The 126,489-nt window shown below is 43.0% G+C and overlaps 1 protein-coding gene across 1 annotated transcript; it reads left to right on the top strand.

Annotated features, from left to right (window-relative positions):
- Positions 1–26,761: 26,761 nt before the first annotated feature.
- Positions 26,762–111,953, top strand: GPAT3 (glycerol-3-phosphate acyltransferase 3; the record flags this gene model as incomplete). The annotated part of the gene is made up of 12 exons (XM_080697744.1): positions 26,762–26,902; positions 41,884–41,950; positions 89,566–89,836; positions 94,211–94,285; positions 94,842–94,931; positions 97,977–98,070; positions 102,248–102,363; positions 104,579–104,634; positions 105,853–105,938; positions 106,971–107,099; positions 108,409–108,488; positions 111,842–111,953. The coding sequence occupies 12 exons, from the start codon at positions 26,762–26,764 to the stop codon at positions 111,951–111,953; spliced, it is 1,317 nt and encodes a 438-aa protein (XP_080553870.1).
- Between the last annotated feature and the right edge of the window lie 14,536 nt (positions 111,954–126,489).

Raw genomic sequence — 126,489 nt, 5'->3', positions numbered from 1 at the left:
ATGGTTACAAGGATAAAAGAATAGATTAGCAATTTTTTGTTGTGGTACCGGAGAGTGAACCCAGGAGTTTTCTACCTCCGATCCACACCCCCAGCCCTATTTTTAACTCCTTATTTTGAAACAGAGTCTCACTAAGTTGCAGAGGACCTAAACAGTCGAGGCTGACCACGAACCCGCGATCCTCCTGTCTCAGCATCCCAAGTACTGGGATCACCAGCTTGCGCTACCATGCCCTGCTACTCAGCAACATTTTATCACAGTGGATATGATAGCTTTTATGATTTTCAAACTGGATTATGCTGCACTTTTTCTATCGAACTTTCTGGAATACTAATAATCATTTATAGCATTATATTTTCTAGAATATTCCAATGATTTCATATGCCTGTGGGGACAGGGGTTATAGTTTGGGTTATTTTGTTTGTTTGTTTGTTTGCTTGCTTGCTTGCTTGCTGGCTTGCTTTTAGAAAATTAAGGACTCATGCCAGGCGTGGTGGTGCACGCTTGTAATCCCAGCATTCGGGAGGCTGAGATGGAAGGATCGGGGTTCGCAGACAGCCTCACCTACTTAGTAAGGCCCTATGCAACTCAGTGAGAACTTTAGGGCAGGGGGTGTAGCTCAGAGGTCGAATGCCCCTGGGTTTCATCCCCAGACCCGGAAAGAAAGAAAGAAAGAAAGAAAGAAAGAAAGAAAGAAAGAAAGAAAGAAAGAAAGAAAGAAAGAAAGAAAGAGAGAGAGAAAGAAAGAAAGAAAGAAAGAAAGAAAGAAAAGAAAAGAAAATTAAGGACTCAGTCTAAGGAATACACCGCTTTTTAACGTTCTGACAGTTTAATGATAGGCATAATCATACTATGTTGGATCATTTGACATAAATAGTAAAGTGTGTGGGAAGACTATAGCTCAGAAATATATTTTGCACATGCAAATGTGAAAAGCTATGGTTGTGTGTGTGTAAGTGTGTATGTGAGGACATGTATGCCTTTGTATGGTACGGGGGCTCTACCAGGGACCCAGAAGCACTCTACTTCTGAGATACACTTCCAACTCCTTTTATTTTTTATTTGGAAATAGGATATAGCTGTTGTTGAGTCCTGAGTCCTCCAACCTGCTATCTTCCGGTCTCAGTCTCCCAAATGCTGGGGTTACAAACCATTCGCCATCCCCTGATAAAAGCTTCTTTTTTTTTTTTTCAGTACTGGGGATGGAACCCAGGGGCATTCTACCTCCGAGCTACACCCCCCGCCTTATTTTTATTCTTTCGTTTGAAACAGGGTCTCACTGAGTTGCAAAGGGCCTCACTAAGTAGCTGAGGCTGTCAGCAAACTACCACCCTCATGTCTCAGCCTCCCAAATGTTGGGATTGCAAGTGTGCTCCACCACACCCAGCTCAAAGCTAATTTTTAAATAACTGAAAATTGAGAAAGTATCAGAATACTGGGTGGAGTTAGTATTGCATATATAGACATTTTTTGGTATTATTGTGCTGCAGCCCTGTCTGGCTAAATAACATTGAATGATTATCAGTTTCATAAAGTTAAGTTTATTGCTTCCATTTCAGCAAAATCACCTCTGATATAAAAGACATTTTCAAGCCGGGCATGGTGGTGCACTCCTGTAATCCCTGTAATGTAGTGAGACTTTCATCAGCCTAGTGAAACCCTGTTTCAAAATAAAAATAAAAAAGGGATGGAGGTGCAGCTCGGGGGTAGAATGCCTCTGAGTTCAATCTCTGGTAACACACACACACACACACACACACACACACACACACACACACACACACATAGCCTAGATGGCAAAAAAAAAAAAGATCAGCTGTACTTCATCAAAATTTAAAACATCTGGCTGGGTGTGGTGGCCCATGCTTGTAATCCCAGTAATTGGGAGGCTGAAACAGGAGGATCACAGGTTCTAGGATAGCCTTAGGAAGTAGTACAACTCTCATCAACCTAGTGAGACCCTGTTTCAAGATAAAAATAAAATAGGGCTAGGGGTCATAGCTCAGAAGTAGAATGCTCCTGGACTCAATCCACAGTACTACACACACACACACACACACACACACACACACACCAAAGCATAAGATTAAAATGAAACTCTGCTAAATCCATTTCTAAGGTTGTAGACACACAGATGACTTTACTGAAGTTCCAGGAAAATCTTAATACGCATCTTTGTGATTACATTCCAATATGTCATCGTTCCATTCTGTTAAATAGGTATAAGGAAAGTTGCACAGCTCTTCGAGGATCCGCTCTACATGATGACCACCAGGGGGCGCTGTGATAGTAGCTGTGAAAGCCTTAGGATGAGGACTGCAGAGGTATTATGTAAAAATAGCTAATAGAATCTAATCTATCATAGGGCATAAAAAAATAGAATGCTTAGAAAAATTCATTGTGATTGAGTAAAAATGTCTTACCAATGATATAGCTTTACTTGAATAAGTATCTTTTTTTTTTTTTAAATAGCCTTGTACACCGGGCGTGGTGGCGCACACTTGTAATCCCCGCGCTTGGGAGGCTGAGACAGGAGGATCGCGCAGGTTTGAAGCCAGCCTCGCTGGTTTAAGAGACCCTGTTTCCAAATAAAAATATAAAATAGGTCTGGGAGTGTAGCCCGGAGGTAAAAGGGCTTCCAGGAACCCCAGTACCACTAAATAAATAAATAGCCTTGTACATCTACAAATATAAAAAGGATAGAACTCTGGACCAGGTGTGGTGGTGCACACCTGTAATCCCAGTACATTGCAGGGACAAGGGGGATCGAAGGTTAGAGGCCAACCTCAGCAATTTAGTGAGGCCCTCAGAAACTTAGCAAGATTCTGGGTCAAAATAAAAAATAAAAAGGGCTGGGGATGTAGCCTGGAGGTAGAATTCCGCTGGGTTCAGCCCTTACTACTTAAAAACAAAAACAAGGAAAGAAAAAGAAAAACCTTACTTCATACTTTTTATGGACAATACAAGACTATTAACAATGACAATACAGTCCATTGTCTTCTGAGCTATAATAAGATTTTTTTCTTTTGGAACTCAAAGCTACTTAATTAAGCAGAGAGCCCAGAGAGAACATGAAGGTTCACATGGCTAAATTAAATGCCTTTCCCGTTTAGTGGCAGTGCCAGACCCGGAGCCTTGGTTTCTTCTCAGTTCAGCTGCTCTTCCCATAGTATTACAACTAAATAATGGTTACTTATATGTTGTGATTTATATATAACAACGCTCCCAAAGGCTTAAGATAAATGGGGATTTGGCATATTTCTAGATCCCTTGGTTAAGTACACAACAGAGAAAGCAGAACCAAAGATTGATTAATGAGTCCACAAATAACTTACGACGGTGGTTGAAAATACACATACCGCACCTGCTGTCTTAGTCCACAGGACCGCCATGACATTCTATGCCATAGGGCCTTACAAGGAGAAGAGGTGGAGCGTGGCCAATGGCCTGGCAGTTGACGCAGCTTTGCTAAAGGTTTACAGATAGAGGAAGCAAAGACTAAAGTACAGCTGCAGGAGCCTTTATGGAACTTTCTGTGGCCCCAGACCAACAGTTCTTATTACAGCCCAAGTGTCAGGCCTTCCACTGTGACACGGACTCCAAGACTCTCCACCGGCAAAGTCTAAGCCTAATGACGGAAGACAAGACGGGGAAGATTTTCTTCCTCCTTGTAAGGAAAGGCGCACTGCCCCTTCCTTTGTCCCGTCCTAGCCTCAGTCTCCTCTCAGGATGGGTAGGATATGCACACTCCCAAGGGAAAGTCTGCACAGGGTGCGGTTTGCTTCTGCAACTCCTTTAAACCCATGGTGTCCTTAGGTAGATAGCAGTTAGAAATGAGCACGAGAGAACCTGAAGCACCTGGGGGGGGGGGGAGTTTAGCAGGCCCTCACTTGGAACTAATGTGCCCCTCCCCTCCCAGCTGCTGTTAGAGAACCCTCTCAGAAAACCGCAGAGATGGTAGAGGTTAAAGCCCTGCCGGGTTACACTGAGCCCCCCATGGGAAAGTTTCCAACATGTCCAAAACAGCACATATGCACTGAAGTGTGGCATGAAAAGACATAGCACTCTCCCAAAAAAGCATATGTGTGAGGGCAAAAGGTTTTCAGAATGATTAAAGATCACACGTGGAACAAGCCATTTTCCATTCCTCCAAACACAGACCTTCTATCCCATGCATAACACTCTGTTCAAAGCTATTTTCTCAGAAAGCAGCCCATGCCAGACGCTTTTCTTTCTGGAACATAATCTCATAGCCTTCTTCTACACCAGCCCCCACTTCCCTAAATAAGCCTCTTGTTTTCCCCAATTCATGCTTCCCTTTTGAATTCTTTGTCTCCAAAGAAGCAAGATGACTGCCTGGCTGCAACATCAAAACCCAATGAACATTTTTAAAAAATCATTGGTACCCTTGGATAGGGTTTTAAAATCATTGACACACCAGGTGTGGTAGTGCACGCTTGTAATCCCAGCACTTGGGAGGCTGAGACAGGAGGATTGCATAGGTTTGAAGCCAGCCTCAGGTACTGAGTGAGGCTCTCAGCAGCTTAGTGAGACCCTGTTTCCAAATAAAGTATAAAATAGGTCTGGGTGTATAGCCCAGAGGTAGAAAAGCCCCTGGGTTCCACCCCCAGTACCACCAAAAAAAAAAAAAAAAAAAAAAAAAAAAAAAAAAAAATATATATATATATATATATATATATATATATATATATATATATTGACACCCTTGGCTAAGGCATTTGAAACCCATTTTAAATTAATTAATTACTAATAAGTTTATACCCTGACTAAAAATAATATACTAGGACACATGCATGATGATTCGGTGTAAGTAGCCAAGGAAGAAGAGTGAGATTAAGAAGTATCATAAACCCACCACAACGATGCTTGCATGTAATCTCAGGAGGCTGAGACAAGAGGTTCACAGATTTGAGACTAACTTCATAAAAAGACCATATTTCAAATTAAAAATATAAAAAGGGTTGGGGGTGTAACTCAGAAGTAAAGTGCTCCTGTGCCCAATTCCCCAGTACCACTAAGAAAAGGTACCAAGCATGGTGGTGTGTGCTTATAATCCCAGTACTTAGGAGACTGAAACAAAAGGATCACAGGTTTTTGGCCAGCCTCAGCAACTTGGTGAGGCCTTTCCCAATTTAGTGAGACCCTGTTTCCAAATAAAATAATAAAAGTCGGGCTGGGGGTGTAGCTCAAAGGTAGAATGCCCTGAGTTTCTGCCCCAGAACCACCACACACGCACAAAAGTAGGAAAATTAGGTTTAGTAGACCAGCAATCCGCCTGCTCCTACTATAAGGCTGTGCTAAACCTTTTACAGTTGCTATAGCCTGCTTGGGTGGGGTAACATGCCTAAAGACAGAGCCCGAGGCTGTGATTTTAAAAAAGATTTTGGGTAGAAGATAAATCAGAATTTCTTAAGAAGAATGGACTATGGTGCAAGTGACTCAATGGCTTAAGAGTCTGGCTGTTTTCCAACATTTATCTTCTTGATCCATTAAGAAAGAAATATATCCACTGACATATTCCTGGATGTGTATTGAAGGTTGTGTAAGTGCTGCAATATTAGATTACCTCAATTGGACTTTTCAAGCTTTTTTTTCTCCATAATGTATTTATTTTCACCCCAATCTATCTGTGTTTTAAATTTGTGTGTGTGTTTTAATTTTACATCATTATTAATATTTAGTTTGTATTTTCACAGTGCTAGGGATCTAACCTCCCACATTCTAGGAAAGTGCTCTGCCACTGAGCTACAGTCCCTGCTTTGTTTATTGTTTTTATGGTGGTGAGTTACTCTTCACAGAAACTTGTCAAGGAGGCCGGGCGTGGTGGCACACGCTTGTAATCCCCAAGTTTGGGAGGCAGAGACAGGAGGACCGCACAGGTTCAAAGCCAGCCGCGCTGGCTTAAGAGACCCTGTTTCCAAATAAAAATATAAAATAGGTCTGGTAGTGTAGCCCAGAGGTAGAAGGGTTTCCAGAAACCCCAGTACCACCAAAAAGAAAGAGAGAAAGAAAGAGAGAGAGAGAGAGAGAGAGAGAGAGAGAGAGAGAGAGAGAGAGAGAAAGAAACTTGTCAGGGAATCGAAATTGGGTTTTATTGTTGCTGGTGGTAGTATTTGTTTTTTACTTTTTTTTTTTTTGTACTGGGGACTGAACCAGCAGCCAGGGGCATTCTACCTCTGAGCTACTTTTTATTTACTCTCAGCCCTTTTTATTTTCTATTTTGATACAGGGTCAGCTGATGCCTGGTGGCGCACGCTTGTAATCCCAGCACTTGGGAGGCTAAGACAGGAGGATGGCACAGGTTTGAAGCCAGTCTCAGCCACTTAGGGAGGCTCTCAGCAACTTAGTGAGACCCTGTTTCCAAATAAAATATAAAATAGGTCTGGGAGGATAGCTCAGAGGTAGAAAGCCCCTGCGTTCCACCCCTAGTACCACCAAGAAGAAGAAGAAGAAGAAGAAGAAGAAGAAGAAGAAGAAGAAGAAGAAGAAGAAGAAGAAGAAGAAGAAGAGGAGGAGGAGGAAGAGGAGGAGGAGGAGGAGGAGGAGGAGGAGGAGGAGGAGGAGGAGGAGGAGGAGGGGGAGGAGGAGACAGGGTCTTGCTAAGTTGCTAAGTCTGGCCTTGAACCTGTGATCCTCCTGTCTCTGTCTCTCAAGTACTAGGATTACAGGCATCTGCCAACACATCTGAATTTTTTTTTAATGTGAAAGTTGTGATTGGCTGACCAGTGAGTAAGGAGGGGAGTCGGGAAATACTGAGTACTGGGTGTCTGTTGTGTTGATACACACTTTGTGTGTGTGTGTGTGTGTGGTACTGGGGGTGGAACCCAGAGGCTTTCTACCTCCAGGCTATACTCCCAGACCTATTTTTGGAAACAGGGTCTCACTAAGTTACTAAGAGTCTCACTAAGTAGCTGAGGCTGGCTTTGAACCTGTGTGATCCTCTTGTCTCAGCCTCCCAAGTGCGGGAATTACAAGTATGCGCCACCACGCCTGGCTGATACACACTTTCATTTTTTTTTTCTTTTTCTTTTTTTTTTTTTTTTTTTTTTGGTGGTACTGGGATTCCTGGAAACCCTTCTACCTCTGGGCTACACTCCAGACCTATTTTTTTACATTTTTATTTGGAAACAGGGTCTCCTAAGGCAGCGAGCCTGGCTACGAACCTACACGATCCTCCTGTCTCCGCCTCCCAAGCGTGGGGATTACAAGCGTGCACCACCATGCCTGGCTACTTTCATCTTATAACAAATCACTAGGTAGATTCCCATTACCTTAATGTCATTGAGGAAAAAGTCGAGGTTATGGATGGTAATTTGCCAAATGCCATGCTTACTTTGGACTAGGTACTTTTATTACATAATTTAGTCTTACTAATCCTCTGAGGTATTGTGTACGCTTTCTATTCAGAAAGCATTTGAGGCTCAGTGCTTTCCTGTGACTCAAACTCATGGCTACTTGATTCCAAGGTCCAGGCCTTCGCCGGCACTGTGGAGGAGCCTGTGGCCCTGGAATGGAGCTCTTGAGCAAGCTAGGGCCAACACACTGCCTCCAACTAAGGGGACTGGAGCACTCCACGGTATCACCTCCACAATGGTTCATTTTAGGTGTCCATTTGACTGGCTTAGGGGATACCTAGAAACCTGGTAAAGCATTCTCTTGGGGTAGGTCTGTGAGGGGTGTTGTAGAGAAGATTAGCATGTGAGTCTCAGTGGACCAGGTGGGGAAAATCCGCCCTCAATATGATCAGGCACCGTCCAATTGGCCAACGAGTCTGAGAAAATAAAACAGGAAAGAGTGACTGTGTCTGTCTACCTGTCTTTCTAAGGGGGGTGCATTCTTCCCATCCTATCCTTGAACCATAACTAAGGAACCTACAGTTGGGCCTCTGAAGTTTAGGACTTCTATAGAGTCTCAGGCTGCTGACCTCAGACTGAGAACCGTACCATCAGTTTCCTTTGCTCTGAAGTCTTTAGACTTGGACTAAACAATGCTTTGGACTGAACATAATTGTTATAGTGAGATATAAAGCATCCCCTAAAGAGCTCATTTATTAATATTCAGGGTTGATATAACTGAGTCATGAAGATTGGAATTCCAGCAGTGGATAAATCCATTGTAATAAACGGACATGGTTGGTACCTGGTAGGCCAGTAGGGTGTAGCTCGAGAAGGAGGTCCCTGCAGGTGCAGCCTTGGAAATTATATATATGGTTCCTCCTCCCCCTGATCTCTCTTTTGCTTCTGGCCTCCATGATGTGAGCACAGCCCACATGTTTTTTCTCTCTCTCTTCTCCACTGCCTGCCATCATGCCCTGAGATCTGTGGTCTCTGGGCTCACATGGACTGAACCCAAAGCATAAGAAAATAAATAAACCCGAAGAAAAGAAATAAACCGTAAGAAAATAAATCTTTCCTCTAAGTTATATGGTCAGTCTTTTAGACTATAGCTGCAAAAATGTTGACAGATACAATAATCATGTGAGCCAGTTCCCCATAATAAATCCCCTCCCAAGATAAGCCCTGTTCCATTTCTTTGGAGAACTCGGTCTAACCTCTACTACAAATACGACTTCTGCAGTTGTAGCTTTGATGGTGCATTCATATCATCTCACTTACTTGGGAGGTTAAGACAGGAGGATTGTGAATTCGAGGCCAGCCTGGGCAACTTAGAGAGCCCCTGTATGGGATATTCTACCTCTGAGCTACATCCTTTTTTATTTTTTGTTTTGAAACAGGGTCTTGCTAGGTTGCTGAAAGTCTCGCTAAGCTGTTGAGGTTAGTCTTGAACCTGTGATCCTACTGTCTCAGTCGCTCAAGTACTGGGATTATAGATGTATGCCATCAGGCCTGGATAGAACATCATTTGAATATGAAAACAGTATTTTCTTGCTCATCATTTTTTTACCCTTAGTTACTTATTCTGATTTAAGAGGATGAATGAAATGATGCATAATGAGTCATTTGTAGCAGTGAAATCTGTCAGAAAAGAGGGGCCGCATGTATTGTGGAGCAGATGTGAGGGACACCCACGAAGGCGGCTCCCGTACACTTCCCAGAGGGACGACTGATATGTCATAACTGGAACCTGTGATCTTGCTGACTGTCATCACCTGCCTGAAGAAGGAAAGCAGGAAGTCCAGGTGGAATCAGGAAAAAGATCAGAGCCAGGAATGGCGGTGCATAGGAGGACTGCAGGTTCAAAGCCAGCTTTGGCAATTTAGTGAGGCTCTTGACAACCTAGTGAGACCCTGTTTCCAAATAAGAAATAAAATCAGGCTGGGGGTATAGCTTGGAGGAAGAATGCCTCTGGGTTCCATAGTGCGAGAGAGAGGGGGGGGAGATGGGAGGAGGGAGGAGAGAGGAGAAAGGAGAGAGGAGGGAAGAGAGAGACCCCAGAGATGCCAACCTGAGTGGCGTCCACGTGGCTTGGGCAGGGGAGGCGCTGCACAGTGGTGTTATCCTTCAGCCATGCAGCAGGCTCTGTCTCAGGCTTCTTGGGGCTGATGGGAGAGCCCTGGACACCACACACATCTCTTGTTCTCATTTCTTCAGTGTGTGAGTTTGGCCTTCCGCCTTTTTGACACAGTGAAGGAGGAGGTACTATATTTTGAGAGTGTTTTGGTTACTAGAAAACTACAAACAGCACTGTACATGGCTCTAGGCATTCTGATTCATTTGATTTATAACTCAGTCTCCTATGAATTTGATTAATATGGAATTAAAATCATTATGTAGTTACAAAGCTTGACCAAATCAAGGTTTTGTTTTGTTTTGTTTGTATTGAGAATTGAACCCGGGGGCAGTCTACTTCTAAATTACACTCCCAGCTTTTAATTTTTCTCACTAAATTGCTGAGGCCAGCATCGAACCTAGAATCCTCCTGTCTCAGCCTCCCAAGTACCGGGATTACCGGTGTTCGACACTATATATGGCAATTTTTTATCTAAGGGCAAATGCAGCCAGAGGAGATGGAGGTGATCACACGGAAGTGGTTCAGGGCTCCCACAGAATCTCACAGAGACCTATACATTAGCATGGCTTTGGCTTTAGCAATGCTGAAAAGACTGGCTCACAGTACTTTCCAGGTAGGAAAGGAATCATAAAGACCCCTATCCCAAGCACTTTTGGGAGGCTGAGACAGGAGGATCACATGTTTGTGGTCAGCCTCAGCTACTTAATGAGGCCCTCTGAAACTTAGTGAGAGCCAGTTTCAAAATTAAGAATAAAAAAATAGGGCTGAGGGTGTAGCTTGGAGGTAGAATGCCCCCAGGTTCCATCCCCAGTACTGCCAAAAAAAAAAAAAAAAAAAAAAAAAAGGCAGGTCAACAGAAAAATCTAAAAGACTAAAAGACTGAAACTTCTGTCAAAAGTAAGCAAACTTAACGTTCTTTATCAATTCAACATTTATGTGTAAGTGAATCACATTTTTTAGGTCTTTAATGATAGTCTCTTTTATTTATTTTATTTTATTTTTGGTATTGGGAATAGAACCCAGGGGCATTCTACCTCTGAGCTACACACCTAGCCTATTTTAATTTTTTTTTTGTATGAAACAGTGTCTTATTAGGTTGCTGAGGTTGGCCTATAACCTGCAATCCTTCTGTGTCAGCCTCAGAAGTACTGGGATTACAAGCGTGTGCCATCCTGCCCAGTTTAATGATAGTCTCATAGATTTTTCTGTTTCCAAGAACTCTTCCAATATCTTTAGTTATTCAATTTGAGAATCCTATCACCATCCTCCCAGGATGCCAAACCAGAGAACTCTTGGATCTCACAGAAGATATTTATATACTTATTTAAGAAATATTAAATGTAAAGAATAGATGACCATAACTTTCTGTCACCCAACTTGCAAGTGCAAATGGGGCAATGCATAGTTCTCTAAGTGTTTATCCCAGAAGCTGTGCTAAATGTAGGTCACCCTACTAATGAAAACCAAAGCAGAGGGTTCTCCTGAGGACTCGTGGATCACAGAGTGCGTCACACCCATGGCGCTGTGGGTTCCAGAGACTCCAGTCAAGAAGCACAGGGGAGATGATTATCTTCACCTCTTTATTTACTCATGGCCAAGTGATCAGTTACCAGGACTTTTTGTTTTTCATTTATGTGATCTTCCTGTCTCAGCCTCCCAAGTAGTAGGATTATCAGTGTATGCCACCACACCCAGCTCTCTGATGGGTTTTAATGTAAGTAAAACAAAAATAGTTAAGTTAAAATAGCAATATGGCTGGGCGTGGTGGCTCACGCTTGTAATCCCCGCGCTTGGGAGGCTGAGACAGGAGGATCACACGGGTTCAAAGCCAGCCTCAGCTACTTAGTGAGGCTCTCAGCAACTTAGTGAGACCCTGTTTCCAAACTAAAAATATTAAAAAAGGGTCTGGGTGTATAGCCCGGAGGTAGAAAGCCTCTGGGTTCCACCCCTAGTACCACACACACACACAAAAAAGCAATATGAAGCAGGGCATGGTGGTGCACGCTTGTAATCCTAGTACTTGGGAGATTGAGACAGGAGGATCTGAGTTCACTGCTAGCCTTAGCTATTTAGTGAAGTCCTCTTCAACTTAGTAAGACCCTGTTTCAAAATAAAGAATAAAAAATCAGGCTGGGGGTGTTGCTCAGAGGTAGAATACTCCTGGGTTCAATCCCAAGCAAAACACACACACACACACACACACACACACACACACACACACCCCAATATGAATACTGGAAATAAACTTTCATGGTAGCACAAACCTGTAATCCCAGTGATTTGGGAGGCTTGGAACAGGAGGAACACAAGTTCAAGACCAACCTCGACAATTTAGCAAGAAACTCTATATCAAAGAATTAAAAAAAAAAAAAAAACTGGGGCTGTAGATCAGTGGTAGAGTGCTTGACTAGCATGCACAGGGTCCTGTGTTCAATCCCCAATAACAAAAAATTAAAATAAGCCGGGCGTGGTGGCGCACACTTGTAATCCCCGTGCTTGAGTTTGAAGCCAGCCGTGCGCGCTGGCTTAGGAGACCCTGTTTCCAAATAAAAATGTAAAAATAGGTCTTGGAGTGTAGCCCGGAAGTAGAAGGGCTTCCAGGAACCCCAGTACCACACACAAAAAAAATTAAAATAAATAAAAATGAGTGAAATGTGGCGATGTATGCTTATAATCCTAGTACTTGAGAGGCTGAGACAGGAGGATCGCAGGTTTGTGACCAGCCTCGGCTACTTAGTGAGAACCTCCAAAACTTAGTGAGACCCTATTTCAAAATAAGGAATAAAAAATAGGGCTGGAGGTATAGCTTGGAGGTAGAATGCCCCTGGGTTAAATTCCCACTACCACACACACAAGAAAAAGAATAGTGGAAGTAATTGAACCATAGGAATCCTGCTGAGAAATTGGAGTCCTTGACACCACTACCTGGCTCAAGCTTCCTTCAGCTCAACTGTGGTGTGTTAAGAAGGATCGCTTTCCTTCAGGACTCCAGGTGGTACCAGGAGGGGACATATAAAGAGCAATGGTTGACCAAGCATAAATAATAGGAGTGCAATAGTCACTGTGATAGTTGAAGAGACTTTATATTTTGACAGAGGCCAGAGTGCATTGAAGCTACTAATTAGTCAGCAAATCGCCTTCCTTTTAATTGTGGCTGCCAGCTAGGTTGATCTCTGCTCAAAGTGAAGAAGTGAACTTCAGCACAATATATTATAGGGTGGTGACAGCCATCCATTTATTAGAGGCAACTGTCCTGAGGATGAGGATAATTTGGTGCTTTGGATGGGACCCAGGGGCATTCTACCTCTGAGCTTCACCCCTAGCCGGATTTTATTTTATTTTATTTATTTTGGAACTAGGAATTGAACTCAGAGGCATTCTACCTTTGAGCTATACCCCCAGCCTGATTTTCTTATTTAGAAACAGGGTCTCGCTAGGTCAATGAGAGTCTGACTATTTGCTGAGGCTGGCTGCAAACCTGCTATCTTCCTGTCTCAGCCTCCCAAGTACTGGGATTACAAACATGTGCCGCCATACTCAGCATATTTTATTTTATGAAACAGAGTCTTAATAAGTTGCAGATGGCCTCATTTAGTTGCTGAGGCTGGCCACAAACCTGCGATCCTCCTGTCTTAAGTATTGGGATTACAAACCTGGGCTACTGTGCCTGGCTCTTGAACAGGTGTTTAACCCATGAACATACAGAATGAAGAAGGACTCCCCAAAACTATGGGATAAATTTGGCTGGTCTCGCTGGGCGTGGTGGCGCATGCTTGTAATCCCCGCACTTGGGAGGCTGAGACAGGAGGATCGCACGGGTTCGAAGCCAGCCTCAGCTACTTAGTGAGACCCTGTTTCCAAATAAAATATTTTTAAAAAGGTCTGGGAGTATAGCCTGGAGGCAGAAAGCCTCTGGGTTCCACCTCCAGTACCACCAAAAAAAAAAAATTTTTTTTTGGGCTGGTCTCTTTACCTATCAACCAACTTATTTTTATTTTTCTTTATTAAAGGAAAAGGATCCTCTAAACATTAAAATGCCAGTTTTCAGTTATTACCACCTTTATAAATATATAATTCAGAGCTGCATTTGGTCTTTAAAGTTTTTTTTTGTTTGTTTGTTTTGGTAGGGCTGGGTGTGTAGGTCAGAGGAAGAAATACTTGTTTCCCGTGTGAGAGACCCTGGGCTCCATCTCCAGCACTGCAAAATAAAAGTAAATACATAGTAAAATTAAATAAAATTTTTATTCTAAAAATTTTTCAATGAACTGCAAATTCTTTAAGGACAGAAAAATCAATCTCTATGACAACTTCTATATCATGAATGTATCTTGGTGTTTGATTATACTCTCAGAGATTTATTTATTTATTTATTTATTCATTTATTCAGTTTCTGGGGCCTGAACCTGGGATATTCTATACCCCAGTCATATTTTACTCTTTTATTTTGAAACAGGGTCTCATTAAACTAGGAGGGCCTCACTAAGTTGCTGAGGCTGCCGAGAACCTGCAATCCTCCTGTCTCAACCTCTCAAGTACTGGGATTACGGGCATGCATCACCACACCTGGCTTCAGAAATTTGTAAATCATGCTTGAAGTCAAATGATCAAGACATTATGAAGGCCAGGCGTGGTGGCACATGCCTCTAATCCCAGTAGTTTGGAGACTGAAACAGGAGGATCGCAGATTCGAGGGTAGCCTCAGCATGTAGTGAGACTTTTATCAACCTAGGAGACTGTTTCAAAATAAAACTAAGAAATAGGTCTGGAGATGTATCTTGAAGATAGAATGCCACTGGGTTCAATCTCCAACACTAAAAAAAAAAAAAAAAAAAAAAAAAAAAAGATAAAAAATATGTTCAAGGAAAAGGGTTACTAGAGATTGAGTCCGGAGGCATTCTACCTCCAAACTACACCCCTAGTCCAATTTTTTTTTTTTTTTTTTTTTTTTTTTGCGGGTCTGGAGATGGAACCCAGGGGCATTTGACCTCCGAGCTACACCCCCTGCCCTATTTTTTATTCTTTATTTTTGAAACTGGGTCTCACTGAGTTGCAGAGGGCCTCACTAAGTAGCAGAGGCTGTCCACAAACTGCGATCCTCTGGTCTCAGCCTCCCAAATGCTGGGATTACAAGCGTGCGCCACCACACCCGGCCTTAGCCCAAGTTTTTAAAATTTTAATTCTTATTTGAAAATAGGATCCCGTTAAGTTGCTGAGTCTTGCTAAATTGCAGAGGCTGGCTTTGAACCTGCAATACTCATGTATTAGCCTCCTAAGTACTGAGATTACAGGTGTGCTCCATCGTGCCCAGCTCAAGGTTTTAATAGTTATAATGTAATGATTTTTCCAAAATTGGAGAAATGTTTTAAAAGGTTGGAAGTGTCAAAGAGAACTAATTTCTCCTCAACTCTCATAAATTCATAGTTGGGACAGACCCACCTGAGTCCATTTTATGTTGTTATAATAGAATACTACAAATTAATTTATTGTATTTTTTGTGGTACTGGGAATTAACCCAGGGCTTCAAACATGCTTGGCCAGTGCTCTACCTCTGACCTACATTCCCAGCCCTTTTTTAAATTTTATTTTGTGACAGGGTCTTGCTAAATTTCCAGGTTGGTCTGGAACTTTCAGATCCTCCTGTCAGAGTAGCTGGGATCACAGGTGTGATCCACCAGGACCTGCTGAGAAAAATTCTGAAAAGTACTTATTTACAAAGCACAGGTCCTTTTCCTGCTAAGTCTTTTCAACCATAATAAATTTACCAAGCCAAGGTTATAACAGGAGCTGGAGAGAGAGAGAGAAAGAGATAGAGATAGAGATAGAGATAGAGAGAGAGAGAGAGAGAGAGAGAGAGAGAGAGAGAGAGAACACTCTTAGAGGTCATGTCCTGTAGGAATGGGAGCTCAGGGCTGCTGTGCAGGGGTTCAGGACACAGCACGCCAAAATATAACTATAGGAGATCAGAATAAATACCCCAAATCTATCTCTTTGACATACTTAGAGCTTTTTTTGTGTATATGGTACTAGAGATGGATTCTGCCCCATGGCTTCTACCTCTGGGCCACACCCCCAGACCTATTTTATTTTTATTTGGAAACAGGTCTTACTAAATGACAGGACTTAGGAGGCTGAGACGGGAGGATCTCAGGTTCAAAGACAGCCTCAGCTACTTACTGAGACCCTGTTTGAAAATAAAGAATAAAAAATAGGGCTAGAGGTATAGTCAGAGGTAGAATGTCCCTGGGTTCAATCCACAGTACTGCCAAAAAAAAAAAAAAAAAAATCTGCATTAGGAAGAGGATTCTCCAAGACAACTTTGATTACTGAGAGACTATCTGTATTGTACCAGTATTGGGAATGGCCTAGGAAGATTTGAGAAAGCTGATTATTACTAGATATATTTCAGAAATAATTGTGTCAAAATGGCAGACCTGGAGAGAGAAAGACTTGGCTTAGGTCAGGAAGCAAACAGCTATTGAAACTTAGATTGACTTAGCTAAAAGTAATTAGCAAGTCGATAGGAGAGGGGAGCTAGGACTTTCTCTGTCTAAAGACCGATCTACATGATTAGATAAGCTAGCTAGGATGGGAGGAGGGGTCGACCTTCGTGAAAGGAGACACCTTGCCACACCTTGCTGGGGGAGGAACCTTACAGGGATGTTTACTACCTCGGAATTACATAAACAAGATGGAGGTCATGGGTATAAAAAGTCCGGTCCACGTGCTGTATCTTGGCGTGGTGAACTGGCTCAGACCATCCTAATTATCTTCTGTATTTCTATCTTTTTAATAAACTTCTTTAAATCTTCAGCAAGAGTCCAGGCTAATGTGTATTTATCAGGACAAGAACCCGCGCTTTTTCTGTTTTTGGTTGTTTTGGGTTTTGTTGTGGTTTGAGGGAAATTGTGTCCGGGACTCTAACAGGGGTCCCCGGGAACAGTCCCCACAACCATAACATTCCCCCACTGCAACATCTCCCACCGTAATATGTATAACGAGACAAACTATAATCATCTCACATTTTCTTCTCATCTGCTCTCTCGCTCTTTCATTGTGCTAGACGTTGAACCCAGAGACATTCTACCTCCAAGCTACACCTCCACCCCTGTTTTTTATTCTTTATTTTGGAACAGGGTCTAAGTTGCAAAAGACCTCACTAAATAACTGAGGCTGTCCTCGAACTGTAATCTTTCTGTCTCAGCCTCCCAAATGCTGGGATTACAAGCATGTGCCACAATGCCCAGTGGGCTTCCCTTTCAAGAGATGTCTGTCCTTTGAGTTCAATCAAATTCCAAAGGGAACCTTTTGGGAACCATAATTTCTCCTTTTCCCCTTCCATACAAAAAAGTGGTATATGAGCTTCTGAAGGAGTTGAATGAGTGGATATTCACACTTAGATTTTTCTCCCTTTTGCATATTAATAAACACACACGATTTTTCTCTTTAATCTTAGTCCATTTATTCCAGTGAAACTTCAGAGGGTGAAGAAGAAATTTGCCTTTGTCCTTACAGTACTTTTCAGATCTATTTGTCTCCCCTAAAAAACATTTCTTCTACAAATGCCTACAGCCTCCATTCCCTCTCTACAATGAAGAAAGATCAGTAATGTTACGGATCGAGGGAGAATATGATTTGGGGAAGCCGTTCCCCCGGGAACCCCTGCTAGGGCCCCGGACATACTTACCCCCAACCCATAAAAAACCCCAAACGACCCCAAACAGAAGAAAAACCGTGGATTCTTGTCCTAAGCTAAGAATAAATATGCATAGCTTGGCCAGTTGCTGAAGATTTAAAGAAGTTTATTAAAGATGGAAATACAGAGAACAGGAACAGCTCCATACCAGACTAGCATGGAGGGGTGACTCGAAATGAGTACACCAAAGGGCTTACACGTGGACTTGGCCTTTTATACCCATGACCTCCATCTTGTTTATGTAGTTCTGACGTAGTGAATGTCCCTGTAAGGTACCTCCCCTAGCAAGGTGTGGTGAGGTGTCTCCTTTCCATGAAGGTCGAAGCCTCCTACCATCTTAGCTGGCTTATCCAATCATGTAGATCTGTCTTTAGAGAAAGGCCTAGTTCTCCTCTCTTAAGTCTTTAGATAGAGACAGGCCTAGTTCTTCTCTCCTATTGACTGGTTAATTACTTTGAGCTAGGTTAATTTACATTGGAATAGCTGCCTGTTTTAGGCAGAAATCAAGTCTTTTCTTTACCCATGTCTGCCGCCATTTTGACACAACTATTTTGAAATATATCAATTATTTTCTTTTGAAATATATTAATAATCAGAGCTTTCCCAAATCTTCCTAGACCATTCCAATACTGGTACAAGTAAGTTTTTTGAAATTTTTTTTTTTTTTTTTTTTTGCGGGTCTGGGGATGAAACCCAGGGGCATTTGAATTCCAAGCTATACCCCACAGGCTATTTTTTTATTCTTAATTTGAAACAGGGTCTCACTAAATTGCAGAGGGCCTCACTAAGTAGCTGAGGCTGTCCGCGAACCGCGATCCTCCTGTCTCAGCCTCCCAAATGCTGGGATTACAAGTGTGCACCACCACACCCGGCTATTTAATTTGTGACTATTTGGTAGTTACTGCTGACTTTAAACAAGAGTTTGTCATCATGTGAAATTCTGTGTAGGCAGAGATCAGGTGGAATAATGGGTGGGGGGTACAGATAATAATGCAGGGTTTTATTCTTTCTTTCTGGGAATTGAACCCAGAGACATTTTACCTTGAACTATATGTCCAACCCTTTTTACTTTCAAACAGAGTCTCACTAAGTTGCTGGAGCTGGCCTCAAACCTGCAATTGTCCTGTTTCAGCCTCCCAAGTACTAGGATCCCAAGTATTAGGGCACAGTGGGCTCTACCACACCTGGCTTGATGCAATTCTTGATATTAGCAGTTCATGGTGGGGAGTGTAAGCAAATAAACAAATCAAGGCAGGCTAGGATGATGGCCCAAGCAAGTGTGAAATGCAAAGAAAAGACAAGTCTTATTAAGAGACTAGAAACAAGCTATGTAGCTGGGCGTGGTGGTGCATGCTTGTAATCCTCACACTTGGGAGGCTGAGACAGGAGGATCGCACAGGTTCGAAGCCAGCCCCAGCTACTTAGTGAGGCTCTCAGCAACTTAGTGAGACCCTGTTTCCAAATAAAGTATAAAATAGGTCTGGTCTGGAAGTATAGCTCGGAGGTAGAAAGCCTCTGGGTTCCACCTCCAGTACTACCAAAAACAACAACAACAAAAAAAAGAAACAAGCTATGTAAACTCCTCTGTTGAGTAAAGTGCTTCAACAATCTGTTCACCTCCGGGTTTTTCAGTTCTAACCTGTTGCTACAGTTTAGATCTTAAATGTCCTCCAAATGACCATCTCTCGAAGACCTGGTCTCCAGCCCGTGGCACTATTGGACGGTGGTGAACCTTCCAGAAGTGGGGCCTAGTAGAAAGAAGTTAGGAAGTTAGCTCTTTGGGGACGTGCCCTTGAGGGAGACCTTGAAGGGACTGCGCTTCCCTTTCTCTGCTTTGCTTCCAGGTCACAACGCTATGAGCAGCCTACTCTGCCAAGTGCTTCTGCCATACTGTTCTGTCTTACCACTGGCCTGAAAGAAAAGCCACAAGATAAAATAAACCTTTCCTCATTATAAGGTGACTATCTCAGGTATTTTGTCATTGTGATGGAAAACTAACTAACATAAACATACCTATCTCTTTTTTGTGTGTGGTACTGGGGATCGAACCCAAAGGCATTCTACCTCTAAGCTAAACCCCCAGCCCTATTTTTTACTTTTATTTTGAAACAAGGTCTCACTAAATTGCAGCGGGTCTCACTGAGTAGCTGAGGCTGTCCTCAAACCTGTGATCCTTCTGTCTCAGACTCCCAAGTACTGGGATTATAAGCATGTGCCACCATGCGTGGCTTTTTTTCTTTTGAAAGAGGTTCTTTCTAGGTTAATGAGAGTCTCACTACTTGCTGAGGCTGTCTTTGAACCTGTGATCCTCCTGTCTCAGCCTCTCAGGTACTGGGATTATAAGCATGTGCCACCATACCCAGCACACAGGTACCTGTTCATATTTCTCACTTGGCTCCAGTGGGCTGTCACTGGGACATCTAATTTGCCATAGGCATCTATACCTGACAGTATTGATAATTGCTAAAAGCTTTTTAGTTTGAACTCTGTTATCTTGGCCATGGCTATTGTCAAAGCAGGGTTTGCTACTCAGAGTGTTATTACAGATTAGCAACATCGGTATTACCTGGGAGCTGGTTAGCCCTTCAGAATCTCGAGTCCCATCTTTGCTTTCTGGTTCAGAATCTGCATTTTAACAAGAGTCCAGGGATTCTTCCATTATTTTTATTTTTATTTTTTTTATTTTTTGTTTTTTTTCCATATTTATTTTTAATTGGTGCACTGTATTCATACATCATAGTGGGATACATACTTTTGTAGACATACATGCACACATTGCCCAGTCAGCCCCCACCCGATCCCCACCCCGTTCTCTCCCTATCCCCCCCTCCTATGCTTGGCTTAGTAGTTGACATCTAGTATTATAGCAATTTATCCAAAATTAAAAATGATAATCTCACATAACAGTTTCATTTGTCTGATACCAAGCTTTTGATGACTTAAAGATAACATTTCAATATTTCTTTTTACTTTCTTTCTTACCAGAGAATCTATTTTTTTCTATTTTTTAGGTGAAACTATCATATATTTATATATTTATTTTTCAGAAAAAAATCTATCCTAATATGGAATATGGACTCTAGGTACCCACATCGATCTTGAAAAAGAACAAAGTTAGAAGATATATATTTTCTGATTTCAAACCATATAAAGCTACAATAATTGAAACAGTGTAGTACTATTCTAAAGGCAGATATATAAACCATTGGAGTTAAATAAAAGCCTAGAGCTAAATTCTTCCCTATATTGTCGTTATTTTTGACAAGGTTTCCACGAACATTTGGTGGTAGAAATAATAATCTTTTAACTAAATATTGTTGAAACATAATAATTACATGGAAAAGAATAAAATTGGACCCTTACCTAATCCCATATACAAATATTAACTCAAAATAGATAAAAGACCTAAATATAAATCTTAAGACTAAACTTTTAGGAGAAAATCTGGGTCATAAAACCTCACAACATTGAAATTGGCAGTGAGTTCTTGGTTATGATTTCAATGGCACAGGCAACAGAAGAGTATACAAACTCCCTAAAAAATAAAAAACATATTGTATATCCAAAGACAATGCAAACAGAGTTAAAAGTTACTAATAGAATGGGATAAAATATTTCCAAATGCTATATCTGAAGGTATATTAATATTCCAACTAGAAATCCTAAAAATTAACAACAATAAAGGCAGACAATACCCTTTAGAGATAGGTAATCTCCACAGATAACCAATCTTAGTTGTCTGTTGGATGGAAAATCTTGTTTCTCTAGTTCTGATGTGTGTTACCTATTTCTTCTTTGTAGTTAATCTCTTTGAGTATTTTCTCTAGTGCTGGTTTTGAAGACATAAATTCCTTCAGTTTCTGTTTGTCATGGAAGCTTCTTATTTCTCCATCTAATTTGATAGAAAGTTTTGCTGGGTAGGAAATTTTTGGCTGGAAGTTGTTTTCTTTCAAAATTGGGAATATGTTACTCCAAGCCCTTCTGGCTCTCATAACTTGGTTTGGGAAGTCTGGAGTGATTCTAATTGGTTTGCCTCTGAATGTCACTTGGCCCTTTGCTTTTGTTGCCTTTAAGATTCTCTGCTTGGCTTCCACATTGGTCATTTTGACAATTATGTGGCGTGGGGATCCTCTTCTCCGATCCTGTCTAAAGGGAGTTCTATACGTTTCCTGGACCTGCGTATCGACCTCTTGCTCTATGTCTGGAAAATTTTCTGCTATTACTTCCTTGAAGAGATTGTTGATCCCTTTGGTTTCACTTTCTTTTCCCTCCTCTATTCCAATTATTCTTAGGTTAGCTCTCTTAAAATGGGCCCATATTTCTTCAATATCAGATTCCTGCTGTCGGATATTTTTTCCTAGATTAGAAACTATGCGTTCATTTTTGGAATGATCATCTTCTAAGAGCAAGATTCTGTTCTCCATGTGGTCTAATCGGTTGTTTGTGCTTTGAATTGAGGCCTTTACTTCATTAATTGCATCCTTTATCTCTTTTTGGCTCTCTCTGAGTTCTTTTCGAAGCACCTCTATTATTTCTACAGTTATTTTCCTGATTTGATCTTCTAGAAATCTCTGATTTTCTGTTTTATCGGGTTCTGATGTTGTGGGGTTGTGAGCATTCATTGCTCCAGTATTATTCCTCTTTCCCATGATTTCGGATGTTTGTGCCTTCTCTGGGTTCTTCCCTTGGGTCACTATGACTTCACTTAAGGTGCTCTAGATCTCGAGTCAGTAGTATCTCAGACCCCACTACTCCTTTACTGGGTTGTATCACAGAGTCTCCGACCCAGAGAGTCAATAGAGGCTGCTTTAGACCATGGGGGGTGCCAGGTTGCACGTTCTCCTCTGGTATGATATCTCTGCCACCGCCCCTCTCCCACTGGGTCAAGTCCCAGTGAGTACAGTACTGGGATTTCTCCGCTGTGGCCCGCAATTTGACTCACTGTTCTTGAGTACGCAGATGTAGCTGTAGTGAATTCGGTGCTGCTGCCGCCGGTGGCAATATGGCGCCGCTGCTACGCCCTCAGCTGTTGGGCTGGCGTTTTTTTTTTTTTTTTTGGTTTTGATTTCCACTCTAAATCCCTGCAGCGTGTGCTGAGCTCAGACACTGGGAGCTTTAGATGTCCTCTGCGCCGAGAAATCCCGCCTGGCTGTTCCGCAGCGGCTCCCCTCGGCTTGCTGTGGCCGTCCCGTGAATTCGCCGGCAGTATGGTGCTGCTGCCGCGTCTGCCGCGTCCTCGGGCGTGAGGATCTCCTCTGTGGCTCTGTTCTCAGTCTGCTTTCTCTCTGGAGCCTGGTGATTTTTTTGTTTCTCTGGTGATGTTGTTTTCTGGCTTTGGAAGGCGCTGATTTTGTGGTAATGGATATTTGTTGTTAGCGGGGCTCTTAAGCCCCGCTTTTCTCGGTCGCCATCTTCCCGGAAGTTATTTTTATTTTTTATTTTTTTGCCGGTCTGGGGATAGAACCCAGATGCATTTGACCCCCGAGCTACAACCCCTGCCCTATTTTTTATTCTTTATTTTGAAACAGGGTCTCACTGAGTTGCGAAGGGCCTCACTAAGTAGCTGAGGCTGTCCATGAACCGCGATCCTCTGTCATTGTTTTTATTTTTACATTTTTTATGATGATGATGATGGTAATGATGATGATTGGCACTACTGATTGAACCTAGGAGTGTTTTATCTCCAAGCTACATCCCCAGCCCTATATTATTTTTATTTTGAAACAGAATCTGTCTAGGTTGATGAAAAGTTTGCTATTTGCTAAGGCTGTTCTCAAACCTGCGATCCTCCTATTTTAGCTTCCCAAGTACTATAATTACAAGCATGTGCCACCACGTATTTGTGTGTGTGTGTGTGTGTGTGTGTGTGTGTGTGTGTGTGTGTGTGTTACTGGGGATTGAGCCCAGGGGCATTCTACATCTGAGGTATACCTCCAGGCTTATTTTATTTTTATTTTGAAACTGGGTATTTCTAGGTTGATGAGAGTGTTACTATTTGCTGAGGTTGTCCTTGAACCTGCAGTCCTCCTGTCTCAGCCTCCTAAGTACTGGGATTATAGGCATACACCCCCATGCCTGGTTCACATTAAAATTTGTGAAGTTCTAGTCTAGGCTCTATTCCCTTTTCTTCATTTTCCTATACTACATTTGGCTTCAAGAATCTCCAGATCCATATCCAGTTGTTAAAGGCAGACCAGTAAAGTACTGGAGCTCACAGTGAATTTTGTCAAAGAATCTAATATTTTAGGACTGAAAAGAATATTAAGAAATATGTAAGAGCTGGGTATGATGGCGCATGCTTGTAATCCCAGCATTTGGGAGGCCGAGACAGGAGGATTGTGGTTCACGGCCAGCGTGAGCATGTTGGTGGGACTCAAAATAAAAAAACTAATAATAAAAAATAGGGCTGGAGGTGTAGCTTGGAGGTAGAATGCCCCTGGACTCAATCCCCAGTACTGCAAAAATAAATAAATAAATAAATATATATATATATTAAAGAGGTTGGGGGTGTAGCTTGGAGGGTAAAACCCCTGGGTCCAATCTCCCGGACCAAAAATAAAAAAATACATAAACACCAATTCCAATAACAACTTCAGAAAGGTGTTATCACCCCCATTTTTTACAGAGATGGGAAGTACACTGGGTTGAACTGTAGACCTCCAAAAAAATGTTCAAACTCTAATTCCTGTAGTTTGTGAATGTGACCTTGTTTGGAAAAAAAAAAAAGTCTTTACAGATTAAGTGCAATTAAAGATTGTTTGTATGTGTGATACTGGAGATTGAACCCAGGGGCTTCGACCTCCAGGTTATACTGCCAGACCTTTTTATTTAGTTAGTTAGTTATTTTTGTTTTGTTTTTACCAAGAGGCTAACTAAATTAAGGCAGGGCCCTGAACCAGTGATCCTCCTATTTTTGCCTCCCTAAACACTAGGATGATAGGCTTGTGCCACCATGCCTCCTGCTAAGTGAAGGAGCTTTAGATAGCATTATTCTGGATTAAGAGATCCTAAATCCAGGATGAAAAGTCTTTATAAAAGAAGACAGAAGGAGTGTAGCTGGGTGGTAGAGTCCATGCAATGTGAAGACTGAGGCAGAGAGGAGTCTTTCTAACCAAGGAACCTTCAGAGCCACCTGTGAGAGGCAGGGGGAGATAATGCTCCTCTAGACCCTTCGGAGGGAACCTGGCTCTGTAGACAGATACCCTGACACGTACCCAGACTTTTGGCACTGGGCTCATTACTACATTTGTGGTGATTTATTAAGGCAGTTCCAAGAAGCAAAATACAGGTAATGGAGGGAATGCTGTCTGCAGGAAGGACAGGAGGTTTCTGCAAGTGAAAAGATATTAAGGAAGGGACAAGTGGGGACCTCTCCCTACTTCTGTTTGGCTCTCCTGTATTTTAGGAGGGGAGAACTTTTGCACTTACATAGGTTGCCTCCAGATCTCTGCTTACAGCTTTCTTGTTTACAGATCCGTTTCAAAACAAAACCCCAAACCAAAACCCGTTCACGGAGCTGGTTATGAGCAATACAAATTGCTGGGGAGCCTGTGTGCTCAGCATGGGCACGGCTAAGCAAAACACAAGCCATTTGTACCGTCTCCTGCCTTTGTTAGGTGAACTTTGGTACAATTATTCAGCGTCGCTTAGTCATTTGGGTTCGAGGACATGGAGGAAGGTAAAAGCGTTTTACCTGCACATACAGTGTTAAATGAGCCAATGTAATTATTGAGGTTTTTTTAAAAAAGTATGTATGTAATATAAAAATTACTTTCAATATATGTAACATTTAACAAGCACACTCGAAACCAACCATTTTTCAGCAGGACCTTGGCCAGCTTCCGGCAGTTGTTTTCCTTGTTTGTGTAAGTTGGCAGACCGGATGGACGTTTAGTTTTGAGAAACCAAGCTCCTGACGCAGGTTCATTCATAACTCGATTTCCCCCCTTCTAAGTAGGAGAGGTTTGTGACACCTACCTGGCCCCAGGCCGGTGACAAACATTGCGTTCTTACTCTTTCCTGGGCTCCCACTTCCTCCACGCCCATGGCCGAGACCGTTGTCTGCACTATTAGCTATTAATAGTTTCACTTCAGTGTTTTAATTCAGTTTTCTGGCCCTTCTTTTTTTTTTTTTTTTTAGCTTGGAACAGCACCCAAATGGAAAAGATTAAGAATTTCAATCAGATTCAATGGTAATCTAGACCCTGGGCTGCTTGATTTTCTTGTGCACTAGGAGTTTCACACATCTCTTTATATGCTAATTTTATTTTACTGGGACTTAAACCACCCCCCAGCACTATCCTCCCCCCCCCCTTTTAAACAGAGTCTAAGTTTCTGCGAGTCTCCTTAAATTGCTAAGGCTGGCTTCGAAGCTTTGATCCTCCTTTCTCAGCCTCCCAAGTACTGGGATTACAGGCGTGCACCACCGCACCCTGACTTTAGCTCATTCTTAACCAGTTAACTGCAGCGGAGTGAGCACTGGTAGGTTTTGCCCTTCTTTGGTCCATAAGGGCGAGCACCCTAAGAGCGTAAAAACTGAACCCCTTGGAAACTGGATTCGCTCGGTAAAGGCTGCCTCCTTCCTGACATTTTTTGCCTAGTCTGTGCGCTGTGTCGGAGGATAGATAGAAGGGGAAGCTGAGGTTGGCTTCTTCCCCCAGGGAGGGGCGCCAGGTTCTCCGCGGCCGGGGGAGGGCGCCTGGGTGGACGGGGCGACTCCGGGGCAGAGCGCCCCCTCCGGGCTCGGCAGGGCGGGGAGGGAGCTGGGGGCGGCGGCGCCGTCTCCTTGAGAGCCCTTCGCGGGCGCCGTCTCACTCGCGCGCCGGCTCCAACGCGCGTCCGGGGGTGAAGGAGCGCGGACACTTTGCAGACCCGCCCCGGGGCGGCGGGGACTGGGCGGGGGAGGGGCCAGCGCGGGCAGAAATAGGGCGGCGGAGCGCGGCGGGGCTGCGGCGGGCGTGGGGCCGGCCGGCGCTCGGGAGGCTCGGCGGGCTGGGGAGTCCGGGGCCTTGGGGGGCTCGGGGGGCTCTGCAGCCTCGGCAGGCTCTGGGGACTCGGGGGGCTCGGCGGTCTCGGGGGACTCGGGGGGGGGAGGCTCGGGGGGGTCGGCAGCCTCGGGGGGCTCTGCAGGCTCGGGGTCTCGGGGATCTCGGCAGCCTTGGGGGTCTCGGCGGCCTCGGGGGGCTCTGCAGGTTCGGGATCTCGGGGATCTCGGCAGCCTTGGGGGTCTCGGCGGCCTCGGGGGGCTCTGAAGGCTCGGCAGCCTCGGGGGTCTCGGCGGCCTCGGGGGCTCTGCAGGCTCGGGGGTCTCGGCAGCCTCGGGGGGGGGTCTCGAAAGTCTCGGGGGACTCTGCAGGCTCGGGGGGGGGGTCCGGGAGTCACGGCCGAGCTGTCGCAACCGCCACCCGGAGGCCCCGTCCGCGGCTCGAGCCCCACCGCCCACGCCGCCCGGCCCCGCCTGGCCCGGCCTCCAGCCCGGCGACCCGCCCGCGGGGGAGGCGATCGGGTTCGGCCCCCGCCCAGCGCTCCCCGCCGCGCTCAGGACCGCGCTCCGCCCGGCGAGGGGGCGCCCGCGCCATGGAGGGCGCCGAGCTGGCCGCGAAGATGCTGTACACCTGGCTGACGCTGGTGCTCGGCTTCATCCTGCTGCCTTCGGCCTTCGGAGTGTCCCTGGGCATCTCCGAGGTCTACATGAAGATCCTGGTGAAAACTTTAGAGGTGAGTGCAGGAGGGATGCGGCGCTTGGGGAGGAGCCGGGCTTGGAGCTGGGGCCAGGTGGACCCCGAGCGGACCCCGGGGTCGGGGCCGGGGCCGGGACGTGGCTATTGCGGTCTCTTAGGGAAGAAAGGCACGCTGCTTTTCCCAAGGCCACCGGCCACTTTGTTGTGCATCTGGTGGAAGGTAGAACCCAGGTTCTAGCCTCACTGTTATTTTACTGATTAGAATAACCACCATGCGACCTCCTTTTTGTTTTGGCGGATTTGTTTATATCCGTTCTGCCAAGGGGCGGTCACTTCACTCTCAGTTTTTACAGTCCCCGGTTTCAGGGTCCTTTCTGTGCACTTAAGGTGTCCTGCCCACATAAGCTTCAGGTTCTACTTTATGGTCGAGATAAGAAACCAATTGCCGGATGCCTAAAGGAAATCTGATTTTGTTTCAGTGGAGTCATGGAAATTTTATCTAACCAATAGCACGTGGAATGGCCATTGCAAAGGTCTGTTCTTTGACCTCAGCTCTGCCTATGTTTTTGTTTCCAAATTCTGCAGAGAAAGGTGTTAGATGTCAGCCTCAGAGTGCGAGTGCAGCTTACCCTTGTACAGGGGTCTATTGATTTTCCTAAGGACTTGTCAGGTGGGGAGGGCCCCTTTACAGGTAAGGGAACTGAGACTCTGAGCCCAGTGATTTGTTTGAATTAAGTATGGGAAACGGGAGTTGTATCCGAGGAGAGGCTCCGCGGGCTGTACTGGTTTGTTTGGATTTGGTACCAAAATCCCAGTGCTGTTTTTCAACATATGACCTTAGGGAGATCACTTACTTCTAGGGCCGCCTTTTACTCATCTATAAAATAGGAGTAACAAGAGCACCTATTTCTATACCATTGTTTTGATAAGTTAAAATATGCCAAGTCCATAGAAAAGTTCCTGCATGTGTTAGGTGCTCTCTGTGCACTTAGATTCTAATATCTTTGTCTTTTTAAAAATTTTTTTGCGGGTCTGGGGATGGAACCCAGGGGCATTCAACTTCCGAGCTACACCTCCTGCCCTACTTTTTATTCTTTATTTTGAAACCAGGTCTCACTGAGTTGCGGAGGCCTCACTAAGTAGCGGAGGCCTCACTAAGTAGCGGAGGCTGTCCCTGAAACGCGATCCTCCCGTCTCAGCCTCCCGAATACTGGGATTACAAGGTGTGCCACCACGCCCAGCTTAACATCTTTGTTTTAATATGGATTTCCATTTTCCTGCCCTACTTTGTGTCTCCTTTAGAATTTGACCGTCTGCTCTTCCTGAGTAGAGAAGTGACCCCCAGATAGACACCTCTAAACTGAGGGGCTCCTACCTGCTTTATTCTAGGTCCTCCTTGAGTCCCATTGTGGCTATTTCTTGGCTGAGTCCTTGAAGTTATATTTGATTCTCCATCCTCAGTCCTCGAGTTTTTAAAGTTCTGCTGTTCCTACTTGGGAGTTCTTTCTCAGTGTTGGACTTACTGCAGGTGCAGTCTGACCATAGGCACACTATATTGTGCTGCTTAGCTGCTGCCTTTGCTTACTTTTTCTTTCTTCATTTTTCTAGGAAATTGAGCCCAAGGGCATTCTACCACTAATCTCTATCCCAGCCTTAAAAAAAAATTCTTTTTCTCTAAAAGCTCTCACTAAGTTGTGTGTGGGCTGGTTTGCAACTTGCACTCCTCCTGTCTCAGCCTCTTGAGTAGCTGGGATTACAGGCAAGTACCACCAAGTCCTGTACTTAGTTACTTTCTATCATAGATTTTCTTTGGAATACCATCCTCTTCAGCTGTTCCCTCATCTTTAGACCCCTGAAATGATTGAACTGGCATCCCATACAGCAATATCTTTTGGGATTTATATCCCAAGTGAGAATTTAGTGAAGGCAATCTGTTCCCCTGGCTTCCCCTGTTCCCTCCTGTTTATCTTGTCATAGATACTGCTAAAGAGATGTCAAAGGGGAGTGACCAGCTATTTGTTCCTAGCCTGGCAAATGGCTACATTGGATGGATGGAATTACTGCCAATCTAGGACTGTTGATGGAATCATTAATATGATGGGATTATTTACAATCTAGGATTTGACCTCTAGCTGGACAATGCCTTAATTTCTTATTTATTTTTATTTATTTATTTGGTAGTAATGCTGAGGATTGGACCGAGGAGTATTCTATTGCTGAGCTATACTGCCAGCCCTATTTTATTTTTTATTTTAAATTAGTGCCTTGCTAAGTTGCTGGCTGTCTTTGAAACTGTGATCCTCCTGTCTCAGTTTCCCAAACACTGGGATTACAGGTATGGGCCACCATACCTGGCATGCCCTAAATTTTAATATTTGTTCAACTAAAGTTGAAGACTTTGGGAGATGAGCTCCTTGTCAATCAAGGAGTTTAGTTTGCTCAGTATTGCCAGTTTTCTAGTTCTAGACACACCATTTAGCTAAGAAACCAGGTAGATGGCAGCCTAAGGAACACCCTTCATTGCTATGACTAAGTTATTAGGTCACAGGGATGCCTGGGATATATAGAAATTGAATAAGGATTCATTAGCTGGGTGTGGTGGCACATGCCTATAATCCCAGTACTTGGGAGCCTAAGATAGGAGGATCACAAGTTTGAAGTTGGTAACTTAACAAGACCTGTCTCAAAACAAACAACAACAAAAAAACTTTAAAAAAGGGCCCAGAGGTAGAGTGTCCATGGGTTTAATCCCAAGTAAATGAACACACACACACACACACACACACACACACACACACACACACACACAGAATAGAGATTCATTCATTTTGTAGGCCAACTGATTTATTAGACTTGGCTGCTTATGTTTTGGGAGCAGCTGGGCTCATTAGGGAAGGGAGGTGTGATACCACAGTGATTTCTGCCTAGGCGCAACAGAGGAAAGTGGAAACCCAGATTTTCCGTCCTTCGCCTAAGAACAGTGTTAGATGTTTCAAAACGTTTCTTTTAAGCTGGGGTTAGAATACTGTATTGCTTTTTCCCAGTTACAGGGACAATTTCCTTTGCCTGGTATGGTGGCACAGGCCTATAATCCCAGCTAATCTGGAGGCTGAGCCAAGAGGATGACAAACTAGTCTCAAATTCTTCTGTAGCCTGGGCAATTTGTGAAAACTTTTCTCAAAATAAGCAATAAGAAAGGCTGGGGATGTTGCTCAGTGGTAGAGCACCCTTGGGTTCAATGCCTAAAAGTGCCAATTGTTTAGTTTTAGAGAACATTTTTAGTTCTGGATAATTCTCTATCTATTTGCAGACTTCATTCACGATCTAGGCATTCTGGTTTCCATTATTCCATGGTAAATTCTAAGTTGATTTGGTTCTTTTTTTATTTTAGTCTTTTTATTTTAATTTTTTTAATTTTTTTATTGTGGGTCTGGGGATGGAACCCAGGAGCATTCGACCTCCGAGCTACACCCCCAGCCCTATTTTTTATTCTTTATTTTGAAACTGGGTCTCACTGAGTCGCAGAGGGCCTCACTAAGCAGAAGGCCTCACTAAGTAGCTGAGGCTGTCCGCGAACCTTGATCCTCCTGTCTCAGACTCCCGAATGCTGTGATTACAAGTGTGCGCCACCACGCCCGGCTTTTAGTCTTTTTATTTTTTGAACCGGTCTCAGTTGTGAAGGACCTCGCTAGGTAGCTGAGGCTGTCTGTGAACTGTGCTCCTATGGTCTCTGCCTCCCAAATGCTGGGATTACAAGCCTGTGACACCACACCCGGCCTTGGTTCTTTCTTTATATTCTAGACCAAAGATTATTTGGACTTTGTTCAGAATTGGATAATTCTCAACTTTTTTTTTTTTTTGCAGGGAAAGTTCTGGGGATTGAACCTAGGGGCTTTCTACCTCCTATATACACCCCTAGTCCTATTTTACTTTTATTTTTTATTTATTTATTTTTTTTGGTGGTACTGGGAGTGGAACCCATAGGCTTTCTACCTCCAGGCTATACTCCCAGACCTTTTTTTAAAAATATTTTATTTGGAAACAGGGTCTCACTACGTTGCTGAAAGCCTCACTAAGTAGCTGAGGCTGGCTTCGAACCCATGTAATCCTCCTGTCTCAACCTCCCAAGCGCCGGAATTACAAGCGTGCGCCACCAAGCCCGGCTTTACTTTTATTTTGAAACAAGAGTCTCACTATGTTGATCAGAGTCTTATTACTTGCTGAGGCTGCCTTTGAGCTTGTGATCTTCTGCCTCAGCCTCCCAAGTACTGGGAATACAAAGAGTGCCACCATAACTGGTTTAATTTTTTAAATTTTAAAACAGGCTCTCACTAAGAGAGTCTCACTAATTATATAACATTGTGTGTGTGTGTGTGTGTGTGTGTGTGTGTGTGTGTGTGCGCGCGCGCGCTACTGTGGTTGGAACCCAGGAGCATTCTACCTCCTAGTACAACCCCAGCCTTATTTTTTTTTCTTTATTTTGAAATAGGGTTTCACTAAGTTGCAGATGGCCTCATTAGGTAGCTGAGGCTGACAGTGAACCTGGGACCTTCATATCTCAGCCTTCCAAGGACTGGGATTACAAGCATGTTACCATGCCCGGCTGTTAACATGCCATTTTAAAGGGTCATTTAGTTTTTTTGTTTTTTTTTAGTCCTGGGGATTAAACTCCAGTCTGATTTATATTTTATTTGGAATAAGGGTTTCACTAGGTTGCTGAGAGCCTTGCTAAGTTGCCCAGCCTGGTTTTATTTATTTTTTATTTGTTATTTGATTTTGCGGGTCTGGGGATGGAACCCAGAGGCATTTGACCTCCAAGCTACATTCCCTGACCTATTTTTTATTCTTTATTTTGAAACAGGGTCTCATTAAGTTCCAGAGAGCCTCGCTAAGTAGCTGAGGGTGTCCTCGAATTGTGATCCTCTAGTCTTAGCCTCCCAAATGCTGGGATTACAAGAGTGCGCCACCACGCCCGGCTCTGAGCCTGGCTTCAAATCTCCCATCCTCCTGTCTCAGTCTCTCATGTACTGGGATTACAAGTATGCACCACCATACCCAGATTGCATTGTGTTTTTACTTTTACAAATTTTGTTGTCAATAAGTGGCTTTTTTATGACCACAACTCAAATTCTGGGGGTTGAAGTATGTAAGGTACCTTTACAATAGCTGACTATGACACCTATTACTTGTCAACTCACTGAGTTCTGTGCTTTTCTCTGATCCCTTCTTAGCGTACCAGTTCGTGTAATAATCATTTACTGAGTACCTACTGCATGCCTTCTGCATGGCTAGGTGTCTCTAGATGTGTGTGTATGTCTCTGATATGGCAAACCTTGAAAATTTGACTTAGGTTTAGTGAGCCAGGCATGGTGGCTCACGCTTGTAATCCCAGTATTTGGGAGGCTAAGACAGGAGGATCACAGGTTTGTGGCCAGCCTCAGCTACTTTTAGTGAGACCTCATTTCAAAATAAGGAATAAAAAATAAAGCTGGGGGTGTAGCTCTGAGGTAGAATGGCCCTGGGTTCAATCCTCAATACACACACACACACACACACACACACACACACACACACACAGTTTATTGCATCTCTAAACCAGTGATTTCTGAGGGCAGTGTGAACATGTTAGTCAATATATCTGTGAATATGATAAATTTTTTTTATTAATATGAGCTTTGGGAATATGGGAATTTTTAAGTAATATGAGTTTTGAAAAGTAAAACTTAAAACTTGTGGTTAAGGGAATGTGTAGAGAGCAGTATATCTGGACAGCAGGGTGTATGTGTCCAGCAGGGTTGTGTGTAGAGATTTTATGTTTCTTTAACAACAACTTAAAATAACAGTATGGATTAAACATTGAAAGGTGCTGCTTTTAGCCATGAAAGTTAGTTGTAAAGTTAATCATTGGGATAAGAGTCGGGAGGTATTGTTATTCATTGGCCTAAGATTCATGACTGGAGTGATAAAGAATGGGAAAAGCTGGGAGGGGTGGTGCCCACTTGTATTTGGGAGGCTGAGACAGGAGGATCTCAGGTTCGAGAACAGCCCTGACAACACAGTGAGACTTTCAGAAATCTAGTGAGACCCTGTTTAAGGTAAAACAAAATAGGGCTGGGGGTGTGGCTCAGAGGTAGAACTCCCTCAGTTCAATCTCCAATACCATGCGTGTGCCCATGTGTGCGTGTGCCCGCGCGCATGCGCGCGCAGACACACACACACACACACACACACACACACACACACAGACACACACACACAGGAATGGGAGAATATAGGATTGATGGAGAAGAAGAAAGTAAGGAAATGATCTGTAAGATTTGATGTAGTCTAACCAGATGTGCAGGCAGTGGACATATAATAAGGACTAATTTTCCTTTCACTCGTTTTTTCTTTTTTATGGTGGACACGCGGAATGAACCTGTGGCCTCCTAAAAGCTGAGGGTGTAGCAATGTACCATTGGACTACATTCCCCGGCCCCCTCCCATGTTTTAAAATTTTATTTTGAGGCTGGGCGTGGTGGCGCACGCTTGTCATCCCTGCGCTTAGGAGGCGGGGACAGGAGGATTGTACAGGTTCAAAGCCAGCCTCAGCTGCTGAGTGAGGCTCTCAGCAACTTAGTGAGACCCTCTTTCCTCTTTCCAAATAAAGTATAAAATAGTTCTGGGAGTATAGCCCGGAGGTAGAAAGACCCTGGGTTCTACCCCCAGGACCACACAAAAAAATAAATAAATAAATTTTTTTTTGGTGGTACTAGGGGTGGAACCTAGAGGCTTTCTACCTCCAGGCTATACTCCCAGACCTTTTTTAAAAAATATTTTATTTGGAAACAGGGTCTCGCTAAGTTGCCGAAAGCCTCACTGGCTTCGAACCTATGCGATCCTCCTGTCTCAGCCTCCCAAGCGCGGGGATTACAAGCGTGCGCCACCATGCCCGGCAATAAATAAATTTCACGCCTTGTGGCCTTAGGCAGGTCCCTTAACATCTCAAGCCTAGTTTGTACGTGTGTATATAGGAATATGATTCACTGAGCCATTCTGTAGGTTAAATGAGAGGAAACGGAAACACTTGATGCATAGTAGGTACTGCAATGTCCACATTTTTATGACGTTTGAATTGGGACATTCTTGTTATTGTTTTATTTATTATTATTTTTTGTGGGTCTGGAGATGGAACCCAGAGGCATTTGACCTCTGAGCTACACCCCTGCCCAATTTTTTATTCTTTATTTTGAAACAGGGTCTCACTGAGTTGCAAAGGGCCTCACTAAGTAGCTGAGGCTGTCTGCGAACCTTGATCCTTCTGTCTCAGCCTCCTATATGCTGGGATTACAAGCGTATGCCACTACGCCTGGCTCTTGTTATTGTTTTAATTAATGATTTGTTTGTTTGCACATGTGAAGCTAAGAGTTAACTTCAGATTCTTTGGACACACACATTCAGAGCAAATTCTTTCTGCTTTTTTTTTTTTTTGTACTGGGGACGGAACCCAGGGCATTGTACCTCCGAGCTACACCCCCAGCCCTATTTTTTAGTCTTTTTAATTTTTGAAACAGGGTCTCACTGAGTTGCAAAGATCATCACTAAGTAGCTGAGGCTGTTCAAACTGAACCAGGATCCTTAGGTCTCCGCTTCCTGAATGGTAGAATTACAAGTGTGCCCCACCACTTCCAGCACTTCTTCCTGCATTTTATTTATTATTTTTTCTTATTTTTGATACTGGGGATTGAACTAAAGGCATTCTATTTCCGAGGTACAACCTTAGCCCTATTTTTCTTTTCTCTTTTTCGTGTGTGTGTGTGTGTGTGTGTGTGTGTGTGTGTGTGTATGTGTATGTGTTACTGGGGATTGAACTCAGAGGCATTCTACCTCTGAGCTACACCCCCAGCCGAATTTTTAAAAATTATTTCTTATTTTGAAACAGGATCTCATTAGGTCAATGAGAGTCTTGCTAGTTGCTGAGGCTGTCTGTCTATCCTCAAGCCTTGCGATCCTCCTGTCTCATCCTCACAAATACTGAGATTACAAGCCTGCACCACCATACCCGGCCCTAGCCCTATTTTATTTTTGTTTTGAAACAAGACCTGTTAGATTGATGAGAGTTTCACTACTTGCTGAGGCTGTCCTTGAACCTGTGATCCTCCTTTTTCAGCCTCCCAAATCCTGGGATTATAGGACCGCCACCACACCCAGCCCTTCTTGCTCTTTTTTTTCAGTCCTGGGGATAGAACCCAGGGGCATTTTACTTCTGAGTGACACCCCCAGCCCTCTGTCTTATTCTTTATTTTGAAACAAGGTCTCACTGAGTTGCAAAGGGCCTCACTAAGTAGCTGAGGCTGGCTGTGAGCCGTGATCCTCCTGTCTCAGCCTCCCAAATGCTGGGAGTGCACCGCCATGCCCGGATGTTCTTGCTTTTTGAAGATTACTTTTTCCCTTTATTCTCTCCTCCATTCAGCAATTAGTTTTACTTGTTTTAAAAATGTTGCCCCAGCCCTGCGTGGTGGCACATGCTTGTAATCCCTGCGCTTTGGAGACAGAGACAAGAGGATCACTGAAAAAAAAAAAAATGTTGCCCCAGCCAGGCGTGGTGGCTCACGCCTTGTAATCCCAGTACTTGGGAGGCTGAGGCAGGAGGATCCCACAGGTTCAAAGCCAGCCTCAGCTACTTAATGAGGCTCTCAGCAACTTAGTGAGACCCTGTTTCCAAATAAAATATAAAATAGGTCTGGGAGTGTAGCCCAGACCTATTTTTCTCACACACACACACACACACACACACACACACACACACACACACACACAAAATGTTGCCCCAATAATTCTCAGATGATTATTAACACCTTTGCATGAGAAGTTCTCTTTGATGCTGGAAATAAATGTGCTAGAAGCCTACAGATATTTATGATAGAAATTAATAGTGAAGAAAAGCTGTCAAAGCCTTGTGCTTTTCATTTATTCTACTCCCACTGATCGATCTGGGGATGGGCATTCAGAAGAAATTTATCTGGGCAGCACCATACAGCTGTCAGGGGTGGAATTGGATTTAGATTGAATCTGGAGCCTGAGTTCTTAGATTGTCAAGTTGATAGCCTCTCCAAGAAACTGTTTAATTTGGCTACAGATGGCAGCCAGCTGCTGTTATTTGAATGAGTCTAATAATGAGTTTTTATACGTTTTCCTTCTCTTCTTCCTTGTCCTTAATCTATCTTTAAATGTCTCTGGGGAGTGGGTACTGGGGATTGAACCCAGGGATATTCTACCTCTGAGCACCCTCAGCCCTGTATTACTTTTTTTGTTTTGAGACAGGGTCTCCCTAAGTTGCTGAGGGCCTGGCAAAACTGTTGAGGCTGCCCTTGAACCTGTGACCCTCTGTCTCAGCCTCTCAGGTACTGGGGTCACAGGTGTGCGCCACCGTGCCTGGCTTGGTTTTACTCTTAGAGCAGTGTCGCTGTACGGTCTGAGTACTATAGACTGGACAGCTTAACAGCGGAAATTAATTCCTTCATGGTTCTGGAGACCAGAAGTCCAAGCTCAAGGTGCAGGCGAGGTTGGTTTCATTCTGAGGCCTGTCTTCCGGGCTGGCAGGTTCTCACTACATCTCCCCGTGGTCAGCCTCCTGTGTGCCTCCCTGGTATTTCTTTGGGTGTTCAAACTTCCTCTTATAAGGACAGTAGTCAGATGGGATTCAGAACTGCTCTAATGGCTTAATTTTAACCGAACTGCCTCTTTTTTATTATTGTTGTTATTATTATTATACTTTTATTGGTGCATTGTAGGCTCACATTATAATGTAGTTCAGAGTGACAGGGACATACATGCATACAGACTTCGTGAGCTTTCTCCACATTCCCTCCCTTTCCCCATACATGATACTGAGATTGAATCACCTCTGTAAAGACTCAATCCAGCTGTACCACTCCTGGATATCTTTCCAAAGGGACTGGAATCCTTGAATTACATTAATATGCATATCATGTTTATAGCAGCACAATTTTTCACAATAGCCAAATTATGGAACCAACCTGGGTGTCCATCAACAGATGAATGGATTACCAGGGAGGCACACAGGAGGCAGACCAGGCGGAGATGTAGTGAGAACCTGCCAGCCCGGAAGACAGGCCTCAGAATGAAACCAGCCTCGCCTGCACCTTGAGCTTGGACTTCTAGTCTCCAGAACCATGAGGGAATTAATTTCCGCTGTTTAAGCTGCCCAGTCTCTAGTACTCGGTTATGTCAGCCCTAGCAGACCGTACAGCGACACTGCTCTAAGAGTAAAATGCAAGGCAGGCACGGTGGCACACACCTGGGACCCCAGTACCTGAGAGGCGGAGACAGAGGATCACAGGTTCAAGGGGTCTCCACATAATGGAATTCTACCCAGCAATAAAGAACAAAATAATGTCACTTGTAGGAAAACGGATGGACCTGGAGAACATTAAGCTAAATGAGAGTAGCTGGTCACAGAAAGTGAAGGGTCGTATGTTTTCTCTCTTACGCAGAAGATAGGGAGTAATTGAGATATAAGAGGGACTCCAGATAACGCAGGAGAAACTCCAGTGGAGCCAGGGTGGTGGTCTAGGGGAAGACATGGAGGATCAAAGAAAGAGCACTTCCACTGACGTTAGGCACATATGAGAGAAGACCAAGTCAGTCTCAATACCCAGTATGGGGAGCGGGGAGGGAGCTGGGGGAGGAAAGCCCACCAAGTGCTGTGTGCATGTGCGCCACCATTACTATTGTAGGGGTGCTGGAAAGCGGGCTGGAAGAAGCGCTTTCCCCCCAGTATGAGAAGTTAACTAGAGAAGTCTTCTTCCATATTAGGATTAGAAATAAGGTATTAAAATATAGAGTTAAGATATAGAAGTAAGGTAGGATTGGAAATAGAATGGAGATCCATAAGCCCAGCTGCCCAGGTTGCAGGATTCAAGGACCAGGGTAGGGGACCCACAAGGTCAAAGCCTCTAATCTCCAGCTTGCCGGCCAAGGTCTTTGTAAATGGGACCCCATCCCCATATCTCTGAGCTAGATCAGCAAACAAAGCCAGGCTAATCTGCTCTCCAGGCAGATTATTCAGTGCAAAGATAAGCCTGGCCCAGCCAAGGTGGGTGGGAAAGTTAGAGCAGGCTCTGACGTGTGTGGATGCATGTTTTAAAATTATTGGTTGTACTTGTTTGTCCGTGTATCTGATTGGTTGTATTCTAAGGTTGGCGGGCTCTGACGTGTGTAACCACTCCCTCGTGTGTAACCACTCCCTCCTAGGGTTATAAAATTCAGAGCATGGAGTGGGGAGGGGTCAAACCTCGGCCATAGTGTCTTGGTCTTGACCCCTGGCTAGCCGGGACAGCTGCAGCACAATAAACCTCGCGTGCGTTTTACATCTCTTGTGAGTCCTTCAATATTTGGGTTGGTGGGCGATTATCGGACCCTTCACTATGATTTACATTAAGACGTGAGGCTATAATACACCAATAAAAGTGTGTGAAAAATGCAGACTGTCTTCAGATATAATAACATTCTGAAGTATTATGGGTTAGAACTTCAACAAGTGAATTTTGGAGAGAGGGGGTATAACAGCATTTAATCGCTACAAAAGCACCAATATCTTTCATCATTTAAGTATGGGATAATTGTTCCAATGAAAGGCAATTACATTTATATACAATATAAAATCACATGTCCACAATTAAAAGTAAATGTGAGTTCTGAGAATAATTAATTTTTTGTGTGTGGTACTGAGAATGGAACCTAGGGGTAGTCTACCTCGAGTTATATTCCTGCCCTATTTTATTCATTTTATTTTGAAACAGGGTCTCACTAAGTTGCAGAGGACCTCACTAAGTAGCTGACACTGGCCTTGAACCTCTGATCCTCCTGGCCCAGCCTCCCAAGTACTGGGATTATTAGTATGCACTACTATGCTTGACAAGTCCTGAGATTAATGATTGGTTGCTTACAATAATTTATTTTATCAAGCCAGGTGCATGCTTATAATCCCAGCATTTGGGAGTCTGATACCAGAGGATTGTGGTTCATGGACAGCCTCAGTTACTTAGTGAGACCCTTCGCAATTCAGTGAGACCCTGTTTGAAAAATAAAAAAGAGCCGGGTGTGGTGGCACACGCTTGTAATCCCTGCGCTTGGGAGGCTGAGACAGGAGGATCGCACGGGTTCGAAGCCAGCCTCAGCTACTTAGTGAGGCTCTCAGCAACCTAGGGAGACCCTGTTTCCAAATAAAAAAATAAAATAAAAAAGGTCTGGGAGTATAGCCCGGAGGTAGAAAGCCTCTGGGTAAATATTAAAAAAAAAAAAAAAAAAAAAAGGACTGGGGGGGTTTTTATTTTTATTTTTTAAAAATAGGGCTGGGGGTGTAGCTCGGAGGTATAGTGCCCCTGGGTTCCATCCCCACTACTGAAAAAAAAAATATGTATATATATATTTATCATATCTTTGGTTTACTTATACATGATAATGGGTGCTAGAGCTTAAATGAGAAATTATGGAAATTAACCTTGACCTCAGATAAGAAAAGTTAGAAGTCCAGAGTTTGGAGGCTCCTGCACAGAGTCAGCAAAGAAGAAAGGAAGCAGCCAGATCAAGACTGAGTTTTACTGTCATTAGCAACCACTCTAGATTGGCTTTGTGATTTGATGCTGAGGGTCCTGGCGGGTTCCTGGGGCCCATCAAGCCACTCTCCTTGACCTCCATGCTTATGTCTTAGGTTACTTAGTCTGTCAATTACTTTTTTTATTTATTTGAGTTTCTTTTTTTTGCAGTACTAGGATTAAACCCAGGGTCATTCTACCTTTGAGCTATACCCCCAGCCCCATTTTTTATTTTGAAACAGGGTCTCACTAAGTTGCAGAGGGCCTCAGTAAGTAGCTGAGGCTGTCCACAATTCCATGATCCTCCTGTCTCAGCATCCCAAGTACTGGGGTTACAAGCAGGAACCACCGAACCTGCCAGACTGTAAAAACTTTTTTAATCTCTCTGGTTAACACACCTGTGTGAGCCTAGTAATAACTGAGGTTTTTGCTTTGACATATTAATGAATCTGTCTTTTGGTCTTTTCACAGGTGCTTATGTTCAGTTATAATAATTACAATGCGTTTTCCTTTTTCCTTTGTTCTTCTCAAATCAATCAGTTTAGACAGTGTGACCTTCAGTCCTGTAAATATTTCTCTTCCCCTCCCCTCCCCTCCCCTCCCCTCTCCTTCCTTCCTCCTCCCTCCCTTCCTTCTGTCCCTCCATCCATCCATCCGTGGAATGAACTCAGGGCCTTGTACTTGCTAGCCATGTGCTGTCAAACTGAACTAAATTACCAGCCCCTAATTGCTTATTTTTAAACTAAAAAATGGCATTTGGGTATTTTCTAGAATGCTGAGTTGAAACATTTTCTTGTGATTTTTAAACTATGATGTTAGAATGGTAAATGACCTTTGAAATGCTTGAGACATGTGTAAACTGAAAAACTTTTAAATCACATCTCAGTATATTTCTTTATATTCCTATGTACATTCAAAGCAAAGTTGGGAATTGTTTTCCCAGTTCTTAAATTCTCTCAAGCCTACAGATCCTCTCAGTTCTAACATTTCCCCTCTGCAGCTTAATTAAGGTTACTAACCAGGTGACCAGATGGTTTTCTTAGTGATTTCACTGATTCTTTCTGGCTTTTCCAGTCTGCACCGCTTCTTTTTGATGCCTTTTTGAATGTGTCCTACCTATACCTAAATGCCTAGTTTGTTATGAAAATAATCATTATACTTTGTGTCTAGTGTTTATTTATTTATTTATTTTGGTGGTACTGGGGGTGGAACCTTCTACCTCTGGGCTATACTCTCAGACCTTTTTTTTAAAATATATTTTATTTGGAAACAGGGTCTCACTAAGTTGCTGAGAGCCTCACTAAGTAGCTGAGGCTGGCTTTGAACCCGTGTGATCCTTCTGTCTTAGCCTCCCAAGCACGGGGATTACAAGCATGCGCCACCACCCCCGGCTCTCGTCCAAGGTTTACATTTTTGCATGTGTTATGCCATTCGATCCTGACAGCAACCTTGTGGGATGGGACCCTTTATCCTCATTTTATAATAAGAAAACTGAGGCCTAGAAGGAGTGTGCCGTTTCAAACCCAGACTCATTTGTGTGTGTGTGGTACTGGGGATGGAACCCAGGGAGCATTCTACCTCCAAGCTACACCCACAGTCTTATTTTTTATTCTTTATTTTGAAATAGGGTCTTAATGAGTTACAGAGGGCCTCATTTAGTAGTTGAGGCTGTCTGTGAACCACGATCCTCTGGTCTCAGCATCCCAAATGCTGGGATTACAAGCGTGTGCCACCACGCCCTGCTCCCAGACTCATTTTTTTTGGTTGGTGCTAGGGATGGGACCCAGTGTCTCTAACATGCTAGACAAGCACAATCTTATTAAGTTGCTGAGGGTCCGGCTAAGTTGCTGAAGCTGGCTATGAACCTGCACACCTCCTCTCTTAACCTCCCAAGTACTGGGCTTACAGGCCTGTGCCACCACATCTGGCTTCCAGGCCTCCATATTTTAAAAAATTTTTTATTGGTACATTGTAGTCAGATCTCTTAATAGGATGCGACATGGTGGAGACAGGACCTTCATGTTCTTGATGCTTTAACCCGTTCTCTGCCTGTCATACTTCCCAGCCTTTTCAAGGAGTTTTTTATTAGGCAGCGGTGTGTGCGAGAGGATTTAGGTTGGGTGAATATTGTCCTTTCCACATGTATGAGGGCACTGTCAGGGACTAGTATGAGCGCATTCTCAGGGCTTGTCATACCGCGTCATCAGAGATTCATTCCAAAAGCCCTACATGCTCGGGATGTGGCTCAGAGCCAGAGTGCATGCCTAGCATGTGTGAGGCCCTGGGCTCCATCCCCAACACTGAAGAAAACAAAAACGTCAAGACCGAATGTCTAATTTCACTTCGGTATAAGCATGATTTAAGTATTTACAGTGCATCTGAGGAAGAGTTTAAGTGAATACTTCTTGTTTCCCAACAGTGGGCCACGCTTAGAATTGAAAAAGGAGCCCCAAAGGAGTCGGTGCTTAAAAATTCAGCTTCTGTTGGTAAGTCTTTCCTTTCATTATAATTGTTAAAATATTCTGATAAGCTTAACCCAATTTGATCTTGAAATGCACAGAGAACAGTGCCTTTGATAGGCCTTGGGTCACTCATAATTCTGCCCTTAATGTGAAATAGCATCTGCTTTCGGTTTGATTATTTCATGAAGGTGGCAATATGTGTTAGTTCATCTATGTGATCTTACAAATAATTGTTTTACTTCACATTTGACAATGGCTACTGAGAGTTTTAAAGATGTAGCCAGTGATTAAAGGGAGGGGTCTGTATGAGTCCGCTGTTCCTCATTGTAATCAAATACCTGAGACAGACTACATAGGAAGAAAAGCTTATTTAGCCCACGGCTCTAGAGATCCAGGGGCGTGGCACTGGCGGGTCATCTCGACTCTAGGAAGAGCTCCTGGTGGATGGTAGAGCATGTGGGTGGACAGATCACATGGTGGGACAGGAGGCAGACAGTGACTCAGGGATCAGTCAGCCTTAAGCCTTTATAACAACTAAACCTTAATCCCTTCTGAGGCCGCACCCTCGGTTGACCGAGGACCATCCTGTAGACTCTGCCTCAAAAGGTCCACACCACTTCAGACTGCCTCACGGAGGACCAAGCCTTCCACACATGGAGCTTTGGGGAGACGCAGTTAAACCATATCCAAACCACAGCAGGGGCTAATTGGAGTACATAGGAGTTAAAAATTTATAACTGAGATTTGATTAGCACCTAATTCTAACCTCTAATTTGAGGTTCTCAAAATATGTTCTTCAAAATATGCTTTATTGAAGAAGGCTAACTGGTAATACTATATATGAAATAAATAACTCTTGCCTGGTGTGGTGACACACACCCCTGTAATCCCAGTACTTAGGAGGCTGAGACAGGAGGATTGCAAGTTTGAGGCCAGCCTCAGCAATTTAGTGAGACTCTCAACAACTTAGTAAGACAGTGTTTTAAAATAAAAAAAGGGCTGGGGTGTAGTTCGGAAGTAGAATACCCCTGGGTTCAATCCCCAGTGTATACAAACAAACAAACAACCCCCACAAAAAAAACAAACTTGTGGTTGGAGTTATAGCTTTGGGGTAGAGCATGTGCTTAGCATACGTAAAGCCTTAGGTTCAATCCCAGCCCAACAACAGCGAACTCTAGTGATATAAGTTTGGGAATCATGGCATATTATCCTTTTCTTTTGAGAACACTATTGCAACGTGATAATGTTTAAGAAAAAAGTCCTGTGATAAAAAGCATATTGAATTTTATTTAATGTAATGTCCTAAACTTGTTTGACCATGATACCTTTTTCTGTTACGATACCTATTAGTTTCTGGTAGAAGTAAACTAATGTATTAGCTGGGCCAACCAGTCTCTGTCTTTTTCTTTGCCCAAAGAAACAAATTTTTAGCCGGGCGTGTTGGCGCACGCTTGTAATCCCCGCGCTTGGGAGGCAGAGACAGGAGGATCGCGCTGGTTCCAAGCCAGCCGCGCTGGCTTAAGAGACCCTGTTTCCAAAGAAAAAAAAAAAGAAAAAAAATTTTTCACTTGGGTAAAAACTTTCGGAGGATTGCAGGTTCAAGGCTAGCCTCAGCACCTTAGTGAGACCCTGTTCCAGAATTTAAAAGGGCTGGGGGTTGGAGTTTGGAAGTAGAATGCCCCTGGGTTCAACTTCCAGCACCAACTAATCAACAAAAGAATTGTTGAAGACACTGGGCTTATAAAAGGGAAATGGAATTCTTTATCAGTGATGGCAAAGTGAGAAGGAAGAAATACATCTAGACTTAATTATGAGGCTAAGCTTGTATGTGTTTCAGAATTAACAGACTATTTTGTACCTAGTTGATTTAGGATTACGATTGATCAAACTTGCAGGCACTTCACTGGAAGTCATTTATCTTCTGGAGGCTTATCTAAAAGAAGTTATAAACTATTGTGAGTTTATTTTATTTTATTTATTTATTTTTTGGTAGTACTGGGAGCAGAATCCAGGGGCTTTTCTACCTCCGGGCTATACTCCCAGACCTTTTTTTATATTTTGTTTGGAAACAGGGTCTCACTAAGTTGCTGAGAGCCTCACTAAGTAGCTGAGGCTGGCTTCGAACCTGTACAATCCTCCTGTCTCAGCCTCCCAAGCGCGGGGATTACAAGCATGTGCCACCACGCCCGGCTCTATTGTGAGTTTAATAACAGTATTTGACGGATAAAATTTGAGTCTTTTTGTGTAATATTATATTCGAATGACAGAAGCAACTATTAGAGGTTCACAGCATGTACCTAATACTAAAGTATTATTGCCAGTAACCTTTTTTTTTTTTTAATGGGTCTGGGGATGGACTCCAGGGGCATTTGACCTCCGAGCTACACCCCCTGCCCTACTTTTTCTAATTCTTTTTTATTTTCAAACAGGGTCTCGCTAAGTTGTGGAAGGCCTCAACTAAGTAGCTGAGGCTGTCCACGAACCGCGATCCTCTGGTCTCAGCTTTCCCCGGAATGCTAGGATTACAAGCGTGCACCACCATGCCTCGCATTTTTATTCTTTATTTTGAAACTGGATCTCATTGAGTTGCAAAGGGTCTCACCAAGTAGCTGAGGCTGTCCTCGAACCGTGATCCTCCTGATTCTAGCTTTCTAAATGCTAGTATTACCTGCGTGCGCCACCATGCCCAGCTGTGGTCTTCTTTTTATTGCTAGAGGCCTTCTTTCAGATATAGCAGATCTACTAATTTCTTATTATTCTGGGATTATTTTAAAACGTGTCCTTATGATTTAAGGAAGGAACAAGCTTTCTTGCTGGTTTTCTTTTGTACTTGGTGAGACTGTGTTTTTACTGATCTTTAGTAAAATTTTGTGGCCCCTACGGATTGGAGTGATTGTGATACATGTCTTAGGCTATGATTTACAAGGGTCCAGGGGATCCAGGTGTGTTGGTACATATTTGTAATTCCAGTACCTGGGAGGCTGAGACAGGAGGATTCCAGGTTTGCTGCCAGCATCAATAACTTAGTGAGACCCTGTTTCCAAATAATAAAATAGGGCTTGGGTGTAGTTCAGAAGTAGAATGGCCCTGGGGTTTAATCCCCAGTACCACCAAGAAAAGAAAAAAAGATAGGGGAGGCAGATTTAGTGGCACCCTCCCAGGGATGTAATCCCAGGGAAGCTGAAACAGGAGGATAACAGGTCCAAGGCCAGCCTTAGCAATTTAGTGAGATCCTATTCCAAAATAAATAAAAAGGCCTGGAGGTAGAATGCCCCTGGGTGCAATCTCAGCCTTCCAAGTACTGGGATTACAGGCGTGTGCCACCACGCCTGGCTCATTTTTTTTTTTTTAACTCTACATGAAAGCAAAGACTTTATGGATACTTGTACCTGCTGGGTTTTTGTTACAATTGTCATACATCTGCCTTTCCTGTTTTTCTTTTTTCCATGGTACGTCCAGAAAGGAGTAAAAGTGAACAGGAGGAAAGAAACACAAATCAGGATTTATAGTAAGGCGGATACTTGTAAAATTTGCTTTCAGCTTGTAAAATTGGGGATTGACTCAGAGTTGCCGAGCACCCGTGGTATCTCATGTAGACAATGGGCGCCAAAGACGATGGTCTCTTGAGTAGACAGAATGTGACAGGCCCCTGTGATAAATACTAAAATAGTTGCATGAGCGGTGGACAGCGTGAGGGCTAATTTAAGCTCTGCTCTGTGCCGTGTTCATCTCTGTTAATCCCACAACTGTGCCTGCCGTGCACTCTGCTCCCATTCTGACTTGGCTAGCCAGGACTTACAGGGTGTGTGCCAAGTCCACAGCCTGGTGTTTGGAGTCATCGGAGAAGTAGTGTCACAATGTGAGACAGACTGACAGAGGGTGATGAAACACCACGCACTGGTGTGCTTGCCTGGTGCAATCTTCGGTCTTTGGGACATCATGCCACTGTACTCCAGCCAGGGATAGCACAAGTGAGTGTTGGACCAGTCGGTGTAGACCAGGGTCACGGGGCAGGCCCGGGAACCCAGGACTACGGCTGTGATTTCTGAGTGTCTCTGAATGATATAGTCCCCAAAGTAGATTTGGGGAAGCTGGGAGGCAGCGATTAGCTAGGCAGGGAAAATAGTTTTATTTTCTGCACGCACACACAAAATTCCACTTGCTGCTGTTTTACTTCACAAGCACCTATTTTGAAACACGTTTCTGGCCTTCCCCCCAAGTTAAGTGCCCCTTGAATTCCATTTCTTCTGTACTTATATTAAATAAGCCACCTGAAAGTTGGACCTAGGAAAGAAAATATTATCTTTGTGGTTAAATAGTCTTTTTTTTGTCGTTTCCTAGTAGATATTTGTTGAAAACTGTGATTTATTGAGCTTCAGGTACGATTATGAGTAAGATCTCTTTAAGAAGCTTTAGTATCGCATCTTCCTCCCCGATGGAAATAGATGTGTGCCACCGTGCCCAGCTCGTTTTGACATCTCAGAGCCACCAGCCTCACTTTTTGAGTACCTTGACTGATTTCCAGGATACTGTTCCAACATTACTGTCTGCGGTGGTGATTATAATCATAATTAACGTAATTATGTGATTTCAGTGACTCAGGAGGAATTTCATCATCACTGCATTAGAATAGTAAGCTACTTGAATGATGACCAACCCGAAGTCAACCTGCATGAATAAAGGCCTGCATTTGACCCGAGTGTGAGTCATAAACAGCACAAATACCGTGCATAGACCCACGCGCAGTCATTTTGGCCTTGCTCCCTGGAGTGTGTTGGTGGCCTGACTCAGCAGTGCTGGTGGTGGGAACTGCGTGCAGCCTCTGCACGTCCTCCTCCAGCAGGCACTACACGTGGAGATTTGGGGTCACATGGCCTGCTGTTAATTTAGCCCCCTTCTAATTTCTCCTCCACCTTGTACCCCCTGGCCCCTGGCCCCTGCCCCTTTGCCCAGCAGACACTCAGAATGGATGGAATGCTAAGGCAACACTTCGGTTGTTAAACCCGTTTGGAGAGAATCCAGGTTGTCTAGTAGTTCATTCTAATTATACTTTTGGAATTCTTTCCCTGGGGTATTTGTTCTAACCATTCTGATAACCTGAAATGCATGGGTTATAGCAGCATTAATCAAATCTTTATCTCACAGAAAGTGTGGGATAATATTTTAACAGAAATTCGAGGGTTGTTATTTTTCTGTACCTATTTTGGGAAAGCTGGTATTTATTTATTTATTTATTTATTTATTTATTTATTTATTTACTCTCTTATGTATTTATTTATTTTTGGTACTAGGGATTGAACCCAGGGACAGTCTACCTCTGAGCTATACCCCTGGCCCTTTTTATTTTGAAACAGAGTCTCACTAAGTTGCTGAGGCTGGGCTCAAACCTGGGATCCTCCTGTCTCAGCCTCCCAGGTGCTGGAATTGTAGGTATCCACCACTGCACCTGACATGAGAAAATGTTGTTTCTTTCTTTTTTTTTTTTTTTTTTTTTGGTAGTACTAGGGGTGGAACCTAGGGGCTTTCTACCTCTGGGCTATACTCCCAGACCTATTTTCTATTTTATTTGGAAAGGGGTCTCACCAAGTTGCTGAGAGCCTCACTAAGTACCTGAGGCTGGCTTTGAACCTGTGTGATCCTCCTGTCTCAGCCTACCAAGCGTGGGAATTACAAGCATGTGCCACTATGCCTGGCTGAAAGCGGTTTTTGATAGTCTGATTTTTGTTTGTTTTGTTTTTGAGTTGCTGGGGATTGAACCAAAGGCATTATGTATGGTAGGCAAGTGTTGTTTCACACAGCCGCACCCCTGCCCAGTAGTCTTTGTGTGTGTGTGTGTGTGTGGAACTGGGGATCTAATCCAGGGGTATTCTTCCTTTGAACTACACCCTCAGCCCTATTTTTTTATACTTTATCTTGAAATGGAGTCTCACTAAGTTGCAGAAGGCCTCACTAAGTAGTTGAGGCTGGCCATGAACCTGCGATCCTCCCAAGTACTGGGATTACAAGCATGTGCCACCATGCCTGGCCTCAGTAGTCTGGATTCTCTGAATATAAACCAATGCCTACTGGGCTCAGAGATATGAAGTACAGTGCCTTTAATGGGGTTATCTTATTGATAAGACTAGAACTTGTCTAATTAGAAAAATAATCTAGTTCTTAATTTTGGAAAGTGTGTCAGTCAGCTTTTTGTCACTATAACAAAACGCCTGAGGTATTCACCTTAATAAAGGGAGTGGGTTTAGAGGTTTCAGTCCACAGTTGTTTGGCCCTGTTGCTTTGGGCCATTGGTGGCATAACACAACTTAGTGTGAGAGTGTTATATGGCCAGGAAACAGAAAGACACACACACACACACACACACACACACACACACACACACACACACGAATCTCAGAATCCCCTTCAAGCGCAAGCATGCATTGACCTGACTTCCTTCTACTAGGTCTCACCTCCTAAAGGTCCCACTACCTCCTGTGCTGTGTGCTGGCGACCAAGCCCTTAGCACAGGAGCCTTTGGACGCATTCCAGGTCGAGTTCTTCACTTTCAAGGCCAAATGTCTACATTCTTGTACTAGTCTGTCTTTCTTGGTGAATATTGTGCCTGCTGCTTCTGCTGCTGATACCTATTTCCAGATATACATGAAAGTAGATAGTCTAATTCAGACACAAAATACATGTGGTTATTAGACTTTTCCCAATAACTACAATCCTATTGTCCCTTTAAGAAACTTAAAATCTTTAACAAGATTAAAATCAAGCTTAATATAATCTAATGTACAGTCCATGTTTAGATTCCCTTAATAATCTCAAAATGTTTTTACATTTGATTTGTTTGAATTGGCACAAAATGTTGACTTTTTAAACATTGCTTTAACTGGAAATATGGAAGTCTGTATGGATCCAGTGATACAGTTTTGTTCTTAGAACAAAAAATTACTTAATATCAAATGATTCTGAAAAAATTTACTAGTCACCGTACATTTCTATGCATACTTTTTTTTGGTACTGTGGATTGAACCCACGGATATTCTACGCACAGCCCTTTTTAATTTTTATTAAAATGTTTAATTTTAATTTTTTATTAAAAATTTTTATTTTAATAAATAAACTAGATCTTGCTGAATTGCAGAGGGTCTTACTAAGTTGCTCAGGCTGGCCTTGAGCCTGAGATCCTCCTGTCTCAGCCTCCTGAGTACTAGGATTATACATGTGTGCCACTGCACCCAAACATGTTAATATAGCTTTGTAGAAGGCAAAGGTTTGATTCTCTTGCTTACCTGGTTGTTTGAAAACCATCATTAGCCGGGCGTGGTGGCGCACGCTTGTAATCCCCGCGCTCAGGAGGCGGAGACAGGAGGATCGCACAGGCTGGTTTAAGAGACCCTGTTTCCCCCCCAAAATAAAAAAGTATAAAATAGGTCTGGGTGGGAGTACAATAAATAAATAAATAAATAAATAAATAAATAAATAAATAAAATATACTACCTCAGGGGCTGGAGGTGGGGTTCGTGGTAGAGTACTTGCCTAGAATGTGTGAGGCTTGAGTTCCATAATAAGCATCACAAAAAAAGAAAGGAAAAAGTTAAAAGTTACTTCCAAAAATGGATGCTATTTTTATGTAAATATGTGTAGATTAGTATAAAATCTGTGTGGAAATGACCTAAGGCAGAAGAGTGGTTATTTTCTAAGAGGAAGAGGTGACAAGATGAGCTTTAACTATCTGTATTTTTTTTTTTCTCTAAAAACTCCTGTGGGGCATGGTGGTGCTCACTTGTAATCCTAGCACTCAGAGGCTGAGACCAGAGGGTCGCGGTTCAAGGCCAGCCTCAGCTACTCAGTAAGGTCCTTTGCAACTCAATGAGACCCTTTTTCAGAATTAAGAATAAAATAGGGCTAGAGGTGTAACTCAGAGGTAGAATGCCTCTGGGTTCCATCCCCAGTACCACAAAAAAAATAAATAAAATAAATAAAATAAAAATAAATAAATAAAATACTCCTATAATCCTAGTACATGGGAAGCTAAGACATGAGTGGATTGCAGGTTCAAGGCCAGCCTTAGCAATTTAGACCCCCAGCAACTTAGCAAGACCTTGTTTCAAAATTAAGAAAATTAAGAAAGGACCCGAGGGGGGGGTAGTTTGGAGCTTGAATATTCCTGGGTTCAATTCCTAGTACCAGTAAGTAAGTAAAAGTAATAAGTAGCCGGGCGTGGTGGTGCACGCTTGTAATCCCAGCTCTTGGGAGGCTGAGACAGGTGGATCGCACAGGTTCGAATACAGCCTCAGCAATTTAGTGAGACCCTGTTTCCAAATAAAGTATAAAATAGGTCTGGGAATTAGCCCAGAGGTAGAAAAGCCCCTGGGTTCTACCCCCAGTACCACCAAAATAAATAAATAAATAAAAATAATAAATAAATGTCTAAAGCAAATATGACAATGGATTGGATATCTTTTAAAACTCATATATTTTGGTTAAACATATTTAACCATAAACAATTTAAAACTTAACCAAAGCCGGGCGTGGTGGCGCACACTTGTAATCCCAGCATTTGGGAGGCTGAGACTGGAGGATCGCGGTTCGCGGACAGCCTCAGCTACTTAGTGAGGCCCTCTGCAACTCAGTGAGACCCGGTTTCAAAATAAAGAATAAAAAATGGGCAGGGGGTGTGGCTCAGAGGTCAAATGCCTCTGGGTTCCATTCTCAGACCCGCAATAAAATAAATAAAGAAAGAAATAAAACTTAACCAAATAAAATGCAGCTAGAAATTTTAATATGACAAATAGAGCTAGTTTTCTTTTTATTTATTTATTTATTTTTATGGTACTGGGGATTTAACCCAGGGGCATTCTACCTTTGAGTAACACCCCTAGCCCTATTTTTTATTCTTTATATTGAAACAAGGTGTCACTGTTGCAAAGGCTCTCACTAAGTAGCTGAGGCTGTCCTCCAACTGTGATTCTCCTGTTTCAGCCTCCCAAATGCTGGGATTATAAGCATTACCACCACGCCCGGCTTATTTATTTCTTTATATATTTATATATATATATATTTTTTTCTGGTACTTGGCATAGACTCTAGGAGCATTCTGCTTCTGAGCTACACCCTCAGCCTATTTTATTTTTATAATGTGTGTGTGTGTGTGTGTGTGTGTGTGTGTGTGTGTGTGTGTGTGGTGATGGAAACCAGGGGCCTTCTACCTCCAGGCTACATCCCCAAACCTATTTTATTTTTTAACTTGGAAACAGAGTCTCTGAGAGCCTCACTAAGTAGCTGAGGCTGGCTTCGAACCTGCAATCCTCCTGACTCAGCCTCCTGAGTACTGACTGGGATTACAAGTGTGCACCACCACACCTGGCTGGAGCTAGTTTTATGTGAATGAAAGATTGGTGCCTCTCTCCAGTGTGATTTGATGCCTGTCCTCTCTAAAACACACCTTTATTCTGCCTGAGCGGTGCTTGGAATCTAAAGCTAAGGAACAAAGGAGTTGTTAATAGAAACGTTACCTCTTAGAACTGGGCTCTCCCGCCTCAGCACTGCAGACATTTTGGACTAGATAATTCTTGGTCTTGGGAAGCAGCATTCCTGACCTCTCCCACTACTAGACAGTTGTAGCACACTCCCATTGTGACAACCAACAGCGTGTGCAGGCATTGCCAAATGTTCCCTGGGGGAAAATCCTCTTTTTCTAACCCACCTTTCACCCAGTTGAAAACTATGGCTCTTTTTTTCTTTTGGTACTGAGGATTGAATCCAGGGGTATTCTACCTCTAGGTTATACCTCCACTCCTTATTTTTAATTTTGAAGCCAGATCTCACTAAGTTGCTGAGGTTACTTCCCCGAGTTGCTGAGGCTGGCCTTGAACCTGTGATCCTCCTGTCACAGTCTCCTAAGTACTGGGATTACTGAGATTATAAACGTGCACCACCATGCCCGGTTTAGCTGCCACTCTCAGAACAATGCATTCATCCATTGATACCCACTATGATCAGCATGATTGATTCTTGTTTTGAAGCAGGACTTGATTTCTAGCTTTTGGTGGCTGGTTTGGGCATGGATGGAATGACAGGTAAGGTGTGGGTGGAGGAGTGGCAGGTAATGCTTGATAGTACCCACAAGGCATGTTCCTTAAGGAAAGGTAAAGGCAGGTGAAAGAATCTTTCAAACTTCACCTCATGATCCTACGAGAATGGACTGTCTGTGTCTAGGTCACATGCTTTTCTCTAAAGGGCTCACTTTGCTGGGCGTGGTGGAGAACGTTTGTAATCCCAGCGCTTGGGAGGCTGAGATAGGAGGATTGCACAGGTTCAAAGCCAGCCTCAGCTACTAAGTGAGGCTTTCAGCAACTTAGTGAGACCCTGTTTCCAAATAAAGTATAAAAATAGGCCTGCGAATATAGTCCCGAGGTAGAAAAGCCCCTGGGTTCCACTCCCAGTAAGTACCACAAAAATAAATAAATAAATAAATAAATAAATAAATAAACAAATGGCTTATTTTTTTAAGTGCATTACATCCAGGCGTGGTGGTGCATGTTTATAATCTCAGTACTTGAGAGGCTGAGAAAGGAGGATTGCAGGTTCACAGCTACCTGCAGGTTCTTAGTGAGGCTAACAGCAACTAAGTGAGACCCTGTTTCAATAGAAAAATAAAAAAATCGGAGCTGGGAATGGTGGTTCATGCTTATATTACCAGCATTTGGAAGGCTGAAACAGGAGGATCGCGGTTCACAGACAGCCTCAGCTACTTAGGCCGTTTGCAACTCAGTGAGACCCTGTTTCAAAATGAAGAATAAAAATTAGGGTGGGGGGTTATAGCTCGGAGGCAGAATGAATCTGGATTCCAACCCTAGCACCATTAAAAAAGAAAATGGGCCTGGAGTATAGCTCGGAGGCAGAATGCCCCTGGGTTCAATCCCTAGTACCACATAAACACAAAAAATAAAAATTGAAAAAATAAAGTGGATTACAGACTTATGTGACTCTGCTTGTTATGGGCTAAATGTCTGTGCCCTCCTCCCCCTCAATTGGTGTTTGAAATCCCACCTGGGCATAGTGGTGCACAACTATAACCATAGTATGTGGGAGGCTAAGACAGGAAGATCTCAGGTTTGAAGTCAGCCTCTCTCTCTCTCTCTCTCTCTCTCTCTCTCTCTCTCTATATATATATATATATATATATATATATATATATAATTTTTTTTTAGTACTGGGTATTGAACCCACGGGCATTCTATTTCTAAGCTATACCCCAGCTCGATTTTTTAATTCTTTATTTTGAAACAAGGTCTCATTAAGTAGATGAGGCTGGCTGGGAACCTTCAACCCTCCTGTCTCAGCCTCCCAAGTACTGGGGTTACAAGTGTGTGCCACTACGCCCGGCTTCAGCCTCAACATCTTAGTGAGACCTTCAGCAACTTAGTGAGATCCCATTTCACAATTTCTACTCCCAACATGATGGTATTAATTAAGTGGTGGGTCTTTGGAGGGGGAAATAAGGCATGTAAGTAGAACCCTAAAGAAGAATAAATAGAGACTCCAGTTTTCTAGCCCCAAGACAAGGACATCATGAATCCTTGGAACTGTGACAGAGAAGTGTCTAGTATTTATAAGCTTCCCAGTCTATGATTTAAGAGCCTGCGCTAAAGCTCTGAGGGTAGTGAGGCCTGACCAATGATAAGTAAACAGGTAGAGTAGTGTGGCTCAGTTGGAAAGAAGAGGTGAAAGGTCAGATCGGATTAATGGCGGCGTGACAGCTGGATTTGGATGGGAAGAAAGTAAAGTAAGCCCTAAGCTTAGAAAGATAGACTCTGGTGCTAAAAGCCCGTTGAGGAAGGCCATGAAATGTACTCTGTGTTGTTTAGCTTAACCTTTCATTAGCAGTGACAAAGTCGACGGCATGCCCTCTGCCCTGCTCTTATTTTCAGTGAAATTAGTTTTTTTTTTTTTCCCTAAAAAAATGTGATTACTGCAAGCGGGTTTTAAACCTTTTGTCCATAATGGAGAGCATTTAAAATTAGAAGCCCCAAACTGGTGTTTCTTCTCTGTGTCCTGCTAAGTTGTTGGGTAAATGGATTTTTTCCACCCAGCTTGCTATGAGTCAGGGAGTAACGGTGAGAACGGAATCTGAAGCTGCCTCCTGGGCCTGGCAGCAGCACAACTCGGAGAACTGGCTTAGTCTTCAGATGCGTATTTCCTGGCTTTTGGTAGCTATAAACGGTCATGCTTGGCTGTCTTTCCAGTGTGGGTCAAACTGTGATTAAATTCATGCATCCTTTTTCCCCCTGTCACTTCTTTTATTTCTGATGCAGAATCTAGGTAGTTGGGTAATGCGTCCCTTGATCTAGGTAGTTGGGTAATGCGTCCCTCGCAGGGATGGCTGGAGATGTGGGGGTTGTAATAGGGCCGTGAATTTCCCTCTGTTCTTGTCTCTCCAAAAGAAAGATTTCATCTGGAGGACAGAGATGGGGTAGGCATTAAAAAGATTCCACAGGAGGGCCACAGAGCTGGTTAGTCCAAAGTGGAGGAAGGGAGAGAAAGCGGGCCAAAAAAGGTATTCACCTGCCACATGGTGGGCTTTTTGTGACACCTAGAAATTCCACCCCTTTTTATGTATAGCAATTTGGGTTTTTCACCGTGCCTTAGTGCTACTGTGCAGGATTGTATCATGTGGGAAATCTAAAGCTGCAGTGTAAAAGACTGGATGGAAGTCTCTGGCCACAGCTGGGTGAGGCAATTCCTGTGCTTCCTTTGGGGAAGGCTTCTCTCTGTCCTCTTTTCCTGCCCTGTTTATTTCCTGTGTAGCTATCAAACAGGGGGTGACTTAGCGCCCTCAGTTTTGGTTCTGTAACATGGCTCGAAAGCAGGCCTGGTCACTTGATTATTATGCAGGATGTGTTCCCAGTTCCCAGGAGAGGCTTGCTCCTCCTGTTCCTGGAAAGTGTAGGACAACCACACAAGACCCCACTCCAAGCATCAGAAACAGGAAGCTGCAAAACTTGCCTCGGTCTCAAAGGGGGCGGCAAAGGTTAAGAACATTTAAGGCTAATAAACAGTGCCTTACCAGTTTTTAGATGAACACTCCTTAAGTGATTAGCTTGCCTGTGTGCTGAGCCAAGCAGGGACCTGGAGACAGATGCAGAAGGCAGGCAGACACGCTGAGCTTTATCCTGTTTTCAGTGACCTGTTGGTTATCTGCATGACTAGGTCAAGAGTCAGTGCTTTTAGCAAAAGCACTTCTCTAAGTCCCTGTTATAAACCCACTATTGTTACTACGACTGCTTCTACCACTACTACTGATCACCATTTGCTGGACAGTGACCCCGCTGGGCAGCATTATTTACAGGAAAGCAGCCTTTTTAGTTCTCATTTTTCGGATGCAGAAACTGGGTAAGGAAGTTTAAGTAACCTGACCCAGATCACGATCCTAGTGAAGTGCAGATTAAAAGAAGTACAAGTTTGACGTCTGCAACACACCCTTTTCCTGGCACTTTGATCCTAAAACCCACAGGATCTCCCCGAAGTATCAAGGGTCTTTTTGCATGCTCATGAGATGACAGGTGGCTGGGGGCTCCAGGATAGCTGCAGGTGGGGCTAATTACCGGGTGGGGGGAGGGGGGGACCAACTAGGTGACTAGGAAGTTGGATTTTTTTAGCCCCCACCCCCAAAGAGAGGGACTAAAGGTTGAGCTGATCCCTAGCGCCTAATGATTTAATCAGTCTTGTAATGAAACCCCAGAGGCCAGGGTTCAGCGGGAGCTTTCAGGTTGCCAAACATCCAGGTGCTGGAGGGAGGCTTACCCTACTGCATGGGGACAGAGGTGCCTGAGCCCGGGACCTTTCTGAACCTTGCCCTGTGTGCGTCTTCATCTGCTGTTTACATGTACTCAGCAGTAGTAAGTAGAGTATTTTCCCCGATACTCTGTGATTCATTCTAGCAAATTATTGAATGTGAGGAAGGGATTGTGGGACTCCTCAACTTCTAAGTGTTGGGTCAAAACTACCAGAGGCCCTAATTTGAGATTAGCACCGAAGAGGGGGCAGATTTATGGGATTTAGCTCTTAATTTTTGGATCTGATCCTGGTAGAGAGTGTTAGAATTGAATTATAGGACACCTAGCTGGAGAGGGAGCAAGTGGTTTGCATGGAGAAGCCCCACACATCTGGGGGTCACAGAAGTGTTCTGTGTTGTATAGAAGATATAGTAGAAAATGATTTCCCCTCCATTATAAGATCTCTTATCAGGAAAACTCATAACAGCACAAGCTCAAATCACCAAGAATTTTGAAGAAAGGAATCTAATAAAAATATTTAGCATTGCAATTGAAGACACCACACATAGCTGCCAAACCACGAGGGTCAGCATTTTAATTAAATTGGTGGCTCATTTGACAGTGGGGTTATATGAATATTTCTGTGTTGTATAATTTCTTATTTAATGAAATTAGTTATGTTTAAATTAACAGAGTTAATGTGGACTATCATACAAATATGAGTCAACACTCTACTGAGTGGGCCGTATGAGGTGGTACACACCTGTAATTTTAACTACTCTGGAGGTTGAGACCAGAGGACCCAAGTTGGAAGCCAGTTTGAGCAAATTATCAAGATCCTATTTTATTTTATTTTTTATTTTTTTTGGTGGTACTGGAGTTCCTGGAAGCCCTTCTACCTCCGGGCTACACTCCCAGACCTATTTTATATTTTTGAAACAGGGTCTCTTACGCCAGCGCTGCTGGCTTCGAACCTGCGAGATCCTCCTGTCTCCGCCTCCCAAGCGCGGGGATTACAAGCGTGCGCCACCACGCCCGGCTTCAAGATCCTATTTTTAAAAAAATACGGTAGCCAGGCATGCTGGCACATCCTGTAATCCTAGTACTTGAGAAGCTGAGACAGTGAGATCACAGGCTCGAGGCTAATCTCAGTAATTTAGCAAGACTCTCAACAACCTAGTGAGACCCTGTTTTATAACTAACTAACTAAATAAATAGGGCTGGAGGTATAGTCTAGAGGTAGAATGCCCCTGGGCCCAAGTCTCAGTACCAAAATAATAATAATAATAATAATATAAAAATAAAAAGGGCTGGGGATGAAACTCAGTGATGGAGTACAGGAAAACAACAACAAAAGCCCACGGTTATTTAAGTGGAGCTCTGCCTGCTATATTCTCAATGCTTGCTGGTTTCCTTGGTGTTGTGTGACAATAGCGTCCACAACCCATTCTCCCACCCTCCATGAATACCCCTCAGAATACGCAGTTCCATAATTAATGTTTATATTTGAAGTTAAAATCTTCCCATTTTATTTTATTTTATTTTATTTTATTTTATTGTGATACTGGGGATGGAACCCAGGAACATTCTACCTCCAAGCTACACTCCAGCCCTATATTTAATTTTAATTAATTAATTTACGCTGTTGGGGATTGAACCCGGGGGTCTTCTACCTTCGAGCTATACCTCCAGCTCTATTTTTTATTCCTTATTTTGGAACAGGGTCTCACTGAGTTGCAAAGGGCCTCACAAAGCAGCTGAGGAACTACGATCTTCCTGTCTCAGCCTCCCTAATGCTGGGATTACAAGCATGCTTCATCACACCTAGCTTTATTCTTTATTTTGAAACGAGGTCTCACTAAGATGCAGAGGGTCTCACTATGTAACTGAGGCTGACAACGAACCTCAGTCCTCCTGTTTCAGCCTCCCAAATACTGGGATTATAAGCATGTGCCACCACGCCCAACAAAATCTTCCCATTTTATAATCAGCACTGATTATTTTAAAAGTTTTAGGAAATCTATATATAATGACCCAAAGGAGAGTAGGTTTACTCATCTGCCTTTTTCTCTCTTTTGGTACTGGAGTTGAACCCAGAGACATTCTACCTCTGAGCTATACCCAGCCCATTATATTTTGGAACAGATTTTTGCTAGGTTGGTGAGAGTCTCACTACATTACTGAGGCTGGCCTCAAATCTGTGATCCTCCCGTTTCACTCTTCCAAACATTGAGATTATAGGTGTGTGCCTTGGTCCCCAGCTTCATCTGTCTTTTCTGAGAGAAAGTACAAAAGGACATTAATCCCATTCATGAGGGCTCCACCTTGGTGACTAATCACCCCGAAAAACCCTATCTTCAAATACCATCAGATTAGGGATTGGGTTTCAATTTGTGAATTTTGGAGGAATTTCAAACATTCAGTCTATCAGTACTTATAACTCAGTCTTGGTAACCCAGGGACATGAGCAGAAATTAGAATAAGTGGGGCACATTAGTGTACCCCTGTTACCCCAGTAGTTGATTGTAGGTTCGAGGTCAGTCTCAGCAATTTAGTGCTACTCTGTCTCAAAATAGAAACTAAAAAAGGGTTGGGGGTATAGTTCAGAGGTAGAATGCTCCTGGGTTCATTCTCTAGCACCAAAACAAAAGCCTGGCGTGGTGGCACACACTTGTAATCCCAGCATTTGGGAGGCTGAGACAGGAGGATGGCTGTTTGCAGACAGCCTCAGCTACTTTGCAGCTCAGTGAGACTCTGTTTCAAAATAAAGAATAAAAAATAGGGCTGGGGGTGTAGCTCGGAGGTAGAATGGTAGAATACCCCCGGGTTCCATCCTCAATACTGATAATAATAATAATAATAATAATAATAATAATAATAATAAAGAAATTACTCAGAATAAAAGGGAGGCAAATTATTCAATTATAGTTATGTAAACTATGAAGAATGAGTATAGAAGATACCTTTATTTCAGTAAAACTTTAGATTCTATCCTAATCCCAAATAACAGGGTCAACCAGTCCATTCACCATCACCCTGGCAGATATGGCCAATGGATGAAGTCTTTGTCACTGACCAGGATGTGGCCTCAGACACCTCCTAACACAGCTAGCAGACAGCTGCTCAGCACCAGGATTTGGAGCTGACCTTCCTGGTGAAGCCCCACACCAGCATGCTCTGAAGAGTAGGTGGTGGTTCTCGCACTGCAAATCCACAGCATAAACTGAATAGGGTTTGGCATGGATTTAGTTTTATTGTATGAGGTTATATTTCGAGCTTGATATAATAGAAAGGATAATGTAGTTGACTGAATGCTGTGTGTGTGTGGAGTACTAGGGATTGAACCCAGGGACATTCTACCTCTGAGCTACAGACCCATCCTTTTTTATTTATTTTTTGTTTTAGAAACAGGATCTCCCTAGATTGCTGAGAGTCTCACTACATTGTTAAAGTTGTCTTTGAACCTGTGATCCTCCTGTCTTAGCCTCCCAAGTACTGGGATTATAGGCATGCACCACCACACCTGGCTTGATTGAATGCTTTTAAATTACTCAGGGTTATTTATTTTTTCATTGTGGTGTTGGGGATGGAACCCAGGGGCATTCTACCTCTGAGCTATACTCCCCAACCCTGTTGTTTTTTATTCTTTTTTTGTGTGTGTTTGTGTGGTATTGGGGGTGGAACCCAGAGGCTTTCTACCTTCGGGCTGTACTCCTAGACCTATTTTATTTTATTTTTTTGTTTGTTTGTTTGGAAACAGGGTCTCACTAAGTAGCTGAGGCTGGCTTCGAATCTGTGCTATCCTTCTGTCTCAGCCTCCCACATGCGGGGATTACAAGTGTGCACCACCACGCCCATCTATTCTTTATTTTGAAACAGGGTCTCACTAAGTTGAAGAGAGTCTCACTAAGTAGCTGAGGCTGGCCACGAACCTGTGATCCTCCTGTCTCAGCCTCCCAAATACTGGGATTACAAGTGTGCACCACAATGCTTGACAAATTACTTAGGGCTTAAAACAACATAGGAAACAGGAACTGAATTTAAAGTAATCTTAGAGCCAGGTGGAATGGTAAAGGACAGTTTCAGAAATTAATGAGACTCTCTTTAACCTAGAGAGATCCAATTTCAAAAATAAATAGGGCTGGGGCTGTAGTTCCGAGGTAGAATGCCCCTGAGTTCACCTAGTAACACACACACAAATAAAAAATAGGGCTGGGGCGGGGGTGGCTTAGAGGTAGAATACCCCTGGATTCATTCCTTAGTACCACAAAAAATAATCTTGGGGATTAAGGGTGTAACTCAGTGGTAGAGTGTGTGCTTAGCATGGTCAAGAACCTGGGTTCCATCCCCAGCATCACAAATAAATAAATAAATAAATAAATAAAAATTAAAAGTTATCTTGATGAATGAGCCATCAGAAAGGGATTACATTCAGGATTGATTGCCCAAAGATGATATTCTAAGATGAGACAGAAAACCTTTTTCTCTACATTATAGAAAAGACTTGCCACAAATAGAATGATAGACAACCAGCAGGGAAAAACAATGCAAAACTAGAACCTGAAGATGCTGCCACGGCCAACACAGCCATGATGTTCAAACCCCAGGGCGAGCTGGTTGAATGATCAGTGTTTCCCCGTGTCTTCTGTGTTTCTAGATGAAGTGTTGTACTGTGGGAGGTGGGCATGTCCTCATGGAACTCCTAGCCTGTTGAGTTATCATCAGCATCTATGTGACAGTGAGAACCAACCAACGTGAATGCTATTGAATTTCACAGACATATAAATAACGATTAGTTTGGGGAAGAAAATTCTTCCTTTTTTTGGTACTGGGGATTGAACCTAGGAACATTCTATTTCTCAGCTATGCCCCAGCCCTTTTTATTTATTATTTTGAAGTGGTGTCTTGCTGTCCTGGAACCTGCAGTCCTTCTGCCTTAGCCTCCCAAGTACTAGGAATACAAGTGTGTACCACCATTTTTGACAGAGGAAGAAAATTCTTTTTTATTAAATATTTATTTATTTATTTATATATTTATTTATTGTGGTACTGGGGATTAAACCCAGGGGCATTCTACCTCTGAACTACATCCCCAGCCCTATTTTTTATTTTGAAACAGGGTCTCACTAAGTTGCAAAGGGCCTAAGTAGTAGCTGAGGCTGTCGGCGAACATCAATCCTCCTGTCTTAGCCTCCCAAATGCTGGGATTACAAGTATGTGCCACCACACCCAGCTAAGAAAATTCTTAAATGTAGCATGAGAGGAATCATTTTGGATGAGGAACCATAGAGAATGCTTCTTTTTTTATTTATTTATTTATTTGGTGGCACCAGGGATTGAACCCAGGGCATTATACCTACAAGCTAAACCCTGAGCTCTATTTTTTTTTTTTATTATTATTATTCTTTAGTTTGAAACAAGGTCTCACTAATCCTCAATAAGTAGCTGAGGCAGTCTGCAAACCCAGATCGTCCTGTTTCAGCCTCCCAAGTACTGGGATTACAATTGTGTGCAACCATGGCCGGCTGAGGATGTATCTTGTGGATAGACTGGTATTGAACTTATGGTGTGGAGATAGATTGAATTAAATAAAGTGAGAAGATTTTCTGAAGGAATAGCTTAATTGGCAGTGGGAGTGTGCTAGTCTATAGAGGAGGGACAAAGTAAGTAAGGTTGTCCAAGACGATTAGCTCAGGGAGGCCTTCAAAACAAAGTGGCTTGGATTTGATGGAAGGCACAGACAATTCAGGTTCATGGTTTATATTAAGGGTGGTAAAGAGGAAATCCTGAATCCTGTAAAATGACTTAATAGGGTCACAAAGTCTGTGAAGGCTGCTTATCAAATTTAGAAAAGAAAAAAGAAGGATGACTCATATTAAAGTCAGTTATAGTTGGGGGTGGTGACTACGGCCTCAGCTACTATGCGGGAGGTTGGGCCAGGAGGAGCCCTTGAGTTCATGAGTTCAAGATCAGTCTGGGCAACAGTGACATCCCATCTCAAAGGAAAATCAAATTGTTAATTATTAGAAGGAGGAAGTCAACCCACTTTCCTTCATATCTGTAAAAGAGGTCACAAAAGGATAGGTGTAAATTGAAATAAAATAATTCAGTTGTATGTAAGAAAAAATTTCTCATCACTCAAAAATGATCAGAAAACTGGACCAGGCTAGTAGATGGAGTGCTTAGAGAGGAGTTTTACAAATAGGATAGACAGTGGAGGGCTGTGTGTGTGTGTGTGTGTGTGTGTGTGTGGTAACTGGGGATTGAACCAAGAAACATTCTACCTCTGAGCTACCTCCAGCCGCCATCATTATTATTATTATTATTATTATTATTATTATTATTATTTGCGGGTCTGGGGATGGGACCCAGGGGCATTTGACCTCTGAGTTACACTCTCTGCCCTATTTTTTATTCTTTATTTTTGCAACAGGGTCTCACTAAGTTGTGGAGGGCCTCACTAAGTAGCCGAGTCTGTCTGCAAACCACGATCCTCTGGTCTCAGCCTCCAGAACGCTGGGATTACAAGCATGTGCCACCGTGCCCAGATGATGATGATGATGATGATGATGATGATGATGATGATGATGATGATTAGCAGCAGTAGTAGTATTGTTATTGTTTAAGCCAGGCTTGGTGGCCATGCTTGTAATCCCAGCATTTGGGAGGCTGAGACAGGAGGATTGAGGTTCAAGGACAGTTTCAGCTACTAGTGAGGCCCTTGGCAACTCACTGAAACCCTGTTTCAAAATAAAGAATAAAGCTGGGTGTGGTGGCGCACACTTGTAATCCCCACGCTTGGGAGGCTGAGACAGGAGGATCACACAGGTTCGAAGCCAGCCTCAGCTATTTAGTGAGGCTCTCAGCAACTTAGTGAGACCCTGTTTCCAAATAAAGTATAAAATAGGTCTGGGAGTGTAGCCTGGAGGTAGAAAGCCTCTGGGTTCCACCCCTAGTACCACCAAAAAAAAAAAAAGAAGAATAAAAAAAAATAGGGCTAGGGGTATAGCTCGGAGGCACCCAGTAGGCAAAAAAAGAAAGAAAGAAAGAAAGAAAGAAAGAAAGAAAGAAAGAAAGAAAGAGGGTCTTGCTAGGTTGCTGAGTGTCTTGCTGAATTGCTGAGGGTATTGAACCTGCAATTCCTGCCTCAGACTCCCAAATACTAGGATTTTAGGCATGGTGAGAATTGCTGGGAACTTGGTTTTCCAGCTTTTTCTCCATGAAGCCCTGTTTTCTCCAGAGCTTGGGCTGTCTGAAAACCACTTTGATCACCTAGAATATTCAGTTTCCAAAGGTTCCCTTCAGGAGAAAACCAGTAGAGCCTTGCTCCTCCTGTGATTTTTGGGGACAGCTGATGAGCAAGATTGGGATGTGATGTTTGGCGCTGGGATGGACTGGTTGCCTTCTAGCTTCCCTGGCGTTGAGTGCTGGGCAGCCTGTTCCTGCCTACTTGACTAGGAAAATAGGAATGGACCTCCTTGCAGCATGAGGATGCAGAGACAAAAACATTTTGGGGTGGGATACTTCCTCCCTTCCTCCCTTTCTTTCTCCCTTCCTCCCCACCCTCTTTCTTTCTTTCTTCTTTCTTTCTTTCTTTCTTTCTTTCTTTCTTTCTTTCTTTCTTTCTTTCTTTCTTTCTTGGGGATGGATCCCATGGGCATTCTACCTCTGAGCTACACCCCCAGCCCTAGGGTTTTTTTAGTCTTTTAAATTTTTTTTAAACTTTTTTTTTTTGTGTGTGTGTGTGGTACTGGGGTTCCTGGAAGCCTTTCTACCTTCTGGCTACACTCCCAGACCTATTTTTACATTTTTATTTGGAAACAGGGTCTCCTAAGCCAGCGCATGCGGCTGGCTTCGAACCTGCGTGATCCTCCTGTCTCTGCCTCCCAAGCGCGGGATTACAAGCCTGTGCCACCATGCCCGGCCGTCTTTTAATTTTTTAATTAAAAAAATTTTTTTGTGGTACTGGGATGGAACCCAGGGGCTTTCTACCCCCGGGCTATACTTCCAGACCTATTTTATATTTTATTTGGAAACAGGGTCTCACTGAGTTGCTGAGAGCCTAAGTAGTTGAGGTTGGCTTCGAACCTGGGCAATCCTCCTGTCTCAGCCTCCCAAGCTCTGGGATTATAAGCATACGCCACCACGCCCGGCTTAGTTTTTTTTAATTTTTGAAACAGGATCTCACTGAGTTGTGAAGGGCCTCACTAAGTAGCTGAGGCTGTCCACTAACTACTATCCTCAGATCTTCACCTCCCAAAGGCTGGGATTACAAGTATGTATCAACACACCAGGCCAGACCTTTCATATTTAAATATGCGGGACAACTGCATTATATGCGGAGAACAGCAAGTTGGAGGAATATTGGCTGCAGGCCTATATGAAAAGTTAGCATATTTCGGAGCTGCTGCGTCTATGTAGAAAATGATATAACAAGCATTTGGACTCTTTACTTTTGCCTGCAAATGTCTGATGGGTGGCTCAAAGCAGGATCAAACACTTGGCATCTCTGTCCTCATTCTGCTTCTGTCTCCTGTGCTCCGAGGTATCCCGGAACAACAGGTCTGATAGATAAATGCTTTGTGAAGAGTCAAAACTGCCCCCCAGGCTACAGCAACTTTCTTAATCATGACAAGTCCCTGCCAACCAATCCTGAGGTAACGATACATCAGGTCACGCCTGGCAAGATCACCTGTTCTGGCAGCTGTATGAAGCCTCCAGCCATGAAAACCAAAAGCCCCTCCGAGACGGGGCTGAGGACGTGGGCGAAGACTTGCTCTGCTTATCTTCCCAGCATCGCTACACTGATTTTTATGGTTTTCATCATTACTGTTTCTATTTGGTTTTTGGAGCGAATGGTCAGGCCTGATATGTTGGATTCCCGGAGTCAGGCCTCTGGCCTAGGGCTCCAGTAACAGTGACTTTCTTTAAGTTATTAGAAAAAGCAGGATCATGGGTAGTAACGGTATCCCTTTATGACTAGTGTTCTAGGCTGTGTGTGTGTGTGTGTGTGTGTGTGTGTGTGTTTTGCTGGGGGTTGAAGCCAGGCCCTTGAGCATGCTTCTGTACCACTGAGCTACATCCCCAGCCCTCTATTGGTTAGAGTGAAAGGAAGAAATTGATAATGAATTTCAGAGATCCATCCCTGTTTAAAACAGAAGAGATTAAGACTGAACAAAGAGTGCAGGTTTTTTTTTTTGTTGTTTGTTTGTTTGTTTGTTTGTGTGTGTGTGTGGTACTGGGGGTGAAACCCAGGGGCTTTTCTAACTTGGGACTATACTCCCAGACCTATTTTATACTTTATTTGGAAACAGGGTCTCACTAAATTGCTGAGAACCTCACTAAGTAGCTGAGGCTGGCTTTGAACCTGTGTGATCCTCCTGTCTCAGCAGGTTTTGGCTATCTGTAATTAATAATATCCACCTTCATGGTAGAACATGTAAAGTACTTATAGTCTTTGCAAAGGACAAGTGCCTGTTTTTCTCTTCCAAACCTAGTGTATCACTTATGTCCCTCCTGTCTCTGCAATGAGGTTGACACGAACCTACTCAAAGAAGTTAACTTTCTTATTTTCACTGACTCAAAAAATTAAAAAGGGCTGTAATATATAGCTCAGATGTAGAATGTCACTGGGTTCAATCTCCAGTTTTTTAAAAAAGTGTATCTGGTCACAGTATGCTGCAAGAAACTGTCCACCAAAATTGGAGTTAAGTCGGGCATGGTAGTGCACACTTGTAATCCCAGTACGTGGGAATCTGACACAGGTGGATGGCAGGTTCAAGGCCAACGTTAGCAAATGAGACTCTTAGCAACCTAGTGAGACCCTGTTTCAAAACAAAAATAAAATGGGGCTAAGGGGTGTAGCTCAGAGGTGGGATGCCCCTGGATTCCATCTTCAGTGTGTGTGTGTGTGTGTGTGTGTGTGTGTGTGTGTGTGTGTGTGATATACAAATTAGAATTAGAATATTTGCAGTTTATCTTTATACTTGAGACTAGTTTACTATTTACCTATCTGCCTTCTTTCTCAACTTAAAGATTTGTTAAAATTCCACATAAAAAAGTCTGGTTCAGCCGGGCCTGGTGGTGCACGCTCGTCATCCCAGCGCTTGGGAGGCTGAGACAGGAGGAGCCCGGAGGTAGAAAAGCCCCCGGGTTCCACCCCTAGGACCACACACACAAAAAGTCTGGTTCTAGTGTTTATTGGTTGGTTGGGGGTGGACATGTTAAGTTTTGTTTGTTTGTTTCCACAAGATTATTTCATATGCGTGAGTAGTTCTTATTAGTGTTCACCAGCATTAGGAAAGTGCTGTGTCTTTTGTTTCTTTGCGGTGCTGGGGACTGAACCCAAGGTCATTATGCTTCTGAGCTATATTCCCAGATCTATTTTATTTTTTGTGGTACTAGTGATTGAATACAGGGGCATTCTACCTCTGAGTTACACCCCTAGCCCCATCTCATCTTTTATTTTATTATTTATTTATTTATTTTTGCAGTAGTACTAGGGATGGAACCCAGGGGCATTCCACCTCCGAGCTACACCCCCAGTCCTACTTTTTATTCTTTGTTTTAAAACAGGGTCTCACTGAGTTGCCAAGGGCCCCACTAAGTACCTGAGGCTGTTCGTGAACCATGAGCCTCCTGTTTCAGCCTCCCACATGTTGGGATAACAAGTGTGCACCACCACGCCCAGGTCATTTTTTATATTGAAACAGAGTTTTCTTAAATTGCTGACGACCTCATGTTGCTGAGGCTGCCTTGAACTCGTGATCCTCCTGTCTCAGTCTCCCGAGTACTGGGATTATTATTATTATTTTTATTTTATTTTTTTGGTGTTACTGGGGATGGAACCCAAAGGCTTTCTACCTCCGGGCTATACTCCCAGACCCATTTTATATTTTATTTGGAAACAGGGTCTCACTAAGTTGCTGAGAGCTTCACTAAGTAGCTGAGGCTGGCTTGAACCTGTGCGATCCTCCTCTCTCAGCCTCCCAAGCGCGGGGATTACAAGCATGCACCACCATGCCCGGCGAGTACTGGGATTATAAAGCATGTGCCACCATGCCCGGCTTTGTTTTTTATTTTGAAACAGGATCTTGCCAAGTTGCTGAAGCTGGTCTTGAACCTTCAGTCCTCCTGTCTCAGCCTCTCAAGTCCTGGGATTGTAGGTGTGTGCCACCACACCACACACCTTTATTTGGTATTATATATGGATTTTTCTCTTCTGCCTTCATTGTCTTTTTCTTAATTGGAGTAAGCATAGGGTATACAAGTGTTTACCCCCTCCCCTCCACTTTTTTGATACTAGATCTCAATCCCAGGGGCGTTCTACTTCCAAGCTACCCCCAAACCCGCAGGGTCTCGCTTGGGTGCTGAGGCTGGCCTGCAACCTGTGATCCTCCTGTCTCAGCCTCCCAGATACTGGGATTGAAGCCTGTGCTACCACACCTGGCATTAAACTTTACCCTTTTTTTATGTCAATAAAAAGTGGATTGTAATGTTTAAATGTGCCAGCTAGGCCAGCATTGCTGGAAGGAGCACAAGTAGTTTCATAAGTGTAATACTTTTTGAAAACATAGGCAATAGGGATTGAGCCATCTTGATTGAGCAGCACTGAAGGAAACCAAGAGAGATACATGTACTCTGAGCACCTTCCATGTATGTCAAAGGTCATGATAGTGATGCTGACTTTTTTTACTTTTCTTTTTATGGGTCTGTTATAAAGTACATCATAATCTAGCTTCTTTCTTTTTTTTCCTTTCTTTCTCTCTTCTTTCTTTTTCTTTTTTCTTTTTGTAGTGCCAGGAATGGAACCCAGGGATATTCTACCTCCAAGCTATACCCCCAGCCCTATTTTAAAATTTTTTTATTTTATTTTGCAGTACTGGGGATGGAACCCAGGACCATTCTACCTCTGAGCCAGACCTCCAGCCCTATTTTGTATTCTTTATTTGAAACAAGATCTCACTAAGTTTCAGAGGACCTCACTAAGTAGCTGAAACAGGCTGCAAACCTGCGATCTTCCTGTCTCAGCCTCCCAAGAACTGGGATTACAAGCGTGTGCCACCATACCCGGCATAATCTAGTGCCACATGAACACTGAATCTTCTATGTAATGAGTGTTTTTCATTTTCCACTGTATTACTATTTTCTTTGGTGCTTGTGGTTGAACCCAGGAGCATTCTACGTCTGAGCTCCATTCCTTCACTCCTTTATTTTTTTTTTTTAATCTTTCATTTTGAGAGTCTTGCTAGGTTGCTGATATTTGCATTTTCCTTTTGTCATCCCCTTGAATCCTCCCAATTCTATGGTTCGAGAAACTTCAAACCTTAAAATAACAACAGAACTACCTAACTAGCACCAACCCCTTTTATTAGCAAACTGTTATTTTTGTTGTTTATTGTGTTGTTGGGAATCAAATCCAGGGTCTTGGGCACACTAGACAAGTAGAAAAGCAGTCTATCCTAGGCCATACTAGCACATTGCTAACGTAGTTAAAATAGAAGATTATTAGCAGTAGGGGAGAGATTTGTGTGTGGCCATTCTGCTGTCCTAATACTTACTGGTCTTAAGATGGTTTTCTTTATCTTAAATATTCTTCATGAATTATCTGAATTTTTAAGGGGAATGGTTTAAACATAGGTCTATTGTTTGTAACAACAAAATAAAAATGTGATTCAGAGGATAGGGATAAATCCAGGTTTTGTGGGAGCCTGAAATTTATAATTTGGACACTCTCCTTAATAAGTAATACAAAGTATCCTCCACAAAGTTAGGTGTGGGACCTTGTCAGGGCCCATGCAAGTTTTGAACCCAGAAGCTTACCTCCATTAGATTCATGGTCAGTCTGTCTTTTGTTCAAAGACTGTGACCTTAGCCGGGCGTGGTGGCCCAGCTTGGGAGGCTGAGACAGGAGGATCGCACAGGTTCAAAGCCAGCCCCTCTGACTTAAGAGACCCTGTTTCCAAATAAAATATAAAATAGGTCTGGGAGTATAGTTCAGAGGTAGAAGGCCCCGGGGGTTCCATCCCCAGTACCACCAAAAAAAAAAAAAAAAAAAAAAGAGAGACTGTGACCTTAAACTTGGAGTCACAGCTGAGGATATAGATAGCAAGTATACTTGTCTCCTTGGACCAAAAGAGGTTGAAGCTGTAACTTTTTTTTTTTTTAATAGTTGCTTTGTTTCTGTGGTACTGGGGATTGAACCTAGGGCTGTTCTACTACTGAGCTGCACCTTTAACTCTTTATTTTATTTTATTTTTTTTGCGGGTCTAGGGATAGAACCCAGGGGCATTCGACCCCCGAGCTAAACCCCCTTCCCTATTTTTTTTATTATTTATTTTGAAACCGGGTCTCACTGAGTTTCAGAGCCTCACTAAGTAGCTGAGGCTGTCTGCAAACTGCGATCTTCTGGTCTCAGCCTCCCAAATGCTGGGATTACAAGCGTGCACCACCATGCCCGGCTTAACTTTTTATTTTAAATCAGGATCTCAAAAAGTCACCGAACTTGGGCTCGAACCTGCGAGCCTCCTATCTCAGCCTCCCAAGTCCTGGGACAGGCATGTAGCAGCTGTTTTCTATAAATCTTGGCTGGGTGATAGGAAAGGAGTGAGGAGATTTGACAATATATCTAACAACAAAAACTGTTAACAACAACTCAAGGGTGATTATCCTTTCTAAACTTTGACTAATTTGCAGGATATGAGGGAAAGCAGCACCTGCCTCAGGGAGGACTTAATTACTAAAAATGCTGGCCCACTCTCTGTGTGCTGACGTCATGGAGTCAGACCAAGCAGCTTCCTCACACAACTCAGACCTGGCTCAGCTGAGGGACTGCTGGTCGACCATGGCCCAGAGGCTGGTTTTTTTTTTTTTCTTTTTTTTTTTCCCCCACGCTTATCATGGGAAGACCAAACAGAGAAAATCCAATGTGTTCTAGGCTGTAAAAGAGTTCTTTCCCAGTAAAAATAAAAATAAAATTTAAAAAAAGAGTGCCTTGAGTTGAGAGTCTTGGGGACAGATAGTCACGCGTGAGTTAGTGACAGTGCATACCAAGATTAACATTACGCATGAGCCTCAAAACAAGCCTTCCTCTATCAACTAGAATTTCCTTTCTTTCATCAAATTGAAGAACAGCTTGGGGCTTTCTACTTGGCAAGGAAGGAGTGGGGATGATGTAGGGCTGGTGGGAAAGCTCTTATATATTGGGGGTGGCTAAAGGGCAAGTGTTGGCGAGGGTGATGTGGCACTTAAAACTTTAAGGAAGGAGGTGGCGTTGCTTTTGGACTTGGTTTCAGGTCCTGGTCTGTTCTGGATTCTCTGTGGCTTCAGGCTTATTACTCTACTTCTCTGAGATTTAGTTTTCTCCTGAATAAAATAGGGATATACTTAATGCTTCAGAGGATTATGAGAATATCTTTAGTGGATGTATGAAGAGTTGAGTGTGTGACCCAACACCAGAAAACATTCAGTAAATGTCAGCTGGCTTCTAGTTTAGGAAGGAAGATTTTAAAGCATTGGTGGGAAGGATAGGTATGAAGGTAGAGCCTCTAATGGAGATTATAGCTAGAAATTTGGAAGACCCTTAAAAGTCACATTATTTTCTGATTTTAAAAAATTGAAGTGGCATTTATATAGATTAAAATGCGCATTTTAATTAAATGTTTAATGTTTAAAATGATTAAAATTAATGTTTAGCAGGATGAATATTTACATATATATGTAGTCCCATGTGATTACCAGTCAGATCAAGCTAAAGAATATATCTGTGGCTGGGGGGGTGACAAAGCCTGTAATCCCAGTACTTAGGAGACTGAGATAGGAGGGTTACAGGTTCAAGGACAGCCTCAACAAGGAGGGAGACTCTCATGAACCTAGTGAGACTCTGTTTCAACAATATTTTGCTTCCTTGCCAAGGACTAGAGCCCCTCAGAGGAGCTCTTTGTGCCAGGAAAAGGACACTATTACTGAAAGTTGGTGCTAGTACAGGTAAACTCCCTGCTGAATTGCTTAACAAGTAAGAGCGGTCTAGAAGTATAACACGCACAGAAAAGAGTCTAAAATCATAAACACACAACTTCATGCCTTTTCCAGAGTGAACTTATTTATCTTTTATCTAGATCAAGTGTGACGGGCCCCGCCCATCAGCCAGTAAGTCCGAGAGCTAAGATGGCGCTGAGCGGAAATCTTCCCCAGAGCACTTAGGTGGTAAACAGCTTTCAGGAAGTGACGACAAGAGCATGAGATACACGGGAACACCGCATGCCATAGGGCAACAGCCAATGGACTGGCTGTTGCCATGAGTTGTGCACGTGAACAGTCTGCTGATTGGCTGTTGGGCTCTATATAAGGGGAAGATTTCTGGGGGGAAGGAGAGAGAGAGAGAGAGAGAGAGAGAGAAAGAGAAGAGAAGATTTACGGGAAGAAGATTTGCGGGAACTGTACAAGAACCTGGGGTAATAAAACTGCTTGAGGAAGATCGTGTAAGAGTCGTCACTGCGCACGACAAGTGGTTGGCCCGTACGGGGACCTTCGCTTTGATCAGAACCTCGGCAGTCCAGGGCAGCCGGCTGGTAAGTACTCCTTGACTCCGAAAAGGGAGGAGGAGGCTCCGTTTACGGAGGGTTATTTTCCCCGATCAAAGGGGGCTCCATTAAGGAGGATATTTAGTAAATAAGGCTCGCGGATAAGCGAGGCTCGCGGAAAAGCGAGGAACAGCGCTGTATTTTCCCCGATCAAAGGGGGCTCCATTAAGGAGGATATTTTTTAGTGTAAGTAAGTTAGAGAATCGGGCTGGTCCTGATTCGACAAGATGGGAAATAGTCCATCTCACCCATTGCATAAAGCATTGAAAGCTTTGTTGAAAAGTAGAGGCCTAAAGCTTAGGGACAAGACAATACAAGATTTTCTCGAACAAATAGATAGGGTAGCGCCATGGTTTACAGTATCAGGGAATCTTTCTTTGGCAAGCTGGGATAAATTGGGAAGAGACGTAGAACGCGCCGAAGAACAAGGTATTGTCACAGGAGGGACTCGGCCGCTTTGTCGGCTGATTCGTGCCTGTTTGGAAGAAAGGCGCTTTAGAAAATTTGTGCAGGAGGGCCAGGCAGCTTTAGACGGTGTAAAAGAGGAACGTTCAACTTCCTCTAAAGTGGCCAGTGAGGAGGATTCAGAGTCAGAGGGGGAGGATGAATCTGAGGAGGAATTAGAGGCCATTTGTAAACAAGTGAAAGCTTTTGAACTGATTAAAGAGGAAATTTCGCCTCCTCCGTATAACCCTTCTGCGCCCAGAGCAGGAGAAGGTGTCTCTTTTAGTAGTCAGATGTGGAGAGATGCGGGAATTTTTTTAGCAAATCAAGCTTTCCCAGTTTTCCAGCTGCAGGAGGGGGGAAATCGTTATCATGAGCCTTTGGACTTTAAAATAGTTAAGCATCTCGCAGAGTCAGTTCGCACATATGGGTCGTCAGCTGCTTTCACTATAGCAATAATAGAGAGTTTACATCGCTATGCCATGACCCCAGGAGACTGGCAAAATTTGGTTAGGGCCACCTTAAATCCTGGCCAATATTTGGATTGGAAAGCTTATTATATAGAATATGCCACTGAACAAGCTGCACGTAATCGAGCAGCAGGAAATTCAGCCTGGGATATAGACATGCTGATGGGCCAAGGACGATTTGCTAATCAACAGCTTGGGTATCCACAACAGGTGTATGAACAAATCAACAGACTCGCTACCCAGGCCTGGAAGGCCCTCCCTAACAAAGGAGAGGTATCTGGTAACCTTACAAAGATTACTCAAGGATTGACTGAACCCTTTTCAGACTTCGTTGCCCGTCTAGTAGAGGCTGCGGGAAGAATTTTTGGGGATTCTGACGCGGCCATGCCGCTCATTAAACAATTGGTCTATGAGCAATGCACTAAAGAATGCAGACAGGCCATCACTCCTTACAAACATAAAGGCCTAGAGGTGTGGATGAAGGTGTGCAGGGAACTCGGAGGACCCTTAACCAATTCAGGACTTGCTGCAGCCATTATACAGGCCTCCGGACAACAAAGTAAGAATAGTACCAAAAATGGCAATTGTTTTTCCTGTGGAGCGACAGGACACTTAAAACGAGATTGTCCTAAGTGTAGGGCGTCCCAATCTTATCCTTCTCCTCCTGAGTATTGTCGTCGATGTAGAAAAGGAAGGCATCCTACTTTTGAGTGCCGTTCGGTTAAAGATATCGATGGCAACCCCTTGCCCTATACTGGAAAGCAATCATCAAATACTCAGACAAAAAACGGGAGGGCGGGCCCTCGTTCCCAGGGCCCACAAAAATATGGGAACCCTCAGGTGTATGGGGCCATGGAGACACAGCCACCTCAGTGGCCCAATTTACAGCCTCCGGAACAGTCCGGCGAGCCACTCCAGGTTCGGCAGGATTGGACCTCTGTGCCACCTCCAGGCTGGTATTAACGCCACAAATGGGGGTTCAAATTATTGAAACAGATTTTCAAGGTCCTCTGCCACCTAATTCTGTTGGCTTACTTTTTGGAAGGTCTTCCTCTACCATGAAAGGACTTGTAGTCCATCCGGGGGTTATAGATGAGGATTATACCGGTATCATCAAAGTGATGGTTTCAGCGCCCCGGGGTATCGTTGCCATTTCCCCTGGGGATAGAGTGGCACAGTTACTTTTGCTTCCCAGTCTACATGGTATGTTTCCTTCAGCAGAGGGACGACGCGGTATTGGTGGGTTCGGCTCTTCAGGAAATGAGTTAATATCTCTTGCCTTTGATATGGGAACTCGTCCCTTGATAACCTTGGACGTGGAAGGCAAGCAAATCCTAGGACTTTTAGATACTGGGGCAGATAAAAGTGTCATCGCCTGTAAAGATTGGTCATCTTCATGGCCCACTCAAAAGGCTACCGGAGAACTTAGAGGTTTGGGTTATGCTAAAACCCCTGACCTCAGTGCTAGGGCTTTACATTGGAAAGATCAGGAGGGACATAAGGGGCAGTTTGAACCCTATGTGCTGGAGCTGCCAGTTTCCCTCTGGGGAAGAGATTTATTAGTGGACATGGGATATTCCTTACAAAATACATCTTATTTCCCCCAAGCCCATAATATTCTCCTTCGCCAGGGCTACCACCCTTCCTACGGGCTGGGAAAACACCTCCAGGGACGTAAAAGCCCAATTCCTACTAAAGAAAAGAGTGGTCGCGAGGAACTGGGTTTTGTGCAGTAGCCACTGAGGAGGCAATTCCCATTACCTGGAAGACGGGAGATCCAGTATGGGTTCCTCAGTGGCCTCTCTCCCGTGAAAAGCTTGAAGTAACAAGGAAATTAGTACAAGAGCAATTACAGTTAGGCCATATCCGGCCATCCACCTCTCCTTGGAATACCCCGATTTTTGTGATAAAGAAAAAATCTGGAAAATGGAGGTTATTACACGACCTCCGAGCCATAAATAGCCAAATGCAGATTATGGGGCCAGTCCAACGAGGGCTTCCACTCCTCTCTGCTATTCCGAAGGAGTGGCCACTTATCAGCATAGATATAAAAGATTGTTTTTTCTCCATCCCTTTAAATCCTGCGGATACTCCTCGTTTTGCTTTTACTGTTCCCTCTATTAATCAAGAGGAAATTGACAGTAGATATGAATGGGTGGTCCTCCCACAAGGAATGGCCAATAGCCCTACCCTCTGTCAATTATATGTAAATAGTGCTCTTGAGCCCGTAAAAACCAAATTTCCAGAAATTCGGTGTATTCATTACATGGATGACATTTTGTTAACCACAAAAAATCCCTCCATACTTGAGGAGGCTTATTGTCACCTTGTAAAGATTTTGGAAACTCATCAATTATTCATCGCCTCAGAAAAGGTACAAAGAGGAGAAAATATACACTTTCTTGGCAACATTGTTCTCCCCCATGCAGTCCTGCCTCAAAAATTAATCATCCGCACTGATCAATTAAAAATCCTCAATGATTTCCAAAAACTGTTGGGAGACATTAATTGGGTTCGACCCTTTTTACAAATTCCTAACCATGCCTTGAAACCTTTATATAATCTGCTCGTAGGCAATCCTCAATTAGATTCTCCTCGCGTCCTTACCGATGAGGCCCGCCATGCGTTACAATTAGTAGAACAAGCACTTACGAAAGCGTCTCTCCGTCGAGTGACCCCTGGACAGCCATTATGGGCTTGTATCCTGGCCACTGAAAAACAGCCTACTAGTGTTCTTTGGCAACAAGGACCCCTTCTTTGGATTCACCCCAAAGTCTCCCCTCAAAAGGTAGTTGAATATTATCCCACCAGTGTAGCAAGCCTTGCCCTTAAAGCCATTCAGCAGTGCATCCAACACTTTGGCAGAACGCCCGATAAGCTGGTGGTACCGTACACTGCTCTGCAAGTACAAACGCTGGTAGCCACTATTGATGATTGGGCTATACTTATGTGCTCTTTCAGTGGTGAAATAGACAATCATCTTCCCAAAGATCCATTGTTACATTTTGTTCTGGAACATCCTCTCATTTTCCCATTGGTCACTAAAAACAAACCTGTAGCTAATGCAATTAACATTTTTACTGATGGATCCAAAACTGGTGTGGGGGCCTACCTAATAGAGGGAAGCGATCCTGTTATCATCCAATATTCACATACCTCTCCACAACTGGTTGAATTAAATATTGTTTTAGAAATTTTTAAGAGAGTTTCTTCTCCTTTCAATTTATTATCAGATTCACAATATGTGGTTAATCTGGTTAGATCGCTTGAATGCGCGGGTCAACTCTCTTTACATACTCCTATTCATTCTATGGCTAGCCAAATCCAGATTTATATACATTTAAGAAAGACACCATTCTTTATCCAGCACGTTAGGGCACATACTGGATTACCTGGCCCTATTACATATGGAAATGATCTAGTAGATAAACTCACCAAGATACATATGATTTTTTCTCTTACTCAAATGCAACAGGCACAGGCATTTCACCGTCAATATCATGTAAATTCTAAAACATTACAACAGCGATTTAAAATCCCTCGACATCAGGCTCGGGAAATTGTAAAAACCTGTAATGCCTGTGCCCCTTTTTTACACCCCTCACATGTGGGCATTTGCCCACGAGGCTTGCTCCCTCTACATCTCTGGCAAATGGATGTAACTCACATATCTGAATTTGGAAAATTGAAATATATCCATGTTTCCATAGATACTGTCTCTGGAATTATTCATGCATCTGCTCATGCCGGGGAAAAGGCACATGACGTCGTCAATCATTGCCTTGAGGCCTGGGCAGCATGGAATATGCCTAAAGAAATAAAAACTGATAATGGCCCGGCTTATACTTCCCAAAAATTCACATCTTTTTGTTCACAGATGGGAATAACTCTAAAGCATGGCCTTCCGTACAACCCTCAGGGACAGGGTATTGTGGAACGCGCCCATCGTACTCTTAAAGAATGCTTGATAAAACAAAAAGAGGGAATTGGAACCAATATGAAACCGAAGCAGCGCCTATCCTTAGCCCTTTTTACTTTGAATTTTTTGCAATTAGATGTCAATGGCAAGACTGCTGCCGATCGTCATTTTGCCCCCTCGGGTACGAGCCAGGGTTTCGTGCGTTGGAAGGATGCCCTCACAGGGCAATGGAGGGGACCTGACCCAGTGCTCACATGGGCCAGAGGCTCTGTTTGTGTGTTTCCACAGAACGGCGCCGATCCTGTCTGGGTTCCAGAGCGGCTGACTCGTCTGGTGAAACAAAAGGATGATGAGCCATCGACTGATTCTTTTGGGGACCATGATACTGTGGAATTCCAAGGATAGGAAGTGATCCACAATGGGGGCTTTTGACTGCTTTTTCTTTTCTATTGCCTTTGAGTCATTCTGCTCAAGTTCTTCCCCGCTTAATCCTTTTACCTTTTCCCCTTAAAATTGGCACAGGAGCAAATTCTACTTTTGCAGGTTATAATTTTACTTATTAGAGCCTGACCATGGCCTTTCATTCTAACCTATTTGATCTGTGGCTTCTTTGTGGGATAAATGGCAGTTGCACGGATTTAGCTCCCCTTGTCATGATTAATGATAATGCGTTTATTGCCGCTAATCTTTCTTGCGAGCTTTCTGCATATCCTACAGATAACCGGTCATCGAAATTTGACAATTTGACAAGACGGTTGCGGTTGGAGATCATCAAAACCAATACTACTCAAGTTGACCCGGTGATGGCCCGCACCTTGATGTCCTGGATCCAACAAGCAGCTCGTCATTTAAAAGAGTGGGCTGGACTGGGTGCTCTTGGTCTTTGTCTGGTCTTACTGTGTATCTTATGTCTCTACTGTCTTAGAAAACTAATCCGTCAGCGCGCTACAGATCAAGTGCTCATAGCTCAGGCATTTGCAGCCATGGAGTTGGGACAATCCCCTCAAATATGGCTTGCGGCGATGGGAAAGTCTTAATGACAGGATGCCAGCTAGGACTGCACTCGGGACCCCGGGAGGGTGCATCCCGAGGAGGGCATGCTCAACTGCATACGGGTTGCCACTGATTCTTGTCCCGTCCCTGGCAAAAGGTGGTGGGCCTAGAAGCCCCTTCCAAACATACAGGGGTTGAGTCCTCTGTCCTCTCCTGTCTGAAAAAACAAAAAAGGGGGAACTGTGACGGGCCCCGCCCATCAGCCAGTAAGTCCGAGAGCTAAGATGGCGCTGAGCGGAAATCTTCCCCAGAGCACTTAGGTGGTAAACAGCTTTCAGGAAGTGACGACAAGAGCATGAGATACACGGGAACACCGCATGCCATAGGGCAACAGCCAATGGACTGGCTGTTGCCATGAGTTGTGCACGTGAACAGTCTGCTGATTGGCTGTTGGGCTCTATATAAGGGGAAGATTTCTGGGGGGAAGGAGAGAGAGAGAGAGAGAGAGAGAAGAGAAGATTTACGGGAAGAAGATTTGCGGGAACTGTACAAGAACCTGGGGTAATAAAACTGCTTGAGGAAGATCGTGTAAGAGTCGTCACTGCGCACGACAATCAAGAAATGGAAAATTTCTTGATCTAGATAAGAGCATCCAGTACCCTAGAATGCGCCTCTGATGTCCCCTTCCAGTCACTGTGGGAGTGGAGAGTTTATTTTTGACATGTCCAAACCAGATTTAATTTCAAATTTTATCAGAGAAATGTGTTAAGAGAGATTCATGCTACTACCACTCTATAATGGCCTAGGTTCTCTTTTGCTTTTTCTTTCTTTTTTTTCTTTTGTATTTTGTATTTTTTCTTTTTTTTTTTTTTTGTATTGGGGATTGAACCCAGAGGTGTTATACCTCTGAACTACAACCCAGCCATATTTTTTTTTAACAAGGTCTTATTGAGTTGCTGAGGGTTGTCTCAACTTTACAATCTTCCTGTCTCAGCCTCCCAAATCATGGGATTACAAGCCTGCACCATCATGCCTTTCTGACCTATGTTCTTGAGATAGGCTTATGATTGAGTAGGATTCTTGTTCAAATAGACCGCTTCAAAGTTTCCATGAGAATGTTTCAAATGATGAGCTTCCAATGTTGGGAGCAGCGATAAGGGTCTACTTCTGTATAGAAGCTGCAATATTCTCTTTGCAGTAGACCTGATTTACTCCCTCCTTCCCTCTTTCTTTTCTTTTTCTTTTCTTTTTTGTGGTACTAGAGATTGAACCCAGGGGGATTATACCCCTGAGCTATACCCCCAGCCCTATTTTATTTTATTTTTTAAATTTTGAAACAGGGTCTCACTAGGTTGATGAGTCTCTCTATTTGCTAAAGTTGTCCTCGAACCTATGCTCCTCCTGTCTCAGCTTCCCAAACACTGGGATTACAGGTGTGTGCCATCATGCTTGGCTCTGATTTTTCTTAATTGCTTGCTGAAAAAGCTTGCTGTACAGCTAGAAAACTAGTGTGATTTCTAAATGGGCAGTTTTTCCAAGAGTTCACTCAGCCAGTTTAGAGTTAATTATGTTGGAGATGGTTTTAACTTCTGCCTCCATTTCCAAAGGCCTTTCATAGCTGGTATTATTTATATACGAATGACCTGCTAAAGGCCGGGGCACAGGGCAGCTTGTGCAATTAATCTCTTGCAATTAGGTAAAGTTCTAATTTTCTTTCATCCAAGCATGGACTCTGTTGGCGTGGCCAAAAATTTGGTGTAAGGACAAAGTTCGAATGTTTATGGTTTTATTTTTTTTAACTGACTTGTGAAATGAAAGGAAATTTTTCTTAGAATCAGTGGGTGTTTGGGGTTTGTTTTTTTGTTTTTTTGTTTTTTGTTTTTGGTATTGAGAATTGAACCTGAGGGTTCTCCCTCTGAACTGTACCTCCAACCTTAAAATATTTTATTTTGAAACAGGGTCTCATTAAGTTGCTGAGGGCCTGGCTAAATTGCTGAGGTTGGTCTCAAACCTGCAATCCTCCTGTCTCAGCCTCCCAAGTACTGGGATTACAGGCATGCACCATCAAGCCCAGATGCCTCTTTTCCTTTCTAACATATAATGTGATGCTGGATAAATAGTGTTCCCTTAGCTGGGCCTGAACCTGAGACAGGAGGATCTCAGGTTTAAGGATAGCCTCAGCAACTTACTTAGACCCTGTTTCCAAATAAAAAATAAAATAGTGCAGGGCTATAGCTCAGAGGTAGAATTTCCCTGTGTTTAATTCCTAGCATCCTCCTTGACACACACAGTGTTCCATATATACTGATTGCGTTAAAACTTTTTTTTTTCCTGTCTGAAGTTTATATTTAGGTGAACTGGATCAGTAATTGTGACCCTTAATATGCAGTAAATCTCAAGAAGGAAGTAATGCTTTTAATAGTGCTTGTTTTAGTAATAAACATAATAAACATTTACTAAATGTTTTTAGTAGTGCTTCTTTTAATACCCAATTTGATAATAGTACACATTTTTCATATACTGTGTGCCTATTACTAGAGCACTCTTAAGCTAGTACTTCTTTCTTATAATACAGTTACTTATCCTTGGAACAGCTGTTCCATTTAACTTTTGTGGGGGGATACTGAGGGTTGAACTCAAGGGTGTTCTATCTCTGAGCTACACTCCCCAGCTATGTTTTATTTTTTATGTATTATTATTATCATTTATTAATATTGGGACTAATTTTTGGTACTGGGAATTGAACTCAGGGACATTCTACCTCTAAGCTACATTCCCAGCCCTTTTTATCTTGAAACAAGGTCTTGTTAAATTGATGAGGCTGATCTGGGACCTGGAATCTTCTTCTGTCTTAGCCTTCCAAGTACTGGGGTTGTAGGCATGTGCCATCATACCCAGTTAGTTTTTTGTAACTTTTTGTTTTCATTTTTTAATTACATCGCATATTTACCTACCACCTAGTTTAATAAATGAAACCATATCTTGAGAGACAAAAGAAACTTAACCATAATTAAGGAGCCTGCAAGACTTCACACATAAGTACAAGGTATGATTCTGGATTGAATTCTGGACTAGGAAAAAAAAATGTTTTAAAGGATATTATTGGAACACTGGTCAAAATTTAAATCAAGTCTGTAGATTAGATACTTGTATTGCCTAATGCCAGCCTCCTCTATTTTGATAATTTAACCATATTGTAATATGGTTAAGTAAGTGAATCTCTGATCCTGGTGTGTGGCACACACCTGTCTCCCAGTACTTGAAGGATGGAGACAGCAGAATCACAGCTTAGCAATATCCTCAGCAACTTAGTGAGACCCTGTCTCAAAATATAAAGTAAAAAAAAAAGAGGGGGGAGAGGCAGGAGGTGCGGCCCAGTGGTAGAATTCAATCCCTAATTAAAACAAAACAAAACTTTGTGTCCTCAGGAAATGTATGCTGACATATTGAGGGATAAAGAAAAAATGTCTGCAATTTCTTTTAAGTGATTCACACACAAAAAATTTTCCTACATGTAGACATAGAGCAATAAAGTGAATATGGCGAAATGAAGACAATTAGTGAGCGAGGTGCAGGACCGATTTTATTTTAATATAAAACTCAGGAGGAGGCAGCTGCTGAGGAGAGAGTCCCTGAGAGTCAGGAGCCCTTTCTGTGCAGACTAGGGGCTTTTTATGGGGCATTAGGACGAGGGTGGGGGAGGCAGTCTATTCCCCTGATTGATGGACTAGATAGGAGCCAGGACAGGTGGGTTTATGGGGCTGGGAGCAGGGGAATGGTTAGAGGCTCTTCTCTGCTGTTCTGGAAGAACTTTGTTCTCAACCTCCTGCGGCCAGATCTCACAGTCAGACCTCACAGTGTCCACACACCTATTGTTAGAACATTTCTATAATTTGGTATTCTTTAAAAAACAAAACTCTTCCATGAGTGGAATTGCTGAGTCATAGTGCAAATTGTTTTCCAGTATGGTTGTACTAATTATATTCCCATTGTTTCACATCTCCACCAGCCCTTGATATTATCAGATTTTAAATATCTATTAGCTGAGCCGGGCGTGGTGGCACACGCTTGTAGACCCCGTGCTTGGGAGGCTGAGACAGGAGGATCACACAGGTTTGAAGCCAGCCTCAGCTGGCCTAAGAGACCCTGTTTCCAAATAAAATATAAAATAGGTCTGGGAGTGTAGCCCGGTGGTAGAAGGCCCTGGGTTCCATCCCCAGTACCACCAAAAAAAAAAAAAAAAAAAAAAAAAAAAAAAAATATATATATATATATATATATATTAGCTGAATGTGGAGGCACACATACATCTGTGACCCCAGTACTTCTTGGAGGATTGCAGGTTCAAACCAGCCTTAGCAGCTTACCAAGACCCTAAGCAAGTTAACCAGACCCTGTTCCAAAATAAAAAATAAAATAGAGCCGGGGAGTAGAATGTCCCCTGTGTCCCATTCCCAGTACCCCCCAAAAAATTTTAAGCTAACTTTATGGGCATGAAATAGTACCTCGTTGTGATTTAGTTTGCATTTCTCTGATTATAATAAAGCTGAACATCATTTTCAAATGTTTAGCCATTAAAGTTGACTCTTTGGTGAATAGCTGGGCATATTCTTAGTTCTTTGACTTTATTTCTACTAATATTTTGTATGCTCTAATGTATTCTGGGAATTCACCCTTTGTCAGTGAGATGCATTGTAGCTATTCACATACTTCTGAAAGATGCTAAACTAAAATATAAAATTGAATTACATTTTATTTGAGTTACACAGAATTAACTGTAGGGGCAGAGAGAGTATTGCACATCAAGTGTGTGAGGGCCGGGGGACTGCCTTCTGTTTGCAGGTCCCTTCTCTCTTATCTCAATTAAATAATGAGGCAACTTAAAGTTGCATCCTTCTCTCTGGCCCCTGTGAAAATGATATTTTTAGAGGGTCTCTTTCTCATCTATTTCATTCAGAGTTTTGCTGAATAATTTGGTTTTCCCTTCTTCCTTTATACATAAAAAAGCCCTATGTATTGGTAAATACTGAAACTCTTGCACAGCTCTTGAATTGAGTAATCTGCTCTCAGTGGTATCGCAGTGTCTGTAGAGGAAGAGGGCAATTCAGTAGGGACGTAACAGTTTGGGATGGTGCCGTGGGCTCTTGTTCTTAGCTAGTTTAGAAGAAATAGCCAGAACTGCACTGCTGCAGCTTAAGCAAAGTTATATTATTACAGGTAGAAAGGGGGGACAGAGCGACTAAAGCACTGCGTCCGAGGGATGCAGTGGAGTGCCTTGAAAGTAAGACACTGAGGTCTCTGAACACATAACATTTTTTATAAGAATTTATTATCTCCTTTCTCCCATCCTGCTTAGCCAGTAGTCATTTTTTCCTACCAAAAGATGCGCTGGCTCACCAGTTATCTTTGTTGTGTGAGCCTTTTCTTTTAATCTTCTTTGTTCGTCCTCAAAGGAACAGACAAGTCTAACACTGATCAAAATGTGTTAACTTGGTTAGCCAGGTCAGAGAACTGCATGGTAGATGCGTGCTTTGTTTTTGTTTTATTTTTATTCTGTGTGTGTGTGTGTGTGTGTGTGTGTGTGTGTGTGTGTGTCCACAGATGGAACCCAGGGGCTTTCTACCTCCAGGCTATACTCCCAGAACTGTTTTATATTTTATTTGGAAACAGGGTCTCACTAAGTTGCGGAGAGCCTCACTTAGTAGCTGAGGCTGGCCGTAAACCTGCCATCCTCCTGTCTCAGCCTCCCAAGTACTGGGATTGCAAGCATGTACCACCACATCTGGCCATGTTTTATTTTTATTCTTAAAGCATATAGTGCCCACCTGTGTCCCTGGTGATTTCTCAGTTTCTCCTTATCTCTATCTGCTAGAAGTTACTATGTTGAAAACTTGTATTATGATAAAGAAAAGAATGACACAGGAATATAGTCTTTAAAGTATGGAGGTTTGGGAGCTATAACTTTTGTGTTATTAATAATTAATATTGCGCTAATATAGCTTGCTTTTTATCTTTTAACTTTAGTCTAAGTTGTTGTGAGAGTCTATATAATTCATTTTCTAAGTGTAGGTATCTATGTTTTAGCATTCAGTGTTCAGCTGGTCTAACAAGCCAACTTTTAGCTGGCCAGTGTCAACCTTGGCTGCAGCTCTTGACTGACAGCTTAGAGACAAAGTAAAGGATTTCATTTCTGCCTAAGTATGAAAGCTTCTCCTTCTTCTCCTCCTCCTCCTCCTCCTCCTCCCCCTCCCCCTCCCCCCTCCTCCTCCTCCTTTTTTGTGGTACCTGGGATAGAACCCAGGGGCATTCTTCTTCTGGGCTCCACTCCCAGCCCTATTTTTTTATTCTTTATTTGAAACAGTCTCACTAAGTAGTGGAGGGCCTCACATGTTGCTGAGGCTGGCTTCAAACCTACAATCCTCCTGTCTCAGCCTCCCAAGCACTAGGATTACAAGTGAGCGCCACCATGCCTGGCTTGGAAGCTGCTTCTTATTAGCAATTAATATCATCCTTATTAGCAGTCAATACAGGCTCATTCCCCATCAGGGACAGGGACAGGGATTACTCAATTTTGAAACAGGATCTTACTAAGTTGCAGAGAACCTAAGTAGCCTAAGTAGCTGAGGCTGTCCTTGAACCTACCGTTCTCCTGTCTCAACCTCCCAAGTACTGGGATTATGAGCCTGTGCCACCACGCCCAGCTTGTTTTGTTTTTGAAACAAGTTTCTTGGCTGCTGAGGATGGCCTTGTGTCGCGCGCAGTGACGACTCTTACACGATCTTCCTCAAGCAGTTTTATTACCCCAGGTTCTTGTACAGTTACCATTCCTCTTTAATGCTCTCTCAACGCCCTCTCAGGTAAAAACAACATCAGTCTTCTATCCTCTCCCTCATCACTCCACCAACCCTCTTCCGTGGCACTCTACGTCTCTGCTGCAGCACACACCGGTCACAGTGGTGGCTTTGTGAACATGTCCGTCCCAGCTCGGAGCCCGGAGCAGTCCGCCAAGGAACTGCTCTTCCTGTCCACCAACCCTCTTAGCTCCTTCTCCTTCCTTTTTCCCGCTAGGGCATGCGCGCTTTTTAACCTTCTCCTGGGCGGGCAGGTGGTAGCACGAGGCGTTGCATCACTAATTATCCGTAAGGCGCCTGATAGGGCTCACTGCGCAGGCTCAGGGCACCGCCAGCCTCGTGAGCCTCGTGACTTGGCTGCAAGCCCAGGCGCCATCTTGAGTCCACGCTGGCAACAAGCCTGGGTGCCACCTCGGTCCTGCCGAGTGGGCCCCGACATATCTCCCTTTTTGTTTTATTAAAATAAGGCTCGGGATCGTGCCTGTCTTAGGTTGCCGACCCTCAAGGACCATTCTTACCCGTCATTGGGAGAACAATAGCATGATTGTTTCCCTGTCTTAGGTTGAAAGGTCCCGGGGACGATCTTACCCGTCACTGACTACCGATCCAGCATACTGAGCCATACATGGGGAGATAAGCCAGCTTCAAGGGCTGCCATAGCTTGCACCAATATGCGCTGCTGTTGCAGTGTGCGTTGTCGAGTTCGCCTGATATATCCAACCATGAAACATCATGCTACCACCAGCAAGAATGCCCAGAACGCCATGCCACCCCAGTCTTTTAAAAAACCCAATGTTCCGTGTATTAAGTCCATTCATTGTTGTATTGCGGCGACTTCTACGCGGGTAGAATTAATTGCAGCGATGGATGCTCATAGCTCAATCATGGTGTGTTCAAATTCACGGCTCCAAGTTCCTAGAAGCGTCTTGCTTAATTGACGAAACAAATTGCCTGCATGGGAGAAATTCTGATACTGCACATACGTTATACATATAGTCCAGATAATTGAGCTTGCTGAGCCATGCCAGCAGCCACATGTGAGGATAGAGCATTCATAGTGGCTGCAATAACTGCCACGGCCACAGAGGCCACAATTACAGCAATAAGAGCAGAAATTCCAAAGTCTCCAAGGGTGCATAGAAGCATAGCAGAAAGTCAGAAAACAGGTATCAATAAAACAACCTAAACTATCATTAACCAAGGTAAAGGAAGAGGGAAAGTAGAAATAATTCCCCAAAGATCTTAAAGAAAACAACTCATCTCTACGGTACCGAGCAGCAGTTTACAACTCTTACGTTAGGAACTAATCTTCTGACCTATCCTTTACACATTAGGCGCCTTTTCCAACTAACCTCAGGTGTCTTCCATCTATGGTGGCGGATTAGGAGAGGGAGTCGAATCAGGACCAGCCCGATTCTCTAACTTGCTTACACTAAAAAATATCCTCCTTAATGGAGCCCCCTTTGATCGGGGAAAATACAGCGCTGTCCCTCGCTTTTCCGCGAGCCTCGCTTATCCGCGAGCCTTATTTACTCCTATCTTGTCGAATCAGGACCAGCCCGATTCTCTAACCTACCTACACTAAAAAATATCCTCCTTAATGGAGCCCCCTTTGATCGGGGAAAATACAGCGCTGTCCCTCGCTTTTCCGCGAGCCTCGCTTATCCGCGAGCCTTATTTACCTCCTTAATGGAGCCCCCTTTGATCGGGGAAAATAACCCTCCGTAAACGGAGCCTCCTCCTCCCTTTTCGGAGTCAAGGAGTACTTACCAGCCGGCTGCCCTGGACTGCCGAGGTTCTGATCAAAGCGAAGCTCCCCGTACGGGCCACCACTTGTCGCGCGCAGTGACGACTCTTACACGATCTTCCTCAAGCAGTTTTATTACCCCAGGTTCTTGTACAGTTACCATTCCTCTTTAATGCTCTCTCAACGCCCTCTCAGGTAAAAACAACATCAGTCTTCTATCCTCTCCCTCATCACTCCACCAACCCTCTTCCGTGGCACTCTACGTCTCTGCTGCAGCACACACCGGTCACAGTGGTGGCTTTGTGAACATGTCCGTCCCAGCTCGGAGCCCGGAGCAGTCCGCCAAGGAACTGCTCTTCCTGTCCACCAACCCTCTTAGCTCCTTCTCCTTCCTTTTTCCCGCTAGGGCATGCGCGCTTTTTAACCTTCTCCTGGGCGGGCAGGTGGTAGCACGAGGCGTTGCATCACTAATTATCCGTAAGGCGCCTGATAGGGCTCACTGCGCAGGCTCAGGGCACCGCCAGCCTCGTGAGCCTCGTGACTTGGCTGCAAGCCCAGGCGCCATCTTGAGTCCATGCTGGCAACAAGCCTGGGTGCCACCTCGGTCCTGCCGAGTGGGCCCCGACAGCCTTGGACCTATAATCCTCTGTGCCTCAGCCTCCCAAGCACTGGGGTAACAGATGCGCACAGCCACACACAGTTTATTGCTGTAATTCTTAAGGTGTTTAGATAATTAGTTTTGCATGTGGGGTGACAAAACAGCTCTCCAAAAAAAATCCTAAATCTGAAATCATGAAATATTAGCCTTGCAAGGAAGCTAAACAATTTCCCACTTTTTCATTTTGTAAAAGATCCATATATGATGGAGTTAGTCCAAGTTGTCTTTTCTTTCTCCTCCAGTGCACCAGGCTGCTGTTCCTCCAAAAAACCAAAAGAAAAACAAAAAATAGAAATATTCCAAGTCATCCTATTAATACACATAAACTTCTCTTGGAGGTGTCAATAATCCTCCACTTTCCTCAGTGATTTCCTGGTAAACTGGCAGGTTAAACAATTGCGAGGGGATGTTCTTTCAGGGATGTTACATCTTCATCTTCACCACAAAGGGAAGGGAGTCTTCTTTGTGACCAAATGTAGTCAGTAAATCCCTTTGTGACACACCCCAGAGGAACCAATGAATGGGCATATCCTGCACTGTATAGATAACTACTCTTGATTCTTTTTTTTTTTTTTTTTTTTTTTGCGGGTCTGGGGATGGAACCCAGGGGCATTCTACCTCGAGCTACATCCCCAACCCTATTTTTTATTCTTTATTTTGAAACAGGGTCTCACTGAGTTGCGGAGGGCCACACTAAGTAGTAGCTGAGGCTGTCTGTGAACCGCGTCCTCCGGTCTCAGCCTCCCAAACACTGGGATTACAGGTGTGCGCCCCCACGCCCTGCTCTACTCTTGACTCTTTGCACACTTTGTTATTCACATTGAGTACTTAGAACTGGGTGGCAATAGTCATTTTTCAATTTATAAAAAAAAATGTATGCTGCTTTAAAGAATCTTTGAATTATTCTTTCTTCCTTTCTTTCTCTCTCTCTGAGTGGGGCGGGGGTAGAATCCAGGAGCATTCTATCAATGATCTGTACCCACAGACCTTTATATTTTTTATTTTGAAGCAGGGTCTCTCTCTAAGTTCCTGTGCCGTGGCCTAGAACTTACAATCCTCATGTCTCAGTTTCCCACGTACTGAGATCACAGAGGTACACAATTGTGTCCAGCTTGAATCATTTTCTCTATTAAAAATGCAATATCACAGCTGGGCATGGTGGCACAGGCTTGTAATCCCAGTAGTTGGAAGGCTGAGACAGGAGGATTAGAGGTTCAAGAACAGCCTCAGCAAGTACTGAGACTCTCAGCAACCTAGTGAGACCTTGTTTCAAAACAAAAAGTAAAAAGGGCTGGGAGTGTAGTTCGGAGGTAGAATGCCCCTGAGTTCAAACCCTAGTAACACACACACAGCCCTCTCCTAACAAAACTCCCAGTATCGTTAAAGATTCTCAATCTTTATCTGAATAAGGAATATGTACTTGAGCAAAAGAAGAAATACAATATCACTATGGAAGAGAAAAATCGAATCCCATTGCCAAAGATAACCGTGTAATGTTTTCTTCTTGATGTTTTCCCGTGTATATGTATTTCATAGAGTGTAACTATGGTTTAAGGTTCTGCTTTTAACAGTGTTATCTTAATTAATGGATGTATTATGCATATTATCTGGATCAATTATAATAAAGTATACTACACTGAAAGAACTCTCTTCTTATGACAGATTGCTAGAACTGTAATTATTAATCATCAGCAAAACTATTTTTAGTTTTTTCATGACAAGCCAATTTTTAAACCAGTTGCTAGTAGTCCCACACTCATTAACGGAGTGTGAATGTACCTGTATCATTTCAGTGATTGAACTTTAACATGAAATGAAAGTATTTATGTTGCTTATATAAATCCAGTTCACAAACTTTGCTTACTCTTTTGCAGGAGCCCGTGTTTCTCTTATTAAATATTTTTTTATACATGAAAACAATGTGGAGGCGCATGCCTGTAATCCTAATATTGGGGAGGAAAATCTCATGTTCTAGATCAGCCTCACCACTTTATCAAAGCTCTTGTTCCAAAATAAAAAGTAGAAAGGGCTGGGGGTGTAGCTTGGAGGTAGAACACTTTTTTGTTCAACCCCCAGTACCACAAAAGAGAAAAAGAAAAAAAGTCTTTGTCATTTGCGGTAAAGATCATCTGTCATTTTGCTTGCTTTTTAAATTGGGATTTCTATAGGGGAGAGAACCAAAATCTTATTTTCATGTGGTTTAGCTCTATATCTAGGAAGATTGTTTCTGTGAGCTCTTTTGCTAATAATATCATTAGAAATAAATTTTCATGGCATTATAAGAAAAGACATATGTTCAAAAATGGCTCAGCAAGGCGATATTACTTTTAGCAAAGAGGGATCCTGCCACCAGTAAAGTCAGATGTCCAAGAACACCAAACCAGAAGATCACTGGGTCTTTTATTGGTAGCTTCTGTGCTGTTCTTCTATTGGTGGAGCATAGCGTCACACTCTTCATGCCATTGGCTAGAGGGCATGCCGGGAGAGGGACTGGCGTTTGCAATGTCCAGGACATGCTGACTTTACAAAAGAATAGGAGTGCGTGCTAGGTTACAAAATGTGTCTTTACAAAGTGGAGCTTATGTCAAGCTATTCCTTTGGGGGGGGGAAGCTCTATGTTCTCACACTATAAGAGGAGGAAATTTAAGCAAAAGGGATGGGGAGAACAAAATTTCCTCCATAATTAATTGAAAACATCTAATAGAGGCCATTTCTGGTAGCGCAGTGATTTCAGCTCTCTTCCTGCTGCGGTTGCTGGTCACTCCTCTCCCCCGCTTTCCCCTCCTCTTCTCTACTGGGGATTGAACCCAGCGGTGCTTTACCTGAGTTATACCCCCACCATATTCATTCATTCATTCATTCATTCATTCGTGCATTCATTCATTCATTCATTCATTCATGTATTCATTTTGTGGTCCCGAGAATTGAACCCAGAGGCATTCTACCTCAGAGCTATACGTACTCTGCAGCCCTTCGTTTATTTTTTTGTTTTGAATATGCGACCCTCCAACTTAGCCTCCCAAGCATTGGGATTATAGGTATGGCTCACTGCACTGAGCATAATTGTTGGTGTCTTATTTCTGGAATCTTCACATCACCCATTAAACTTGTTGTTTTTTTTTTTTTTATTCTTAACAGTAAATGTTGTTCCTTTGGTTAGTTGTTGTTCTTCCTGTGGCATTTTCTCATGTCCTGATGCTTTCTTTTAAGGTATTATCCAAAGAGATGAGTCACCCATGGAAAAAGGGCTCTCTGGTCTGCGCGGAAGGGACTTTGAGCTGTCTGACGTGTTTTATTTCTCCAAGAAGGGATTGGAAGCCATTGTGGAGGATGAAGTGACCCAGAGGTTCTCCTCAGAGGAGCTAGTGTCATGGAATCTCCTCACACGAACCAATGTAAATTTCCAGTACATCAGTCCTCGGCTCACTATGGTGTGGGTGCTGGGCGTCATAGTACGCTACTGTGTCTTACTCCCTCTGAGGTAAGTTGCCTGCCGTAGAATCGGATGGTCTAATCATTGAGCTTTCTTTTTTCATCACACGTGTGTTGGCCACATAGACTTCTTTCTTTATTAATGGGCACAATGTGATTATAGGTATCCACCTGTCATCCCTGTACTTGGGAAGTTGAAACAGGAAGATCACAGATTGGAGACAATCCTCAGCAACTTAGCGAGGCCCTCAATGACTTACTGAAGTCCTGTTTCAAAATAATAATAATAAAAAAAACCCAGAGGGATGTGGGTGTAGCTCAGAGGTAGAATACCTCTGGGTTCAATTCCCAATATCAAAGAAATGTTATGGTACTAATTCTACCCCTTCCCACTAAGGAAGCACCACCACATGTGGCCTCTACAGGAGTATATTAATCTATTCTTTTTTACATTTTTTTCCTCCAAAGGAAAAAATGTGTGTGTGTGTGTGTGTGTGTGTGTGTGTGTGTGTGTGTTCAGAATTCAGAATCTATTTTATAATCAGCATCTACTTTGTTACTACAGTCATCGATAATTTGAGTGAATAATTAAAATGAATAGAAAGGGAGGTTAGAAGAAGAGAAATGATTTATAGTTTCACATTTACCTGCATGCCAACCTTTCCTTTGCTGGTCTGAAATACTTCTTAGTTGCTCAAGAGAGAAAATGTTCTAGAGAGTGGCTTTCTTTTTTTTTTTTTTTTTTTTTTTTGTTTTGGTGGTACTGGGGTTCCTGGAAGCCCTTCTATCTCCGGGCTACACTCCCAGACCTATTTTTACATTTTTATTTGGAAACAGGGTCTCCTAAACCAGCGCGCGCGGCTGGCTTCGAACCTGCGCGATCCTCCTGTCTCTGCCTCCCAAGCGCGGGGATTACAAGCGTGCGCCACCACGCCCGGCTTTAGAGAGTGGCTTTCATATGGAGGAAGCCACTCGGAAGGATGAGTTTGCTCTATTCAATTCCATTTTGATCACTCATGCCTCTTACTAAAAGTTCCCCCCTGGGTCCCCTTTCGCTTCTTGGCGGAAGTGCCTTTTTAAGAAGAGGAGCCTGAGCCAGGCATGGTGGCGCACACTTGTAACCCAGCATTTGGGAGGCTGAGGCAGGAGGATCATAGTTTGTGGCCAGCCTCAGATACTTAGTGAGGCCCTCTGCAACTCAGTGAGACCCGGTTTCAAAATAAAGAATAAAAAAAAAAAAAAAAGGGCTAAAGGTATAGCTTGGAGGTAGAATGCCACTGAGTTCCATCCCCAGTACCACCAAAAAAAAAAAAAAAAGTCAACCTGAAGCTTTACTGGAACAAAAGCATAGAAGGCATTGGGCTCCGCGATGGAGCTGCAGGTGGCCAAGACCTCCTTGGCACAGCCGTGACAGGGAGCAGGGAGCAGGCCCGTGCACCGGCTGCAGCACTTGTCATTTTGCTTCATTTGTCATTTTGCTTCACTTCCCCGGACTTGGCCTTGGCACAGGAGTTGAAACCTCATATCCCTAGAGTTGCCTGCACTTGCCTCATTCAGATTTATTATAGCGGAAGACATTGCTTAAGCACAGATCCCCAAGAAGTTCTTTCAGTTTTCTTTTGCTCAAGTTGCTGATGTCCTGAGATTGGAGCAGAGTGTGGCTTTCGGCAATCACTTGCACTATGAGAGCAAAGTGAAATTCAAGTTTCACATATGCTTCTGCTTGACCCTTAAACCAGTGCTCCCAAAGTGGGGTTCCTATAACTCTGGGGAGGTTCATGACTATCCATTGGCATATAAGAAGGAAATACTATAACTTTTATTTACTTATTTTTTTTTACTTTTTATTTTTATTTTTTGGTGGTACTGGGGTTCCTGGAAGCCCTTCTACCTCCGGGCTACACTCCCAGACCTATTTTATATTTTATTTGGAAACAGGGTCTCTTAAGCCAGCGCAGCTGGCTTCAAACCAGCGCGATCCTCCTGTCTCCGCCTCCCAAGCACGGGGATTACAAGCATGTGCCACCACGCCCGGCTATAACTTTTATTTAATAGAGGCCTTTATCCGCTTTGTAATTAGAGTTTCTATTTTATTCCAAAAAAGAAATGAAACTTCAGTAAAGCTTAGATTAGTTTCTGCACATGAGTTAGGCAGTGTATGTTTCTTTTTTTGGGTGGACACTGGGGTTTGAACCCAGGGACATTATACCTCTGAGCAACACCCCCAGCCCTACTTTTTATTCTTTATTTTGAAATAAGTTCAGAGGGCCTCACTGAGTAGCTGAGGCCAGCCGGGAACCTCAGTCCTGTCTCAGCCTCTCAAGAACTGGGATTACAAGTGTGCACCACCATGCCCAGCTGCGTGTTGGCTCATTTTAACTAGGAATTTTTGGCCTATTAATTGAACAAATTAAGTTTCGATTGTTTTGAACCCAATTGTTAAACACATTCTAATGCAGCCCCTTCTATTATGTAAGAGTGAATGGTTCTCATTAGGTCAAAGTGACAAAGCATTATTCAAAACTTTTGCATAATTAGTAGATGAAATTAAACAATTATTTGATTACTGTATGAGTGACTAACATGAAAATATAGCATCTAAAGATGGCATCCATTTGTTACGTCAAAAGATGCTGCCAGCCAAGCATGGTGGCGCACGCTTGTAATCCCATCATTTGGGAGGCTGAGACAGAAGGATCATGGTTCGAGGCCAGCCTCAGCTATTTAGTGAGGCCCTTTGCAACTCAGTGAGACCCTGTTTCAAAGTAAAGAATAAAAAAATAAGGCTCAGGGTGTAGCTTGGAGGTAGAATGCCCCCGTGTCGCATCCCCAGTACCACCAAAAAAAAAAAAAAAGTTGCCAGGTGTGGTTGCACACTTGTAGTCCCAGTACTTGGGAGGCTGAGACAGGAGGATCACAGGTTCACAGTCAGCCTCAGCTACTTAGTGAGGCTCTCTGTAATTCAGTGAGATACTGTTTCAAAATAAAGAATAAAAAATAAGGCTGGGGGTCTAGCTCAGAGGTAGAATACCCCTGGGTTCAATCCCCAGTTCTGAGGGGGAAAAATAGATGTTAAATTGAGACTTTTACCAAGGCATTCATGGTTGAATCATTTACTCTTGCCAGGCGTGGTGGCACATGTAATTCCAGCAATTGGAAGTCTGAGACAAAAGGATTATAGGTTCGAGGACAGCCTCAGCAAGTAGTGAGACCCTGTTTCCAAATAAAAATTTTAAAAAATGGGGCAGGGGGTATGTAGCTCAGAGGTAGAATGCCCCTCGATTTGGTTCAACTCTAGTAACACACACACACACACACACACACACACACACACACACATCTTTGCTCTTGCTCAAAATATCAATTATAAATAATATAATAAATATAATGAGTTTTGCTGGGCACAGTGGGCATGCCTGTAATTCTAGTACTTGTGATGGTGAGACAGAAGGGTCCCAGTTCTCACCAACTTAGCAAAATAGGAGAATTGCAGGCCGATCTTACTAATTTAGCAAGATTCTCAGCAAGTCAGACCCTGTTTCAAAATAAATAAATTGGAGCCGGGCGTGGTGGCGCATGCTTGTAATCCCAGTACTTGGGAGGCTGAGACAGAAGGATCACACAGGTTTGAAGCCAGCCTCAGCTACTTAGTGAGGCCCTCAGCAACTTAGTGAGACCTTGTTTTCAAATAAAATATAAAATGGTTGCAAAGAGCCTCACTAAGTAGCTGAAAATAGGTCTGGGAGCATAGCCCGGAGGTAGAAAGCCTCTGGGTTCAACCCCCAGTACCACCACCAAAAATAAAATAAAATAAAATAAAAATAAATAAATAAATAAAAAACATAAGTTGGGAGACAGGATGATGGGACATGCCTATGATAGTCTTAATAGTCGGAAGGCTGAGACAGGAGCATCGCAGGTTCAAAGCCAGCCTCAGCAACTTAGTGAGGCCCTCAGCAACTTGGTGAGACCCTGTTTCCAAATAAAAAATAAAATGGACTGCAATCTTCCTCTCTCAGCCTCCCAAATACTAGGATTACAGACATACACCATCAGGCCCGGCTAGATTTACCAATTTTTTTTCTTTTTTTCTTTTTTTTTTTTATTGTGGTACTGGGGATGGAACCCATCCAGGGCCATTCTACCTCCAAGCTACACCCCCAGATGTATGGTCTCACTGAGTTGCAAAGAGCCTCGCTAAGTAGCTGAAGCTGTCCGCAAACCACGATCCTCCATCTCAGTCTCCTGAATGCCGGATTACAAACGTGAGCCACTCAACTGGCCACCGGATTTTTTAATAGCTGCATCACATCGTGTAATGTGGAAGCTTTCCAAACATTCCTTACCGCTTCATTAATTCTGAACATTTCGGTTATTTCTCCCGTTTGACGGATGTCCAATTGTTTCTTCTTTTCTTTTTTAGGGTCACTCTGGCTTTCATTGGTATGGGTTTGCTGATTTTAGGAACTACGCTGGTTGGGCAGCTGCCAGACAGCAGGTGAAATGTTTCTTTCCATCCAGCCATAAAATAGGACTCTCCTTTTTCCTACCTGTGTCTACAAAGAGAGTATTGGTTTAGTTCTTGCATGTTGTACTAGATTTATTGTTTCGACCCACTTACTAGAATTCTGCTCACTTCATCTTCATGGCTTTATTTGATTTTCCACCATACTTCAATATAAACTGAAAGAAATATTTCTTTCGGAGGAGAAATGGAGGAAACAAAAGTAAATGGACCAAGGAACATAAAAAAAAGAGTCATATATTTGCAGACTCTGAAGCCTGGGATCAAAGAATGCCCAGCTTTTTTTTGGTTTTGGAATTTATCATAGTCTAAGAGGTTGGCAGCTCCTTTCCACTAGAGTTTTTGCCCAAACTCCTTGGTAAACTTTTGCAGTCTAAAACCAAATGCATGGATGAGACTGTAAGAATCCCATTGTGCTTGTTCAGTAGAATAAAACACAGGATGCTGTGTGAACCAGCGCATTCAGGCTGTGGACTGTTTCTGAGGCGTGCCCATCACTGCACAATAAGATCATTTCTTTTTTCTTCAGGCTCAAAAATTGGCTGAGTGAATTGGTGCATCTGACCTGCTGCCGGATCTGTGTGCGCTCCCTGTCTGGTACCGTTCATTATCATAACAAGTGAGTGTGTGCAGACTTAGTGCCTGCCCCTTCCCAGGTAAATCCAGCAGTGGGCGGAGTCTGAGTACCTCCAAACACTAAAAAGCAGTCTGCTGGCAGAAGGAATGCGACATTAAAAATGTAACCAGTCCTTCTTCCTTCCTTGCTTCCTTCCTTCCTCCCAGTAAGGATTGTATTCAGGGGTATTCTACCACTGAGCTATATCTCCAGTAATTAATGAATTAAATTAGTTAATTTCTAGTATGGAGGAATTGAACCCAGGAACATTCTACTTCCAAACTGTACCCCAGGCCTTTAAAAAATTTTTATTATTTATTTATTTATTTTATTTTTTATTTTTTATTTTTGTGTGTGTGTGTGTGTGTGTGTGTGTGTGTGTGTTTGTGTGTTACTGGAGATGGAACCCAGAGGCATTCTACCTTTGGGCTACATCCCCAACCCTGTTTTTTTATTCTTTTTTTATTTTTTATTTTGGTGGTACTGGGGATGGAACTCAGTGGCCTTCTACCTCCGGGCTACACTCTCAGACCTATTTTCTATTTTATTTGGAAACAGGGTCTCTTAAGCCAGCTGAGGCTGGCTTCCACTTGCGCGATCCTCCTGTCTCAGCCTCCCAAGCACGGGGATTACAAGTGTGCGCCACCACGCCCGGCCTTATTTTTTATTCTTTAGTTTGAAATAGTCTCATTGATCTGAAAAGGGCCTCACTAGGTAGCTGAGGCTGTCTGTGAACCACGATCCTTCTGTCTCAGCCTCCCAAATTCTGAGATTACAAGTGTGCACCAACAAGATTACAGGTGTGTGTCACCACACCCAGTAAATGGGCAGTTATGGAGTGTGGGCAAGGCCCTGTGCTTCTCATAGGTCATTCCTATGGCCCGGGCACTGTTATTCCATTCACAGCTGAAGAATAGAAGCTCTGAGGTTTTGTTTTGTTTTTCTTTTGCGGTATTGCCTCTGAGCTACACACCAACCCTGTTTTTTATTCTTTATTTTGAAACGGGGTCTCACTGAGTTGCAAAGGGCCTCACTAAGTAGCTGAGGCTGTCCACAAACCACGATCCTCCTGTATCAGCCTCCCGAATGCTGAAATTACAAGCTTGCGCCACCACACCCGGCTTCAGATTAGTTACTTAGCATCACACGTGAGTAAGTTTCAAAGCCCAGTTTTGAGCCAGGTCTGCTTGATTTAGAAAATGATGAAGGTCAGGGCCCTGTGGTATAGTAGAGTCTGGAGGCCTGCTTTCTAGTCTGTCTTTTAAAATTCCCAACTGGAAAGCTGGGTGTAGAATGCTCCTGAATTCAATCCCTAGTAACACACACACACACACACACACACACACACACACACACACACACACACACACGATTTTGTTTGCCTTTGAATTCCTTTTCTTTTAATTCAATTTTATTTTACTTTTTCAAATATCATCATGTTAAAAGGTCTAGAACATAGCCGGGCATGGTGGTGGATGCTTGTAATCCCAGCGCTTGGGAGGCTGAGACAGGATCACCCAGGTTTGAAACCAGCCTCAGCTACTTAGTGAGGCTCTTAGAAATTAATGAGACCCTGTTTCCAAATAAAATATAAAATAGGTCTGGGAGTGTAGCCCGATGGTAGAAAAGCCCCTGGGTTCCAGCCCCAGTACCACACACACACACACACACACACACACACACACGCAAAAAGGTCTAGAACAAACATCTCCTTTTTTCTTCCTGATAGGGTCTTTGTGTCTTATTTGTAGAAGGGAAACATTTTGGCTTTAACGTGTGTTACATCATACAAGGCACCTTAACGTTTTAAATTATGATTTTACAAGTGAACTGTGAGATTTGAGATGAGGAGTAGAAGAAGATGATATGGCAGAAGTGTGATCAGAGAAGACATCCGCTGTAGAAGGGTGCTTTAATGACATAGAGGGGTGTTTATAATTTATTATAGAATTTCTTCTAATCTTAAGGAAAATATGCTAAAGTCATATATGTATTTGGGTCCCCTCTTCTTGGTCTAGGCCCAAGCATAACTACTTTGCTTTATTGGTGTCAACCACTCAGTGAATTCTAGGGTAAAGATTGGTTACCGACTATGGCCTATAGGCCAGATCTGACCCTCTGGTTTTTGTGGGGTTTTTTTTGTAAATAAGATTTTATTTGGGGTTAAAATAAATGCTTACCTCATTTACCTTTATCTGTGGCTCTCTTTGTTCTATGGCAGTAGAGTAGATTAATTGTGGCAGGGAGCGTCTGCCCTGCAAAACAAAGCTTGTTGTCCTTCACTCTAGGGGGGCTAGAGGAAGGTAGCCACGGTCATTTACTGTGGATCACCATGAAGCCAGTAAAAGGGATACTTAGGAAGCCCAAGATAATATGAAAATGCTTAAGATTAAATAAGCAAAACTTACGAAATACAAAAGGGGAACACAAAGGGTATGACCTGGGCTTCTAACACTACTCTCATCACGCTGCCTGTAGATAGCCTTTTAAAGATGATCCCATGTCCAAACCTTATTCTTTCCCATATAATTTTTTTGGGGGGGACTTGAGGATTGAACACAGGGGCTAGACCCCCAAGCTACACTCCAGCTTTTTTCTAATTTTCTCTCCCTCTCTCTCTCTATTTTTTTTCTTTCTTTCTTTCTTTCTTTCTTTCTTTCTTTCTTTTTTTTTTTGTGGTACTGGGGTTGGAACCCAGGGGCTTTCTACCTCTGGGCTATACTCCCAGACCTATTTCATATTTTATTTGGAAACAGGGTCTCACTAAGTTGCTGAGAGCCTCACTGAGTAGCTGAGGCTGGCTTCAAACCTGTGTGAACCTCCTGTCTCAGGCTCCCAAGTACTGGGATTACAAGCGTGCACCACCACGCCCGGCTTTCTAATGTTTTATTTTATTTTGAAATGGTCTTACTAAATTTTGAGGCAGACCTCAAACCTGTGATCCTCCTGTCTTAGCCTCCCACTTTTAAAAATGTGTCTCCACCGTTTTTTCTGAAGAACAGTGTTTGTGTTCTGATGTTCAGTGTTTACCTTTGTTTATCCCTGCAGGCAGTACAGACCCCAGAAAGGAGGCATCTGTGTGGCCAACCACACCTCTCCAATAGATGTCTTGATCTTGACCACAGATGGATGTTATGCCATGGTAAGGGCAGTTCGGTGCTATGGAGGAAGTAATGGATTTTATGGGTTGCTCAAATTTTTAATTTATTTTATCAATTAGAAAGTACCACTTTAGAAATTTGACTGGGGTATAGTGTTATAGCTATCTAATTAATGTGTTATATTTACATGCGGAACCAATGGTTCAAGAAAATAACCATTAATATTTAAGGTGGTAAAAAATGAACTAAAATGTGTAAATCTTGATAGGACTTTATAAAGTTGACTCCATTATGCTCCTAGAATTGTAGCCAGTGTTTAGTAGCAGTTTCCATTGAAGTCTTCTCTTTTGAGTTGTATAAATCCCCTTGCCAGCCAATTAGTTCTTTCTTCCTTCAGGGAGATACATGCAATTAAAAATATCAAAAAAACAGCTGGCTCTTTAATGAGGCTCCAATTTATACTACATTACCTTTTTCAGAGCTGGTGTTAGAGCCTTAAAGAAAAGGAAAGAGAAAGCAAAACTAACAACAAACCACAAAACCCACAATAAAACTAAACCTCAAAATACCCTTCAAAATACCTATGAATAGGAACCATATTCTGGTGTCTTCAATGTTCTCTTCCTATTGCCTTTACAAACTTGTCAAGATTCCCTGCATCTCCTTTATGTGTCAGGTAAATTCTAGACAGTCGTGGAAGGTTAACTGTTGGTGTGTGGAATAGAATGATTAGAAAAGGGTCCTGGAGGATCTTTTCATGGTCTTGTGGTGGGTGGGGCTTTAGGAAAGGGGAGGTGGATTATATTTTACTAACAGCTGTGGCTAGTGTGCTTTTCTGAGGTTTGAAAGTAAGTGTTTCTTAGTATCTGCTGCAGGCAGCGAGTCACGTGTGGGCGCTGGTGAGAGTATTTGAGCAGCCATGGGTTATGCGATCAGTGTGGGATGGTGGCGGGTGTTGTTGGTTTCTTGATGATGAGGAAGAACCCAGGGCCTCATGGGTGTTAGGCAAAGGCTCTGCTACTGAGCCACATGTCCAGTTTAATGAGATTTTGAAGGCCTTTGTAAAAATTCTTTGTCGTATGCTTAAGTTGTTTAAGATAATAATTCAGATATCCAAGTCTTAGACAATGACAATTTTAACATTCAGCTTCTTTAAATAATGGAGCTCTTTCTGAATCTAAGAAAGTTTTAGTTTACCTTTATGAAGAGACTTATAGGTACTAATGGATTTTCTTCTTTGTGGTGCTGGGGACCCTAGGGCCTCACATTGCTAGGCAAGCACTCTACTCCTAAGCTGCATCCTGGGTCTGAATTGGTGGTTCTTGATTTTCTTTAGGTTAGTAATCAGTTGATAGTTATGTACCTTTTAAAATAGATGTATGTCATACAGACAGTGTTCTGTATAATTTTAGTGTTCATAGATCCCCCTAAAGCTCATCTGGGGATCTTCATGTTAACAGCCTCAGTAGACCACACTTTCCTGGGCATAATCATCTTTGTATTTATGTGAACAAACTTTTTCACATACAATGAATTTGGCCCTCCCTGCAATCCAGTGAGGCTAGGATTGGGATTTTATTTATTTATTTATTTATTTTATGGTGCTGGGGATTGAACCCAATGATATTCTACCTCTAAGCTACATCCCCAGCCCTGTTTTTTTTTTTTTTTTTTTTTTTTTTTTTTTTTTTTAATTTTGCAATAGGGTCTTGCTAAGTTTCTGAGGCTGGCCTTGAACCTTCAATCCTCCTGTCTTAGCCTCTCAAGTACTGGGATTACAGGCATGTGACACCATGCCCAGCAAGACTTAGATTTTATTATAGACGTTATTACAGACGAAGACGCAGAAGCTGAGACAACCATCCTGCCTGTCTCAGTCCTTCCTGTGCTGTGATGACAGAATGCCAGAGGCTAAATTGATAATGAACTTATAATGAATAGTCCTAAATCAAGACTGCTGGCAAGTGCCTTCTTGCTGTGTCATCATATGGTAGAAAGTGAAAGGGCCAAGAATGCAGGAGAGCAGACAAGCGATTTTTTGTTTTGCTCCTTTCTATTAATTTTGAAATAGTTTCAAGCTTACATTCAGAGCTGCATTGGTGAGTATAACACAGGACGCTTATACTCCTTTTATCCACATTTATCTGTTGGTAACATGTTGTCTCATTGACTTAATCACTTGGGAACTCAGGTGCTAGCTCTGTTTTACTCTGTATTTAATGTGTATTTCTAATATTATATTGGAAGTCTGAATCTGTGCCAATATATCTAGTTTGTACTGTTCCTCCTTGCTTTCCCTTTTCTTTCCCCCAGTGAAAACCCTAATTCCCAACAACATCATTTGCTCATTTTCTTAATTGTACATCTAAAATAGTTTCAAGCCGGGCGTGGTGGCGCACGCTTGTAATCCCCGCGCTTGGGATGCTGAGGCAGGAGGATCTCACGGGTTCGAAGCCAGCCTCAGCTACTGATTGAGACTCAGCAACTTAGTGAGACCCTGTTTCCAAATAAAGTATAAAATAGGCCTGGGAGTGTAGCCCGGAGGTAGAAAGCCGCTGGGTTCCACCTCTGGTAACACCCAAAAAATAAATAAATAATTTGCTTTGGGTGTACTCATTCAAGTCATCCCCTCATGCCATTTTGGCATGGGGCTGTATTTCTATTTTCTGTATTTCTATCTTTCTAATAAACTTCTTTAAATCTTCAAAATAAAATAAAATAAAATAGTTTCAGCATTGCTTCTTTTTTTTTTATGGTGCTGGGATAGAACCCAGGGGCATTCTACCTCTGAGCTCCACTCCAGCCCCATTTGACTTTTCATTTTGAAACGGGGTCACACTAAGTTGCGGAGGGCCTTGCTAAGGAGCAGAAGCTGGCTGTGAGCCTGGGATCCTCCTCTCTCAGCCCCCCAAGTACCGGGATTACAAGTGCGCACCATGATGCCTGGTGACATCTATTTTACTACAAAAACCAAACGTAGTAGAAGAGTTCAGGGTGCTTTGCCATTCTTGATGCCCCATCCCAAGATGGGGGCGGGCGTATTGTCCGATTCAACTTTTATAAGTTTCTGGAATCTTCCCCTTTCATTCAGCATTATTCTTTTATTTATTTGAAGCACAATTGGATTCATTTGCTTTAACTTGCTCTCAGTTTGTTATCCAAATCTTTTCGAGTTTATTTTTTTATACTTTTATTGGTGCATTATAGTCTAACATCATAATGTCATTCAGAGTAACAATGAAATACACACATTTGGTGTGCTTTCTCTGGCTCCCTCACCACTCCCCCTATTTATTTATTTATTTATTTATTTATTATTTATTTATTTTTGCGGGTCTGGGGATGGAACCCAGGGGCATTCGACCTCTGAGCTACACCCCCTGCCCTATTTTTTATTCCTTATTTTGAAGCCAGGTCTCACTGAGTTGCAGAGGGCCTCACTAAGTAGCTGAGGCTGTCCGCGAACCGCGATCCTCCGGTCTCAGCCTCCCGAATGCTGGGATCACAAGCGTGCGCCACCACGCCCGGCTCCCCTATTATATTTTTTATTTGGAAACAGGATCTCACTAAGTTGCTGAGAGCCTCACTCTCTAAGTAGCTGGAAGGATATTAACATGCTTCCAAATGTCAAAATGAAACTAAGAAGGTCTACTCACAGAAGGGAGAGTACTCACTGATACGGCCTCGTATCAGTGTCGGGTTAGCTGCTGAGTCTTGCTCAATTTGAGGGGCATCAGTAGTATTTCAGCATAGTCTTCATTGTGTTTCTCTAATTGTGACTAAACTAAAGAACCTCTACTTTTCAAAGTTATAGCGTAGCTAGTTGTCCGGTTGCAGTGCTGCATGCCAGCAATCTCAGCTAGTCAGGAAGGTGAGGCAAGAGGATCATAATTTTGAGGCTAGCCTGGGAACCTTAGTGAAACTCTGTCTCCAAATAAAAACTGTTGAGGCTGTAGCGCCTCAATCCCCAATAGGAATTTAAAAAAAAGATTTGCTAGGGTGCAACAACATAATTCAAGGGGCTAATAAAAATATTTTTTGTTTATATTTGTTTTTTTCAGATCCTTTCATCAGACTAAGAATTTCTGTCAGTAGAAGGCAGCCACTCCCATTATTGATCAGAGAATAGAAATTTATTGGTATTTAATAAAAAATAAATAAAGCTTTCTTTGAGTAGTTGTGCCTTTACATTTTTCTCCTTTTTCATGGCCCTTCTAGGTTGGCCAGGTTCACGGCGGATTGTTGGGAATGCTCCAGAGAGCAATGGTCAAGGCTTGTCCACACGTCTGGTTTGAACGCTCAGAAATTAAGGATCGACATCTGGTTACTAAGAGGTAAGCAGTGGGATTACTCAGTATCCATTGGGGCAGCACAAACGTGGATGAATTGGGCCTTCTGGCACAGAGGGTAGAGCCTCACGATGAATTAAAACTAAAACATACAGAATTGTATTTGTAGGTGGATTTTTTTGTAAGTCACTTGGGAAGATTAAAAATAAATTACTTCTGCAGTCATAGGGATACATGATGGGATTAGAAGGCTCAAGTGTCTCCATTGCTATAACTTATGCATAGTCACTATACTAATACTGATGATAGTCTAGTTGCTGAATTCTCAAAGTTTAAAATGACCACCTTAGCTGGGTCTGGTGGTGCAAGCTTCTAATCCCTGTCCTTGGAAGGCTGAGACAGGAGAATCTCAGGTTTGCGGCCAGCCTCAACTACTTAGTGAGACCCTGTCTCAAAAATAAAGATTAAAAAAGAGGGCTGTAGGTGTAGATCAGAGGTAGAATGCCTCTGGGTTTGATTTCCCAAAAAATAATAAAAATGGCTGCTTTGAAGGCTAAGTGATTGATATTTTGCTAAATAGAAGTGAATGACAACTGTCACCAAAATCCAGCTACAGACAAAGCTAACGATCTCATGTTAGTTAGCTTTCTATCACTGAGACAAAATACCTGCGGTAACCAGCTTAATACGGAAAAAGGTTTATTTTGGTTCAAGGTTTCAGTCCTTTGCTTTGGGCTGTGGCAGTGTAGGATATCATGGCAGGAGCACATGACAGAGGAGGCCAGTTCACCTCACGGCAGCTGGAAAGCAAAAGAGAGTGGAGACGTTGGGTCCGCCCCCAATGACCTAACTTCCTTCCACTAGGCCCCACCTCCGAAAAGCTTTAATACTTCCCAATAATGCCATAGACTGGCAGCCAAGCCTTTAACCTATGGGCTTTGGGGGACATTTCAGTCTACATTAGATCATTATGGAACGGCAAGAGAAGGAACCTCTAGGGCTGGGCATGAGGGTGAGAAACAGCTTTTTGTCTGGGGCTTTTCACTGAAGGCATTCTGGTAATTTCTTCTACAAGTGCAAAGGTGGCTCATGCTGCAGGTTGGGAAACTGTTTCCTATCTTGGAGCTCTCTAGCAGCTGCCATTCTCTACCTTGACCTTTCCCAAGTCAGGGAATATCAGGCCAGCTGCAAGGAGGACATAATGTCCCGTCTTCTTAACTTGGTGTATGGGAGAAAGAGAGAGAAAGAGACAGACAGACAGACCAGGTATGGAAACCAGGGTATTCTACCTCTGAGCTACACCCCCAGGCCTGTTTTATTTATTTGTTTATTTATTTATTTATTTATTTATTTATTTATTTATTTATTTATTTTTGTGGTACTAGGGGTGGAAACCAGGGCCTTTTCTACCTCTGGGCTATACTTCCAGACCTATTTATTTTATACTTTATTTGGAAACAGGGTCTCACTAAGTTGCTGAGAGCCTCACTCAGTAGCTGAGGCTGGTTTCAAACGTGTGTGATCCTCATGTCTCAGCCTCCCAAGCGCTGGGATTACAAGTGTGCGCCACCACACGCAGCCTCACCTCCAGGCCTGTCTTGTAACAGGGTCTTATTAAGTTGCTGAGGGCCTTGCTAAGCTGCTAAGTCTGGCCTCCAACTTGTAATCCTCCTGGTTCAGCCTCTCAAGTATGGGGTTTACAGATTTGTGCCACCATGACCATCTTTCTCACTTGTATGGTGTGTATTTCATAGGAAGTTCAACCTGACTCATTTAAGGAGTCTCCTACTTAATAGCCCTAACGCACACAGGTCTGGCGATCGGTATTTCCATTTTTTAGATGAGGAAATTTGAGTACATAGAGAAGGGCACAAAGCCCATGGCCTGGTGGCCCCAGAGCTCATGCCACACGAATCTCTAGAATTCTTCCTTCAGGGTAGGCAGAAGGTTCTGAAAATCACTCACTTAGAGAACTTGAAATAGTGCAGATCTCCGTACATCTGTTGTTATTGTTGTTGTTGTGTTGTTATTGTTGTTGTTGTTGTACTGGGGATGGAACCCAGGAGCATTCTACCTCCAAGATATATTTCCAGCCCTATTTATTTTTTAATTTTTATTTTGAAACAGGGTCTCACTAAGTTGTGGTGGGCCTCTCTCAGTAGCTGAGGCTATCTGAAAACCATGGTCCTCCTTTGTCTTTGCCCGGCTTAATCTTCGTCTTTTTAAAGGTAGAATTCTGATCCTTTGTTTTTCTTCACAGACTAAAAGAACATATTGCTGATAAGAAAAAATTACCCATCTTAATCTTTCCCGAAGGTAAGAACAAAGCTCTGCCAAGCTCTAGGTGATAACGACAGACCAAGAGGGTCTGAGGGGTACAGTTGCTCAGAATTCGCCTTCTTGGTCTAGATCTCTGCTGTCCTAAAGGAATGGCGGCCTTCTCCGAGCTATTAATTTCCCATTTTCTTTTGGGATTTGATGGTCGTCATGATAGCTTTTGGATTTTGCAAGTAATTTCTGGGTAATGAACTTTAGTCTGTGACCTTGAAGGCTCATTTCTTCATTCATTTTTGGTTCTGGGGATGGAACCCAGAGGCATTCTACCACCAAGCTACATCCCAGTCCGATTTTATTTATTCTTTTATTTTGAAACAGTCTCACTAAATTTCAGAGAGCCTCACTAAGTAGCTAAGTCTGGCTGTGAACTTGCAATCCTCCTGTTTCAGCCTCCCAAGTACTGGGATTAGAAGTGTGTGCCACCTACCGGACTTTTATTTATTTTATGATACTAGGAATCGAACCTAAGGCATTCTACCTCTGAGCTACACTCCCAAACCTTTCTTATTTCTATTTACTTATTTATTTATTTGTGATGCTGAAAATTGAACCCGGGGCTTTCTACCTCTGAGCTACCAATTTTATGTTTAGCTTGAAACAGGGTCCACTAGTATGATAAGAGTCTCATTACTTACTAAGGCTGTCCTTGAACTTGCACTCCTCCTGTCTCTGCCTCCCAAGTACTGGGATTACAAGTGTGTATCAACACTCCCGGCTTCGTTTTATATTTTGAAATAGGGTCTGGTGATGAGCCCAGGAGCATTCTACTTCTGGGCTCCACCCCAGCCTGATTAGTTTATTCTTTATTTTGAAACAGAACCTCACTAAGTTGCAGAAGGCCTTACTACATAGCTGAGGCTGTCTGCGAACCTATGCTCCTCCTGTCTCAACCTCTCAAGTACTGAGATTACTAGTGTGTGCCATCACGCCCAACTCTGAGTCATATTTTTAAATCTATTGAAATTGTCAACTATTGTGAAAAGTTGTAACCATTGAGTTCCACTTTAATAGTAAAGTGAAAGTTTGCCATTAAACCAGTTTAGAACTATTGGCTTACTCCTTAAGCAAGGAAGAATGGATTTGTGAATCATAATAAAATATCTGTAATTTTTATATTTTAAATATTTTATATAGAAGTAATTTTTTTTAAGTTTGTCTAAAAATGACTCACTCACCCACTCCTACCGGCCCCTGCAGGAACCTGCATCAACAATACTTCAGTCATGATGTTTAAAAAGGGAAGCTTTGAAATTGGAGGAACCATATATCCAGTTGCAATTAAGGTAAAACAGACTGTGTGTGTGTGAGTGTGTGTGTGTGTGTGTGTGTGTGTGTGTGTGTGTGTGTGTGTGTTACTGGGGATGGAACCCAGGGGCATTCTACCTCCGAGTCACACTCCCAGACCTAATTTTTATTCTTTAGTTGTCTCACAGAGTTGCTGAGAGCCTCACTAAGTAGCTGAGGCTGGCTTTGAACCTGCGTAATCCTCCTGTCTCGGCCTCCCAAGGGCTGCGATTACAAGCATGCGCCACCACGCCTGGCTTAAACAGACTTTTAACAAAGGCATTGGGTTGGTTATGATTTTGATGTGGTTACAAATTTAAAATTTGCAAGACTGAGGAATACTCCCCTGCTCTGCTCAGGTTCACTAGTGGTTTACATCTTGCCCATTTCTCATCCTCTCTCTGTTCGTACATGCGTAGATGTGCACTGGGCGACTGTGTGCCAGGGGTTATAGTGAGTAAGTACTAAGGACGTAGTGATAAGTAAAGCAGACACTCTTTACTTTTCATTGACATTCCTGTTACATGTCGAGGCAGATTTTTAATAGTCATGTAAATAATTATTGAATTGCAGCCCTCCTGGGCTCTAACAGAGCAGTTCTAGTCAGAGGAATTAGCTGGCTAATTTGTGGGCAATTCTATCAAAAAGGAATGAAGAGAAGTGTGTGGGGGGGTCTGATAGTGCTGTTTGGCGTGCTGCCTTAAAACCACTGACATGGAAGTCGGGCGTGGTGGCGCACGCTTGTAATCCCTGCGCTTGGGAAGCTGAGACAGGAGGATCGCACAGGTTCAAAGCCAGCCTCAGCTACTGAGTGAGGCTCTCAGCAACTTAGTGAGACCCTGTTTCCAAATAAAGTATAAAATAGGACTGGGAGTATAGCCCAGAGGTAGAAAAGTCCCTTGGTTCTACACCCAGCACCACAAAAAATAAAAAAAATAAAAAAATAAAAAAAATAAAAAACCACTGACATGGGTAAGAGCAGCCATCACTTGGTTCATATGTGGAACCTATTATTTTTCTTTTTTTCTCAGTATAATCCTCAGTTTGGTGATGCGTTTTGGAACAGCAGCAAGTACAACATGGTGAGCTACTTGCTGCGAATAATGACGAGCTGGGCCATCGTCTGTGACGTGTGGTACATGCCGCCCATGACTAAAGAGGTGGGACTTAGCTAACACCTGTTCTTTGGTGCTTTCTCTAATGAGATCCATGTGTGTGTGAGTGTGTGTGTGTGTGTGTGTGTGTGTGTGTGTGTGTGTATGTGATTTTAAAGCAGGGTCTGCCGGGTTGATGAAAGTCTCACTACTTGCTGAGGCTGTCCTTGAACCTGAAATCCTCCTTTCTTAGCCTCCTAAATACCAAAATTACAGGCATTTGCCACGATGCCTGGCTTGAATATGTTTTAAAAATAATGTGTTTAGATATCTTCAAATCTGGTCATTTTATATTCAGATACTTTTTTTTTAAATAGTTTTGCAAATGCTCTTGGGTTATTTAACCTACAGATTTTATGGAATCTTGTAGCTTTTTTTGTGTGTGTTGTTTTGGGGATGGAACCCAGGGGCATTCTACCTCCAAGCTACACCCCCTGCCCTATTTTTTATTCTTTATTTTTAAACAGTGTCTCACTAAGTTGCAGAGGGCCTCACTAAGTAGCTGAGGCTGTCCACAAACCACGATACTCCAATCTCAGCCTCTCGAATGCTGGGATTGCAAGCATGCGCCACCACGCCCGGTTTATTTTGTAGCTTTTCTAAGACTAATAAAATAATTATAACGTACTCCTGATAAAACTTAACACAGCATTGCAGTTTCTTGATAGAACAAATGGCATTTGCTCTGTTTGATAATACAAAGTATTTGAGCTAAAACCGAGTGTGGTGGTGCACACTTTTAATCCCAGCATTTGAGAGGCTGAGACAGGAGGATCACAGTTCACAGACAGCCTCAGCTACTTAATGAGGTGCTTTTTTTTTTTTTTAACTCAATGAGACCCTGTTTCAAAATAAAGAATAAACAATAGGGCTGGGGGTGTAGCTCAGAGGTAGAATGCCCCTGGGTTCCATCCCCAGTACTGGAAAAAAAAAAGTATTTGAGTTAAAATGTGAATCTTATATTTTATTTTTGTGGTACTAGGGATAGAACCCAGGGGCATTCCACCTTTGAGCGACACCCCCAGCCCTAATTTTTTATTCTTTAATTTTGAAGCAGAGTCTCTCTGAGTTTCAAGGAACCTCACTAAATAGCTGAGGCTGTCCGTGACCCACAATTCTCCGGTCTCTGCTCCAGAATGCTGGGATTACAAGCATGTGCCACCATACCTGGCCTGAATCTTATATTTTAAAACAAAACGTATAAATGTTCTTAAAACAAAACATATAAATGTATCATTTGCATATGATTATAAGACATTTTAAAATATGTTAAAATTTGGTATTCCAAATGTGTAAATTTTTATTTCTTAACCAGGAAGGAGAAGATGCAGTCCAGTTTGCTAATAGGGTTAAATCTGCTATTGCGATACAAGGAGGCTTGACTGAACTTCCTTGGTAAGACATTTTTTTGAAGTACTGTTCCTTTTATTTTAAATAAAATCACCATTTTACTTGTTATGCTAGTTAGCTATAGGCATAGCTAGAAGTCAGAGTGGTTGATAAAACAGCAATGGCTTAAATATAAATATAGAGGTTTATCTTCTCGCTCATATGTGGGCAGTCCAGAGTGGTACAACAGATCAACTGGTATTGCCTTACCATGCTCAGGACATGCTTCCAATTTATGGCCCAAAATGATTGATTGCTCTAACTCTATCCAGTGTATACAGCAAATGGCTGGCAAAAAGAAATTTTAAAAAGAACACACCGGCCGGGCGTGGTGGCGCACGCTGGTAATCCCCGCGCTTGGGAGGCAGAGACAGGAGGATCGCGCAGGTTTGAAGCCAGCTGCGCTGGCTTAAGAGACCCTGTTTCCAAATAAAAATATAAAATAGGTCTGGGAGTGTAACCCGGAAGTAGGAGGGCCTCCAGGAACCCCAGTACCACCAAATAAATAAATAAAAATAAATAAATAAAAAGAACACACCCTTTTTTCAAGAGCTCACACTGGAAGTTGGACATGCTACCTAGACTTGTGTCTACTGGCTAATACCTCATGCCAGATGATAACACCCACCTGCAAAGGAAGCTGGGGAATGTAGTCCTTGTTCTAAGTGGCTGGTAGCTAAAATCTAGAGTTCTTTTACTAAAGAAGAAAGAGAAAATGGATTTGGGGGAGGGACAAGGAGCTGATAACAGAGTTGCCCATATTGAACTCCAGCAATAACTATATTTAAAAAACTTAACTTGAAAAGGGAAATGTTTTAGTTATGGATAATTCATTCTTTGTTTGAGAAAGACTGAGCGTAGATGTGTATATTAGTCAACTGAGGCTGCCATTACAGCTGGTGTCTTAAAGAACCGAAATTTATTTTCTCATGGTTCTCAAGGTTAGAAGTTTGAGATTAGGGTACCACGTAGCCAATTTCTGGTGAGGGCTCTCCCCTTGTTGCAGAAGGCTGCCTTTTTCCATGGCTAGCTTGAATCACCTCTTTGTACAATCATGGAGAGAGAGCATGCAAGCTCTCTAGTGCCTTTTCTTTTTTTCTTTTTTCTTTTTGGTGCTACTGGGGTTCTTGGAAACCCTTCTACCTCCAGTCTCCACTCCCAGACCTATTTTTATGTTTTCTTATCTGGAAACAGGGTCTCTTAAGCCAGCGTGGCTGGCTTCGAACCTGTGCCATCCTCCTGTCTCTGCCTCCCAAGCATGGGGATTACAAGCCTGTGCCATCATGCCTGGCATGCCTTTTCTTATAAGGGCACTAAACCTTTTCTTATAAGGGCCTACCCTTGACCTCATCTCTTGTATATTGCTGCTGCCATTTTCTTCCTTTGTGTGTGTGTGTGTGTGTGTGTGTGTGTGTGTGTGTGTGTGTGTGTGCTGAGGATTGAACTCAGAGGCTTTCTTTCTTCAGACCTATATACCAGGCCTTATTTATATATTTATTTTATAGTATTGGAGGTTGAACCCAGGGGCATTCTACCTCTGAGCTACACCCCCAGCCCTATTTTATTTTTATTTTAAAACAGGGTCTCACTCGGTTGAGAGCTTTACTACTTGCTGAGGCTGTCCTTTGAACTTGCAATCCTCCTATCTCAGCCTTCCAAGTACTGGGATTTCAAGAGTGTGCCATCATGCCCAGCTTATTTTTTATTTTGAAACAGGACCTCACTAAGCTTCTTGGGCTGACCTCAAATTTGTTATCCTCCTGTCTCAGCCTCCCAAGTACTGGGATTATAGGTGTCTGCCACTATGGCCCAGCATTACCTTTCACCTATCTGGGTTTTTTTTTTTTTTTTTTTTGGTGGTCCTGGGGTTCCTGGAAGCCCTTCTACCTCCGAGCTACACTCTCAGACCTAGTTTATATTTTATTTGGAATCAGGGATCAGGGTCTCTTAAGCCAGCAAGGCTGGCTTCAAACCAGCGTGATCCTCCTGTCTCCATCTCCCAAGCGCGGGGATTACAAGCGTGCCCCACCACGCCTGGCTGTTTTGTTTTTTTTTTTAATAACTAAGATCTGCTGCTGTTGCAAAGGGAACCTGTGTTATACTGTGGAGTCTCTAGGGTGATCAGTCATAGTTGGAGTGCTTAAAACAGCATGAGGTTTGCTGAGTGCATGGGAAGGAGAATTGTACAAAACTAATGGCAGGATGCTCAAAAAACAAACATTGCTAATTTCAAAATTTTTGTTTGTTCGTGGCCTGGTCCTCACAAAAGGAGAAAGGCCTGTGTTCTCATCTTTCCTTCTCTTTCTCAACCTTCACTGTTCAGAATTCATGTAAATGCTGTGAACAGCTGTCATTTGGACAATTCTGGGGACATAACAGCAATGCTTTTCATTTCATGGACACTTCCTACAACTGACCTGCTGCATAATTTGTGGACTGTGGTCTGTTTTCCAGTCGAGGGTTTCTAGTGGGTTGTGATGTGGTTTCTCCTCTATAAGCCAGAACACTGCAGGGTCTCGGGCAGGTGTCTGTCTGGAGCTTAATGTCTCTTCTCGTGGCATTGAGTTCACTTGCTGACCTATGATCATTCATCACCATTGAAAGCACTTGGTAAACATTCATGCTTAACTGGGTTAAAGTTAAACCGTCATAGTATAAAGTAAGCAAGTTCGCAGTCCACGCTCTCCTTGTTGAAATAGAAAACATTAAAATAGGAAGGAGAAAGTGGCTGTGGGCAGCCCAGTCTGTTTCCAGCTTGTTTAGTTTGTTGTTTCTTTGTATAGTCCAAACAAGGAAAGACATGCAGAATCCTTTCGCCCAGACAGGTCAGCAATTAACCGGCCTGGAAAGGGTTGAGAGACCCGTCAACTCCGAATGAGGGAATGCTGCTTACTCAGGGACTAACCTGGAGGAATGCAGTTTATGATTTTGTTGTTTGTTTCGGACTATGGGAGAGTATTAATACTGAGAGGGTAGTGCTTTGAGTAAAAACATCTTGCTAAACATAAGGTTAGATTTGAATAACGATTAACTTGATTATCTGCAAGGAATTTACACATAACATCCTCACCATTTCTTGTGGATATGTTTACATTTTTTCATATGGTTTTCCAGTAAGACACAGGTAGGTGAAACACCAATATTTAACCAAACACTGGAGAAACTGTCCTTCTTCTAAGTACCACATATTGGATAGTTGGTAAGATAGAGACTGAAAAAGTGGGTCTGCCCTCTTGCAGATCCAGTGCTGATTTCCTCCTTATTGACCAGCGGCTCAATGTCACGGCGCCCGGCAGGATGCATTAGCACGGAACCCTTTTCCATGAGTGCCTTTTATAGCTCTACCTTCCTTTTTTCAGGGATGGAGGACTGAAGAGAGCAAAGGTAAAGGACACCTTCAAGGAAGAGCAGCAGAAGAACTACAGCAAGATGATTGTGGGCAACGGATCTCTCAACCCAGAAGCAGACTGAGGCCTGTCTGCAGGGAATCCTGGCTTCCAGAACTAAATACTTAGGAGTATTGGGCAGGGGGTGTTTTGTTTTATTGCTTTTTTTTTTTTTAATTGTGAATCTTTCCTACAGGATGATTTGTCTCTACCTCTTTATGCTGGAGGCAGAACCTACAGGAGCCCTTTTTGACTTTTGTTGTTATTATAGCACTAACCCCGTGAATCGTATGGCAGTTTACTGAGTTCAGACAGATTCTGCTTTTCTTTTTTTTAAATGATGGTGTCTTTGGTGATTGAATGAAATATTTGTACAGGAAAAAGTGCTTCTAGAGTGCGTATGGAACTCATTCATAGGGTAATTCTCAAAAAACTATACCCTGACCTCTGTTTCCATAATTCTCTTACCCTCTCCTTTCAGTCACTTAAATGGTGGGCTCACACATTGGAGCAAGGTTACCATCAGGGCTGTGTGCTACTGCAAGGATGAGGCAGGAAGGATTGTATTTAGGGGAAAGGACACCTTTATGGTCACCTGATCTGAAAGTCAAAAGGAGATATAAATTATTTCTTATTTGTGTGTTGGAAGAGATATGCCATTTGGTAAACTTTATGGAAGAGACGTGAGTGGAAGTGTGTGTGTGTGTGTGTGTGTGTGTGTGTGCATTTATGTGTCAATGACCCACACATTTCAGCCAGCAATGTGATAAAGAGCTTATTAGTTTTTCTTGTTTATATAATAAAGATGCCCTTCTGTCTGCTGATCTGTTTTTGTCACCCAAACACATTTTCAAAAAGAGGGAACTTTTGGGAGAAAAAAAAAAACACATTAGGTCATGGTGTGGAAATCTGTCCCTCTCCCTTCAGCCCTTAATGGTTTATTCCCAGACTCTCCCAGTCTCAAGCAGAAAAATAAGTGGTATCGTTACCTTTTGGAAACTGAGCCTTATTTTTTTTTTTTTAAAGGGGGAAATAGGCATTCCCCAACTGAAATAGCGTAAGCGACCTTCTATAGCAATATGATGCCGCTGTAAACTCCTGAGAGTGTCCTAACTCTTCTGGTAACCATGTACAGAATGCGAACTGTCTTACCATGAGTATAAATAAATTTTATATTTTTAAGTGTGTTTTGCATTATTTCCCCCTCCCCTCTGCCTTCTTAAGACCAACAAGGATTGTTTCCATTTCAGTGACATACTTAGATTTTATTGGACTGGAACAGCTGGGAAACTAGAAAATCAACTGCTGGTCTTTTCTGTGACCTTTTTCAGCCTAGTCATTTGGACTCTGGCCACGTGGACTCTGCCTTGAACAAAGTCCCAGACGTTAGATATTTTGCAGGTGAACTCAGGCAATTCTATCTAATTGGCCAGATAGGCAGGCCAGGCCCGGCCCGGCCCAAGCAGGGCCCCTCATGGTCAGCTGCCTTTCTGTTCTCTTCTCTCCCTTTGTTGTTGCTTTAAGTTTCACCCCACCCCCAATAAAAAAACAACAGTATGTGTCTGTGCTCTTGGCTAAGAACAAACCTAAGTATGTTCATGGGACTCTTGGCTTTACTTTTTTCTCAGAAAGAGAAGTTTCTTTTCCTTTTCAGTTTTCATGTTCAGTATGGCTTGAACTAATCATTCATTGTTACTAGCCGGGTTCTCGGTAAAGCTGATGAAACAGCTAAGAGTTCTTTTGTTTGGCCTTGGATAAGGTGTCCTTCCTAGACACTGGACGCGGTGATGTTGCTGTGCTCCCTCAGAACCTTCATCCTGCAGTTCTTTGACATATGCAGTCGTTACAGGAAACATTTTCTGGAAAGCTGGTTTTGATCAATTTAGCTCAAGCTCCCTTGAAAAATTTCCAATATTTCATACTCACTTTAGAAACACTGTGTCCTGTGTTTACTATTCTCAGTCTTTGGTATAGTAATTTAATGAGATACCAAGGGTACCTGGGATTTGGTAGAAAAATCCCACCAGGTATGACTTTTCATCTGATACTTGCATTCATTAATTGAACCTTCAGGGTCCTCTCTCCCCCAAGCCTTGTGTTAAATCCCCACCCTTTGTCCTGGTCATACTTACAGGCTTAGGAATGTCAAGGGCTTCTGCGGTAATCACCCCACACCCTGGAGCCTAGCCACCTTTGAAACAGTAAATACACTCAGAGCACAAGAAAGCAGCCCTGAACGGGTGGTCGGGTGCAGAGGGCATCTTCAGGAAGGTTTTCCTGTGTGTAGGCCTTCTAAAACAGCCAGCATTGCCCTGGGGATTTGCGGGGGCATCTGTTGATATCCGTGTGTGTGTGGTGGGAGAAGGATGAACCAGAAATTGAACTCTGGGGTACTTCTGAGTTACATCCCTATCCCATTTTATTTTTTATTTGATTTTATTCTGGCTTTCTTGCTTGCTTGCTTTCTTGCTTGCTTGCTTTTTGTGTGTGTGTGGTACTGAGGATTAAACCCGGGGAGTATCTACCTTTAAGCTATACCTCCAGCCCTGTTTTTTTCTCTTGATTTTGAAACAGGGTCTCACTAAGTAGTTGAGGCTGTCTGTGAACCTGTGATCCTCCTGTTAGGTAGAAAGGAGACAACAGGACAGCCTCAGCAAGAACTGAGACTTTCATCAACCTAGTGAGAGAGACCCTGTTTCAAAATAAAAATAGCCGGGCATGGTGGTGCATGCTTGTAATCCCAGCATTTGGGAGGCTGAGACCGGAGGATTGCGGTTCGCAGACAGCCTCAGCTACTCAGTGAGGCCCTTTGCAACTCAGAGAGACCTGGTTTCAAAATAAAGAATAAAAAATAGGTCAGGGGGTGAAGCTCGGAGGTCAGATAATCCTGGGTTCCATCCCCAGACCCGCAAAAATAAATAAATAAGTTAATTAATTAAATTAAAATAAAATAGGGCTATGGGTGTAGCTTGGAGGAAGAAGGTCCTTGTGTTCAATCCCCAGTGCCCCCCATAAATAAATAAATGACTAAATGAATGAATGAATGGCAAAGTGATAGGGTAAAGGGCCCTTAACTGATGGGGATTGGTGAGGATTGAGCCTGTATTGATTGGTAATAAGAGCTGTATTAATTGCTAATAAGAACAAGTTTTCATACTTAGACAAAACAATAAAATCTTTGTCTCTAAGCTGTCAGCCAAGGGCTGCAGCCAGGGTTGACCTTGGTCAGCCAAAAGTTGGCTGTCAGCCCAGCTGAATACTGGATGTTAAAACATGAATGAATACCAGCATTTAGAAAAAGAATTATATAGAAGCCGGGCATGGTGGTGCACACTTGTAATCCCAGTACTTGGGAGGGAGACAGGAGAATCCCAAGTTTGTGGACAGCCTCAACTACTTAGCAAGGCCCTCTGCAACTTAGTGACACCTTGTTTCAAAAATAAAGAATAGAGCTGGGTGTGGTGGGCCACACTTGTACTCCCAGCATTTGGAAGGCTGAAACAGGAAGATTGCTTTCACACTTAGTGAGGCCTTCTGCAACTTTGTGAGACCTTGTTTCGAATAAAAAATAGGGCTGGGGGTGTAGCTCAGAGGTAGAATGCCCATGAGTTCAATCCCCAGTACCACAAAAAAAAATTTAAAAATTAAAAACAATATAAAGAGTAAAAAATAAGGGTTGGAGGTGCAGCTCGGAAGCTGAATACCCCTGGGTTCCTTCCCCATACTGCAAAAAAAAAAAAAAAAAAAAAAAAAAATTACATAGATTCTCACAATAATCTAGACTAAAGTTAAAAGCAAGCTATATTAACCTAACATTAATTACTAATTACAAAAAATAGTTATATCCCAAAACCTTTTTTTTTTTTTTGGCAATACTGAGGATTGAACTCAGGGAAATTCCACCTCTGAGCTACATCCCAGCCCTATTTTTTATACTTTATTTGGAAACAGGGTCTCACTAAATTGCAGAAGGCCTCACTAAGTAGCTGAGGCTGAGAACCTGCAATTCTTCTGTCTCAGCCTCCCAAATACTGGGATTATAAGCATGTGCCACCACACCAGGCCCTCCGTACTTTAGAAGATATTCTAAATATAGTGTCTAAAGACACTATATTCCGGTGTCTTTATTATAAAACAAATTTTCAACATAATAATTAACTTCTAGCAGACAGAGATAGGGAAAAGCTGAGAACTCACCAAGGACTCAGGTGGACAGTACATGCTTTAAACTTAAAAGTAGGCGTATACCATGTAGCCCCTTATCTTGCTAACCAGGTAACCAGGTAATTTTGATCAGTGATCTAACAGAATAGGCTTACATAGTAGAAATAACTGGTAGGCCAGCACCTGCATTTGGGGTGAAAAATTATTGGCTAGACTGTATGGGAGGAATTTATTATCATAAGTTCTTATAAAAATATTATGCATTTTGAGACCTAAGTGTCTTACTTTCAAGGTACTCCACTCTGTCCCTCTGATGTTCTGCTCCTTCTTTCTACCTTCGTAATAATAAAACTGCTTAAATGTGCAGCAATGTAAACTAAACTAGCTAAGAACAAGAATCCACGGCGACATCTCAAACCGTTCCATAAGCCATGGTATAATTGTGACTTGAGGAGCCAGGCACGGTGGTGCATGCTTGTCATCCCAGCATTCGGGAGGATCATGGTTCAAGGACAGCCTCAGCCACTTAGTGAGGCCCTTTGAAACTTGGTGAGACCCTGTTTCAAAATAAAGAATAAAAAATAGGTTGGGGGTGTTATGGTGTCCCACGTTGTTGGGAGATAAAAACTGTTACAGTGCCACACCAAAACTGTAATGGTGCCCCAGTTGGGCACCAAAACTGTAATGGTGTGAGATGTAGCCACGGGTTCTTGTTCATAGCTATTTTAGAAAGCAATTTTATTATTACAAAGGCAGAAAGAAGGGACAGAATAAAAGCACTACACCAGAGTGATTTAGTGGAGTAACTTGAAAATAATTCACTGAAGTTTTTGGATACAGAACAGTTTTTTTTTTTTTTTTTTTTTTGGTGGTACTGGAGGTGTAACCCAGGGGCTTTCTACCTCCGGGCTATACTCCTGGACCTTTTTTTTTTTTTAATTTGGAAACAGGGTCTCACTAGGTTGCTGAAAGCCTCACTAAGTAGCTGAGGCTGGCTTCGAACCTGCACGATCCTCCTGTCTCAGCCTCCCAAGCACGGGGCTTACAAGCGTGCGCCACCACGCCTGGCTTCAGAACAGTTTTTATAAGATACATTATCCTTCATCTTGCTCAACTAATAATCTTACCTAGGTGTCAGCCTGCCCATTAGCTCTGCGCAGGCCTCTTTTTTATGATTATGGGGATTATGATTATGGGGATTTCTTGCTCTACCAAAAGCCTTCTTCCTGCCTTGATGGAGGTATAGGCCCAAGTCTTTGTTAAGCAGGGGTCACGTGGTATCTGCTGCCTTCTGGTATGCTCCCACATCCTTAGGGAATTTCAGCCTATCTGCTAGAAGTTATTTATTATGTAAACCTGTCTTTTAAAATAAGAAGGCCCAACTGCTCTGTGTTCTTGCTAATAACTTTTGGTGAGGGAACTCTGCATTATAATAAGTGGTCTGAGTGCCAGGCAGCAACCAGGACCTGACTACTTTTTTATATTTTGGAATTAGAATTAGTACCACCACTCCCGGCTCCAATATATTTTTAAATTAGTACCAAAATCATTTTCCAATACTGGCACAGGGGGTGTAGCTCAGAGATAGAATGCCCCTGGGTTCCATCTCCAGTATTGCAAAAAATAATACTCTAGTACTTTCTGGCTTTGCACCATTTATCATTGTATTCTCACTTGTCTTTTATTTATTTGAAAAATAAAAAATACAAAGTACTGTCATGGAAAAACATGGCATTTCTGTAGGGTTTTTGGCTTATGTGGCAGAAAAGAATTTTAGCATGTGCTGGTCAGAGAAAACACAAGAAGTTTTATTGAGGAAAGTGAGGGATTTGACGGGGAAGGCAGGCCATCTTAAGAGATGAAGAGAATCCAAGGAAGAGAGTTTGCAGCTTTTTCTGTTTTTTTATTGACCCTCCTGGGGGGGGGGGGTCCCACAGTGGAAGTCTAGACTTCCTGTTAATCTTCAGGTTCCTCTGGTACGGAGGAGGGGTGGTGGGTGGCTGGTGTCTGACCTTTTTCCTCGTAAAAGACCCTTTGTTTACTAAGCATCTCAGGAATCTCAAGTGGGGAAAGGGGCTATTGTGATTGAGGGTGTGGGCTCTTTGAAGGGTCTGCCAGAGATAGAATGCAGCCTGCAGGATGGAGTTAGGGATTACAAGCTTTACAGATTTTAAGACGATTTTCTTCTCTTCCCAATTTGTCTCCTACCTAATATTTTATTTCTTTTATCCTACCTCAACACTACATGAAAGTGTACAGGTGGACTTCAAGGCAATATTAAAAACCAAGTACCTGCATACTGCTTGCCCAGACTGTAGAATATTACTATATCCCAGAAGGCAGGAAAAATCGAAAATAGTCATCTTATTCCAGTTACTCTTGGTGGACAGTAGGATTATTTCTAGCTTTTTTTTTTTTTTTTTTTTTTTTGGTAATCATTCTCTGTGTGTCTCCTGATGTATATTCACAAGAGTTTCTCTAGCTTGTAGTTCAATAGGAATTAGGATAGCTGCATGGTAGGGTATCAGCATCCTCAGCTTTAGTGGAGAAATTGCCAAATGATTTCCAAAACCATGTGTAATCTTTTTTTATTTTTTTGTGGTACTGGGGGGTAGAACCCAGAGGCTTTCTACCTCCGGGCTATACTCCCAGACCTTTTTAATATTTTATTTGGAAACAGGGTCTCACTAAGTTGCTGAGAGCCTCACTAAGTAGCTGAGGCTGGCTTTGAACCTGTGTGATCCTCCTGTCTCAGCCTCCCAAGCGCGGGGATTACAAGCGTGCACCACCACGCCTGGCTAAAATGTGTGTAATATTTTACACAACCCATCAGCAGTGTGTGAAAGCAATATTTATATACAATGTAATTGTTGCAGTGAAATATGTTCAGTGCGTGAAGGGAGAAGTAATTCCCCCCCACCGCCACCACACAAACAAAAAAACAGAAAAAACACACATGGATTCTTGACCTAAGCTAAGAATAAATATGCATAGCTTGGACAGTTGCTGAAGATTTAAAGAAGTTTATTAAAAAGATAGAAATACAGGAGATAGTCACAGCCCTGTGCCAGAGAGAGGGGCACAAGGGGGCAATTCGAATGAAATTACCAAAGAACTCCAGTTTACTGAGTGTTTTTACCCAGACCAATTCCACGGCAGGTCCTTTGATCTGTAATATGCTGCCCTGTCTCTAGCCCAGTTTTTCTGCTATCTCCAGCAGGATTTGGGGCGGGAGCCTGTCTCCAAACACAGGCCTCTACTTCTGTTCCTCTCCCCAGATGTGTTAAATTGTTTCTCCCCACCTGGGATTTTCTCCCATTTCTCAGGCCATTTGTCTTTTCTTAGAAATGTAAAGAAAGCTCTTCCCTGGCTCTGGCTTTCTTTCCTTCTCTTTAGAAATGTAAATTACAAGTCCCTTCTCCCTACCAGTCCTGACTCTCATACAAATGATAATATTTTCAAAATTGGAAATCTTTCCCAATATTGATACATTAATACATTTTAAAACCTCTTCCCAATACTAGTACAGTAATGACATATTTTGATTATATTTCTACCTCTTTTGTGCTATTTTTTCCACTTTTTCTCTTGTCTTCTTATGGACTACTTTCATTTTTCTTCTCTGTGTAAAGTAGAGCTTAGTGGTCTCCAATTAATCCAAGATGGATGGAGATTAATCTGATCTTTTCATCTGGGATCACTTTCTGTGAGAGTCTACTGGTAGCAAACCCCCTGTTTTTGTTTTCCTGAATTTTTTTTTTTTTTTTTTTTACTTATTCTTGACAGTTTTTATTGAATGCAGAAGTTATTTTTGCTTTTTTTGTGTCTGTGTGGTACTGGTGAAACGGGGGTTTCTTGAGAGGAAAACCGGCAAGTTCTTGTATTCAGTGAGTGAAGAATGACACCCGCAGACCTCAGGAAGGGGAGTAAAAGGTTTATTGGAAGCAGCAGGGAATGGGGGTAGAGTGGCTGAACACCCCCAAAGGGGCTAGAACTCTGGGTCCAGCAGCTGCCTTCGGGACCATACTTGAGAGTAGCCCAAGCCGAATTGCCTTCAGGTGCAGGCTGCTTTCTTCCAGTATCCGCATGATCTGCCAGAAGGGAATAGAGAAAAGTTGCCGAACACCCCATAGGGGCGGTCGGAACTCCGGGGTCTAGTAGCTGCCTTTAGGGTCACTACCTGAGTGTCGCCCGAGCCAAGTGCCCATCAGTTGCAAACTACTTTCTCCCAGAGTCCACGCAATCTGCCAGAAAAGAGGTACAGGTCACCCCTAGGGGCCTGGCCAGCCATGATGTCCAGCAGAGGCCTTCAGGTCACTACTAGAGAGTGGCCCGAGCCACGTACCCTCAGTTGCACTCTGCCTTCTCTCAGGGCTAACACAACCTGCAAGAGAGAGAACAGCTCCCCCAAAGGAGAGGGGGTTCCTTGGGGAGGGGGTCCTGAGAGGGAAAGTCCCCCTCTACCGTGGAGTAAGGCAAAGGCCTGAATGCTTGCAAATCCGTTTTGGTTAGGGTGACTTCCAAGGAGAATTCTGGGAAGTAGCTCTCAGAATTTGCATAGGGTATTTGCAAGTCCTTTGAAGGATCTCTTTTCATTCAGTAGGCGTGTCCGACTTGTTCTGTGCGGGCTCCTGGGTTTGTTGATTAGTAAACAGATGGCTTTGTGAAGCTCTGGCCTTCTTATCTCTGAGCCTTTGGAATTTCAGGCATTTGTGGCCCCTCAGGAAACTCAGGAAATTAACTTTTTTCTACCAGAGGCCTTTTCCCTATCTGCCTATTTCCTTTCTATCTCCTCACTGGGACACAAAACTCAGGAACATTCTACTTCTGAGCTACACCCCAAGCCAAGCCCTATTTTTTTATTCTTTATTTTGAAACAGGGTCTCACTGAGTTGCAAAGGGCCTAAGTAGCTGAGGCTGACCGGATGGTCCTGTCTCAGCCTCTCAAATGCTGGAAGAAGTTTATATTCAGCTCTATGGTTATTTTACTCCAAGCATACTGTAGATCATCCATGCTGCTGTTGAGAAGTCAGCTACCAGCCCCATCATGGCTCCTTTGAAACTAGCTCCATCCCTTGTGTACCAGTATTAGGAAATGGCTTAAAAATATTTGAAAATAGTTTTGGTATTGATGTATCAAAAATTGGTTTATCTGAGCGGGGTTCTAAAGGTAAAAAGAAAAGCAGTAAGGGCTTGATTACTGTCAGGCACTCAGGTAGCTGTAATAATGCAAAGTGTTCTCCCTAAAAGTAATTAGCAAGTGGATAGAGGAATTGGGACCTAGGACTTTCACATTCTAAAAACAGGTTTACATAATAAATGACACCTAGCAAAAGTTAAGAATTCCCCAAGAGTATGGGAGGAGTGTACTGACTGCTGTGAAAGGGGAGCAGATACCATGTGGCCCCTGACCTCGTGAATCATTCTGGTCCTAACAAACAAAAGACCTGCCCTGGAGAAAGGGCGGAGTTAGTTGGGTCAGCAGATAATTGGTATAAAATGCTCTGGGCTCAGAAGCTTCTGGTGACTTCTTTTCAAGTCAACCCCCTATACTATCTCGGGTTAAGGATAGTATAGGGCTGTATTAATCTATATTCTATCTTTCCATTTTGTAATAATAAACTCATTTAAGCTTCCAGCAAGAGTTTAGAATAGAGTTTTCTATACTTAGTTCAGAACAAGAACCCGCGGTTACATCTCTCACCGTAACTGGAACAGTTCCCAGGAGCCCAAGAGGGTCCCTGGGACAGCTCCCTCAACAGTAACACCTCCCTCCCTCCTTCCTTTCTTCTTTCTTTACTAGGGATTGAACCCAGGACATTCTATCCCTGAGATACACTTTTTTATTTTTTGCAGTACTAGAGATGGAACCCAGAGACATTCTACCTCTGAGCTACACCCCAGTCGTGTGTGTGTGTGTGTGTGTGTGTGTGTGTGTGTGTGTGTGTGGTACTTGGGATGGAACCCAGACCTACTTTTTTATTTTTTATTTTGAAACAGGGTCTCACTGAGTTGCAAAGGGCCTCACTAAATAAGTAGCTGAGACTGTCCACAACTCGCGATCCTCCTGTCTCAGCCCTTAGATACAATTTTATTCCTCTTTTTAATTTTTATTTTGGAGCAGAGTCTCATTAAGTTGTTGAGGGCCTTGCTAAATTGCCGAGTCTGGCCTCAAACCTGCAATCCTTCTGTATTAGCCTCCCAAGTACTAGGATTACAGGCATGCACCACCATGCTCAGCTGAACATTTCCTTGGTGGTATTTAATGGCATTGCTTGTGCTATTTTGCCATTTCACGGTGATGTATTCAGGTGTGTGTTTCTTGTTATTTATCTGTTTGGGACTTGCCTTTTCATCTGTGGGTTGGTATTTTTCACCTATGTAAAGTTCTCAGCTATCTTTCTATATAATATCTTTGTACTATTTTCCTTCTCTTTCATTATTATTATTATTATTATTATTATTATTATTATTATTTTGTGGTACTGGGGGTAGATCCCAGAGGCTTTCTACCTTCAGGCTATACTCCCAGACCTATTTTTATATGTTTTTATTTTGGAAATAGGGTCTCACTAAATTGCTGAGAGCCTCACTAAGTAGCTGAGGCTGGCTTCAAACCTGTGTGATCCTCCTGTCTCAGCCTCCCAAGCGCGGGGGCTTACAAGCATGCGCCACCACGCCCGGCTTCTCTTTCATTATTTTGAACAGGGTTTCCCTAGGCTGCTGAGAGTATCGCTAAGTTGCTAAGGCTGGACTTCTGTCTCAGCCCTAAATTTCAAAGTATTTTATGCTTATTGATTTTATATTTTCTTCCAAAACACCAAAGTATATCTTTTGAGGGTCTATGTTTTCTGCTGCTTCTTGTTCACAGAATGTTGTTTTCTTTGTGTGTTTAGAGAATTTTCATGATCAGTCATCTTTCTTGGAATTTTATCTTCTCTTAGGTCTCCAGGATAGGGGTTAGCAAACTACAGCCCTTAGGCCAAGTCCTACCCTCTACTAAAATCCTGCCCTCTATCCACTAAAGCCTGCCTGCTTTAGTAGATAAAATATTATTTAAGGACGCCACACCCGTTGTTTACATATCATCTACAACAGCTTTTGCCCTAGTACAGCAATGTCAGGCAGTTGTGGCAGTGAGGGGCTCACAAAGCCCTAAATATTTACTGTCTGGCCCTTCACCTATGCAGTTACATACCCGAACACTAAAGAAAGGTTAGTCTGGGACCATGCAGGTGCGTGCGTGCATGTGTGTGCGTGCGTATGTTGTGTGCACATGTGTGCATGCGCATATGCGCATGGTACTGGGGATAGAACCCAGGGGCACTCAACCTCTAAGTTATACCCCCAGCCCAATTTTATATTTTGTTTTGAAACAGGGTCTGGCTAATTCGCTGAGGGCCTCACTAAATTGAGGAGGCTGGTCTCAAATCTGCAACCTTCCTGTCTCAGCCTTCCAAGTACTGGAACTACAAGTGTGCCACTCCCAACAAGTCTGGAACCACTTTAAACTAAATTATTGGCTTGAGCTTTAGTGGATTGTATAAATGATATGACTTTATTCTGTAAGCCCAAGCAAGGGCCATCTTGTTATTTTTCTTTTTCTTTTTCTTTTGTTTTAGTACTAGGAATTGAGCCCAGAGGCATTATACCTCAGAACTACATCTCCAGACCTGTTTTAATTTATTTAATTATTTGTTCAGAAAGAGGGTCTCGCTAAGTTGCTGAGCTGGCCTTGAATCTTTGGTCCTTTCATCTCAGCCTCCCTAGTACTGGGACTTTGGGCATGGACACCAGGCCCAGCTTCATCTTGGGATTTTGAGTTCTCTGCATAAGGTTTTGGAGATTAACCTGATAAATTGCTAAAAACCGAAGACCAGGAGTAACCCCATTTTGTTTCTTTTTAGCCATCATTTAAAAAAAAAAGTTGTTCTTCTCTTTGCAACCCTCAGCATATGGCCCAAACAGCCAATCACGAGATCTGCTTCTGTTTCATAGCTTGCTTGCTATTCCATCTAGAATAGGCTATTAGTGAGTCTCTGACAGCCCCTTGTGAGTCCCTGACAACCCCTTCTGTGGTTCCTTTCCCTTAAAAGGAGCCCATAACAAACCTGATTTTGCCTCCTCCGGGAGCCTGGGCAACGGTGGTTGTCGCTGAGCAGCTAATAAAGGCTCAATTTGATTTCACTTGTGTGTGTGAGGATTGACGTTTCCTGCCCATTCCGCTGGACTACAACAAACCCATGTTGTGTTTATAAGTAGTTCATTCCTTTTAATTGCTAAGTGGTTTTAAACCCTTAGGGAAAAAATGATTTTTCCTTTCACTTAGCACTAAGGTCTGACACCTGCCATTTACCTTGCTCACACCTGGGAGTGGGGGGTGGATGTTTTCTGCTTTTACACAGAGGGTATACTTATTTATTTATTTATTTATTATTATTATTATTATTATTTTTTTTTTTTTTTTTTGGTGGTGCTGGGGGTGGAACCCAGAGGCTTTCTACCTCCGGGCTATACTCCCAGACCTATTTTATATTTTATTAGAAACAGGGTCTCACTAAGTTGCTGAGAGCCTCACTAAGTAGCTGAGGCTGGCTTCAAACCTGTGCGATCCTCCTGTCTCAGCCTCCCAAGCGCGGGGATTACAAGCATACGCCACCATATTTATTTATTTATTCATTTATTTATTTATTTTTGGTGGGTCTGGGGATGGAACCCAGGGGCATTCTACCTCCGAGCTATACCCTCAGCCCTATTTTTTATTCTTTATTTTGAAACAGGGTCTCATTGGGTTGCAAAGGGCCTCACTAAGTAGTAGCTGAGGCTGTCCACAATCCAACCGTGATCCTCCTGTTTCAGCTTCCCAAATGCTGGCACTACAAGCATGCGCCACCACGCCCAGCTATAGGATATACTGTTTTGAGATATCACTTTCAGGGGAAGGATCTTAGACTTCTGGCCTTGAGCAGGCCTGAAGCCTGCAATCCTCCTAGCTCAGCTTCCCATGTACTTGGATTACAGGCATGTACTACTGCACCTGGCCCTAGTTTTCTTGCTAGTTTATAGTGGCATTCAAAATAATATTCTTGGCCGGGCGTGGTGGCGCACATTTGTAATCCCAGCATTCAGGAGGCTGAGACAGGAGGATTGCGGTTTGCAGACAGCCTCAGCTACTTAGTGAGGCCTTCTGCAATTTAGTGAGACCCTGTTTCAAAATAAAGATTAAAAAATAGGGCAGGGGGTGAATCTCGGAGGTCGAATGCCCCTGGGTTCCATCCCCAAACCCGCAAAACAAAACAAAAAAACAAAAACAAAAAAACAAAATAATTTTCTTAAGCTGGGCGTGGTGGCACATGCTTGTAATCCCAGCATTCAGGAAGCTAAGACCAGAGGGTTGCGGTTCGCAGACAGCCTCAGCTACTTAGTGAGACCCTTTCCAACTCAGTGAAACCCTGTTTCAAAATAAAGAATAAACGCCGGGCGTGGTGGCGCATGCTTGTAATCCCCGCACTTGGGAGGCTGAGACAGGAGGATCACACAGGTTCAAAGCCAGCCTCAGCTACTTAGTGAGGCTCTCAGCAACTTAGTGAGACCCTGTTTCCAAATAAAATATAAAAAATAGGTCTGGGAGTATAGCCCGGAGGTAGAAAGCCTCTGTATTCCATCCCCAGTACCACCAAACAAAACAAAACAAAGAAAATATAGAGCTAGAGGTGTAGCTCGGAGGTAGAATTCCCCTGGGTTCCAACCATATTCACACACATAATAATAATAATAACTTATTATTATTATTATTATTATTATTATTATTATTATTATTTTCTTAGCCGGGCATCGTGGCACATTCTTGTAATCCCAGTACTTGGGAGACTGAGACCAGAGGATCGCAGATTCACAGTCAGCCTCAGCAACTTAGTGAGACCCTGTTTCAAAATTAAAGAATAAAATCAGGCTGTGGGTGTAGCTCAGTGCTAGAATTTCCCTGTGTTCCATCCCCAGTATCATACACACACACACAAAAAAAAAAACCCAAAACATTTTTCTTTTATCATCTTAGGAGGAGAGTGGGCATTTGTTACAGAAATAAAAGTTCTAGAAAGAGAAAACTGCAAATTAAAAAACGTTTCCTAGCCTAGAGTGGTGATGCACTCCTGTAATTCCAAAATTTGGAAGGCTGACATAGAAGGATTGCAGGTTCAAGGCTAGTATCAGCAACTTAGATCCTATTTCAAAATAAAAAAAGTCAAATACGGCTTGGGGGGGTAGCTTCGAGGTAGAATGCCTCTGGGCTCAACCTCTGTAGCTTGTGGTAGAGCACCCTGGGTGTGATTCCTCAGTAACACACACACACACACACACACACACACACACACACACACACACACACCATGAGTGAAAACGCAAAGACTCAATAGAAGAAAGCTGAAGAAATTTTCAGGATCAGTGACTTCCTCTGC

This window comes from Muscardinus avellanarius (assembly GCF_963383645.1).
Source record: "Muscardinus avellanarius genome assembly, chromosome: 6".
Lineage (NCBI taxonomy): Eukaryota > Metazoa > Chordata > Mammalia > Rodentia > Gliridae > Muscardinus > Muscardinus avellanarius.
This window is presented reverse-complemented; position numbering and strand designations above follow the sequence as displayed.